Genomic DNA, 144,179 nt, shown 5'->3' with positions numbered 1-144,179 from the left:
ATTCTGAAGTCAGGCTAAACTGTAAGCAAAGGACATATCCATGAGTCCCAAACTCAAAATGGCATCAGGGCCAAACAAGATTGGGTTATCAGCCTTCCAAATTCAGCTTCAGGCTAGTTTAGTCTCTAGTTTAGGCTGGTTTAGAAAACCAGAACCTAAAGCTTAAAGTTAAGAGGAAGGAGACAGTAACTAGAAATGTGTCTGCTTGCTTGCTTGGTTTCTTTCTTTTTTCTTTCTTGTCTCTTTATCTCCACTGCTTCATTCCTTTCTGCACACAGCTCTTGTTGGAAGTAATCTCTAATCTTCTTATTTATTTTTAACCTCATTAACCCATTTTATGTATTCTTTATTTAATAAACCTAATAAACTTAATAAATTTTATTTAATGAACTTAATAAACAAGTCTCCTCATGGAGTTCGGAAACATCTTCTTGTGATTTATCTTTGTACCTAGATTATGTGATATAACTGCCTGGTTTATTGTACCATAAAACTGTTTCTTACTAAAAAAAAAAAAAAAAAGCATGTTAGCAAATTCAATTACAACTGTTTTTGAGAAAGTTTTCTAGATACAAACCTAGTTTTTGAAAGCAAGTAAATTAATCATGATTTGCAGTTTAGACCTATTTGGGGGAATCCAGCAGTCATAAAAATTAAAATCAACTTACCAAGTCACAGATACATTTTCAAAAATGAAATAAAATAAAACCAGGATATCTTATTGTAGCAATTATAGTAGTAGCATGGGTAATACCAATTAATAAATGTTGCATTTCAGTTACTTTTATATGTCCTCATGTAAAATGGATTAAGGAGAAAGTAAAGAAGTAGAAGAAGAGAAAGCGATCAGAAGTGAGATCGGAGGACAAAGGGTGATCACACTAAATCCGGGAAACTGGGGCAGAAGACTGCAGGAAAAGAGAGATGAAAGAGAAAAAAGGAAGAACAGAAAAGAGCCACACCCACAAAGAGGTTAGGAACCACTCTCACATTCATATAAGAACAATGAAGGAGAAAGAGGAAAAAAAAGAAAAAGAAAATGAAACAGCCCACTTCCAGGACTGTCTGGTTTCACTTGTAGACAACCTGTGGAAAAAGAGTCCTGAAGTGTGCAGATCTATCCCAGCAAGCCAGCAGTCACTTTATGGCAGGGAAGTGGATAACCTCAGCAGCCCTGTCCTGAGAACAGACCCATTCGGCTTACTGCAGTCCAAGCAATTTCCACGGATCTGCACCCAGCTGCGAGCTGACAGAGGAAGCCGCAGCAGTTCTGGGTTCTGAGCTCAGGTGGCCCATCTCCAAAACGGCTCCTGGTTAATTGCTCTCTCCCTGCAGGAGGACTAAGTCCTCTGCTCTTACCGCCAGCCGGTGCAGTCTTTCACATCCACTGCTTCCCTTCATCGCCACATCTCTCTGCAGAGGCTTCTGGGGTCATCAGCTGTCACTGTGACTGTGACCACGTGTCCCCAGGTTCAAACAGCTCCTCTAGTGCAGTGAGTCCTGTCTCAGGGAGAAGTACCGCCAGCTACCACCTTCTCCTTCGTTGAAGTTTTCTTTTCACTATCTTCATGAGCTTCAATTCACACATCAAATTCTTCCTAAGTCCTGGGGAGCCACTTCCTTCCTTCTTGCCTTCTTCCCGATGGTATATTCCAGCGTCAGGATGGTGGCTCTCAGAGAGGCTGTTTTCTCTGCTGCTTACTGCTCTGCCATCTTCCTGGAACTTCCTGAAACCTCCATGTCCTCATGTATGGGGCTAAAGTAATATTTCTTTTGTAATTTTATTCTTTGGCCATTAATTTAGACTTCCAAGGCCCATCCCCTGGGGGTGCTCAGGGAATAAAATGGCTGTTTTGTGATTGGCCCAAACTACCTGCTCCTGACCATCTACAGGTAACCTTGTCAGGACCTCGCTGTGCATTTAGGTTTTGCTCAGTGATGAACCAGCTGAGTAAAATACTTACATCACATCATGCTGTTAAACATGTAAGTTCTCTAAATAAAAATGTATGTGTGGAATGATGTAGAAACCTAAACTAACAGTAATAACATACAAATGTGTTTGTTACCAAGCATTCTTGTGGTAAGATCTTTTCCCAAAGAAGGAAAATACTTCAATAGATTTTGTTTGAAAACTTGGGGGTGGGGGATTAAGAGGTTCAGAACCAAGGTCCACTGGTGCCACTCTGAAAAATCTTGCTGTGTTTGAAAGGAGTTTGGAATTAGCAACTAGATTTGCACCAGCTTTGGACTTCAGCCTGCTAGGTAACAGCAGCGGATCTCTGGCATTGATTTTTATGGTTAGATTGAAAGAGGGGAATATCATGTCCTTACTTTATGGTAATACAGGAGTTTCTCTTCACCCACAATTTTGCTTTCAGGTATCTTTTGTCAACCATGCTTCAAAAATATTAAATGGAAAATTTCAGAAAAATACAAAAATTTTAAATTCTTTGCTATTTGGAGTAATATGGTGAACTCTTACTCTGTTTCTCTCCATTCCGCCCGGGATGTTAATCCCCCACTTATCTAGTGTATCTACACTATCTTGTACTATCTGCCTACTAATCACTTAGTAGCCATCTTGGTCGCTGGATCCAGTATTACAGTACTGTAATGTTTGGGTTCAGGTAGCCATTTAGGTATACAAAGATGCCACAAGTGCAAAAGCAGTGAGGTAGTCGTTTGCATATGCTAAAGAGAAGTCACAACACATTTCCAGTGAGAAGGTGAAAATATTATATTTAGACACATATATCATTCCATTTATATAACTTTTATTGTACTATTATTGTATTTTTAGTTACTGTTAATCTGTGTGTCTAATTAATAGATTTCATTTTTATCACAGTAGGTGTCTACAGGAAAAACATCATCTATATTGGGCTTGGTACCATCCAGTTTCAGGCATCCACCAAAGGTGTTGGAACATAGACCCCAAAATAGGTGGGCACTAGTGTATTATGAAAATCAAATGAGAACAAGTTCACCGACCATCTTACACGCAGTTGCTGCTTATAAAATGTTTATTCATTTCTTTTTCTGTTTTTTTTTAAGATCATAAGAACTTTTTTCATACTTTGTTTTATCCTCGCTTTAAAGATTTCCTTTTTTCTTTTACTATTAATGATATATAGAATTTTTTCCTAGAGTTACTTTTTTTTCAAAAAAAAATCTTAATTTTAAAATGTATATTAGAAAAGGCTATTTGATCATCTCCAAGATCATAGTGCAATGACAGGCTCATTTCTGCTGAAGTTGATGGACATAGTGTAGGTTATTTCCAGACAAGCGCTTCTGCCACTGAGCTAATCTCCAGCCCTACAATAGGTTATTTCCATAATGAGATTGGCCGAATGGATCAAGAAATAAGATCCAACAATATGCTGTATTTAAGAAATACACTTAATTTGAAAATCAATTCATAGACTAAAAGTCAAAGAATGGAAAACAATACCCCATATAACAAGAACCCTGAAAAAAGCAGGAGTAGCCGTTCTGTTTGCAGATAATGTGAACTTCAAACCAAGAATGGTCAAAAGAGATAAAGAAGGTCACTACATACTTGTTATGGGAAAACTTCAAGAGGAAAATACAACATTCATAAATATATATATGCCAAATACTGGAGCACCCAAGTATATAAGAAAAATATTTATTAATTAAAAATCATGAAAAATCAAATAAGCGATGATGTAATTGTAGCTGGGGACCTTAACACCCCATTGTCCCAAGGTGACAGATCAACTAGACAAAAAAAAAAAAAAAAGAAAGAAATATTAGAGCTGAACCAAACCTATGAACAAATGAATTTGGTAGATTTTTGCAGAGTGTTTCACCTAACAACATTAGAATATGCATTCTTCTTAGTTGCTCATGGGATGTTCTTTAAAATAGACCATACACTAGGCCATAGAACATGCTTATGTAAATGGAAGGGAACTGAAACTTTCCCTTACATATTACCTGACCATACTGCAGTGAGACTGGAAATTGATGGCAAAAGACACCACAAAAATGCCATAAACATGGAAATTAAATAATATTCTCCTGAGCAATCAATGGGTCACAGATGAAATAAAAGAAATTAAACAATAACTACAGTTAAATGAAGTGCAGACGTAACATGCCAGAACCTGTGGGATATAATGAAAGCAGGTCTAAGAGAGAAATTCATAGCAGTGAATTCTCACATCAGGAAAACAGAATGAGCACAAATAAACAACCTAATATTGCACCTCAAGCTTCTAGAAAAGGAGCAAGTTGAGCCCAAAGCCCATACAAGGGAGGAAATTATAAAGATCAGAGCAGAAATGAATGCAATTGAGACTAAGAAAACAACACAAAAATTAATGAATCAAAGAATCAGTTCTTTAAAAGAATAAGTAACATTGGTAAACCCCTAGCCAACCTTATCAAGAAAAGGCAAAAAAAAAAACACCTCAAATTCCTGAAATGAGGAGAAGGGTGAAATCACTACAAATCCTGCGGGAATTCATAAGATCTTCAATACCTAAATCAAACATTTTTGCTCACATAGGATGAAAACACACAAGAAATGGACTGACTTCTAGATATGCATGAATTAACAAAGCTGAGTCAAGAAAATATAAAAATGCTGAATATCCCAACATCAGTTAATGAAATTGAAAATGTAATTAAAAAATTACTAGCAAAGAAAAGCTCAGGTCCTGATGGATTCACTGTTGAAATCTCAAGAATTTCAGAAAAGATTTTGAGCTGGGGATTTAGCTCAGCCGCTCAATTGCTTGCCCGTTAATTGAGAGGTCATGGGTTCAATCCCCAACACACACACACACACACACACGATTTAATATCAATATACCTCAAACTCTTTAATGAAATTGAGAGGGAAGTGATACTCCTTAACTCATTCCTGGAGGCAAGTATTACCCTGTTACCAAAACCAGAGAAAAACCCAATCACAAAAGAAAACTATAGACCAGTCTAATGAACATGGATGCAAAAATCCTTAATAACACACTGGCAAACAGAACGCAACAAACCATCAAGAAGATTATATGCCATGAACAAGTGGGATTCATCCCAGGAATGCAGGGATGATTCAACATATGCAAATCAATAAATATTATATACCATATCAACAGAGCCAAAGACAAAATTCACATGATCATCTTAACAGATGCAAAAAAACAAAGCTTTTGATGAAGTCCAACACTCATTCATGATAAAAACCCTACAGAAAACTGGAATAAGTGGTCTTTGCCTCAATCTCATAAAGGCCATCTATGACAAAACAACAGCCAACATCAGACTAAATGGGCAAACTGCAGGCTTTCACTCTAAAATCAGGAACAAGACAAGGATGTCCACTATCAGCACTCTCATTCAATATAGTTCTGGAAACATTAGCCAGGGCAATCCAACAAGAGAGAGAAAATAAAGGAATAAGGATAGGAAAGGAGGAAGTCAAATTATCATTTTTGGTGGATGACATGATATTCTGCAGTGAAAACCCCAAAAGCTCCACCAGACCTTCAGATTTAATAACCAAATTCAGTAGTATAGCTAATGCAAGTCATCATTCAAAATCAATACCCTTCCTGTACACAAACAACAAATTCAATGAGAGAAAAATTAGGAAAACCACACACCCTTTGGTATAGCATTCAAACAACAACAACAAAAAAAAAAAAAAAAACAAAGAAAGAAATACTTAGGAATCAACAAAGGAAGTAAAAGATCTATACATTGAAAATTTTAGTGTTCTGAGAAAGAGGATTGAAGAGGATATTTTAAAAAATGGATCAGGGCATGGTGGCACACACCTATAACCCAGCACTCAGGAGGCTGAGGCAGGAAGATTGCTGTGAGTTCAAGGCCACCCTGGCTACATAGTGAATTGAAGGCCAGCCTGAACTACATAGTGAGACCCTGTCTTGAAAAGACAAAAATAAATAAATAAATAAATAAATGGAAAGGTATCCCTTGCTCATGGATCAGAAGAATGGACACAGTGAAAACGGCCATACTTCCAAAATTGTTATACAGATTTAATGCAATTCCAATCAAAATACCCTTAGCATACCTCACAGAACTATAGAAAACATTCCTAAAATACATTTGGAAACAGAAGAGACCTAGAATAGCAAAGGTAATTCTGGCAACAAAGGCAAGGCAGGAGGCATCACAATCCCTTGACCTGAAATTACATGCTACTGTAATAAAATAAACATGGTAGTGGCAAAAAAAAAAAAAAAAAAAAAACCACACAAAACAATGAAAACAAAACAAAAAACAACCAGACCCAAGGATCAGTACAGCAGAATAGAAGATGCAGACAGAACTACAAACACACTCAGCCACTGTGTATTCACCAAAGCATCCAAACATGTTCACTAGAAGAAAGATAGCCTCTTTAATAAATGGTGCTGGAAAAACTGGTTTTCCACATGCTGAAGACTAAAACTAGACTCATGCCTATCACAACGCACTAAACTAAAGTCTAAATGAATCAAAGACCTAAATTTTAAAACAGAAACACTAAACCTACTGGAGGAGAAAGTAGCTAGAAATCTTGAAGACACAGGTATAGGCAGAGTGCATGAATAAAACCCAAGCTGCATGAGAAATACTTCAAAGAATCAACAACTGGGGTCTCATCTTATTAAAAAGCTTTTGTACAACAAAACAGATCACCACCAGAGTGAAAAGACAACCCACAGAGTGGGAAAAAATTTTAGCCAGTTGTTCCTCATATAGAGAGACCACCCCAGACCTCGCCTCAGTCCGGGAGGTTTGTGTTTGCAATCCCACGGAAAAGCTATTGGAATTCTAGCTATTTCCTTCCTCCCTACCACTTCCAGTGCACCTCACAGCGAGAATAAAGACTCCAGGGCATATTTACAGTTGTGGGGAGTCGAGGGGCCCTAAGTCCAGCAGAGTTAACCCTTTGTGAAGGAAGAGGCTCGAGGATGAGCAGATGCAAGAACGGAGGGAAATACACGGTCACTGTGAGCTGGGCTAGGTAGGAGGCCTGCGGTCACCTCTGCAATGTGCAGAAGGGTACGGAGAAAGAGGAACCTGCAGAACACAACTGCAGTAGTATTGAATGTTTTGGGGTCAGTGCTTCAGCTCTGAGGTGTGATCTATGCCCTGGGAAGTCACAGCCTCTTATCTCGAGGCTGGATGCCAGCTGACAGCGTGGGACCTGGCTCTCCTTCTGCCCGGCTCACACATGTTCCTTGGGAGCTATGGGTGGGGCGACACTGCCCTGTGAACTTGCTTCCCACCTTGGCCAGACTGATTTACATTGCTTAAAGCCAATGGAAGGGAGAAGGAAAAATCCCAGTCAGGGCTGTCCATATCAGTCCCTGGAAACAGGGCCAGGTTTAGCCAAGATGGAGATAACTGCTCTTCTTTCAAGGACAGTCATCCAGGTGGTCCTCCATACCTCAGACAAAGTACTTCTATCTGGAACATATAAAGAATTGAAAAACTCTGACTCCCCAGATTCAAAGACCCAATCCAAAAATGTGCATCCGAGATGAATACAGACTTCTTGGATGAAGAAATACCATGTTCAGCACCACTGGTCACTCGAGAGATGCAAATTAAAACAACACTGAGATTTCGTCTCACTACAGAAAAATTGGCTGGCGTCAAGAAAAGAAGCCAATAACAAATACTGGAGGGGCCCCACAATTTTTTTTTTTTTGTCTTTTTCCTTTTTATCGGTACCAGGGATCGAACTCACAGCTGCCTGCTTGCAAGGCAGGCGCTTATGCCACTGAGCTAAATCCCCAGCCCCTGGCAGCACAATTTTTAATAGTCAAATCTTGGAAACACCCCAAGTGCCTATCAACTGAGGCAGGGATAAAATAGATGTGATTGTTTATACAATGGAAGACTACACAGTTATAAAGAAGGACAGCCTTGAGTCTTACAGGAGGCAACTTGAGACCATACTCATAAGCGAAATAAATCAGATCCACAAGTGCAAATATAGTGTTGTCTCCTTGGTGTGAGAAATTGAAACAGTAAATAAGTGATAAAAGAGTAAAATCTATGTACAATAGATATTGAGAAATGGGAAAAAGTTGTTTTAAAGGGAAAAGGAAGTAGGATGCGGGAAAGGAAGTTAGTTATACTGTTAATCTCTTAGTTTATTGAAAAGGGAAGTTTGTGCTAATAATGATTAGAGAATTTTTCTGCCCATATCTGATACTCTGAGTAACTACTTTCCAGATGACAATATGCAATGTATTAACTGTTATTCTCCTAACATTTTGTTACAAAATTATTTTACTATTTTCCATAAAATAAAAAAATTATTTTTGACATCAGGCGATGAATTTTAAATTTCTGTTGTTCCTCATAAGTAACTAGAACATTCTAGAAACTCACATAGACAGCAAGACATGTATACACACTCACTTAAAAACCTGCCTTGGGAGAAAGCTTCTCTGTGTAGCCCTTTCTTTCAAGTTTTCCTCGCTCCTGACTCATCTCTGTAAATGCAGGTCTATATTTAGCCCCCGTGTGAGCCGCCATATGCTCCTCTTGCAAACATTTCCTCTGAGGGAATTTCAACTAGCTGCTCTCTTAGGGACTCCGAGCAGTGAATGTGACCCTACACAGCTGCCATTTGGTTTGTCCACCAGTGGCATCACAACTGCCCCCAAGGCAAGGAAACCTCTTGCAGAAGGTTCTCCATCCCTGTAACTCTCCTGCTGTTCCGGAAGCCTCGGTGCTGATGGCCAGCGAGGGTCATGCAGTGCCTTCGGAAGTCAGTGTCCCTGGAGATGGGACTTCCCACGCCCTTCCTGCCTACCTACCTTTGCTGACTGGGTGTTTCTCTGTGGTAGAGTGGCGAGCGGGCAGGCTACAGCCAGGAAGGGTCACATTCCAGGCAGGGGGTGAACACGACATCATAGATGAGCACCCTTAGCAGGGAGAGGCTACAATGCCCTAGCTGGACAGGTGGGCCAGCCCTAGCTGGCCCTCACTCAAGACCTGCTGCCCTCCAGGTGAGCTGACCCCAGCCCCATTGTGGGTCTCTGGCTGCACCTGCTCTGAGGAAAGTTGCTTATGTTTGGGAGGAACCACAGGCCCAGAGAGGGGAAGGGTTTCTCAGACAGTGGCTCTGGGCCTGAGCTCCCTCAGGGGCCTTTGAGAATCAGGCCTGGCCTTGACTTTCTTGCAGGACGGTGACATAACATTATCTACTCTGCAGGAGCACACACGCGAAGCACCTACCAGGGGGTCAAAGCGTGAGGTAACTTTAGTTTAGCCTCGGGCTGGCGGACTCTGAGCGATACCAGTCTGAACTTAGGCTCTTTCCTGAATTTTCAGCATCTATCTTGGATTCCTTTTCCCTTTTTAGCTTTTTATATTTTTTGCCTTTACTTTCCATGCTTTTCACTCCAGTTGATAGAGCTGCATAGATGGTTAATTCTGCTCCTTTCTAGTAATGTTTCCATGGTAGCTGAATATGATTATACTTACATATTTTTTTTGAGCTAAAAGACCCCTTGAAGTAAATCACAGTGACCATAAGGTGGGTGCTGGGTGTTCTTGGCTTGTTATGTTAAAGAAATCTATCTTGGCCTTCATCAACTCCAGAGTCAGGACACTCTGGGGACACTGGGGACACTGAGTTCATGATGTGTGGCTCAGTCCTGTCCTGTTTTTCCAGGGAGCAGCCCGGTGGGAAGAGCCTGTACTGTCCTCTGCTCCTCTGTGCAGTAAGAATTAGATTACATGGGAGGCTCTGGCTGATGACCGTTGCTGGACCCTGGTTGGGGAATTCCGCTGGTGCCTGCAGACAGAAGCCACGCCCTCCAACCTCCTCTCTCGCCTAAATGAAAGGGATATTTGGCCTTGGCTTTACCAGCTGCTTTATTTACCAGTGTGTTTGGGACGCAGGGAAGAAAGGTGGATAGTACTGGTCCTGCTACCACGGCCAAAACCAGACTGTAATTGAATAAGGTGGTGCAGGCAGGGCCACGCAATGGGGAGAGGCCAGGGAGACACTGAAGGGACGCTGACCAAAGGGATGCTCACTGGAGCTCCTTGCTGACCTGTGGGCCTGCAGATCCAGTTTGGCCAGACATTTTTGAAGAATCCAGAGGTGTTGGTTTTTACCTGACATCTCTCCATTTTTAAATGTTGACAAGAAGACATAATTAATTTTTAAAAAAACACCAAAAACACCATGAAAACCAAGTCCTCATGAACAAAGGATACTCCTGCGGGCTGCCGCCTTCTGACCTTCCCTGGTCATATGTACATGGAATTCCACTCCTGCGTCCTTAGGTCTCTTCGGGAAAGCTTCCCCTCCAAACATCCCACATCATCGGCAGGGCTGCTGCTGCAGTGCTGAGTTCTTTGGGACTCTTCTTTGGCAGCTTACGATTCTCCTTCTGAGGGTGTCTTTCGATCTGACTTACTCTAAATGAACCCACACTTTACGCATTTACACTATTATAGATTAAAAACTGGTGGTCAACTTAATGCCAGCTGGATTCCATCACCATGGTGCTGAGCATAGATGCTCCATCTGAGGAAAGTTGCCAGCATACATTGAGACGTGGAGAAGGAAAAAGGAGGTGTTGAGGCACTGTGGGTTCTCCTATGTGCTGTTGTTTGAGCCATGGATTCTCCTGGAGAAGCTCTGGTCCTCACATCGAGCATTGCTTCCTGGCTCTGGAGGGGAAGACGTGTGCCACTTGATCTCCAGGATGAACTTGTCATGCTGGCTTCCTGGCAGGTACTCAACTGTGCTTATTATTGAAGGAGCTTGGGGCCTCCCTGTCACTGATGGCTGTGGTGCTTTTCAGGACAGCCCTGGTCTTTGTTGTGAGAGTGACTTCTTGGCTCCAGCATAGAACCCTCATCCCACCAGCACAACTCCTTCACCCCACTGGCATGGACTTTCTGGCTTCCACCGCTGACCTTTGGGCCTTCCCTAAAAAGACTGGCATGAGTCCTTCTCATTGGCTCTAGACCTCAAGCTGGACTTGTGGGAGGTATTGTCATGAGCTCTGGGTTTTCATGTAGACTCATGTGGGACATTGCTCTGGGATGCAGGCCGTTGGCTGAATATTCTGTCTTTAGTGTTGTGGATAGATTTCCTACAGTTTCTTGTGTTAACTTTGGGTGACTATCATAAAAATATTATAAACTCCATGTCCTGATTCTAAATGTTCTCCTCACAAGCCCTGATTACAACAAACACGCAGAGTAGGAAGAGGCCAGTGGCTCTCTCTTTTCCCTTGGAATCATGAAAAGATGGCCAACAATGTCTCGCCCTGTAGCGCCACACCTGAACACCAGGTCAGTGAGACACAGGCACATGATGAAAGCAACTGCTTATCACACAGCACCACTGACTCAGGCTGTCCACTAAGAGGTATTTGAACACAAATTCTCATAGTATGGCAGGAGACACCTGGATAGAGGGGTGTACATGGAAACATTCATTCAGTCACTCAGCAAGCATTTATTCAGCAGTTTTCACCCAAAAGCCACACATGAGATGGCAGAACCCACCAGCACACAAAACTGGAAACTTCTTCCCGGCTGCTGATGCTGTTGGGTTGCTAAATAAGAGCGTCAGGCCCAGGAGCAGCCGTCAGGCAGCAGTGAACAAAGGTGATTTCATCAGCAAAGTGAAAAGCTGGCCTAGCGTGACTAGGGCCTCAAACTCCTGGGCAGCCCCAGGTGGTCGCCTCAGTCTGTGTGAGGTCCTTTGGGGGTAAGAGGGTCATGGATGAAGCAAAGGAGGGCGGTGGCCATGATTGGGGCAGCTCTCCACGTAGGGTCATCCTTGCCCAGCAGCCTGAGCTTAACTCCAAAGGCCTTTCGAATTTCCCTAGGTCAGGACTCCAGAGTAGCCAGCCTCTCGCTGGGCTCAGAGAAGCAGACAGTGCTGATGCAGGGGTGCCTCTCCTACGGGACAGTCCCTGAGGAAGTTCTGTACTGTGGGGGTTCGGTCCCATGTGCCTGACTCTCCAGGGTAATCTCGCGCCAGTGCCTCCTTGTGGGCAGCGGGTCAGGTACAGTTTCCCTTTCACCTGGGAAGTTTGGTATATTTTGTTCTCTTATGGTGCCTTTGCCCTGGCACCTGAGGTAGGCATCTCCTTCTGTCTCTGATGGTGCCTTTGCCCTGGCACCTGAGGTAGGCATCTCCTTCTGTCTTAGTCACTTTCTCATCACTGGGAGCCAATATCCAACACCCACAACTCCAAGGAGGAGAGGGTTAGTTCGGCTCACTGGTTGTAGGGGTTTCAGCCCATAGCTGGCTGGCTCCAAGGCAGAGGAGGGAGAGCTCCTAGCACGGGGACAGGAAGCTGGGATGGAGATCAAGGGAGGAGAAGGGAGGGAGATGTTCTCAGGTCCACCCCAGTGGCCACCTGTTCACACCAGGCTTCACCTCCCAACTTCACATTTAGCTCTAAACTCATCACTGGACTTGTCCACTGGGGGGGCTCTCACTCCCAATCACCTCCCAACACCACCCCTCCATGAGGGCATGAGGCTGGGGGGGACATCAAGACATGAACTGTAACACCTGCTAATCTTTTAAATTGCTATTTAAATATCACCTCTCTGGACACCTCTTTCCCTGCTCAAATGGCCTGCCTTCATGTATCAGCAAAGTCTGTACTGCAATCACAAATGGCCCCCCAATTTCAGTGGGTCGATGCAACACAGATTTGCTCCTCGCTCAAGTCATAACCTGGTGTGAACTGAGCAGTTTCTCCAAGTAGAGAATTAGGGATGGTGCTCCCCTGGCTTGGCTGACTCTGAGGGTGTGCAGACCAGGGAGGGAGGTCACATCCAAGGGCCCTCTACAAAGCCATTGTCCAGAGTCTGGTCATATGGTCTAAAGTTATTTGGAAGTGGGGGTGTAATAGGTTAGTCTTTCTTTATGTTGATTAAATTCTTGCTCAAGCCTGAGAGGAAAACAGTAATATCATGCTCATTTTACAGATAGGACACCGAGGTTTGCAGAGGCTAAGTGACTCACCCAAGGTTACGTAGCTGAGAGCTGAGATTAGAACACAGGGCTCCAGGCCCTCTGCACACACCCTGTGCATGGCTTGCTGTATTATTTCCATGTTAAAAGTGACAAGAAAATTGACATTAAGTAGATGCTTATATTCAGTGTTAAATATTCAGTTTTCCAAGGGTTCTTATGATTTATTTTCTGAACAACAGTAGATTAGGTGGAGAAGATAATTTCGGTAAGAATGTTAAGGAACAGTTTTTCCTGTGTCTTTTTTAAAATTTTATTTTAAATTTTCTATTAGAACATGCTTGTGGTACATAAAGATTACAATCATCATGGGAATTAAGGAACAGTTTAGACTCATGGTTCTCAAATCCAGTCTGCCACAGCCTCTTGGAAACCCTGATTCCTTTTTAAGAGGTGGAGTTTCACTGTGTCACCCAGCCTAGCTCTGAATTCCTGGGCAAAAGTGATTCTCCTGTCTCAGCCTTTCAAGTAGCTTGAGTACAGGTGCTTACCACTGCCCTTGGCTTATTTTTCTTTATTTATTTAGTTTTGTACTGAGGATTGAATTTAGGACTTTGCAGTGCCAGGCAGGCACTTATGAGCTATTTTTACGATGCTAAGGTTCTTTCCCCTCTTCACTCCTCTGTGGAGTTTCCCAGGGGGTGCTGCCGTGTGATGACATCACTGCCCTGATACTGAGACATAATGGAGGTACGCTCAGTACTTTTAAATGAGCTTACAAACAGTTGAGCTGTAATTTTTTAAAAATGAATACTTCTCATGTAATAAATTTCAGTAGGTCCATTCTGTGCAAAGTTCTTTGGGGTCTTCAGTAATTTCAAAGAGTGTAATTGATCCCTAGGCCAAAAAGAATGGAATTTCTGGGTTCAGATAGTTCCAGGCAATGCACTTTTTGAGAGTTTAGCTTGTAAGATCTCTTAAAAGTCTTTAGGGTAGGGGGCTGGGGATTTAGCTCAGTGGCATAAGCACCTGCCTTGCAAGCAGGCGGTCATGAGTTCGATCCCCGGTACAGATTAAAAAAAAAAAAAAAAGTCTTTAGGGTGTCTCGATGTTGTTGTAAAAATGAGATTATAACACATTGTACTACATATTGTATGCTGCAGTAATATCTTGGTTCACAAACACTTCTGTTTGCAAGCAATTTGGTTCACATACAAAGGCATTTGGCAGAATTTTGCTTCCTTTTGCAAACTCCACACTGGGTGACAAACAGCCATGGCTTCGGACCCCAAGTTGTAAAATAAGTTAAGTTCATAAACCCCAACTACTACTGTAGAACATCAAAAGATTCAGTTAAAACATCAGGCATAGTCACTTGGGTTAAAATTCTAAAAAGTCAAGTCAGAGAAGAGCGATAATAATAAAATCAAAACAATTTCCTTAATTTCCTATTCTTCCCCCAACTCTGTTTTTAAAAAAAATTTTTTTAAAGAGAATAAAACAAAACAGAACAAAGAAGTCAGAACAGAGCAATGCAAGCAACACAGGACTTCACAACAAGCAGGACATCAACAGTGGCTACCATAATGTCTCCTGTTTTCTTCGAAATAGTTGAGCATACCCTTGCACACAATAATATCAAACATAACAAAATGGTATAAAACCATTCAAAAGAATGAAAGCATTATGAGACTTCAAAACCAGATAACAGGAAATGAACAATGGCTCCTATCATATCTCATTTTATTATGTGTGATGCCCAGACCATCACACATAATAAAATCAAAACACAATAGAACCAATCAAAACTAAAGAACAAAAGTCAAACTGGACGCAGTCAGTGCCCGCCCCACTGCCTAGGACACAGCCGTGAAGTCAGCACCGAGGCCGGATGACAGCGAGGAGAGGTTTAGGAGGGCAGCAGGCCATTGGCACAGCAGGGCACTGACCAGTTCAGGCAAATAAGCCAAAGGCAGATACGGTACGAACTTCACAGCCACGAAGGCCCGGACTGGCCAGGACGTCCATCCACGTGGGTGGAAAAGCGGGGAGAACTGGGTTTCCCCTCTGGAGTGAGTGCTTGCTGTCCTTTGAAGATTCACGGTGAGGCCAGGGGCACCCCAGCCGCCACAGCCACCTGGGACCACAGGGACAGTAACTAAACAGATGAAAAATGTGGGAAGGGCTCACTCGGGCTTCTCGGGTTACAGCTCCTGTGCGCTGGGTGAAGTTGGTTCAGCAGAGGGGTGCGAGGAAACAGAACAGAACAGCTGGTGTTTTGAAAGCTGATGGTCTGAAAGAAGTGAGTCTAAACTCTGAGTTATTGTCCTTCCTCCATGACGGGCAGGAAGAGTCTGATAATATCCCCATTTTGCAGATGAGGACACTGAGGCACAGAAGGGCTAATTCAGTGGTCAAAGTTATACAACTAGGAAAGAACAGTCAGGAGTTAAATCTAGTTCTTTGGCCTTTTTCTTTCTTTTTTCTTTTTTCCTGCAAACTTGTTAATTGATGTGTCGGCTTTGTTACTTAACAGGATTCAACAAGCTTTTATGTACTTTGCGAGGTGGGTATCATCAACCTCACCTTACAGATGAGGAGACCAAAGCTGAAGGAGCTTCAGTGACTGGCCCAAGATTAGAGAAGAGCAGAAGCAGGCCTTGCATTACAGTCCTACAATCTTGGCTTCTCCCCTCTCCATGGCAAGGGATGAGGGCTGTTTTAAGCAGGGCGGCTGATCAGGCTGCATCTGGAATAGCAGGTAAAATCCCTTAGGGAAGAAAGGGAAGCAAGCTTCTAAGAAGCCGCAACACCCGGGGGAACCGAGAGGCTGAATGGAAGAGGTGGGAGGTGGAAAGCCCAGGCCCGCTCCAGGGAGGAAAGCCCGGCAGCCAGCGCCCTCCAGAAGCCTGGGCGCGGAACAGGGGAGCGAGCCCTGGTGCTGAGCAGGCACAGCTCAGGCAGGAAGATCGCGCAGGACACAGAGAGCTGGGGACAGACTGAGGAGGGCGCTGAGCAGGGCAGCTGGGTCACTCCTCTGCCCCGCTGGTGCTGGGAAGGATTGAAGGGCAGGATGCGGGAGGAGCAGGACGAATGGTTCCCAGGTAACAGGAATCGAGCCTGAGAATGAGACCCCTCAAGCCTGGGACGGGACGGCACACTCAGGGCCACAGCTGCTGGTGGCAGGGTGGAAGGGAGAGGTCCCCTCCATCCCAGAATGGACAGGAAGATGCAGCCACAGGTCAGGCTTCCACTTCCTAAGTACTGACGGGAGTCTGCCCCAACTCCCGTCATCGGTTGACAGCGAGCGTGTGGAGGAGGCTGACGGCTTCTCAGCATCCATCTGTCGGATCAAGGCTGCTGGGCAGACAGGCTCACCCCCAGTTAGCCATCACCAAGTCATGTGCGGAGAATGTGTGCCTTACTTCCCAAAAATGAACAAACAGCATACTGTTTACTAAAGGCTCTGCTGGCACATGACAGGCACAGGTGCCAGGTCAAGTGAGAAAAAGAAATTTATCAGATCACCCAGGCTCCTGTGGGGCCCAAGAGTCCAGGAGCAGCCGGGAAAGGCTCAGGACAAGATCGCTGGGAAACCTGGCAGCTCTGCCCAAGGCGAGGACTGGCTTTTTGTGGACGGGCTTTTGCACTGTCAGCGCACCCTGAGGACAACCCCGCCCAGACGTGACTTCCGTCTGTGTTCAGGGGACCAGGATGGATCTGGGTTGGTTTCCTTCTACAGGAATAACTGCAGCAGCATCTCTAAGAGATAAAGGTAGTTAGGCAATTTAACAGCTCACACCATGAAAAGTTCTAGGCCAGCTGGGACTAGAGGGTCAAAGGGCACCATGAGAAGCAGCCTCCCTCTCTACGGGTGCCTTGCAGGTTATATTTTCTACTGGTTTGTCCTCGTAGGATCAAATGACCAATAGGACCCCCAGCTTTCTGCACTTCCCCAAGGGGCTCATTGGGAAAGATCCCAGCAAGTCTCAGGATAGGGTCCAGTAAAGTCTAGCTTTGGGCATATTCACCTTTTCTTCTTCCTCTTCCTCCTCCTCCTCCTCCTTCTTTTCTTCATTTGTTTTGTTTTGTTTCTATGTAGTACAAGCTGGCCTGGAACTCAGGGTGATCCTCCTGCCTGAGCCTCCTGAGTGCTGGGACTGCAGATGTGTGCCACCGAGCCAGGTTCACATGTTCACTTCTAAACTACCTATTGGAGGAACATGATTTTGGCCGGCCCTAGACACATGCCTGGTCATGGGGCTGGGGCTGGGGCTGAGTTTAACCCCGCTCAAAGGACACAGTAGTAACAGCAAGTATCATGCAAAGTTTATTGTTTGTTAGAAATGGCTCTAAGTAGACAGCTCATTTTAATCTCAGTTTATTATCTTCTTCATTGATTTAATTAATTATTATCCTTATTTTGAAGATGGGGAAGTGGCAACAAACCCCCTCACAGCTAGTACGGTCTCCAGTATGTGATGGCCCAAAAGTGATGGGGGAACCATGCTTATTCCGGTCTTGAGGTTGGCGCCTTTCTCAGACTAGTGGCACATGCAGTACAATCCTCTCTGGACACCAGGCAGGGCAGTGAGTTGCATTTGCAGTTGGCCCTGTGATTTTTGAGGAGAAACAGTGGATACCATTGTGCCCTGTTTGCTGAGCAATGATGTTCATTAGGCCAAGGGTATCTGATGTGTTCTCAGCTTCCAATGGGATGGGTTTACTGAGACATAAACACCTGAGAAGTATTTGAGAAGTGTGGGTAAATTGCAGACCTGGGAGCTGACCCGGAATCTGACCCCAGAAACTGAGCTCTTACCATTATAGGAGAACTGCTGCCAGAAAAATTGGAAACAGAGGCTGAGTGGGAAATAATAAAACATGTCCAAGAGCCATTCTGCATTCTCATTTTGCCGACAGGATTGTTTACCCAGCCCAGCCAGGGCTGGGCGTCCATTCTGGTGGGAGCTGGAGGAGGAGGGAGGCATCATGTTGGACCAAGCCAAATGCTTCTATTGTGACTTCCAACATGGATTACTTCCTGAAAGCAAGAAGGACAATCGAGTAAGTGCCCCTCTTCCATCATGATGCCAGTGAGGGGCTGCATGACTTGGGAAGGCAATTTTAGTCACTTCCCTAAAGGTAAAAAGCTGTAAGGGGTGAGAGAACTTTCCCTCTCCCCTCCTTAGGTTCAGTAATTGAAGTTATGAAGTAAGTGGACAGTAGAAAGATTGCTGGGAGAAAAATATACAGGTTTGTTACATATATGCGGGAGTCTCATGAAGGAAAAGTGAACACTCCTAAAATCCAGTGAGGTCTAGCGGTTCATATGGCGTCCTGAGTGGCAGTGAGCAATAGAGCTTGGGGCTTTCTGGAGGAGGAGGAGTGATGACCAGCTACGGGAGGGGCCGGGAGGGAATGCAAGATGGATAAATGCTGACTTATACACATCGAATCTCTCAGGTAAAGAAAGTTACCCCATCCCAGTTCAGCAGTGTAGCAGCATACAGAAATATGCAAAAATCAATAGCATTCCTATACATCAATAATGACCTCACTGAGAAAGAAATCAGGAAAACAATACCGTTCACCATAGCATCAAAAACTTAAGTATCAACCTTGGCGAGGAAGTGAAAGATCCCTACAACAAAAATTGCATTACTCAGGAAAAGGAAATTGAGGAAGGCATCAGGAAATAGAAAGATACCCCTTGTTGCTGCATAGGCAAAACCAATGTGATCAAAATGGCTATATTTTCAAAGTTAATACACAGATTTAATATGATCCCAATCAAAATACCAATGGCACTGCCCCCAGATCTAGAGAAAAGAATCCTAAAATTTACATAGAACCACAAGGGATCTCAAATAGCAAAGGTAACCCTGGGTAACCAAATAAAGCAGGTGGCATCACATTTCCAGACTTGAAATTATAGTATAAAATTATTGTGATAAAAACAGTGTGGCATTGGCACAGAAACAGGCTATGGATCAATGGAACAAAAATAAGAAGGAGAAACAGCCACAGGAACAGTTATTTGACCCTTGACAATAGGGCTTAAAGCATATACTGGAGGAAGATAGCATCTTTAATAAATGGTGCTGGGAAAACCAGCTATCCACACGCAAGACTGAGTCTACACCCCTATCTCTCACCACGTGCTAAACTCAAATCAAAAATCTAAATGTTAAAACAGAAACAATCTGCTAGAAGGTAAAACAGGCATAAGCCAGTGCTTTCTAAACAGAACCCCAGTGGCACAAGAAATAATACCAAGAATCAACAAATGGATCACATCAAATTAAAAAGCTTCTGCACAGCAAAAGAAAGAACCAACAGAATGACAGATACACTGCAGAAGGGGGAAAGCTTTGGTCAGCTATTCCTCAGACAGAGGACTAAAATCAAGACTCTATATAAAGGATTTAAAAAAAAACTAAGACTCCCCAAACAAAAGGCCCAGTCAGGAAATGCAACCAAAATGAACAGACACTTCTCAGAAGCAGTAAAGGAAAATTTAAAACTTATAACCTGACAGTATATTTAAGAGCAGGAAAGGCAGGTGCAGCCCGTTTAGATTCTGTTAGCCTTGAGAGCCCCCAGGCCAGCTGCAACTTGCCAGGAAGTAGATATTGTTGTGCTAACTTGCTTCAAGGACAGACTGGCTCAGTTAAAGACAGTGATTGATTCTTCTTGCTCACCCAAACCCCTGACCCTCCTGTTGTATGATAAGAAGCCTCTTTGGGCCCAGAACAAGTCTATCTGACAACATACAACCCAGCCTATGTAACCAGTTATAAAACAACCTGCAATCAGCCTTTGCCTAAAATGTGTATGTGTCTCTTTAACACTAAGGCGAGGCTGGTGATTTGGAACTCAGTTCCCCCAGCCTTCTAGCATAATAGAGAGCTACTTTCCAGCTTCTCCTGCCTGTGTGTCTTCCATTCCATTTGTCCTGGTTTTTCCACAACATACAAATGGCCAATAAGTACGTGAAAAATGTCAACATTTCTGGCTCTTAGGAAAATGCAAAATTAAAACTATAGTACACTAAAATGCTATCTTACCCCAGAAAGAATGGCTACCATCAAAAAATCTAATGATAAACATATGTGTGTGTGGATGTGGGGAGAAAGTAACTCTACTGCACTGCTGGTAGGAATGTAAACTATGCTATGGAAGTCAGTGTGCAGGTTTCTCAAAAAAACTAAATAGAAATTTCCATTGGCTCAGCTATCTGCATTTTAATTATCCTCCCCTATTGGGGACCATGAATTCACAATGGCTAATTTTGCATACTTTCCTACGGGATAAGCGGAGGCTTGGGATTATGGTGTCATACTTTTGAGACTTCCCGTTAACTCTTGGGATGGGCCATCCTCTCCCATCCACTGACACTAAACTAAGACTACTGAGATGAAAAAGAACACTCCAGAGCAAGGTCCTTCTTAGCATCCATCATCTCCACCCGCTTGAGTCATCTAGGATTATTAGTTGCCTGCAGTGTCATCAACCTGGAATCTTTCACCCTGACCTCTCCATCTTCTGCTAATCCTTCTTATCATTGTACACAGCCACTGCACTGCGCACACCCAATAAATAGTGGCTGGTGTGGAGTATCTGGGTCTTTGCCTGTTCTCAGGCGTTACCTCGCAGCTTCCCATCATGCATTATTATATTTGTCTCTGTTTTTTATTTCATCCTTCATCATACCCCTCATACATGCAGTTGGAAATCTTGACCAGGTCCCTGATATTCCCCAAGAGTTAAAGTCATTTTATTATAGGGATACATGCACATCCATGTTTATCGCAGCACAATTTATAATAGCTATATCCTGGAAAAGCATGCAGTATATGTCTATTAACAGAGGAATGGATGTAGAAAGTGTTGTACTACTCTGCCATAAAAAAAGATAAACTTGAGGCATTTTCAGGTAAAGAAATGCAATTGGAGAACACAATGTTAAGTGAAATAGGTCAGATACACAAGCTCAAGTATCAGAGAGAGGGAGGGAAGGATACAGAGAATGAACAGATAAATACAAAGCAAGGAGAAGTTCAAATAATTCCCTAAATTACCCAGTCCACTATTTCAAAAACCATTTTGTTAGATTATTCTTGTGCAATAAAGAAGCAAAAGCACAAAATGAACAGGATTATAGAGTTGAGGATGTGGGAAAGCGCACACAGTGCTGGCGGCTGGGCTGTCTCGGAACACGGGGTACGGGACATATGTAACCGTTAACTAGGGGTGGTGCTTAGGGCGGCACTGATGACACCGAGGAGCTGGGTGGAAACTTCTTCGGGCACACTGGGAAAGGAAAAAGGAAGCTGACTAGGGGAAGGAGGATGTGACCTCAGCGTAGACATCCCCGATTCAGCCTTCCACCGCTATAATGTCCTGTAACCTATTCTAGGGCAAAACTCTTTCACATTTTACTATGTATGCAAATTTGTTTCATTTATACTACTGGTTTCTTTTAGTTCACTGACAAGTTTTATGCCATTATCTTTTACTGTTTTGTGAGAGAATCTTTTATGTTTTGTGCTCTGAGTAACTACTTTGATGACAATGATGCACACTGTATTATTCTTATTCTCTTATTTTGTGATGAAATTTTGTGTTCACATAAAAATGCAATGTATCCCAAGATACACTGTTAGAATAGGTGCTCCCCCATGGTGAGCCCAGGTAGCATGTCTCCTGGGATATGACCTTGCCTGGTCCATGAGCACCCCAGGAAGAGGAGAATCCATGAATCGTCCTGTCTAAAGACATGAGAGTAGTTCAGAGAAAGCCTTGGTCAGCATCCGCTGGAATCCAGGCGCCTTCAGTGGAAAGTAATCAGTGTCCTGAGCTGTCTCGCTTTTGGTGGCTGCAGGCCTCTCCAACAAAGGCCTCCGCAGCTACTTCCTGATACTCTAAGCCCTGTTCAGCTCTGCCCCCCAGACAGAGTGGATAGGAAAAATCCAGCACTCTGAAGGTGAGCAGGGAGTCTGGAGCCAGAGGAGACCCAAGCATGCTTCCTTTCTAGCTGGAAGGGCCCAGGAGAGGGCTGGAGAAAGGAGCCCCGTCCACCTTCCTGTAGGCAGAAAGCACAATTTTATGAATTGCTGTAGATGATTAAGCCACACTTTGGAATCACTCACAGACCATGCAAAGTGTACATTTCCGGTTTGCATCTCCCCAGCCAGACGATCCATAGTTAGGCATGCGTTCAGGTTTCAGAGTCTCCAGCCTGACTGAGCAGCTGCACCACCATCCCAGGCCGCTGACACTGGAAGCCTGCATGGAGACTGATGAAGGAGCCAGGCATCTCTGTGGAAAGCAACGCTCCTACTTTTCTGAACAGCTAAAGGTCCATGCTGAAATATTCTTCACTTGAGAAATCGCCTGGCTGTCCCACCTGTGCTCAGTCAGCTTTGGATGCGGTCAAAGCCCCGGGTCTCAGTGGGTACTGTGAAGGTTTCTTTCCGGCTCATGCTTCCTGTAGTAGTTCTGCCCATGCTGTTGCTCACGGGAGGCAGAGTCACGTCTGCCCTGTTCTGATGGCCAAGCCACACCACCAAGGTTGAACTTGGTGGGTGCCTTTGCAGCCTTTCTGAAAAGCGTGCCTAGGATGGGCCCATGGACACCCGATGTAAGTAATGTGTAATCTGTCATATCCCTGGTTGTTTCAGGGATTAAAGTTTTGTTTCCAATGTTTTTGGGGACCACTGATTGTTTTGGTTTATTTTGTTTAAACCGGTTCATTTTAATGTCTACGCTGCTCTAAATTGCAAGTTTTGTTTTTTCAATTGCAAAAAGGGAGCATGGGGGAGCAGGTGAGCATATAAGGACCCTCTTTATCTCAGGCACCCCTAAGGTGCCTGGAGTCTGAGGAGTTTAGCAGCACCTCAAGGTTTAAAGTGTCAAAGGCAGAATTTAAATTTTCAAGGTTCCTCCGACCCGAAAGCTCATTGTTTTTCTTATGCCTAATGCTGACTCCCCAAAGAGACGATAAAAGGAAGAAAGGGGTACTTTTTAAAGTTAATATTACTAATTATACACATTCATGAAATAGGTGACATTTCACCAGATGTTGCTTGTACTGATAACATCAGGGTAATGCACAGTTCCCTTTTAATTGTAAGGTTTCACAAAGGATAAGGAAAAGGGCCAGGCGTGGTGGCCCATGCCTATAATCTCAGCACTCAGGAGGCTGAGGCAGGAGGATTGTTGGGAGTTCCAGGCCAGCCTGGGCTACAAAGGCCAGCCTGAACTGCATAATGAAATCTTGTCTCAAAAAAAGAAAGGCCAAAACAAAAAATCAAGAAAAAGGAAACTTGACAAGCACAGAGCCATAGCAGATTAAGAAAGACCAAGGAAGGGAAGGCGTCGGGAGGCCGGGCGCGCCCCCTGCCGGCCGGGAGAGCCCAGGCGCAGGCGCAGTCCCGACCGGCCGGCCGCGGGCCAGGCTCCCGGCACCTCCGGGAGTGGGAGGCGCCCCGCAGAAGTGCTCCGGGGCCCGGCGCGCCTGGGACTCCGCCCTGCAAGGCCGCGGCGCCCACCTCCGTCTCTCCTTCCCCGAGGAGCGGCGAGAAAGCCCGCCACGCGGAGCGCGGGCCGGCGCTGGCTGAGCCCCGCCCGGAGCCGCCCGGAGCCCGCGAGGCGGCGCTGAGCCCGGAACCCTGCGCAGGGCCGGGGGCGCAGCTCGGGTCCAGGGCCCGCGGGAGGCTCGGAGCGGGCCTCGCTCGCGGCGTGCGCCCCGGAGCCTGGCGAGGCCGGGGCCAGCAGGGCGCGCGGCGGGGCGGTTGCGCGGCCGCGCGGTTCCCGCACCCTCCTCGCTCCGCCCCGGCGCTCTGCAGCGGCCGTCGTCGTCTGGAGCTCCCGGAGCGAGGGCGTCCGGCCGGGCGCGCCGGCACCGCACGCGCCATGGCGCTGGTGCCCTACGACGAGGCCTCGGGCCTGGGGCTGCGCAGGTTCCACAAGCCCCTCGCCACCTTCTCCTTCGCCAACCGCACCATCCGGGTCCGCCAGGACTGGCGGCAGCTGGGGGTCGCCGCGGTGGTTTGGGACGCGGTAAGTGAGCTCCAGAGTCATCCCCGCCCCCGCGCAAAACGGCCACTCTTCATCAGGCTGGGCATGGGCGTCTATTGGAAAAAGAAGAATAAGGACCTCCGCAAATGCCAGACACACACCGTGCACTTCACCTGTTTAACAAAGGCACAGATTCGGTGGTTGTTGAAAGAAAAAAAGTATGTGCAGAGTAATGCGACGGTCACCCCAGCCCCCTTCCCCTCCCCGGCCACTGTTCATTCAGGTAGAATGTGTTTGGAGGGTGGGTCAACGACTCGGTTGCTGTCGGGGCAGTAAGTTAGGCACCACGAATGACAAAGCCCGGAACGCGTGGCATGGTTTTGTTTTTGAGTTTTATATAGTAACAGAAGGGCTGTAAAATCATTATTTTGTATCGGAGATCGAACTAATGACCTTGCACATGCCAGGCAGGCGCTTTTGCCACTGAGCTAAATCCCTAGTCCCGAGGCTGTGAAATTAAGGTTGCTTTTCTACCTCTTCAAGCCCTACTGCCTGTCTGAGGATGGTGACTGGTGTCCTCAGCCCATCCCGCCACCCTCAGGGTCTGGGGAGGAGGGCTGGCTTCATTTTAAATCAGTGATTGGAAGAAACACAATTTTAGTCTTAACATCAATTAGGAATGGAAGAAAACATTGAGGAATACAAACGTGTGTGTGTATATGTATATATATATATATAATATATAATATATATGTGTGTGTATATATAATATATATATTATATATGCGTGTGTATATATAATATATATGTATCTGTGTATATATACGTATATATATATATATATATATATATATATATATTTTTTTTTTTTTTTTTTTTTTTCCCAGACCAGGTCTCTCCGTGCAGTTTGGCCTGGGCTTGCACTTACTGTGTAGCCCAGGCTGATCTCAAACTCAAAAGCAATTCTCCTGCCTCAGCTTCCTGAGTGCTAGATTACAGGCATGTGCCATTACTTCTGACCTAAAATACTAATACATTAAACTTGGTAATACTAGTTCTAGGAAACAGCCCAAAGTAACTACATGGAAACTGTTCCCATAATTAATAAAAATAATGATAGTAAGGAATGGGATGCTTCTTAAATGCTTACCAAGTAGAACTGCCGATTATAGTGTGAAAAACAACGTAATAAATGATGTCAACATTATATAATTCTCATTAAAAGACCGTGGGCAAATGCTAACTCACACATCATGTTTTGGGCTCAGGGAGGCCCCTGGGCCTTGCTCTGCTTCAACGAACTTGGACAGGTTGTGGCTGTGTTGGTCTGAGCTTGGTTTGGAGCTGTATGTTACCTTAAACGCAGTCTGGGTGGTTCTGGTTCTGGTCAGTTTTCCTGGACGTTTGTGTAAACAGACCAGGGCCCAGGCCTTGTAGATCCTCCTGAGGCACACATTGCTATTGGGTGGGGCTTTCGGTCTGCCCTGCTGGCCGTGCTGCAGTGGGAGCTCCCATGCCCGTTGGTAAAAGCGGACAGGCATCACACAGCCGGGCGAGTGTGCATCGTCTAAAAACTCTGTAACTTCTGGAACTTTACTGGCTGCGTCCTAATCACACCGTGTTTTGACTCAGGCCGTCGTTCTATCCACGTACCTGGAGATGGGCGCTGTGGAGCTCAGGGGCTGCACTGCTGTGGAGCTGGGGGCCGGCACAGGGCTGGTGGGCATCGTGGCCGCCCTGCTGGGTGAGTGTGAGCAGAACTACCTGGGAAGTGCGTTGGTTCTTTTCCTGGCTCAAAACTGCTCGTTTCCCTCATCCTGCTTTACTTTCTTTCCTGCACTTAGGAGCTGTGGGCCAACATGCAAATTTGTGCTCTTTCACTGTTACCCTCTGATTTCCACTTTCACAGCAGATAGCCTTGCCCTCCTTTCCCATGTGACACCAATGACAGGCCCTTAAAGCGACTTTGATTTCAAGGAGAATAATCTCGTGTCTATAGTTTTTCAGATTAAAGTGCTTAAGTCTGTATCAGCTTGCCTCCCTGCGTTATGGAAAGTGTTATTGGTAGGGGATGGGGTTTCCCTCTGCTTTTCTGAGAAGCGGACTTCACACAGAGCTTGATGGGCAGGTGTAGAAGCTTGTGGGTGTGGTGAAACGCATACATAGGTTTAGTTCTAGGGAGGTTCTCACATTTCTTTTACTATTACTGTTTGCATGGTCTCGGGTAAGCTGTTTAACTTCCAAAGGTGATTTCAACACCCTGAAAAGGAGATAATAACAATATTTACTAAAGTCTGTTAGAAATTTGTATATGTGGAGGTGGGAAAGTCCGGATACAGTATTCCAAATAGTGTCAAGGAGCCAAGAGCCAAGCGTTAGTTGTTCCCAGGAAAGACTCAGCCAGGGAGGCAGAGCAGCGGCCCAAGGCATTGTTCGGTGATTGGGAGACATGCCCTTCACTGCTTGGCTCTGTTCTTAGCACCCAAGGAGTTCACTGCTGCTGTCATCCAGTTCATTCCTTGCACATCTGTCTGTCCTGCTAGGTGGGGGCCTGAGGAATGGGGCCGCATCACACTCTGTCCCTGGCCCTGGGAAGCACCTGCCACTCGGGATGTTTGGATAGTTCTCAAATAAGAGATGAACAAACTGGACTGGTGACTTTTTGAAAGTTGTGAAAGTTAATGTTTCTGTTATTAAACCGGTGTAATTATTACAAAAATAATTACACATATCTCTGCAGTGTAATTATCATTAGCATTTAGTGCATTTCCAGTCTTTCTCCATTTGTATTTTAAAATTATAAATCTAATTATAGTTTTATATATATGTCGGCATGTGTTATATATGTGCATATGCACATATAAAAATGTTTAAGACATTGTAAACATTGTACGATTTCAAACTTAATTGCTACAAAGTATTAGACTGGAACAGTGAAAAAATGTCTTTAAAAACAACTAAAATACATAAAGAGATTTGAAAACATAAGACAGTGATTGACTGTTTTCCTTTCAAAAGTTTTTTTTTTTTTTTCCCCGCCCTGTACTTACCTGTGCCTGGTGGATTATTGCGGTTAGAGCAGTGAAAAGTAGGTTAGTGTCTTGGAAATGGGATCTTCAAAGTCTGTTGGGAAGGGGAGAATAAAGACAAATTACATTTTAAAAGCACCCCCAAAGTGGTTAGTGCTCTGCAGCACAGGGTGAGAAGACTTTCTGGTTAAAAGAGACTGACAGCCGCCGATTCCAGAGCAGAGCCGCTGTATTCTGGGGGAGTGTGTGGTGACGATTCTCACACCCCCACGGCATGCGAGCAGACCTGGCCTTCAAGTTCTTTTCAGGTGCCAGAGAGGGGTCAACAGAGAGGTCGGTCACAAGCTAATGGATTTCAGTTAGAATGTGAATGCAGTCTGACTCTCAAACTTTGGTTGTTAGTTGGAAGATCTCTACAGGCTTTACTCAAGTTGGAAGCTATTTGTAGAAGAAAAATGACCTGTCTTGAAGACAGGATTCTTTAGGGAATTTGGGTTTTAAAAGCTTCCCATGTGATCTGATGCCTGACTAGGCCTAGGGATGGCTGTCTTAAAATACAATGTTCTGAAAGGAACTGACTTAACTTTTCTCTAAATCTCTGCAAATCCCTACTGAATTTTTGACTTTACATTTAACTGAAAGCCAGATATTTCTGCCTGGCTGTGTCAGTCGATGTGAAAGCTGGTTCCTCCTCCACTGCTGCGTTGGCCTCACTGTCCCAGGAGTCACAGGCCAGCTCCTTGGCTCCCCCAGCTCGTCAAGCTCTGCAGTCCCTGAAGCCTGCATTCTGCAGTGGTTGCTTCCCCTCCCTCCCTGACTTGGGCCCTCATCCTCCGTCTCCTGGCTGACAGTTGCTTCTTCCCACCTTGATCTCATATCCACTTTCCTTAGCACCTGTCGCTGTATCTCATCTAAAAGCAGAATTCATGGGGTGACCTGTGTTTGAATGTTTGGGTGCCTTCCCATCGCCAGCTTCTTAGTAGGATTCTGTAATCTCATCTCGCCTGACTCTGCACCTCTTTGGGGAGGTCCCGAGGCACACACCGCGCTCTGGCCTCTCCCTTTTGCCCTGAGTAACCCTCTTCTCCCCTTTCCCTGGGCCATGCCATAGCTCAGCGTAAGCTCAGCTTTTCCTTCCGGTGACCTCTGCCGCTCTTGAGAAATTTCTCCTTTGTGACTGCATGACTTCCTGCGCACACGCATGTTCCTGTTGTTCTGCTCCCTACACCGCATCAGCTATGTTTCCGTGACTGTGTCCCTGTGAGCTTCAGAGCTCTGAGGAAGGCCTGTCTGTCTCACATGCATGAGTGTTTGAAGACATTAAAGTGCTGCTAATAAACTAAAAGTGGTGGCACGTTCTTCCGTGTCCTGTTCCCACTTCTCAGGGAGCGCGGCATGCTGTTTCTTGCTGGGTCTGTTCCCACTCATCTGTTAGGAACTCAGTATTGTCTCGCTTTCCTCCTTACCGAGCTTGAACCCCCTGCGTGTTCACTTTATTGCCATTTTCACAATTTGTCAACACTGTGCGTGCCAGTGCATTATCATACTTGGCTCAGAAAAATCCGGGAGAAATGCAGCCTTCTCGGGCTCGGGCCTGGGCTGCTGCAGCCGGGTGTGGCTGGAGGGAGCTGTGCTGCTGGCCCTCACCTGATGTGCATGACCCAGCGACTTTTCTGGTGCTGGTGGTGGAGGAGCTACATTCCCAGGCTTTTATCCTTTTCTTTTGAGCCAGAGTCTCACCAAGTCGCTCAGTAGCCCACACTGGGCGAGAACCCACAGTGCTTTTGCCTCAGTCTCTCAGAGTGCCGGGATTAGAGGTGGTCGCCCCTCTGCCCAGCTTTCAAGAGATGTGGATGCTGCTGGCTGTCACACTCCAGCTCCGCTTTACTCTGCCGGTTTTCATGAGCTTTCAGACTGCACTCTCTGATTGTTCATTCTCGGCTCCCAGCATTCCTCATTTCAGTTGGGAAGCGTAAGCACAGCCTCCCACCACGGCCTCCCCACACCCGGGGCTGGCCCCGGCCTGCTCCGCTCGCTTGTGCCCGACTGTCCCCTCGGAGTGAGCATCCCATGTGCTGCCACCTGTTCAGGGATCCTGCTCCCGCATTGTCACTGCTCTCCCTTTCTAGTCAGTCATCCTCCTCAGCATGTAAGCTTCTATCACTTCTCCCCTCTTAGCAAAGGAGTGTAAACTTCTAAAGAGGCTGGCTGTCCATCTGTGGCAGGAAGTGAGTAAGGGACCCTGGGATATCGTCCTAGAGACAGCGGGGAAGCTGTCAGAGATGACCAGGGTTGTGTCAGGGTCCACTGGCAAAAGATGGGAAATTTAACCACCAGGAATGATAAATCTCAGTGGTTATAATACGTCAGGTATGTTTCATCTGTGTGTTCACAGCAACAGAGCCCACCTAGTTAGTTATCTTCGGAGGATGCTGAGAAATCAGGTCTTTATTTTGCGATCTGGCTTGTGAAAGGGGATGGAGAAGGAAAAGCAATCCTGTCTTCCCTGATGAGTTACAGAATGAGTAACTGCTTCTCAGCAAGCACAAAAAGAATATAAAGCCTATAAGGATTGAGTACTGAGGCTTCAAGGCTGCTGGTGTCTCAGAAATAGAGCCTACCAGACTTGTGGACAGGCAGCCTGTATCTGTATCTCCCACCCAATCATGCAAAACACCACCAGGGCATACGTGTAATGGGCAGGGGTGGAAATCTAGATGGTAAAGCCCAAACCCACAGTTAAGGCAGAGATCCCTGAAAGGCAGGAGAGTAGACACTGGCAGGCCGTCAGTCGCAGCAAGATGAGGCCACTAGCACCCTTCACCTGGACTACTGTGGGGCTCCCCCAGCCTCCTTCCTTTGGCCTGGCTCCCACCAGAGGTGCTGTTCAGAATCCGAGGCAGACCCTTCAAACTGATGCTTAGCACTTCCAGTGGCTTCCCCTCCCACCAGGAAAAGCCAGAGCCTCTCTGAAACCTGACTGATGAAGCTGTTGATGACAAGCCGTGCGGTCTGTGACTCCTCCAGCGTCATCTGCTGTGACTCTAGTCCTCATCGCGCTGTTCCAGCCCCACTGGCCTCCCCGCGCCTGCCTGGAATGCTCTTCCCTGATTTGCCTCTGACTGTCCCCTCTCTCCCTCCCTGTCTGGCACCAGCTCAGTGATGCCTTCCCTGGACACCTAACCTGCACGTTCATACCTGTCCTGCTTCCTCAGATTTCAGGCCTCTCTTTTTTATTTTTTTCCTTAGTTGTGTCACCAACTAACAAACTGGGTATTCTACTTTTTTAAATTAAACATGGGTATTACTTGTGCCCTTGCTGGAAGGTAAGCGCTGTGAGCATTAGGAGTATTTGTCCCTGGTGGTAGTCAGTTAGATACTTATTATAGAGAATTGGCCAGCAGACACTAGGATCTGTTCAAACTTGCAGAATATTTGGCTTAGAAGTAGCCACCTCCAAAGTCCCCGAGATAGGCATTGGAGAAGCTATTAAAATAAATAGTGGATGGATGTCTTAAAGAATAGATCATTCCTGTGTTGCCCAAAGAGTGCTCCATGGACAGTAAGAAATCCAGAGGTGGCCACGCATGGTAGCAGACATTGTAGTCCCAGCTACTCTGGAGGCTGAGGTAGGAGGATCACTTGATTCCAGGAGTTTGAGGCTGTCTTGGGTAATACAGTGAGACCTCATCCTCGGAAGAAGGGAAGGGGGATGAGGGGAAAGGAAAGGGAAGGTAGGAAGGAGCAAGGGCGGGAGACTGATGTCAAACCGGGAAGAGGCATACTGTCCAGCAGCAAATGCTCACAATGGCTCATAAAGTCCCGGCTTGTAAATTTAGCAGCTTGGGCACTTTCATCTGCATCACACTCTATGACTAAATGTCCAGCTGAATCACATACCACCATAGTGTTTCATGCCAGGAGACACCAGGTATAGGCTGTCTGCAGGACAGGGCAGACCATAGCTGGCCTGAGACTCCATGGAAGACTGCTTGCTGCAAAAGGATACAAATGAGAAATATTCTCATGAAGAATGCAACATAAGTGGGGCCAAAATGAACGCAATCACGCTTTTGTAGATGAGGTTATTGGGCTGACTTCACGTGGTTCCTTAAATATGTAGTTGTCTTCTCACACTCACATGGGTTAAAACAGTCTTTTAGTTCATACTCAGCAGCCCACAAGAAACAGATCAATAAAAGCCTACATCATTAGTTTTCTGCGTTGCACCTAGAAACAGTTTGCAAAAAACAGAAACTAGCATTTTAACTTGCATTCCTTAGACGTGAAATACTCTTTTTTTATTTTGGCAGTATGGGGATTGAGCTGAGAACTCTCAGGCATGCTGTCCAAGGGCTTTTCATTGAGCTTTCCACAGCCCTTTTTAGTTTGAGACAGGATTGCTCAGGCTTGTCTCAAGCTTGCAGTCCTCCCTGCCTCAGCCTCCCAGCTAGAATTATAGGCGTGCACTGTTGTGTCCAGCTTGCAGTAATGCATAAGGGTTTAACAGTTTTTAACTTAAACACAAAGAGGTTAGCTGCTTCCCAGCAGAATGAGGAGAGGTGGACTCGGATTCCGCAGTAGCTGGTTTCTCCTTTCTGCTGCCTTAAAAATACATCAACCCCACAAAATCACCTTTCCCATAAAAGTACTCCGTTGTCAGATTTTTTATTCTCGGATTCAGCTGTGCCCTGAGGTTTGCTGACTTGGTCGTGGTTTAAAGAGTGAGGCACAGCATTAGATGGTGGGCAGCTCTGCTTGCAGAGTTCAGAATCGCTTGCTGTGTCACTCGGAGGCACTGCAGTTTATCAGCCCAGATTCAGGACCTAGCGGGCATATTATGGAGGCAAATCGAAGGTTTACTGTCACCAGAAAGCGAGGAGAGAGCTGCCGTTGTTCTGACCCATTTTGACTGTTTGCGCAGGACACAGTCTGTGTATCAGGTGGGATATTTAGATCACTCTGTGTGTAATTGGACCCCCTCACTACCAGCCATGGTACTGATCTGCACGTTGCTCTCTCTTTTCCCAACACTGCAGGTGCTCATGTGACTGTCACGGATCGAAAAGTGGCATTAGAATTTCTTCAATCAAACATTCAAGCCAACTTACCTCCCCACATCCAGACCAACACTGTGGTGAAGGAGTTGACTTGGGGACAAAATCTGGAGAGTTTTTCACCTGGAGAATTTGATCTGATACTTGGAGCTGACATCATATATCTAGAAGAGACATTCAAAGATCTTCTTCAGACACTGGGCTACCTCTGTGGGGACCACTCTGTGATCCTTTTAGCTTGCCGGATTCGCTATGAACGGGATAACAACTTCTTAGCAATGATGGAGAGGCAGTTCACTGTGAGTAAGGTTCACTATGATCCTGAAAAGGATGTCCATATTTACAAAGCCCAGAAAAGAAGCCAGAGGGAGGACTTATAGTTGGGTATGAGCCTACCGGCCCAAGAAGGGCAGTTAAGGTCATAGACAGGGAATCTAATGCGTTTGATTAGGTAGCTTAGTCTGCCTAAGTAAGTCTCAGAGGACAAAGCCCACGTGCAGAGCAGGGCTCCGTTCCATTGTGATTCTCAGGTGTAGTATTTTACTGCTCTGAAGTTGAGTTCACATTCAGGTGTGAGATTCTGGTCCTGTTACATCCCGTGCTGCTCCGCCTTGCTGAAGTGTTCAGTGATCTGAGGATGGGCTGTGTAAGGGTGTCTCTAACCTACTGAGCCTGTTTTGGTGATCTGAAGTCATGTAGCTTATTTCAAGAACATTCTGAGATATGTAATAATTATCTCAGTTTTCTAGTTTCTGAATATAAAAGGTTTAACACATAATCTCAGCTTTTAGTGTTCTTGAGATTTTGGCCTGTTTAGATCTTAAAAGATTTTTTGATTGAGATTAGGATGGGAGTTTTATGGGGTTTGTGTCCTGTTTTTTGGCTTAATTTCAGGAGTTGTTACGTAACAGGAATAAGTAAAAATTTGAACTATTTTTTGAAAGCATCAAAAGCCTTGGTTACCTTCTTCAAATCAGAAGCTGTTTTTTCTTCCCTTATGCCTTGCCATTTGTCACATTTTTGTACATCTGTTTCCTAGGCCAGAGATGGTGAATCTTGTAGAGACCGAGTGCCCAAACTGCAACCCAGAATCCACTTATTTATCACAAAGTGCCAGCACTGCAGTGAAACCAGACGCTTGGCCACCGGGGCCCAGGGAGCTCCGTGTGCCCACTGTGGCACGATGCCATAGGTTACCCCACTGCAGTAGGCTTTTTCCGGCCCATCTAGCCCTTTTGGAGAACTTCGCACCCACCCGGGCACCATCCTTGCGTGCCCATGTGGCCTGGAAGGCCGCAAACTGCTACAGGCCAGGAAGGTTTCTGCTTTTTAAAGCATTGCTGCTTTGGCCACATCGAGCGTATGACAGGGGCAAGAGACGTTCCATGTAGAGAATACTGACTGGCTGGCTGACTGCCACATGTCTTATCATCACCTTCCATAGACTTTGTATTAGAGAGAGGTTTACAAACAATTAAAAATAAGACCTTATCCCTTTGAACCTTTTAATGAGTATTTTGTATGTGTATTTTGTATATGAAGTTCTTAATGATCCTCCTGGCTCTTGTCTTCCAAGTGCTGAGATTCCAGACTCGTGCCTGGCTTCAGTGTGCTGCTTTTGTCCTTAAATACAGAAATCTAGACCAAGCCCTGACTTTCATGTTCCATTTCTTTAACATTTATGTGGCTAAGTTATCCAGTGCATATCAGTAACTTGTCTAATTATCAGGTATTACTGTTGTGACACTTTATTAACTTGTATATATGCTGCCAGACATTAGAACTTTAAGAAGGTGCTTCTTCTCCAGGCAGTTCCCTCTGAAGATCACTTGCTTTAGTTCATGACAGAAACATTTTCAGGTAGTTGCTAACACAGAACATTTAAGACTAAAGGATTGAATTCTGAACCGCCAAATCCTCTAGCTGAACATGAGATTTTTTTTTAAGGTAGAATACAGCCCTAAAATGGAATGTTTATCTCAGCAAATACAACTTATGCTCTGAAAGACTAGGATCTTTTAGTAAGGAGGAACTGATTCTTAGGGGCATTAAAATAACATTCTCAGCAACCACCACATTAATTCCTGAAAGTTCCACTAGGGAAGTGCTCTACCACTGAGCCACATCCCTACTAGCTCCCAACTACACACTTTTAGTTGATAGGAAGCATTTGCTACCAGTTAGTAAATTAACAAAATGGAACATAAAGGTCTTAAACATTGTAACATTCAGTATTGTAAGTGGAGCTAGCCATGGGGCCTAACTTAAGCATTGGTGAAACAGATGTGATTAACTTTAGTGTTGGAGAAACCAGTCATAACCCTGCTCTAGAGGAAGTAGCAACTCCATGAGTTTTCACACACGAGCGAGGTCTCACAGGGTGCTGCGTGTTCTGTGAGCATCATGAAGTCAAGGTGGTCCTCAGCCATTTTGCTTTAAAGCTTGACATGTCTAAGTCTTTTTGCTCTAAAGGCAAGAAATACTTTTCTACCACCATGGGTTAAAAACAACACCAGAAAAGATGGACTGTTGAAAAATTAAACCACTGAACAGTCGAGGACGGTTACAGGGAAAATTGTATTAACAGAAACAAAAAGGGACGCCTACCTACTTAACCTTGTGTAAAACTTGTCTGTAACTTCAAATTTTTCTAAAAACAGATGAAGTGTGACATTAAAACCAGCATAGGTCCATAAAAACAATGTGTCTGGTTCTTAATGCCTAGGAAACAATCTCCAGATCTGAAGAAAACTGTATGTACTTCAGAAATAATTTGTAAGACTCTGTCCTGAAGATACACAAGCTTGTACAAATATTAACTCGGTGTATCCATGTGTAACTGTCAAGTTTAAAACAACCCAAGGGAAAGTTTGTAATTCATCCTTTGTGCAAAACAAGAGAATGCACACTTGTGGGTACAATTGAGATTGTCACTAAAAACATGTATAAGAAATTACCTTTTACTGTTTGCCTGATGTTACACTGTTTCGTTTTACCAGTGTTATTTTAAAAACAAATCCAAATTGTAAAACAGTGAAGATGATTATCAAGAAAGTAAAAACTTGCAGAATGGGATAAAATATAAGGATTGCAAGTACAAAGTAAGGAGTCCTTGTAATTCAACAAGCAAACAACTCAATTACAAAATGAACACAAGACTTGAACAGACATTTCTCCAAAGATACACAAATGGCCAAGGATAACATATGCTCAATATCGCTAGTTATTAGGGAATTGCAAATAAAAATTGCAGTGAGTTCCCTTCACACCTGGGAAGGTAACTATAATTTAAAAAGCTGCAACACGAGTGTTGGGGGAGATGTAAGTAAACAAGCCTTGTGCTGCAGCTGAAGGAGCCAGATAGTCCCTCAGAGTTAAACAGAATCACCACGTGGCACAGCAATTCCACTGTTATAGACCTCAGAACTGAAACCGAGGACTCAAATATGTATGTCCACATGTTCCCAGTAGTACTATTCACAATCACCAAACAAAAACACACTAAACGTCCCACAGACAAATGTGTAAACAATAGCATGCATACAACGGAAAGTTATTTGACGCTGTAGAGGAACGCAGTACTGGCACGTGACAACATGGATGAACCTCAGAAGACACGTTACACGAAAGAAGTCAGGCACAAAGGCACACATGTTACATGACTCCATTTATTTGAATTAGTAAACGCAAAAAGCAAATGTGGTTGTGAGGGGCAGGCAGAAATGGGGAGTAACCAAAGGGTACACGGTTTTATTTCGTAATCAGTGTTGGGCCCTGGATAAAGGTGGTTGTTGCACAACACTTGGAATTCATTAAATGTACTGAATTGCTCATGTTTAAAGTTGTTATATGAAATGCACCTCAACTAGAAACAGGCAAGAACTAGCATTCAAACTCCTGGAAAATACCTTTCTGATGAGGGCTGTTGGGCCCTCTTGTCAGCAGTGCAGCACGTTCAGTCTGCATGTGGAGAGATTGCAAGGTACAGCAAGGACAGACCTCACTGGGTGGTGCTCTTCTGGGCCTGGTGATTCAGTGCTCAGCAACAGCAACACCGCTCACAAGGTGGAGACGGCAGCCACAGAAACAGATCAACAAGAGTAGTACAAGTCCAGCGGGGACCTGTTTAGCAATCTGGAGATGACAAACACGCATCTCCAGTTCAGAGAAGCAGAAGGGCTATCACTGGGTAAAGGCATGAGAACTGGATGTTATTAGACCTAAAGGGAATTTTCTTCATCATTTTGTTGCCAAAGTGTACCCGTGAATTTTTTAGGTGACAGCAAAGACAGGAAAAGATGGGCACCCTGACTTCTCTGGCGGCCCAGGCACCTGAACTTGGCTTATAAGTAGGACAATCACAGGTTCCAACCTGCTCAGCAAATCCTGGTTTATCCCCCAGGATTGTCCCCATGAAGTTAGCATCACCTTTTCACTCGAAAGTGATCACTCTGAAGAAGGGGAAAATGAAATTCAAGTAACAGTTTCACTATAGTGGCAACTATACTAGGCCTAATGGACTTATCTTGATAATTTGTGGAAAAAGCATATGATACTTAATATATGTAACTGCTTATTTGCAGAAGTTCCAGAATGTTCTTTAGATTATAGGAATCTTTTGTGTATCTTAAGCAAGGATTCAAACTACACAGTCTCTTCTATTTTACATAAAACCGAATTTTATAATTCTAAAGAGACCTGTAAAGCTACCTGTTCTTTAGTGCAAATATACATTTTATGACACTGGACACAGTCATTAATGTCCCCATTAGTTATGTCAATGGGACAACAGCATCTCAGATCTTCCAGTAGGCACTGTTCAGGGTTACTACAAAAAGCAGCCTTGTGCTAAAAGCCAGATTGCAAGAAAATGAAGCAAAAATTGAAAATAAGTTCTTGCTGCCTGAATTAGTTTTCCACTGCTATGCAATCTTGGCATACAGTCTAACATAATTATGTTCATTTAACAAAATTAATAAACCCAAGTCCAAGAAACTATCACAACAGAAGTGGGAAACAAGAGGTACCATCCCCCCAAAAAAGAGACTTACAGTTTTTAAAAGCATGTTTATGTGACTGCACATAAATGTCTGTAAAAAGGGCATTATGACAGTTGATACCACAAAGATTACAGTAAGAAAAAGCACTTTATGACAATATTTCACAAATTCACAAGGATCACTTTAATATACAAAGCAATTGCTACCATTCTGAACACAAAGCAGCTAATATGTACATAGTGTTAATAAATGCATTGTGACTCTACATTTTTTTTTTTTACACATAAAACAAAGATTTAGGTAAAAAATTAAAACAGGGATGTTTTTGTAGGGGACATTATTAGAAATGTATTTCCTTCATTACAGTTACTTATTTAGTATTTAACTCCAATAGAAATATCAGAGTTAAAAACTGATACCCTGTTTTGTGCTGATAGCTTTGGGGGAGATATCGTTACCCCAATCTGCAAGGGAAACTCAAAAAGCCAAATATTTTTTAATGTAGAAGTTCCAAATGATATATCTGGGTTAAAAATAATTACGTTTGCTGGGGAATGGGGAAGGCAGAGATTATAGCTGACAAGTACACACCAGGCAAGGACAACTTTTCGTGGGAACTGCTAACCAGCACTCTTTGCCACCCCTATAAATCCATACCCACAGAAACATGTTGACAAGTTATTTTTTCCTTTTAATATAAATAATTCTAGTACATATACACTCGAGTGGCACCTGGATAAAAATACGTCCATAAAGCATTTACCAATTCAATTTTAAAAACACAAGAAAATAAAACCTCCCAAACATAATGATAGAACATCTTATGTGGCCAACTAACATAAGATCATTATCTGCAGGGATTTTCTTCCTTCCCTACCAATTTGTAAACTACCAGATTTACTCACATCGAGAGGCTCTTCAGACAGAAGCTTAAAAATGTTAGCCTTTTATAAGCAAGTATTAACGTAGGTTGTTTAAATTTTCTGCTGTTTGACCCTTTTCAAAGACATTTCCTGTAGATTGTTCATTTTCCTTTTACTTGCTGGTGAAAATAATTTAAAATGTATCATCTTCTGCCCAGCTGGGACCTGCATCCATAGGACCAAAAGGGCAGACAGGTCCATATTTTCTCTCTGTGCTAAACAACTCTGCCTGTTTATAATACTAACTTACTTCGTAGGCTTTGTTCTATTTTTTTTTATTTTTCTTTTTTTAAAAAATAAATTTCAAGCTAAAACACCTGAAATATAATTCCTTCCATTCAAATGTTACGTGGTCCCTCTTGAACTCTGTCTGCCCCAAGGACACATACAAAGGCTTATGTGACATTCACTCCCTAGTGAGAACCTATCAGTCAGCAGAGGTCAGATGGAACTGCAGCACCCTGTTTGTTTGAAAGTCTCCCATACTGACTCAGCTTCATGATATGTTCAACCCCTCAAAGATTAATGCCTCTCCTGGCCACTGATCTAGCATGAAGCAAACCAGTTCCATAGGACACAGAGTGACAATGTAGTCAACAAAGTCAACATTTTAAGTATTCAAGATGAATGTAAGCCACCCAAAAGTTCTAGTTGTGCTCTGTACAACTGTTGAACAAAGTTCCCATAATTCATATATAGGTTTACTAAAACATACTTTTCCTCATCAGAAATCAAATTTAGGCACCATTTCTTTTGACAATAAAGTCAGTTTAAAATGAAACTTGATGGATTTAGGCATACTAATAATATATTGATGTTGGGGGTGAGGACAGTTTCATTTAAAATTGGAAAGAAATGTAATTTAAATTATTTGAATTATTCTTCAATCTTTATTCATGATGAAAAAGTGTAAGGTAAAGTTTGAGCCCAACTTTTACACTTGATCTTAGCCAAAAGGCTGAGAAGCGATGAGCCCAACTTTTAATTACTCAGCTAGTCAAATCTAATTTCCAAATACTTTGCTTCTGTAGCATTTTTAAGGCTAGCTTTTAGGTACTAAAATAAAATCAATGAAAAGTTTCCATTAAAAACGTTCTATGACTTGAAGAGAAAGACCAAAAAGTGTGTTGATAATGAATTGATAAAAGTTACCAATAACTACAACCTGGATCCTTTTTAAAAGCCCAAGTTGCACCAAACATATACAAAGAATTGTAAATATAATCCAAATTAAATAATACAGAACTTTTTTGTACTACGTCAGTGGGGAATACTATACCAACAGTTTTCAGGATTACAAAGGAAATAAAGCCTCAGTGACAGCTGAGAAGGTATGTAACCACTGTCTTCTATCACGTGCTTCATTTAATCCTTCCTGTACAGTGAAGCAGCCTTCCATAAACCAGTTTACGTTAATAGCTGACTCTAGTTGATCACAGCTTTAAACTTACTAAACATGAAAAGAAATCTAGATGAAGTCACTTCAAGTAAGTAAAAACATCCTGATTTACATAACATTTCTTCCTAAGCCTTTGTATGATTCCACGTCATCTCATATGATCACAAAGATGGTAGGGATGGGTCCTGAGAGACAGAGATAAACTTCAGCCAGCTGACTTCTGATTGGACAGCCTGACTGACTGATACTGTGCTTTCAGATCCTTGCACTGCTGCTGTCAAAACACATTTTCTGACAAAAATCCCTGCTCAACTGAAACATTGAAATGGCCCCCCAGGATGATTTTTTGAAAACTCAGTGGTTCTGTTCAAGTTATTTCCAAAACATTCCTACCACATTATAGCTGCCAGATATAAATCAAAAAACCCAAATACTTTTTTGGGGGTGGGGTGGTGGGGGGAGTCAAATGACTAGAAACATTTAAAAAGTATCAAACCAAAGAAAACTATTAAAACAAACTACGTGGAAGAAAAATAGAAGATAAAAATTAATCATGAGTGCTGGAGTAATGCAGTCATAGAAAGTACTAGAAGGGATGCAAAAGAAGACACAAAAATGTAAAATTTCATCTGACCTCAATATACTATAATACTCAGCATTCCTGACTTAAGAGCTCTCAGAGCTTTAGATTATATACGTATGTATATATATATGTACACATATATTATACAAATGCCATTTCCCCCGCCCCCTCCCAAATATCTAAATGAACAGAGCACCTATGACAATATTATGGTTGTCAATATGGTACTTGGGTTTGAAAAAGAATGAACTTAAAATTGCATCTTTTATTTTTTAACTATGTGAACATACTGGATTCTAGCCCTTTCTAAACCACTTTTCAGTTTAACACTATCAAAGCTTGAAAACTCATAATAGTAATATATCAAAAATAAACCCCTCCCCACTTCATTTTTATTAGAGTTAATCTGTCCTATAGATAAAAGTGCCACAAGGCCCTATATTTGCAAAGTGAGCAATTCCAAACTTGCTATTTTCTAGGCAAATCAGTAGCATATATACACACTCCTATGATGACATCTTCATTCCCTTTTGGCCAGTATGAAGAGAAAAACATTATTGATAATGTGGCCATATATGTTCTTGGCTACAGGATTTTTAAAAATTACGTCATTTTCTTAATAAAGATTCTCAAAGTTACAAGCTTAAAAACAAACCCCTATTTTATAATTCTCATATTAAAAAAACTGCATAAAAGATGCCTCATTTCTAGCTGTATAAACTAAAATCTTCAAGTCTTTCCAAGGGTCTAAAACAGATTTAGCAACATTAATACATTTCTCACCTCACTATTAAGTAACTGACTTCAAAACAGTGCAATCATCCTGAAGGTATAAAGGACCAGTTCTCTGCAACTTGTAAACCCACCCACCCGATATGTGATTGCCTTGATTTATCAGGGACCAAGAAGATCACCAACTTCCTAATTCAGCAGAAAGCCTCAACTTTTGGAAACACAGACAGCTTTATAGAGAATACAACTTCCTATACACCAGGCAATTTTTTATAGTGTTTTCCGACATTGAAAATACTCAATTCAACTTTAAGTAATTGCAGTTTGTGGACAGATTTGTGATTTTGTTTGGTATTTGTGAAAGCAAATTTAGAAAATGACATACTATGCTGGTATACAAAGTAACTTTTATGCTACCAGTTTCCCCATTAGCTCAGCAGGACAAACATCACACTTTACAGCCGTTTGCAAGCCTTCTTGAGAATCTGGTGAACTGTCCAAATACAAGGACTGCATCACCCAATGCTTAGAATGATGCTCCTTCACAAACTCTGTTCACCCTTGAAAAAAGACAATGGCTTGTTACAAACAAAAGACAACAGTTACAGATATTAATTAAAAATCTTACTGTTAAAACAGAACTAGTAACTAAAACTTGTATCTGTAGTTTGTCATGTGAAACAAACTTAAATTTCTTAAGTAACCCATGACTAATTAGTTTCTGACTTCTTAAAAAGCAATTTGTTTCTCAAATGAGAAATTATAATCTAACATTATGTCGGTTCCCAATTTTTAAACTCTACCTTAGTCCTATTTTTCTTTTAAGTGATAATTTTTAATTTATCAGGCTTAGTAAATAAAATGAATAACTGATAAATGAAGTACTGTTGGGAACAATGTATGACACACACCAATGCAGACTGTCAGAATTAAAATAGGTAGCTGCTTAATAAATGACAAAGGCGACACAGTATTTTGGAAAGCTCAAACCTACTATCTGTTTTAGATGAAAACAAAAAAATGTTTTACAAGAATGACAACCCAAATATTGTAGTACCATACACATTCAAATATGTCTGAAAAAATTACTCATCTTATGTACAACTATACTACCTTTTGGGCCATATCCTTGTAACTTCTTTCAATTAGAAATTCACTCTCAGAGATTCTCTGATAAAGTGTTAATACGGGAAGGATTTAAAAATCAGTATTTTCCTATTACATAAATATATCATTTTGTTTTCTGTAACATCTTGAAGACTTTCCTGTTGGTGATACAATATAGATGCAAAAAGCAACAGTAATTAGAAATACCTTAAGTAAATGAGTGACAATATAAATATCTTTAATGTTGAGGACAAAATGTTTATTTAAAAACCTTGTTATGTAACTCGGGATTGGTTTACTAGTCAGCATCTTTTTACTAAGATGTAGTGCTAACTAAAATAAGCTCTGTACTTCTATTTACTTTGATTTACTTTAAAATTCAGATACCATGCTTTTTCATTTAGTTGTGTTACTTCTTCTAATGTATTCAAAGATGTTGAACACACAGAACCAAATTAAGAAGCAACAACTGCCCTGTAGCTAATACAGGATGTTTTTAAGGATCAAGGACAAGTTTTTAAGTACTGAAGAAAACAGCAAACAGAGTACCCCAAATTCATTCCTATTTCCTTCAAAACCATACTCAAATTATTTGAGGGTTTTTGTCTTTTAATAGTTCTACATAATTCACCATGAAAATGTGAAAACGAGTCAGTTTGGCAATCAACGCTTTCCCATTGCACCTTACTTACTTCATGCATGCGGCCCACAAATTACTTCAGCGCAAGAGGCTAGGGGAATTCTGTCCCTAAGGCAATCAAGGAGCTCAGCACAAACCTTGAAATCATTAAAAAAATTCATTTTCCTCATTTCCCCCATCATTTTACAAGTAAACAAATTATTACTTCTTGAGGAGAGCAGGAGTTGAAAAGCAGAGGTCTCTTCATGATTCCTGGTGCTGAAAATTTCTTGAGGGGAGAAGTGGAGGCAGGTGTTGGAACATTCACAGTTTAATGCAAAAGCACAAACGAATGAAATTCTGTAGTTGCTTTCAGGCAGTTTTGCGCATAGAAAAAAAAGAAATGTTTAGAAAATAAAATGTTTATTTTGTCTTTCTGGTTGTGGCCAATCCAGTCCATTTTGATTCCACCGTAACAGGTGAAAATTTAACTCCCAAATTAATCTGATTTGTGGCAGTAAAGGTCCTTAAGTGCTTTTAGCTCCTCAATCAGTGTCTTGTTTTGGTTTTCAAGCACTGCCACTCTGTTTTCTAAACATTTCACATATTCTTTCTTCTTCCTACGACACTCTCGAGCTGCTTCCCTGCAAACAAAAAAGGAAGAAAATTTATGTAAATGATTTTTTAGATTGTTTATTTCAGATTTGAGTACTTTGGTCTTTTAAGGAAATTGCCTGAAGGAATAAGCAATATGTTAGGCATTTGAAAAGATACACAGAAATTGCCTTCTATATGATTTTAATATACCATATAAGGTTGATTAAAAATCAGCTAAGAAATGATCACTTAAAAGTTAAAAAGTACCTTTTTAAAATAGAAAATCTTACAAATCTCAGAAAAATCTAAGACTTCCAACAGAAAAGGCTGCTTATTACACTAGCTTTGCATGGTAGCCCTCGTGGCGCGGCTGTACTTTTTCTACTACTTGGCCCAAACTCACTCTGCAGAGCCTGTTTCTCTTCCTACTTTAAGGAAACAAGACAAAACACCCCCTCCACCCCCCAAAAATAACAGAAGTCTTCAATAAATGATGCTTGGTAAACTGGATATCTGCATGCACAAATGAAACTGTTTCATAACCTTAAACTGCATGTAAATATTAACTCCAAGTGGATCAAAAACCTAATTATAAAAACTAAAACCATAAAACTTCCAGAGAAGCTTCCCCAAACTGATTTCAGTGACTTCTTGGATATGACATGAAAATATAACCAACTACAACAAATAGTAGAATATGAACAATGAAAAGGTAGCCTATGAAAGGACATGAAATATTACGAGTCACATATTTCAAGAGGGGTTAATAACCAGAATACATACATAACTCCTGTAACTCAACAACAAAGTAATCAGATTAAAAAATGAGGACTTGGATATTCTCTAATGAAGATATATAAACGGCCAATGAGCATATTAAAAAAAACTAGTATCACCTCATCATTAGGGAAATGCAAAAAATAAGTTGGCTATCTTAAAAACCACTGCCATCACCACTGCCACCACCAGAATATATGAGCTGAACATGTGAAGAAGCTGGGGGGCGGAATATAGTTCAGAGGCAGAAGCACCTGCCTGGCAAGCACGAGGTCCTGAGTTTGATTCCATAAACAAACAAACAAAAAAAGAAAAAAAAAAAGAAAAGAAAAGCAAGAAGCTGGTGAGCTTTGGAATTGTTTTGGGTATGTAAAATAATACTGCTGCTTCAGAAAAGAGAATGAAGGGTCCTTGAAAATTATAAATAGAATTTATCATATGATAAAACAAGTCTCCTTTTCACTCCATATCTAAAGTATTAAAATCTTGGATTTGTGCCCGTGCTCAAAGCAGCCAAGAGGTGGCAGCATTTCTAATGTCTGTAATCAATGGATGAATATGGAACGTGACATGCATACATACACAAATGGAGTACCATCAGCCTTAGGAAGGAAGGAAATCCTGACATGCTGTCATAGGGATGAACCCTGGGACGCTATGCTAGGTGAAGTAAGTCGGCCACAAAAAGACCAAAGAGCATAATTCCACTCATATGAGGTATTTAAAGTAAGCAAATTAATACAAACAAGACCTAAAATGGTGTCTTCCAAGGACTTGGGGGAAGGGAAAATGGAACAGTTGTTTAATGGATCAGAGTTTGAGTTCTCAAAGATAAAAACCATGCTGGAGATTTGCTGCAGTATGATATCAATGTGCTAAACAGTACTGAGCTACACTTCACAATAGGATATTAAATTCTGTGTTGTGCTGTATGTTTTTTCTTAAAATATTACAACAGACCTTATAAATGTGTAGTGAACCTTTCTTATTTCTGAGTACTGCATTAAACTTGCATCATATTGTGCTATGTTTAGTATGATTAAAAATTACTACAAAAAGCCTGACATTGATGAAAAATAATTTTAAAAACTATCTTTAGCAGGCTTCCAGGTATAAACTAGTAAATTTTTTTTTTAGTTCTACATGGCCAAAAGCCCTATCAAACTTTTCATACCTCAGTTCCTAGCACAGGTACTAATACAAGGCAGGTACTTACTGTTCAATGAATGCTAGTAGTAGAACACAAAAAGACTAAGTTTTTAAAATATGAAAAAGTTATTTACAATTAATAATTTACAACAGGTGCATGTACAGCACAGCAGTTGATAGTATCTTCAGTGGCAGCTTCTTGGTCTAAGTGTTTTACCTTTCCTGATTGTAAGAAAGAAATGAGCACGTTATCTACCTCAAAAGGTATGAGTTAATATAGGTAAAGTACATGAAAAAGGACCCGCTACAAATGTTATGTATTATTTCTTGATAATTCAAATAGTAGTATAATTCTACTAGGGTTAGCATTCCATTACTGTTTTTATCCTTACATGGCCTATCAATTCAGAAAACCAGAACATTTGTTTCTAACGCAAGCTGATTTGGACAACATATAACCCATGTACCACTTTACCACTGAAGATTTCTTTGGAAATGGGTTAAAATGCTCCAACATTCTGCTGAACAGTGAAGGCACATCAAGGGTGCTTTGGGGCCGACAGGAAAATAGGAACGACGACTCAGGTCAATATGGATCTTTATATATTTGGTGGAGTCTAACAATACAGAGAACATAGAGAATGTATGTACATTTTTAAGAATTTCTGCCACAGCTGACCAATCTCATTTTTGTTTTCTCTTCTCTACTACCTGATGACAGACAGCCCATAAGTAAAACTGCCCACATAAATGCTGTATCTACAAGCTAGTTTTCCAAAGGTGAACTAATATCCCCAGAGGTCAGTACCTCTCAACTTTCTATCACAATTACAAGACAGTATCATGAAAGATTAAAGTAAATGGTTCTCAGATATGAAAACACCAGGCTAAGAAAATGAATTTCTTTAATGGAAGCCTCCGTGGGATTCTTTCAATGTACTAATGTGAACTGAGGCCCTAAAGTAGAGTTTTGTAAAGCATGTCCTAAACTTAATCTGTTGATGCTTACATTAGTTATGCTTTAACAGAAATTAAGATGGATATAAATTTAATGTGATGTCTTACACAATGATGCTTAAGTTATAATGTAAAATAAAATCTGGATATAGATTTTATATGATATACCAAAAAGAGTTCTAAACTGGGTATTAGAAAATTTGGGTTTAGATCCTAAGTCTTGACACTAAGTTGTATAGGTTCTAGCAGATCCCATCAGCCCTGACTAAAGGACTGCTTTCTTATCTGTTTAAGGAAGCAAACAACAGCCCCCTGCCATTTCACATGTCCCATAGCAGGGACATGTTAGCTTTATGTTAAAGCAGATGCAGGGGACAGACAGGGTGTGCCATTTTAAAATACCAACTTTAAGTGATGAGGTAGCAGGCATTTTACTATTAAAATAAGCATTGTTATTTTAGACTAGAATACAAAATTCAAATAAGCCTCAAGTAAGAAATTTAAAAGAATCTCTGGCTTAGAGATCGGCTCTTAAAGCTTCTCACAAGTTTCTGTGAGCAAAGGAGAATGAAAGGACTAATGCGGGGATCAGTCCAGGCCACTGTGGAGAACCTATGGCACCGTGCTGCAGCAGACTGGCTGTTGTCACTGAGAGCTCTAACAGGTTTGCCATCACTGGTCTGGGGACTTACTGTGACAAAGGACTTCCATTACAAAAAAAGGACTTAGGATTCCATGCTTTCAGGCAACAGATGGCATATAAATTCTGAAACTGACTTACAAATATATCTTAGGAAAGTTCTTTTATATAATGTGTTTCAATATCCTCCTAAACTACCGAATTTTTTTGCCTCTATGATATTCCTATTTTGTTTTAACTACTTCTTTTTCTCAGCATCTGCAATCCTTCCATACAATCTGCCTTTTCCTCCTTGCCCTTAAATTTGTACATCTTTCTAGTTTTCTTTTTTTTATTTTTTAGAAATAGGGTCTCGCTCTGCACTTCAGGCTGGCCTTAAGCTCACTTTGTAGCCTACATTGGTCTCAAACTCACAAGGATTCTCCTGCCTCTGCCTCCCAAATGCTGGGATTACTATCTTCCTAGTTTTCATTCACTTGACTTACCTTACTTTAAAAATAGGTGCACTGGTTCTATCTTTTGCCTCAGGGTATAGAGGACTACAAAGAATGTTGCTCCTAACTCTTCTGGAAAAGAGGACTAATGTCAAATTAATGAATTTTTTGAAACCTATCAGAGACCTAAGATCACAGGAAAATGATCCAAAAATTTAAGGAGACAATGCATCAAGAAGAGACAAAAATATAGCCTTGCCTGGCACAGAGGCAACAGGACAATGGTAAAAATCTTTTTTACCATTTCATCTAAAATTAGTGAGAATCTGAAGGCCAGATTGAAAGCCGGTGGTTAGTGGTCAGCTTCTGAAGGATACAGTAACCAGAGAAAAACTGGTATGATCTTTTCCCACACAGCTCATCAGAGGTTCACAGGTGCAGAGTCCTAAGTCTCCACTGTGGTACAGATCTGGGAGTCTATCTATGTGTGTGGAATGAGTCCTATCATTTAGAAGGGAAGGGCGACATTGCGGGCCTCAAGGAGCTGGGTGATTCGGGCGGGCGGTGTTCCTCACAAATAAAGGGAGAGATCTCACCCTGAGACCAAGAGAGAGATAGTACATGTTTAAGCCTGAGCCTTGATCAGAACAAATTCCCTGTCATTCTGGAAAAACAGCTCCAAATAAGCAACTATGAACAATTACTAAGAATACTAATGAGAGACATAGGGGAGAAACAAGAGCTTGCCAACAGACCCTAGGGAAGGCACAGCACACAAGGAAGCCAGCAAGGTTAGAATCAAGCAGATTTCTCTGGAAACTTCCTGTTACATTACTAACAAGCCCGTTCTGCAGGTGTTTGAAAGACTAGTACACTGACAATAATCCTCATGATTCACTCAGTAACCCAAGCCCTCCAAGATGGGCAAACTCTCTTTTTCTTTCCAGACATAAAAATAGTTCATGTCACTACTGTCCCACTACGAGTTGTCTGGCCTCACAAAACACGTGAATGAAACAAAGAGAATTCACACTCCCACAAGACACAGCAATCAGAGCTAGATTCAGAGCCTGAAGAGATGGTGCATGCCCGTAATCCTAGCATTCTGGGAGGTTGAGACAGGAGGTTCGCTGTGAGTTTGGCACCAGCCTGGGCTCTGTAGTGGTTTCAAGGTCTGTCTGGACTGCACAGTGAGACCCTGTGTCAAAAAACAAAACAACCAAACCAAACTAACAAAACTAGAATCAGGTATAACACAGCTGTTGCCAATATTTAATAAAAAATTTAATGTAACTATGACTAATATGCTAAATACCCAAAAGTTCAAAAAGTAAGTAACATACAAAATCTGAGGGGTTACTTTACCAGTGAGATGGAACTAACTGGAAATAGAAAAAAAAAATAAAATAAAATAAAGGATATTTCTGACCTAGTCCTGGGTAGAACTGACACAGTCAAGTAAAGGATAAGTGAACTTAAGGAGAAAAAAAAAAACTGAACTTGAAGACAACAGACCAGTTAACCAAGAGAAAAAGCACGAGAGGAAATGAGCAGAACAGCCAAGAGTTTTGGGACTGTCTCAAACATTCTAATGTGTACAATGCAATCTTAGTAGAGAGGACAGGCCAGGCATGCTGGTGCATACTTGTAATTCCAGTACTCAAGAGGCTGAGGCAGGACAATCACTGCAAGTTCAAAGCCAGCCTAGGCACAAAGTGAGTTCAAGACCAGCCCAATTGCACAGTGAAACCGTGTGTCAAAAAGATCAAAACAAAACAAAACAAAGCAGAAAATGGTTGGAGAAAGTGTAACATTATTTTTCAAAACTAGCAACAGGCACTGAGCTACAAGTAGAATACTAAGGCTATATATGGTGGGATTGAGGTGGCAGCATGTGTCTGTGTGGGTGACACACATGTATTTGCTGAAAATCAAAGGCAAAGAAAGCCACGAACACAGAAACAAAAGAAGTGTTATATACATGCAGATTTTTTTCAAAGAATCAACACAAATTATGAAGACAGTGGAGTGACAACTTTAAACTGATGCGAAAGAAATGATCAACCCTGAACAGATACTCAACAAAAGGATCTTTCATATATAATGATATAGACTTTCTCAGAAAAAAATGTAGGGAATCCACCGTCAGCAAACCTATTTTCTAAGAAAAGTTAAAAACAAACAAAAAGACAAATAACAAATGAGGGGCAGAAGCTATGCTGGGTCTGCGAGGAGTACAAGAAGCCAATTCACCCTTCCCATAAGCCACGCAATCCATGCAGGACCTAGGAAGAGAAGCCAGTTCAGCCTTCCAGTGAGCAGACTGGCGTGTGTGGGCTAAAAATACAAAAGTGCCCCCACCCCTCATAAGCAGCTGGCTGGTTTGGAGGACGGGTCAGCAACTGCAGTAAAAAATAACTGAATGTCTTATAGTTCGATTAACTTTGCAGGGACAGGGTCAGTAGTCTGAGCATCTATTGGGAGGATGACACTATGCAATATAGCAAATATGGCGGATTTCCTTCTGTATTGTTTTTTTTTAAATTTTATTTAAGGAGAAAAAGAAAAAAAAGCAGAGAAAGGTTACAAGTTATACAGATTTAATAAACAGTAGGAAATCACTAGTTAATGGATTACATATTGTCATCTTAGAAATAATTGTTCAAGTTACAAAATTAAAGCTTATGAAGTGGACATCATTATCTATCTTATACACTTAAATATACATGCAGTTATATCGTTTAGAGCACTTTCTTTTCCTCTCTTTTGTACAATGACAATTACACATTTTGGGTTGTTGCTCCCACAGTTCTTATTACTTTTTTTGGAAGAGAGTAAAACCAAATGTGACATAACAGAACAGAGTCAGTCAAATCAAAAGGGTGGACATAATAGATAATGTAAAAGCATAATACAAGGTGATCAACAATGGTTACCATAATGCCTCCCGCTATCTCTAACAGAATTGCCGATATCATCAGTTATAATAAAATTGTACAAAACAGTAAAAAACAGAACCAACAAAACCAAAACATTGGAAACATCACAGGTCTTCAAAAGTAGATAATAGTCAACAAGAATGGACATCATAATGAATCCCACTATCTTCATAGCTTTGCCTAAACTTTTGAATCTGGTACTATCAAGCAAAACAGAATAGAGGAACATCAGTCAAAACAAGATGGTGAGAGCAATACAGGGCTTTAAATCAAGATAATGGAAAGTCAAAGTGGGTTACTATAATATATCCTGCTATTTTTAAATTTATTTTTCCCTTAGTTAAAAGGATAAAAATAGAAAAGTAAATAATAAAATGGAGATTGAGATAAAAGAGGGCATAACAGCAAAACAGCGCAGATCGAAACATAACCATTTAAGCAAAATAGTGTTTCACAAGATAATCCCGACATAAAAGTAGTTACCATATTGTCTCTTTCCTTGAAATCTTTGAGTATAACTTCGTATACTGTAGCATCAAATATATCAAAACAATGTAAAACCATTTAAGAGAATGACAGTATTACAGGATATTTAGAATCAACTAACAAAATGAACAATGGTTTCTGTATAATCTCCTTGTCTATAAAAGTTTTTGCTTATACTATCATATATAATAAAATCCAATAAGATACAACCTGTTCAGACCAATGGTGACAGAACAAAAGCCTGATGAGACTTCAAAACAAGATGATACTAAATCAGTATTACCTATTAAGACATCATTTTCTGCAAAATAGCTGTTCCTATCATCCAACCTTCTCTGCCTCATTTCTGTTGAGCTCTTTTTCTGTCATTAGTTGTCAGTTTGTCTTCTTCATTTTGTTTTCTGCTCCATTCATTGTGGCCTCTCTGCCACTATTTCTGGATTCTTCGTATTTTTCTTTTTTAGAATATCCTGCAATATTCTCTGTAGAGTTGAATTGGTGGTTGCATATTCCCCTAGTTCCTCTTTATCCTAGAAGCACCTTGTTTTTCCATCAATTTCCAGGGATAGTTGTGCAGGATATATCAATCTTGGCTGGAGGTTATTATCTTTCAAAGCTTGAATTATTTCCCCCCACGATCTTCATGATTTGATGGTTTGTGCCGAGAAGTCTGCTGTAATTCTGATGGGTGTTCCCTTGTAAGTGATCTGTTTCTTGTCTCTGATGGCTTTTAATATTCTGTTCTTGTATTGGATTTCTGGAATTTTAATTATTATATGCCTGGGTGTTGCTCTGTTTGGGTTGTAGGTGGCTGGGGTTCTGTATGCTTCATACAACTGAGTATCTTTACCTTTTGCTAAATTAGGAAAATTCTCCTGGATTATTTCTGTGAGTAGCTTTTGTAGTTCATTTGTTTGTGTCCCTACTTCTTCTATGCTTTTAATTCTTAAGTTATAGATCCTCTTATCATCTTCTAGTCTTTATTTTATTGCTTGTTTCTTTGTTATTTTTAAGAAGTTTTTCATTTCATGCTCCCATATTACAAATCTGCCCTCCAGTTCAGATAATCTGTCCTTAGTTTCTTTCAAGCTGTTACGCCAGTTTTCGATAAGAGTTTTTAGTTTCCTGGTAATCTCTTTGAATCTGCTTCACGTATTCTATGCTTTCTCTATTTTCTCCATCAAATAATTCTCCCCTCTTTTTCTGTTCTTCCATTCCACCATCTGTTTTTTCTTGGGTGGTGCTTAGCATTTCTCTAACTCTTCTGCTTATGTCTAGCTTCAGGTCGTTAATAACTTCATTTCTGAACTTATCTATGAGGCTCTGGAGATAGCGCTTTATGTCTATTGGTGTGGTGTCTGCTATTGTCTGTTTCTCAGGACTGGGGGTTGAGGACCCTTTCTTGTTGCTGCCTCTTCCCATATCCTTTGTTCCTTATATATGCAAGCATATATAGGATGCCCAGCTTCCTTCCCTGTCAGCCACAGTCTGATTGAATTGCGCTTGCTAGGTATTCCCGCCCACCGCAGCGTACCAGGAAATTGCACACCAGGCAGCCTATGCGGGGCCCGCCTCCCAGGTCAATCTACCTTCAGGTACTGGAACCTGGGTTCTGCTAGCCTACTGGGTCTCAGCCAGCAGCGTCACGTAGGTTAGGCACTGCTCACCAACCCCACTTGAGAGGGGGATACGTGACTGAAGTCATTGCAGCGCCCTGTTCCTGCAAGTCTGCCCGATCCCAGAATGTCCTCTGTTGGAGTCTCCTAGACCGTGGAAGAGTCCCAGTTTCTCTCACTCACCGCAGGTCAATGCACAGCTCCCCGCCCATCCTTTCAACTCTGTTCACCGATTCCTGTTCTCAGAGCTTTCGCGCAAGTCTCTCTCCCTGCTGAGCCGATGTAGATGCAGCGGCAGTGGCGGGAAATCCAAATCGCGGCTTCCAATGGCACGAGCTCCAGCTTCCACACTGAGCCTTTTCTGTTCTTGTTATAGCACCAGGATTGCATTCCCAGTTGGTTTCTCTCAGCCCAGTTCTTTCTTGGGTCAGCAAGGCATATCTCCTCTTGCTTATGATTCCTTACTCCGCACCATTCCTGAATTCTAAGCTGGGTCTTTCAGAGTGCCTCCGTAGCTGCTGCTATCTGTCCACTATGTTCTCCGAAGTCCCTGTCTTGTTTTTGAAATCCAGTATCGTTCTCAAAATAAATTAGTTTGTCCCACTGTATTGTTTTATTCAATGATCTATGTTTTTATTGGTTTTATTCTGTTTTGTTTTATTTGATTTTATTATGTCTGATGGTACAAACAACTATTGTGAAGATAACAAGATATATTATGGTAGTCATTGTTGATTTCCTATTATCCTGTGTTAAACCTCTGTATCACTTTTACTGTTTTGTTTTGATTGGCTTTGTTCTATTTTGTTAGGTTTTACTGTCTTAAAAGGCTTAACATGTGAGCCAAAACATGGGTCTATAAGAAAAGACAGCTGTAAATAGTGAATATTAAAATTTCTACTTGTTTTTAATTGCTCTAGCTGGCAATGTCTTTCTATAAAATATCACACAGTAAGTATTTTAGGTTTTTCTGGCCTAAAATAATCTCTGGGGTGTATGTATGTATGTGTGTGAATGACTATAAATAAAAATACATCCTGAGCTAGATTTAATCCATGGCACCTAGTTTGCTAATAACCCTTAGTCTAAATAATGCAAAACCTAATTATATGCTACTTACAAGAATCCTACTTCAATATAAAGACATATATACGATAGAAGCAAAAAGATGGACAAGTGCATATATTGAAGTACCAATCAAAGGGAATCTATGTGGTTTTTTTAATGCTGGGCAAAGCACAGACTTTAGAAGAAACAGTATTGTCAGGAATAAAGCACACTGAAAGTGTCAATCCTCTAAAGACATAATTTTAAGAGGCTGGGGATTTAGCTCAGCAGCATAAGCGCCTGCCTTGCAAGTGTGTGGTCATGAGTTCGATCCCCAGTACTGATAAAAAAGAAAAAGACCAAAAAAAAAAAAGTAATTTTAAATGTGTATAGTTAATATAATCTTATTTTTGGTACTAAAAATTGAACTCAGGACATTCTGCTTGCCAGGAGGCACTGTGCCACTGAGCTACATCTCCAGCCCCCAGAATCTTTACATACATGTGGCAAAACCTGATGAAACCAGGAGAAATAAATTCCTAGTTGAAAACTTCACCACTCTTCTCCCAGTGAAGATAATAAAAAAGGACACAAAACACCTGATATTTCCAAACCACTATACCTGTTTCACATTTATATGACACTTGTTAATTTAAGAGAACAGAAACCATACAAAGTATATTCTTCGAAGTTTTCAATTACTTGGAAATTAAGTATTTCTAAATCATTTAAATTTCATTTTAAATTAAGTATTTCTAAATCATTTTTAAAGGAAGATAAAATCACAATTTGTGGGACACAGCTAAATCAATGTGTGGCAGTTAGCTTACACACTTGTCAGAAGAGAAGGCCTTATGCCCTTCACTTATATTAGGGGCTGGCAAAGTGCAGCTGATGCTAGTTTTTGTAAATAGGTTTTACTAGAGAACAACCATGCTTCTTTGTTGTGTACTTTTTTGTTACAATAGCAGAGTTGAATCATTCTGACAGACTATTTAATCTGCAGGGTTTCAAACATTTACTATTTGGCCCTTTACCAATAAACAAACAAACAAAATATAGCTAACCAATTATCTAACTTCCACCTTAAGGAACTAGACTACTTGGAGGTCAGGGCAGGAGGATCAGAAGTTTGAGGGTACCCCTGGCAACTAAATGAGACTTTGTCTCAAAATAAAAGATGGTAAGAGCGGGGCAAGTAGCTTAGTTGTAGAGTACCCCTGGATCCAATCCCCAGTACCACAAAATAGAAACTAGAAAAAGAAGAACCACTAAAAGCAGAGTACATACCAATGAAACTGCAAAGATAAAACCAACTGGAGTGCCTCAAAAATCTTACTGAATAATTAAGGAATAAATAATACTAAGCCTACGAAAGTCTTTTAGAAAATGTAAAGGAACAGTAGAACTCATTGTATAATCCAAGCACTACTCTAATAAACACAATAAAACAAAACTGAAATCTCACACTAATCTTGAACACAGACATGAACATGTTCCACAAAATACACTGGCTAACCAAGTCTAGCAATACACAAAATGAAACAATCATGACCAAGTGGTGACTCACCCCGTATTGCACATGGGTCTCCACACTGGAATATCAATGTAATTCACACTGCTAACAGACTAAGAACCTCAGCATCATCGCAAAAGACTCGGTGTAAGTATTTACAATGGTCAAACAATTTATGATAAAAATTCCCAGAAAACTAGTAGTACAAGAGAGCTTTCTTAACCTAATAGAGAGCATTTATTAAGAACCTAGAGCTATTAAATTGGTCCCCCAATGATACTTTATCCTAGTTTACAAAACCTGTGAATATTTTATCTGATGTGGCTAAGGGGAATTGGTTGTCAAACTGCTGACCCTGAACAGGGAAAAAAGTTATCCAAGATTATTTGGACTTGTGTAAGCATTAAGCAGAAGAGGGAGGCAGATGAAGGAGCCATGAAGTAAGACACAGAAATGTAATCCAGACTTTGAAAATGAAGAAACAGGATCATTAGCCAAAGAATGCTGCATAGCTAGAAGCCAGAAAAGGTAAGAAAGCAGATATTTCTCTAGAACCTCTGGAAAGGGATGTAGTCCCACTGATAACATGACCTCAGCCTAGTGAGGAAGCAAAACAGCCTTTGATCTTACAGAAGTAGAGGCTAATTTGTGTTGTTTAAACCACCAAATTTCTGCTAATTTGTGGTAAGGGGGATCAGAGTCAGAATCTTCTCTTTCACCACTTTATCTAATACAGAAGCAGAAGTCCTATTCCGTGCTGAAAGTGGAAGAGGAAGACAGGGGAGTAAAAAGGGATGAAGGAAGGAAAGGACATTCAGATTAGAACCAACAATTTGAAACTTAACTTGTAGGTTAACACGATTATGTAAAAATCCCAAATAATAATAATAAAAAAAAAAACTCCAGGAATGAAACTTGGAAGGTCACAGTGTAAAAGGCTGGTGTACTTGCTTTGGTCTTCCTTCTTGCCTAACTCCTAAACCCCTGGAATACAACCTCCAGAGTTAGTCTTTTTGTACCCTAATAAGCTGCACTCTCCTGTGGAGCTGCTGCTTTACTTTGCTCCTCCACCAGGAGGCCAAGGCTGGATTTAACGGGTGGGACTTTTATCCATAACTCCTCAAAGTCAGGGAAACAGGAGGGCTGCAGGCTGAGCTGATCACCAATGGCCAATGATTTCATCAATCATATCGAAGTAATGAAATCATAAAACCCAGAAAGAATAGTTTTGACACCTTCTCAAAAGCTGAACACATGCAAGCTTCCAGGGGATTGAGAAAGAACGCATCACATTTGCTGACAGGGTGACACACCCCAACTGCATATGGGCACAGGACACTTCCAGAACTCATCCTGTGTATCATCTCTTCACCTATTATATCCTGTATAATACCCTTTATAATAAATAGTCAACATCAGGGGTTCCCTTTGTTCTGTAACCACTCCAGCATACTGACTAAATCCTAGGATGGGAACTCTTGATTTCTTTTTGGCAGTACCAGGAACTGAGCTACACTGCAGCCTTTTTATTTTGAGACAGGGTTTCTCTTAAATTGCTAAATTGCTCAGGCTAGAATCAAACTTGCAGTCGTCCTTGTCTCAGCCTCCCAGAATACTGGGATTGCACTGTACCTACTCAGAAAGTGGAGATTGGTAAAAACCTACCAACCAATTGGCCAACCAAACAGGCAAAATAAAGTAGCCTGGGACAAGGGACAGGTGTGGGGTAGTGCAACTGAGCACTCCATCTGCAGGATCGGATGCTGGCGTTCTAAGGAATGTTTTTGAATTACAAGACACTTACCTGATGATCCCTACAGAAAAGACTGCTTGCCTCGTGTGCCAGGATAAAATTAAGCACATTTGGTTACAGAAATTTTCTGTGTTGTTGGGTGAGCGTGTAGGAAAGACTGAGTTGGTTTTTCTTTCCTATATCCTCAGATAAGTCAATTTTATTTGTTACACCAATAGTGTACCACTCAAAACAAAAAACCCAGAAATAGGCACAACTCTAATGAAATATGTGAGGATCTGTATGCTGAAAAGTAGAGAGTATATTTGCTCACAGAGGAGAAGACTTTAAGCATTGTTTACATATCAATTCTCAATTTAATGTATGCAATCTTCATCAAAATCCCATTAAACTTTCAAAAGACATTAACACGCTAGCAGCAAGACATACAAATCGTGGCAGTCATGAATATATTAACAAGCAAATTTCAAAATTTATTACATGAAAACGCTTAACAATTCTGGCTAACAGGAAAAATGATGGAGGACTTAACACTATAAAATTTGAGACTTTCTATAATGCTGCAGTAATCAAGACAGTGGGGATTTCATAAAATCGCTTCACAGTGAAGAAGTGAGCCCAGAAACACCACACAAAGACGACTGCAAGTTTGACTCTAGCCTGAGCAATTTAGCAATTTAAGAGAAACCCTGTCTCAAAATAAAAAGCATGTTCAACCAGCTTTTGGTAAGAGCAAAGGAATTTGATATCAAAAAGATGGTCTTTTTAGTAAGTGCTCTTGAAAGATGTTTCTTCAGATGTAGTGAATCCTGACACATCCCTCACACCTTTTGTGAACTTACTCAAAAGGGAACACAGACCTAAACATTAAACAAAATGGTAACATACTTTTCTCAATACCATTTTCCCATAAAAATTGGGCTCACTGAAGGAATGGCTGATTCTGAGGTGAAAGAAGCAAACACAGGAGTCTGGATAAGCTGGTACTGCCAGAAAATTAGGGTATTTTTGAAAAAAGGAGGAGGGCTGGGCATTTAGCTCAGTGGCACAATCACTTGCCTGGCAAATCCCCACCCTGGCACCATGAATGAATGAATGAATGAATGAATGAATGGAGAGGCAAAGAACAAGTTCAAAAAAGACAACCTCAGTAGCAAAAGCTAAACAATAAGAATAACCTGACATAGAATAATAACGATAAACTCTCCAATAACTGCATGGCCTTACTGTAAATAGGGGAAATGGGACAAATCTTCCTTAAAGAAGAAATTCAGTCAGTAAATGTAGAAGACTATAAAGCAGAAATAAAGAAATTCCCATCATAGTATTACAGCAGCTAACCCTGAACAAGATTTACCAGTGAATACAGGTTGAGAACTTCTAATTCGAAAACCTGAAATGTCCCCAAATTTGAAACCAATATGACACTCAAAAAGTTTTAAATTTTGGATTTTTCATATTAAAGATGTTTAATGGTTAATCTATACAATTATTCTTAAAGCAGGAATGCGCCAGACTCTTCCAGTCCTATGCATTTAGCATAAAGAACCTGTACTAAAATTAGTGGGTAATCCCAACAGGAGAAAGGAGGTGTTTGCAGAGGCTCTAGGTAACCCCCATAACATGTACCAACTACTGTAGTGGCTGTAACAAGTGACCAAAAATTCTTTAATACTCTCTCTTCTGGGAGGTGAAGTTTAATTTTGCTCCCCTTCAATGTGGGTTGAACTCAGTGAAAACTGCTTCTCAGGAATGTAGTACACAAAGAGAAATATGGTTAATTCTACAGTGGAAAAATGTGGCCCGCACTTTAGTTAAATTCACCAGTAATTAAGTCCTGCTGGTATATGTTCTCTAATATGACATGATAAGTGTCCAGCACACCAACCAGGATTTCCTCAAAATCTAATAACCCAATCTAATCATAAAAAAGTACCCGACAAACTCAAACTGAGACACATTCTAGAAGTCTGGTCCCTACTTTTGAAATGTTAAGAGATGAAGGAGACAAGACAAATAAATTCAGTGTGGTATCCTAAGACTGGATTTTGGAAAAGGAATATAAAAAAAATGGGAGAAATCTGAGTGAAATGTTTAACTCGGCAAGTAGAACAATACCAATGTATATCTTAAGTTTTGACAAATATATTTTGATTATATATTATGCTAAAATTATATATTAAATTGTATATGCAGTTGGGCATGGTGGCATACTCCCGTAATCCCAACACTAGGGAGGCTGAGGAGGAGGACCACTGAAAGTTCAAAACCAGCTTGGGCTACAAAGTGAGTCCAATGCCAGCCTGAACTGCACAGTGAGACCCTGTCTCAAAAAGACAAAAAACAATTAAAAAAATAAAATGTGTATGCTCCTTTGTACTAGGACAAAATATATTCTAAAATATTAAATTAACATTTTGGATGGTACAATTAAAGGGGATTACATTTTTAGCTTACGCATGAACATGTAAAACATGAACATGTAAAACATTTATAAGAGTAAATTTCTAAAAAATGACTGTAATGTACACATTCTCTGGTGATCTGCTTTTGTCCATTAAGAACTTTGCCCATTTCAATAAAAATATATTTTCATTCTTAGTAGAGAGCTGTATTCAGTTTAATGGAGACATCTTACTTTACCTTAAATACACTCCAGTTGTTTGAAATTTTTAATGTTTATCATGTTTATTTTCTGTGATTCTGCCTATTTATATCCTCAATTCATTAGTCTGACACTACTAAAATGTTTCCAGTTAATTGTTAGCTTTTCTACATTATCTTTTTCTTCCTGAACAGAAGTTTAACATTTTTATATGGTGAAGTCTATTTAACATTTTCCTTTATTACTCTGAGGGAGGAGAGAAAAGGTATGAAAAAGGAATTAACATGTGTTATATATGTGTACCAATTCCACACAATTGGAATGTGAACATGTGCTGCATGCTAGTAAACCCTTCTTGCCCCTAAAGTCAACTAATGACCAGAGTGGTAAACTGTAATGCTTTCACACTTTTTCCTCCCTCTCTCCACTGGCAAGACTGCGTTCACATTCTGCTAACTTCGCACCTGTCCTTGCCTGTGTCGTGGCCTATACCCACGATTATCATGTCGTTCGCCACAGTCCAGCATCTGCTTTCCAAAGCATTGCCCTTTTCCTGTTACTGCAAGACTGCCCTGTCTCAGAGGTGCCACCACTTGGGCCGGGATCCCTGAACCAGACAGTGTGTGAAGAAGACCTACAGGCCACTAACTTGCAGCTGTCAAAACATAACTTGTTAAGGAAAGAAATTTTGTTGTTGTTAAGGCACCAAGCTTTTATGACTGCAGTATACAGCCACCTCTATTTTCGTTCAGGATGCCAGCTTCATTTTAGAGTAAAGATCTATTTGGACAGTGTACTTTTGGGGCTGCAGCTTTTCCCCATCCAAGTCTATTTTAAAACAGGCCCTCTCTGGTGTACATAAGATGGTTATCTTAGTATGTTTAGGAGGAGAGGATTTCTCTCAACTTTCCCACAAGTAGGCATAGTAACAGGAAAGTAAATGAGGGGATTTGGGAAAAAAGCCCAAAGTAACCACTGTAACTTACTCAAAAATTTTAAACTTTTAAAAGAATGGTTATTTTTGAACAAAATGAACATCTGAGGAAAGCATTCAGTGTGCACTTCCAGGTGCTGCAAACCACCTGGGGCCCTGCCACATGCTCTGGGAAGTTGCCCAGTGGTGAAGCAGCATGTTCACAGGTTTTGGCACCAGACACAGGTTGGATCTCAGTTCTACCAGTCTATTAAGAGATGTGACCTTTGGCAACAATATTTTCTCTAATATTTACCTTCTCTTCCTGTACAAAATGGGAAAATGAATCAATTTTGCTGCAGGCAGAATGAATAATACAAAGCACCCACGTCAGAGGAAAGATCAAAGTCAGAATATATAGAATGATGACCTATCAGCACATGGAGGATGATACCTGAGATACATGAAAGCGCCAAGAGGAAACTTATAAACTAGACTAAAAAAAACAGGTAAATGAGTCAAAGAACAGTTCAGAAGAATAAGCAGTCACAAGGTTAAATACTCCACAGAGCTGAAATTAAATGAAAAGACAATACTAGGTCTGCCCAAAGGGTGTGTTGTGTGGGGGGACCTTTACTTTTTATAGACATGGGAGGACCACAGGGGTGGTCACAGAAGCCACGTTCCACTGAACAGAAGCTGAAAAAGCTGAAGAAGTAGAAGCTGCAATAATGTGGTAATGAAGGGGGAAAGTAATTTGTGGAAAGTCACCTTTTAAAGACCAGTGTAACAAAATCGACGCGGAAGTATTTTATTGGACTCCACAATTAAGTCAGGTAGTTTTTCTATCTCACGTGAAAAAGATTCTTAGGAAGCTGTAACCTTGTCCCTAACTTGGTGTATGCTGTGTGGGTGAAATGGGGAGCACAGAGGACTACAAATTGGAAGGAAAAATGAACAGAGAAGATGGAAATGTAGCCCGCTGGTCAGTGAGCTTCTACCTTGGGCAGTGCTCTGGGCAGGTCTCTCCACCATGGACCAGGTGGGAAGCGACATGGCTCTGCTCCTAGTCTTTTCTCAACGAGGAGGAAATGTTTTTGTCCACACAGTCAAACTACACAGACACAATGTAAAGTCTTCCTTCTTTTTTCGTCATAAATAAGGATTGAACCTAGGTCACTTGGGTAAGCTATATCACAGACTGATGGGACACAAATATAAGTCACTCATCTTCCCAACATTTCCCCTGATATAATTTTTTTTTTCTGGTACCGGGGATGAAACTCATGACTTTGCATTTGCCAAGCAGGCAACTTACACAGGCTGAGCTAAACCCCCGGCCCCTTCCCCTAATATCTTACACTGGCTTTGTCATTTCTCATAGCTTAGATATAATTGATGAATATGGTGACAGCCAAGAATATTTTAGGAACAAAGAGGCTGTTCTGCTGAAACATGAAATCACTCAAAGAAAGAGTTCAACAGAGCACTTTAGTTACAAAGTGCTTGCAGAAGAGTAATTTAATTTGACCCTTAGAATATCACTTTGGGTGATTTTACAAAGGAGAAAACTTGCAAGTACAGAAGATTATTAGTATGTTCTCCAAAGTCACAGGGGACAGCTGGAGCCAGCACCTGAAACCAGACTCTTCCAAATTCAATTTCTTTCTTTCATTTTACCATAGTATTTGAAGAATCTTGGGGTGAAAAATAGAATGTTTCCATCAATTTCAAATCTTTTATCTTTATATACTGTTATTTTCATTTTGTCTTAGTCATTTCCCTATTAAAATCTTAAGCTAAATGTTTAGTAATTTTTATGCTGTTATAAATGGCAAAACCATTTATAGCAATGAAGTTTCTTTCTGAGAATAACTCTGTCTACATCTCGCAGATTTTTGGCCTACACTATTTTCTTTTTGGTGTGTGGTGTTGGAGACTGAACCCCAGGCTTCCTTGCTCATTCTAGACAAGTCCTCTACAACTAAGCTATATACATTCCCAGCCGGTATATGTAGTATTTTCACTACTGAAGCCTATTTTAAGATTTAGTCTAAACATGGTATTCTTAGAATCAATCTATTTTCAAGGACTGTTTTTTTGGGAAAATAAAAATATTCATTAAACATGGAATGGCTACCACACATTTACTTTATTACAAATAAACTCAATATGAAAGTTTAACAGTTACTGTGAATACACACAATACTCATCAAACAATACTACTCACGAAAAATAATTTTTAAATAACCTAGCCAATCGCTGGAGCAAATTACAAACATAGCAAAACTTAAATTTCCTATGATAGGGAATTACAAAATTTTATGATTAAAGACAGATAATATCTTATTAATGATTTTAAAAGTGCAGTTTACTGAACAAAAGGTATTTCAGCAAGATCCATCAAATTTTGCCAGAAGAAAATTTCCAGTAAACGCAAAGACCCTATTATCAGTAGACAGAAAGACATGTTTCACAGCATTTGTGGATGTACTCAGCCCACAATATCTAAGCAGTGGAACATATGTACCTGTTCTTCATTAGGCGAACTTCTCGCTTTCGAGCTGCTTCTTCAGCAGGCTGTGTAGGAAGTGCTGGGGAAGATGCCATAACAACTCCAGGGGCGATAGTGCTGGTGGGTGCTGTGCGAATCTGGTATGTCTGCACATCTCCAGAGGCAGCTGCAAAGAAACACAGTGAGCTAGGCATAAGACACAAACACTCTGACTTGACTCAACTTTTCCTGTCAATCATCAATCTGAACATACTTTTGGAATTAGAAGATAAACAGTAAGGAACAGATGATTTTGGCTAAAATGTCAAAAAAAATTAGCAGTTTTTTGGTCATTAGAAATAAATTCAAATTAATGTATTCATTAGTATAGACACTTGGATAAAAGAGGTCTTAACCTGTGTCTATTTGATCTTACATTTATCTTTCATAGGATTGCAGTTCTATTCTGTGGTTAACATGCTTACCAACCTCAAGTCTAAAAGGGAAGTAGGGCACATCTGGGTTGATCTTCCTAGATAGAGTATAGTCCTCAATGCCTTCCTCTGCTATTGGTAAATTCGTATTAAAAAATTTCAAGAAGACTCTTGCCACGACATAAAAATGATCATAATTTTTCATAAAATAGCAAAACGGAAGAGAAAATAAAGCTTAATTGTCAACTATTATAAATCTCTAATAAACAAAACTGCAAGTATGAAAAAGTATACGGTTCGATGCCAACTTTTTGTAAACATGGTTTTAATGTAAATGGTAATGGCTAACAAACTCAAGTTTTGTCTCTAACTAAACAATCACCATTTGTGCAAAGAAACAATCACTATTTGTCAAAGTACTTCTAAAAACAGTGTTAAGAAACATGCTGCCCTAAAACGAAAAACCTAACATTGTGAGAAAATAGGAAGGTCTTTATAAAAATATTCATATTTAGATATCAATACTAGTTAAAATGTGTAGTTTGAGTGAAAAAGATTTATATACTAAACATGTTACCATCTTCAAACTGACGTTCAGAATTCAAATTCACTGACATCCTTTACAATTTTTGAGTACCTGCATGTAAAGTGAAAAGGTGTTTTACTCCCATTAATAAGCAAAATATTACCTTTTTCAAATATTATTTGTTTAATAACAGAATATGTTCTGTAAATACATTAGGGTCCTTTAAATTATGACTCTCTAGTTGGTCTTTTAGAATTATTCAAAAGTAATTATCTGTGAAAGGATACAAATGTCATTAGGGCAAATTGCATTACTATCAATGCAACCATCTTTCAAAAACATATTATTCATTCAATCTAAAAATTTGAAATCTGGCATAAATTATTATATTGAATTATTGTATTGAAATGAATTCAACAAAAATGGCCAACTTGTATCCATAGATTCCTGGAATAAATAAAATATATTAAATTTAGTAAGAAAAAAGCCATTTCTATAGTTCTTCAAATTTAATAACTTCTTTTTCTCCAAAGACCAGAAGACTTGTACACTAGCATGTTACTTTTGGAGTATAGTGTTCTCATTTAAAAAAAATTCACGAATTTAGAAAAGAAGATCTAAATTTCCCTTGACTAAGAAGTGAGAAACAGAATTCTGAACCTCCAAAGTTCTTATCAGTCACTAGCACAATTTTCATTTGACACATGATAAAAAAAACAAAACAAAAAACAGGACAAAACAGAATGAAAGAGATTGGGTCCTGCTCAAAGTCAGACAGAAGTTCCATGCAGGATCAGATCTAGAATCCATCTTATTCCCTTCTCAGTTCTTTCTAACCTACCCTCCCATCTAACCTACCTCTCCCATCCCCAAATTCTAAAGATGCATATTATATTTAAAAAACTGAAAATAGTTGTTTTTATGCCATGACATTTGGCATAAGTGGAATAATGGGAGAGTTCATAGAAAATATTACTGAAGAAAAGATAACTATATTTAATAGTGCTTTAGAATATGATACTTACTTTCTTTTGAAAGATTAAATTTTAATCTTTCAAAGAACCACAACTGTGAGTTCTGAACTCCCTTACCTTGAACAACAACTTGGTTGCTGGGCACTAAGATCTGCTGTCCATCAGTGGTCTGTGCATACTGTAGGATGGTAGTACCCGGCTGGGTGGCAGCTGCGTTGGTCATGGTTAATGTCTGAAGGCCCTGTACCCCATCGGTACCATTGTTAGCCAGCTGTATGGCTCCTCCTTGGGTAATGGCAACTAGAACCCAATGAAGTTTATTGTTACAAGTTTAATTAACATTATGTAAGATTTTTAAAAACACATTAAATTCAATAAAGAAAATTTGCAAAACACAACCCTAAGAGAGATTATCACAGTAAATACCAGCACCCAGAACCATCAACTTTCTCTTTAGGAAAACCACTTTCAATTTCTCTAACAGAAACGCACCCTACAAACTTCATCATAATTGATAATAGTGCTTGTTAATTTTTAAAACACAGGCAAACAGAAAAATATTAAATTGCTTTCGCAGTTACTTGGTTCTTAGGAAATCCTATCTTTGTGATCCATATGGTAAATACATATCTTGATGAAGGGAATGTGACTGTTTTCCACTTTTATGCACTGGGTGAACATGCAACAGGCACCCAATAAATGCCTGGTTTATAATGCAATTAGTTAATAAAGTAGCTCACCAGAGTACTCTATTCTCACTTCCTAGCAATTTCTGCCTGTGTTCTAAGTACACTTAAATAGCTTGGTACAGTGGCATGTGCCTGTATCTCAGCTAACTGGGAGATGAAGGTAGAAGGCTGGCTCATGAGTTCAAACCTAGCCTGGGCCACACAGGAAAAACTTTTTTGTTTTTGGTCTTTTTGAGCCAGGATCTCACTATGCAGTTCAGGCAGACCTCAAGCTCACTTTGTAGCCCAGGCTGGTCTTGAACTTGAAATGATCCTCCTGCCTCAGCCTCTCAAATGCTAGGACTACAGGAGTGTGCTACCATGCCCAAAAAGAACTGCTCTTAAGAAAAGAAAGAAAGAAGTGTCCACTCAATGAAACAAGCAAGCTTCTAGAACTTAGTTATTGCAAATCTCTTAAGGAGCTTAAAATTAGGAGTCCAAAATCACCATTAAGAAAAGAATATCGGACTGTCACTCCAGTTATGTATCTCAGCATGCTCACGCTGCGCCTCTGTTGATTATTTATTAGCCATACTCATCACTGTCAGTTAAAAGAATATTCATCAATGCCCAAATTAACAGATATATCACTTTACAAAAAACTGAAATTACCTTTATGCTATAATACATGAAAAAGTTAATTTTGGGGTCAATTATTACCAAGTTATGGAAAACTAACAGCCTTAGTAATCTGCATATGAAAAACTGGTTATGTACCATTTAATCAAGAAATAAGAGTTGGTGATTATTATCTGGTTTGACAAAATGGTATTTATGGAAGTTAAGACACTGGCATATGAAACCCATCCATTTCAGCTATTCCCAGTTTTACTTTGAGAAGAGGTAAAACGGAATATGTAAGAATTATTCTAAGATTCATTTGGCAAGATTTCACACTCAAACCACAAATTCTCACGGAGTTAATAAGCACATGTCACTGTGTGTTTTGTTTTGTGTACCGGGAATCAACCCGGAAGCACTCTGCCATGAGCTACATCCCCAGCCCCATCCATCCAGGTATCCTTCCTCTGCGACAGGGCCCCTGCTTACTTGCCCAGACAGGACTCAAACTTGTGATCCTCCTACCTCAGTTTCCTCAGTCTTGGTATTACAAGAGTGTGCCACCATACCCAGCATCCAGTATATTTAATTGGCACTTATTTTTTTCTTTTTGCTCTACAGCAAATGAAAGAGGGGATTCCAGAAGGAAGAAAATTGATATGAAAAAATTTGGGCTGTACTTCAAGTTCGGTGGCTAAGCTGTTATTTGATTCTGTTATCTCTTCTGTAGAAACAGCTACCCAGTATGACTGTTGTAAACAAACATTAAATAAGGTTGTGTAAGGAAAGTATTTTAAAAACTGAAGTATGACCCTATTGAATTTCTTCTCTATAATACTTATTCATACACTGGATTACTCCCAAAGGAATTGAGGTAGTTTCAATAAAACCAATTTCTGTAAACCTAAAAATACAGACAGATATCAAGGAACTGATGTCTCTAGTGCTATATGATTCTATCAGAAATTTAGACAAAAGAAATACAATTAAGTGTAGACTTGGCTGAGATTTTGCACAGGAGTATGTAACAGGAAAGCATATATATGAAAAAGAATGGAGGACTATCTATTACTGTTACTATGGAGAAGAATAAAAGGGAAGTATGTTTAATAGTACTATACATATAACCCTCTAACACTTGATATTTGATAACCATATGTTCACTTTGCGAGTTAAAAAATATGTAAAAGTTGCTGTACATGTGAGTATTCATTGTATTGCTTAATACAAAGCCACATGTAAAAGAGAGGATACGGAATAAATATAATAAATAAAGCTTCAAAACTCTCAAAGTATTATTAATCTCTTAAAACCAGTAGTTTTCAGTTGCTGGAGAAGTGGATGTAAAATCAAGCATGCATGTAAACAGATGACAGTGCTTCTCCAAACTTCACTTGCCTCTTTCAGATTCAGGTATGTTTCTTTCCGAAAAAGCATCCTTTCAAGATCAAGTGAGAAATTCTCAACAGTGAATCTGTTACTGACAGGAATATTTTATATACCCCTCGGTATGCTGAAGTAAGGATATGGTTATGTGTCACATGTCATAAAAGACACCCCTTAAATAACTAAAATTATCTGTTTATGAAGCTGTCATAAATTGAAAATACACACACAAAGCCACAGAGATGCACTCTGCCAACAACAACGACATCAAACTAATTCATTAAGCTTAGTGAACAAGCAGCTTAGTCTGACTAAGTTTAGCTTTGGGAATCTGTTTTTAACGAAGTTGGAATTCAAGCTGCATTTTAGCAATGTTGGTATTGTTGGGCTGAAACTAAAATATTAGTAACCTGGGTTTCATGTGTAAGATACATTGAAAGGAAAGGTAGAGGAAAGAAAAAACAAAGTTCTGTTCATACCGATGTCTTTGATTAAACAAAAGCACAATTCAAAAGCAGTCAACAACTGTTTAGGTGAAACATGAAAAAGCAAGAGACTTGGGTGTCAAATGGAAACTAGTAAATTTGTGGAGAAATCTCTGCTGTATATGAGACAAAAGGTAAAGTGTTCTGTTAATTTTAGCAGTCCTGATGTTTATCCCCTGCATACTAAAAAGTAAATACAATGATAGCAGCGAGACTTAGAAACGACTTTGCACTTAAAAACAATGATCAGCTTTTCTTCTCCGTTTTCAAAATAGAAATAGTGATTACTCACTGTACTGTCCACTGCTAGTTTGGTAAATTGGAGTTGGCACCGTGACAGTAGTAATGGCAGGGGCTGACGTCTCCTCCTCAGACTTCTCTTCTTCAATCCTTGGCACTCCTGGTGCATCAGAAGATAAGTCATTCAAAATTTTCCTAGAAAAAGAGAATTATGTAAATTAAAAAATTTACTGGCTAAATACAAATAGTAAAGATTTGAAAACAGGTAGATAGTTGCTACTAGTGTTTAGACCACAATTTAAAGATAAATTTTAATAAAGTCCAAAGGAGTCAGTCATGCCAAATGTAAGAACTAGAAAGAACAAAATAAAAACCACATGCATTTGTGTATGAGTGTATCTGTATGTGTATATGTAGAGAAGTGCCAAGATAATGTATTTCTTCATCTCTTTAACACAACCATTCTTTTTTTTTTCTTTCCAGTTTTACAAATTATTCATCTTCTAAACCAGTGGCGGCAAACCTACGGCTGCATCTACTGCAGTGCACTGTCTGTTATCACCGAAAGCTCTCAGCCTCGCCCTCCCTGTTCTAAATGGACTCAGTCATCTGCCCTCGATATCTTCCAGATGTGGTCTGAGTAGTGGGTTAATTCCCTCCCTTGGTCTAGACATTAGGTTTTACTACTAAGGTAGCCTGGTAGTATACTGGGGAGGGAGTTGGACTGTATTATATCAATTATAATCAAAGAGTTAAAGGTCTTTCAAGTGAATTTTTAATCCAGAATCTGATACATCTTGAACACCTGGTTTTATTTCATCCCCACATTCACAATTTTACAATGATTACTATCACTTTCTTTCAGTCTACTTCCCTTGGCTGCTATGCTTTTGAAGTACTTACTCTCTTCTCCCTCTTGGTACTCGCCTCGTAAGGTGCTGTCATTTGCAAATCCGATGACCATGACTTTTATATCGTTCAGCTATACTGTTATTAAAACACCAATCCAAATGAGACCAAGTGGAGGGCCTTTCGAGGACTTCCTCTGGATATAAATTAAGCACTATAAAGATGGGTCATTCTAGTACTATCAGTTAACCTCTGTTTCCCCAAACTTGCAACAGTATCACAAGAAACTTTGTTATTGCACTGTAGTCAAGACTCAGGGGTTATGTTTCAGGAATTTATAAATTTAATGGTGCCCATGTCAAAGTTTGATTATAAGGGATGATAGAAACATTTTTCTAGATGTGTCTGACTCATAGTATCTTTTTTTGATTATCAAGGTGTTATTTTTTAAATGACCATCGCAAGGGTTTAGGCTATGAGTCAATTAAGTCAAAGGAGAGATTCTTTTCAATACAAAGACTGTGTCTTAGGGGGCCTGCAGCTAAGATATGTTTTCAGAGTATGTTCACACAATATGTACCTAGAAACATAAAACTTCTTAAGACCTCAAAAACTTAACAGGTATGGTAGCGCATGCCTGTAATCCCAGCAACTCAGGAGACTGAGGCAGAAGGATCACAGCAAGTTCAAGTCTAGCCTTGACTGCATAGTGAGTTCAATGCCAGCTTGAGCTAAGAGTGAGACCCTGTCTCAAAAAACAAAAACAAAAATCAATTTATCAATATTAACTTAGGATTCTTAATTTGATGACAGATAAAAGGAGTAACTTAATGACTAAGTGAGAAGAAATATAAATAGAATTTAGACTCATGACAAGGAAGAGAACTGTAAGTTTGAAATTTATTAAACTTTAAAGTAAGCTTAGTAAGATCTGTTGGCTGTGCCCTTCCTGGGGTTTTTAATATGGAGCCGATTTCTACATACAATGAAGAGTTTTGGTCTGCTTTGGAAGCAAGCAAAATAGCCCAGGCAACATCCATAGCAGAACACAGAAACTATAGTAAGGTGCTTCTGAAATTAAGGATGTTAGCAAAGTACTAATGGAAACAAGTACTAAACTAAATAGTTGTCTTTTAAGTATAGCGTAAGAAATGGTTTGCAAAGATATAACTAAAGTGGTAACTAGCATAGCCTTAGAAGTGACACAAAACTAGAGAATGTGATAACTTCATCAAATGGATTCTAAACTTTTAAACGGAAAAGCAGCAGCCAACCTAGTGTACAAAAAAATCAGTGTTTATTCAGTACTGTTCCGAGCAAGCAGTGCTTTCTTTGTGCGATAAGCTTCATGTATTTGAAAGACATAATCTACATGGCACTACTGCCTTGAGCAGCTAATGGGCTTTTGACGTCTCTTTATCTGCTGCTAAAATTTCTTGCACATTTTGATTCTAATTCGTATTAAGTCCCATACCTGTAGGAAGGCCTCCTTGAAAGAATTTCCCTTCGCTTCTGGGAATCAGTTACACTATCCACTGATTCCTGTGAATCTTCACTTTCTGCAATAGTTGAAATCTGAAAATAAAGAAGTGCTTTATCATCATAATCAAACTTAGTTTCTGTAACTTTTTTTTTTTAAATCAGTACCAGGAATCAAACTCACGACTGCCTGTTTGCAAGGCAGGCGCTTATGCCGCTGAGCTAAATCCCCAGCCCCAGTTTCTGTAACATTTTATAAACTTTAAAACATTTGTCTGTAATTTCTTTCAGGATTCTGTGTAACCAATCTTTGATTCATTAGTGTTACTTGTCAGCTTTTAATAGTTATAGCAAAATCAACAAAAATAAGGTTTTGGACATGTGGGAAAGACTGACTTAAATATCTGGTCCTAAGTCTACACAAGTAATTTCCTTAACTACTGTGCAACCAAGTACATTTACAGTGATACAAGTAAGACTGCTTATCCTTCACTTTCCAGAGAGTTACTTCAGCAACTCTGTTCTCTACTATAGATTGACATGTTTTAAGGTAGGCATTTTATAATTATTTTTAAACAAAAACTCAAAACTAATGATGGTAAGTGAATAAAGATTTACAGAATAAACTAGAATTTATTGATGACTTACTATGTGCCAGGTGCTATGCTAAAGCACTTGCATTACTTGATATAGTAACTCAGGCACCAGTTGGTACTGTTCTATCAAATTTACAGACGGAAGCATTAAAGTGCTAAGTAATCTGGTAATTCTCCAAAGTGACAAAACTAAGAAACAGCAGTATCCCTGTTAATACCTAGCATCTCTACTTTAGATACCCTTACCAGCATCAAAATCCTAGTGGCACCAAACCAATGTTGGCAGAACAAACAACCCACTAGTATTTTCAGAGCATTTTTAGACCGTGGTTCCCTCACCTAAGTCAGTATGCTTGGCGCAAAGCTCCCTATTGCCAGTCTTCTCTAGTCTAAACTGCAGAAGCCTTGTGCTCTTTCCTAAAGCAGGAGCACAGGGTGCTGTCAGAATGAGAATTAGATCTAACCAAGACAAAGGATTAGCTAGCTCATCAATGGCAGCAAGAAAAACCATATTCAGAGGTACCTGAGAAACTCCAAAGGTATTCTTTTGACAGTACTTTGTGACATGTGTCATCACTTTAAAAAGAAATCAGGTAAATCTACTAACACTTTAAAAACGTCACTTATAATAAGCTAATGTGCCCACCCAAATCCTTTAAAATAGAAGGTAATATAGTCTTTCACACTGTAGAAAAAAAAAAATCTAGATTTTTAAAAGCAAGCAATAACTAGTGAGTCTAAAATACTGAAAAGGCTGCATTTTGTTTGATTGTTAGTATATTAAAAACGCTACAGCTTACTGCTAAAGAAGCATGTAGAAAATTCATCAGTCGCTGTCATAATTAGTCTAGTCACTATCACGCACAAACTTTCTCAGAGATACAGAGGTAAGAAACTGAAAAGGGTTAAGAGTATCAGAAATTCCAGAAACAACAAAAACTAGAGTTACAGTGACAGTACTGTCATGTGCTGTTTTTAATTAATGTTCCACTCAGAATCTTATACTTCTGTGGCTTTCTTTCTTCATCATATATGTTTGACTAATACATCCCCATCCTCACAACTATTTCTTAAGGACAATTAATAATCTGGGAACATTTCCTTATGACGTGAAATTCCTTAAAACAGGCTACATAAACTCCCCCAGCACAGTCTGGAAATGAAGTGTTGTATGTGGCCTTTCGACTCTCCTCCCCCCGCCAAGTCAGTGGATTATGGCACTTAGTACAGGAAAGGCTGCCATTCGCTAATCTGTGAAATTTTGTCAATTTGGACAGAAGTAATGACCACTATTTAATAGACTACGTTAATTCTATTTTTAATACAAAGGGAATTCAGACAAAACAAAACAGAACCACACTGGTGCAGAAATGCCAACAAGACTGCAGCCGTGGACACTGAGTGATTAAGGTGTGTCCGTGTAGGCACACAGTCTGCTGGGGAACCACAGGAGATTTTGGAAGTTTTTTCTTTTTCTCAATTTTGCTGTAAATGAAAACTGCACTAAAAATTGAACAAAATAAAAGCCTATACTGGACTAAAAAAAGAAATCATGTAAAAATTCATTTTATAAATAATTATAGCTCAATATATTTAGCAGATTAAAAACCATACAGAAACATTATATCCCAATTATAAATAAGGCTCCAAATAGTAATCATATTGTGATAATGGAAACCCTCCTGTCCTCACTTCGTGACAACTCTTTTTCCTGAATTTAAGTAGTTTTTTAATGTTGGCCACTTCTGTCAGTCAAGAAATTTTCAAAAAGCCAAACAACTACTTGTTATTAAGTTTTAAATCTGAATTTAACTTTGGTTTGTTTAAAAACTGTATCTCCCGTTTATATGACAACTGTTTTTATGTTTTAATTAAAAAATTTTTGACTTTTTGAGACATGGTCTCACTATGCAGTGCAGGCTGGCCTCAAACTCTCAGTCAATCCTTCTGCCATGGCCTCCTTAGGGCTGAGATTGCAAGTATGTTCCATCACGCCTGGTGAAAAACTCTGTTTTTAACTGCTTGAAATTTCAAAACACAACAATGATAAAACATTAACTTTTTTTGGAAAATTATACAAAATCCACTAAAAACTTAACTACATTGTATGGTTTATTTTTTTTTTTTAAATTCACTGGATCAATAAGCTTAGAAGTCTTGAACACTGATGTTTAAACTCTTTTGACTTGCAGATCTTTCATACAAAGAAGAACATCTTACATACACATCCGTTTTTTTAATCCTAGGGGACTCAGGGTCTTTCCAAGTTGCTCTAACTACACTTGAACTTTTGATCCTCCTGCCTAATCAGCTTTTGAGCGCTGTGATTATAGGTGTATGCCACCACACTCGCTCAGCCATGTGTTTCTTACATGCAAATTTTTTTTTTTTTGGTCTTTTTCCTTTTTATCGGTACTGGGGATTGAACTCACGACTGCCTGCTTGCAAGGCAGGCGCTTATACCGCTGAGCTAAATCCCCAGCCCTTTACATGCAAATTTTTAAGTGTGTTATTTATATTATACAGTAAGAGTTCTTAGACAAATATAGATATTAAAATACTAGGTTTTTTAAAGATAAATCATTTAATTTTCACTACAGTGAAATGATGTGACTAAATATATCCTACTAAAAGATCATTAATATAACACTGATTTAGAAATAATCTAAGCTTTGGTTTCTGGAAATGTGATTTAGTATTTGTTACCTTGAAACAGGTAACTCAACTCAATATACAGATCTCAAAAGTAAACATATGTGGGCTGGAGATATAGCTCAGCAGCTAAGCGTAATATCCTGAATTCATTCTCAGTGGCAAAAACGAAACAGAAACAGTAACTATCTTATTTAAATTGTGATTATAAAGTAAGACAAGGGATCTACCACTGAACTACATGTCAGCCCTTTTAAAAAGAAAATCTATTTTGGGGACTTTTTTCCCCCCACTAAGTTGTCAAGGCTCGTTGGTCCTGCAACCCTTCTCCCATGGTCTCCTAAGTAGCTGAGATTACAAGGAGGTGCCACTAACCCTCACTGCAATTTCCTATTTTTACAAATAAGTTCAATTTCTACTGGAACTCTACAAGGCTTCCCAACAGGCTAGGAAATATTATTTCTAAGGTTTTCATAGTATACAGATTTTGAGCTTTTAGGGACAACATACATATTGCCTGCAGTGGAAAGAAGCATGGACAGTTTCTCAATTACTATTTTCAAAATGCTCTCTCCACTGCACAACTTTCCTTTGAAAAGCAGCTATTCTCCCATTCATGGTTAAAATATCACTTCCCTCTAGAAGAGATACCAGTGAGATTTCTATTTCAAAAGTGTCTGTCACATAAAACATCCCTTGTTAAATCCTTGTCATCATCACGAAAGGAAAGAACCACTGTCTTTAAAAAACACAAAAAACAAAAACATGGTAACCCACTTGGGACCCCTTCTGTCGCTTTTAGACAGAAGCTTTATCTCCCCCAATAAATATTTTCTGCTCTTAAAAGAAAAAAACACACATTATCCAGCCTTAAATTAGACAACTCTTAGGTACTATGTTGCTATAATAAAGCACAGAACCTCTAGGTTGTACAAATTTTTAGTGCTGACCCCACCATATTACAAAGTATTAAAAAGACTGCACAAAAAACTTTATCTCCAACCACTCTCCTCCTTTGTTCTAGCAAAAACTTGCTACTCCTTGATACCCCAACCATAATCTCATTTCCAAATCTCTGAATTTGTTTTTATTATCAGCCTGGTTTAGTCACCTTTATCGTCTTTTGGTCTCTGCTCAGTGTTCCCCCGCCACTTCACATGAAATCGAACATCCTTCCCGCATCACCTTTCTCTATCCCTTTTCCCTGTAAACCTCTCCAGCACTTATCCTCACCTGACATATTTTATTTCATAGTCTGTCTCTCTTCACTCAAATGTGATCTTCACTCAAATAGAGACGTATTTGTTCACTCCTGTCTGTGATAGCACCTAGAACGATGACTGGCACATAGCATGTGATCAATAAACATTTGTTAAATAAACATGTAATAAAGTAATATAACTTATAAATTCTCAGTGTCTGGCATATTTAAACTGCACTACATTGAAATATGACCAAAACTAATGAAAGCAAGGGTGCCACTATCAACCCTATGTGCTGTGTTACTCCCATTATTTTTGTGAGGGAATCCCACACAATCTGAGATGTGACTTATCTACTTAACAAAGAATAGAGTTAGGATACCAAAAGTCAAGCTATACATGAAGTATCAATGCATCTTAATTTGTAGTATTCTTAGATTAAAATATGTGAACAGAAGTCCAAGTATCTTACTCTCCCATCCAGAGAAATGTACTTGTATATTTTGGAAACTTAAGTCATACTAACGCTAATATTCTCCCATCTAGATATCGGAGAGAACTTCTCTCCTTGTTTGATTACCTTTTCTGATGTAAACTGTTTACTAGTTAGTAGTAACAATCACTGCTGGTCTACTAAAGTGATTATGAGTCTTAATAGATTCTCCATGACTTAGGCTCTTCGAAGAAAAGTATATTTGTATCTTATTTTGTAGACTCTTGGCTTTAAGGTCTGACTTTTCCTTAGCAAATACACAAAATTATAATCATAGTTCACTTTAATGCCAAATATATTCCTGAAAAGATGAAATATATACTTTTACCAAAAAATGGCCATATAATCCCCAGGTTCCAATTATACTGCGCAAAAATAGAGATTAGAATTAAGAACACAATTGACACATAGAACACATGTAAGAAGTACAGTCTTTACAAATATTGTGACTGTTAACTTTAGTAATTTTTGTTTTAGAGAGATCTTCTGTAAGTAGAACAAAACAAAAAAGTTGACATGCTGAAGGCTTTTTGATCTGGTAATATCTAAAATGAGCCTGGAATCTAGATTTCATGACCAACAGGTCAAATTCCTTCCACTTCAATCAAGGGGATATGGGTGGGGAATTAGTAATAGGATTCTATGTGGAGAATGGCCAGGCAGTATTCAGTAAGGAAAAACTAAAGCAAAGAATTTATCATTGTGATGTCACAGAAACACCAATAAAATTCATACAATTTGATGATTTCAAACAAAAAATTACCCCTGACCACGTGAAAATGCTGAAGCAAACCAAAAGTATAAGATAGAACCAAGAAGGTGACTATAAGCAGTTCAGTGACTCAATATGGACAATAGTAGGGGGAAAAATCTAGTATGTCTTTAACAAATGCTTCCAAGACAAAAGGAATAGTTCCTTCTACAAATATCAGTCAGTTCTGCATAAAATATCAAAAAGCTCCCACTTAGAAAACAACCAGGAAGGTGAAGAGGTATTAAAGATACATAACACAATACAATACAGTAAATACAATACAATACAAAACAAAACAATACAAGGCTGAAGAAAACCAGGAGTTTGTTGTGTCTGAAATTTTCTTATAAATAGGTAGGATATAGTGGTAGGAGAAAAGGAAGTAGTGTGACAAAAACAGAAGTCAGATTTGCTAGTCTAGTTTCTGAGGAGACAACTGGGAATACCATGCAAAAATTTTATAAAAATATATTCTGGTGTAATACCACAAAAACTAATTAGAAATCACCCCTGACTGTCAGGATCACCTCAGGAAATAGAGCTTTTCTCTGCATGTGTTCAAGTAATGTGAGACTACCATGTGGAGAGGGAGAAGTGCTAGAGAGAAGGGTTAAACAATATATTAAGAGCTGAGTAGGTAACAAGTTACTTAAACCTTGAAAATTCCACACTTATAGAGAAGGACAAAGACATAAAGAATTTCTCACCTTCCTAACAATAGTTTTCTTCAAATCTAGGACCTAGGACTCACCTGTGTTCTGAAGAAAAGTCTTTTTAAGTCCTTACAGGAAGACTGTGAAGCAAAAAATATGAAATGGGAGGCTGGGGTTATAGCCTACTTTAATGAATATTCAGTCTTTTTTTCCTTCAGTAAGTTCAATTGCAAAGATCTACACTGCTTTTGGTTCCCTACAATTAAACAGTCACCTTCAGAAGTCCAGAGTACCTTTATTTCCTTTGGGTTCAAACCAAAGGAACAAACTCTCTAAAGAACATGATCAGCGTGTGGTACGAGTAATGTGCCCTCTGAATACACGATTATTTCCAAGTTGTATATGCTAACCAAAAGACCCAAACAAAATGAGTATTACAGATATTTTATGTGATCTCTAAGTCCAAATAAAGGTAAAGTTATTCATTTTTTAATCAAGATTTTTCCCCAGGTTTAGAATATTATAACAAAGTTACATATGCACCCTAATTTTCCTTAACTGAGGCTATCAGATTTACAAGTCTTTCCCAATTTATCCCATATATTTAACTATTTTCCTCAATCCATTTTTATTTTTCTGTAGCTTAAGAAAAGATCATTTTCTTCATGTTTGTTCTTGTGTATATAGATTCCCATATATAAGATGAGATGCAGCGTATTTCTTTACTATGACATAAAACTAAAACTAGATGTGTCCTTGGCTAATGAAGAGACAGAAATGGCTATAAGCAATAGTTATAAAGGTATACGGAAAAGGTTTTATACACATACCTGCACTGTCTGGACTTGTGGAGACTGAATAACTGATGGCTGGGCCGCCTGAATAACTCCGTGGACTTGAACTGTCTGCCCATTGGGCAGCTGTACTAAAGTTACGGTGGGAGCGGATGATGTTGCATGAGCTGCTGGCATAGACACCTATGGCATTAAACATGGAAAAAAATTACCATTACAGATACCTCCTTGACATTAGGTTCAAAATAAAGTAACTTTTTAGAAGCAAAATATAACCTTTCTGTTCTTAGTGTTTCACTGAAGTGAAAGAAATGAATGATTAAATTTTAATATTCTTTAAAAACAAAATCCCTACAAGTCCCCTTCCCCTCTTTTCAGTCACTCTCAAATGACTGATAAAGTTACTTTAATGTAATATGAAAATATGCAACAAGACTTTTTCTGAATAGTGAATATCATGCTGTTTATAAGCTGTGTTCCATCTTCCTGTCTGTGTTCTTAACTGATTTCTTGTTTGCCCTGAAGAAACTGAAAGCTTAGTAATAGGAACTATCTCTACCTTAAGACAAAGTAACAGCTGCTCAAAGAGACTAATTTAGCCAAGGTCAACAGACATGTCAGCCTTGAAGAACATAAAATATGTTAAGCCATGTTCTAAAATCATAACTGTTCTCAAACTTGGGCAAAACCGATCTACAGTAAGTCTTTAACAAATGCAAACCTTAATTACGAGCAACTAACTGGTTTTCTCTTTTAAACTAATTACAAGGATTCCCTTTTACTAATGACAAAGTAGTAACAGGTCTTATAATTGAATAATTCAATGTCCTCCTATCCTTGAAAATCACTAAATTGGCAATGTTTTAAGAATGTGTTTCCATTCTGAATAAAGGGGCAGAGTTCAAAGAATATAAAAGAAACCAATTTTCTCCTGAGGAACAAAGGTGGCAATTTTAATGAGTCAATATCCAAGTTAAAAGGACCCTTTGGTCACACATGCCTGTCAAGAGTATGTATTGTTTTTATGCTTCAATGTACTCCAAGTAGGAATTTTATTGGCTTACTTGGTAAAAAACTACTGTATGTGCCAGAAACAGTGCTTTAACTGAAACTACGAAAATGAATTGGGTATAAGTCCTGACCTCAAAGAAATTACTGGTGTGTATGTGTGAGAAGGAATGGGGAAGACTCTCTAGTAAACACAATTCAGTAATGATGTTTGCTAAGAAAAAAGCGGACACATTGTGTTTAGCAAAGCTAACCAACGTAAAGACGCGGGCTTCTAGTTAAGAATGTAGTTGAGTTTGAAACAGAGAATACCAGTTAGACATACTGGTGTGACTTGGAGATGGGAAGGCACAAAACTTCAAGCAGAGAGGCAGCAGGAAACAAACAGAAGCAACACTGTCTACACGTCAGTGAAGGCCGAACAGCGTTCAGGTTAGTGGAACATAGGTGCCATGCATGAAGCGGGAGCGACCTCGACAGAGTGGGCAGAGGTAGCTAAGCCAGCTACCATCACCTGTGTGTTTGTCAGAGGGAGAAATAGGAGTTTTACTCTGCAGAGTATGGGGAAGACACTGAATTCCTGAATATCATAGTGAGGTGTGCATCTCAGATACATCACTTTAGTGGCAGCAGAAAACCTGAATCACAGGGGGAGAAAAACACTGGAGGTGCAGATAATAAATGAGAAGCCTGTATAATGAAGGCCAGCAACAAGCTAGCAGCAGTGATAGGGATATGAAGGAAGGAAGCAATTTTATAGAACCTCAGAGGCAGACCAAATGTACCTTTATGGCTGACTGGTTCAAAGAGGGAAGAGGAATAAAAGACGACTTTAAGGTTCACAAGAGAGAACGCTGGTACGCTGGTATCATCAGATGAAACAGAGAATGTAAGGAAAGTTTTGTGTGGTTGGGACTGTGATGGAAGATGGAATTGAGTGGACACATGAATTTGCAGAGATGTTTAGCAGACGAATACTTGACTCTAAAGCTTTTGGAAAACACTGCTACTGAAGACAGTCCTCCGCACTCTGGTTAAAACATGGAGCTTCGTTACATAGGTGGGAAACCTATCCTGCCTTACTACTTTCTTTCGGCCGCTTTAAGTCTTTCTTAAAATTTTATCTGGTTCGTATTACTGAGTTTTGTTGGATCATTGAACAAAACTGTTTCCAGTCTTACTGTCTGAAAGTCCACTTTATATGCTTTAATTTTGTAACTTGAACAACTATTTCTAAGAGAACAATATGGAATGTATTAACTAGTGATTTCCTATTTATTTTTTCTGAAATTCTGTATAACTTGTACCCTTTTTTTTTTTCCTTAAATAAAAAAAAAATTTATCTGGTTTTAAAAATACCGCATTTATGTATCACCATAATTAGAGTCACACTGTCTGCAAAATCAGCCTAAAAAGGAACTAAATGATACTTTCTCCTTCACTGAAGATTAAGAGTATTCAGAGAATTGTCTGTCTTAATTCCATAGAAAAACTCTTGCCAATACTTGAAGCAATTGTTGTTGCTTTTCCTCAATCCATTACAGTAAATATAATGAGCTAACTCAATTCCTTTTTCCCTGATCATTTTTCACAATGGCTCCTCTCTTCTTAGTTCATAAAACACAGATACTTAAAAGTACAAAATAAAAATTCCTTACATTCCTTCTACTCAAAAGCTCATCATTAGTTTGTCTTTGCTGTAGACCTCCTAAACTGTTTTTAAGACACATGAGAATACTCAATTTTATAATACATCTTTGTTTGTAAATACATTTTGTTTTGAAATACATAGTATTTTCAGCCTGGCAAGTATGAGGTCCTGAGTGCAATTCCCAGGAACCCCCTCACCCCTGCAAATCCCACAAAATACTTTCCATACTATTAATAGTTTTCTTTGTAAAGCTTTTTACTTAGAAATTTGCTTATGACAAGAAAGCTACAATGTTCATCCTTTTAATTTAAAACCAAAAGCATTTCCTCAAAAATATACTGAATATTACTGGAAACACATACCACCTTTCCTAAGACACAAATTTAATCACGTTACTCCACATGTAAGTCTTCAGTGGTGGCTCTCTAATAATGATAATCTGAACATATGCATGTCATTTTCTCCCTGGAACCCTCAATTATAATTAAGTTAATTTTATTTTTATAGGCATACTGACACAAATATCAGCAGAATGGGAAAGGAGGTTAATAGTAATAGAGTTTAACATGCTGCAGTGCAGATCCATAAACTAGTAACATTTCAGATGGCCAGCTCATGAGTAGACAGTTTGATCTATAACAAAAATCAAGAGGCTGGACTAGAGCACCATACAAGGTAGAGTGAAAAGAGCAGTTGATAATAAGGAAAGCTGGTTGAAGACTTTGTGAAAAACAATTATAGCCTCTCCCCGACTCTCCATGGAAGAACAAATAAATCTACCACAGTCTTAACTAAAAAAAATGGATATTTACTCTCTGGATGAAAGGTTTCTTGATGCCAGCAACCAGGCATTGCTGAAGGCATCCTTTAAACTCAGCCCTCTTTTCTCTCAGCACTTTTCCCTATAGCCATAAGATTAGTGAGGCTTCTATTGGAACCTGAGACTTCAGTATCAAGAGAAAGACTGCAAATTACTGTTATGAGGTCAACTACAACCATCTACAGTGGGGCTAGCACCTCACAACTATTAGGACCAAACACACCCACGAAGCTCTGAGGAACACTTTCAAGTGCACTTTTATTTACTCATAGCCAGTGCTAGAGCCTGAACCCAGGACTCACACATGCTTCCGTGCTCTATCACTAACTTACACCTCCACTGGTGGTTGTAAACCTGAGAAGTCAATCTTAAAGTATCAGACATACAGGGAAAGCCTCTAAAGTGAAAGATGGAAAGCAAAGCAAACTGCAGTGGGGAGCCATATGGAGAAAATCTACGGTGAGAAAAGAATCTGAAACAACAAAAAATACTCTCAGAGGTAAGAGAAAATGCAAAGTTTAATAGATGGGTTGGAATGTGTTGAGGAAACTTCTCAAAAGCAGAGCAGAAAGAATGAAGACTGGAAAGAAAATGAGAGGGGCTGGGGATTTAGCTCAGCGGCATAAGTACCTGCCTTGCAAGCAAGCAGTTGTGAGTTTGATCGCCAGTACTGATAAAAATTAAAAAAAGACAAAAAAGAAAATGAGAAAAACTGTCCCACAGATGTAATGTCTAGACCATAGCACCCTGCAGGGAAACCAAACAATTTAAATAAAGCTCCAACAAGTGAAGACATGCACTTCTATCATAGGAACCTCTGAACACAAGGGTTAAAACTTGATCAATGCCCATGATAATAAATTTTGAAATACTATGACCAACGAAGTTTTGTAAAGACACCAGAGATACAAAATAAAAATTTTCTTTCCCACAATGTTAGAATAAGTTGGCAATGGATCAAATCAAAATTTCAAATGTGAAATTTCAAAAAAAAATTTTTTCCTTTTTTTTAAAAAATCTTTTTATTGGTACGGGGGATCCAACTCACAACCACCTGCTTGCAAAGCAGGTGCTTATGCTGCTGAGCTAAATCCCCAGCGCCCCCCCCCCCAATTTTTTAACCAATTCTTTTCCCTTTTTGCCCTACCATTAGACACATACCCTACATCAACAGAAACAAGTAGAGCGAGAAGAATGTGTAGGTTGATACTCTGCAGTAAATCAGAGAACAATCAGGCCAAACAGTAGTGTGACCAAAGGGACAGTTATATTGAGGGTTGTCATCATGATGATGTCTGCTGGCATTTTTCTCAGAGGACAGGACGCTTGTTAGAGACCAGCCTCAGCTGTGTTTGCTTCCTCCTATCCTACTGATCACGCCCCTCCCGTCTGAGCATCCACTCTAAGTGTACTCCACTCTAAGTGAAGGCTAGAGCTGGGCCTTAGGAATTCTAGGAGAGAATGCAGAACAGCCACTCCCCCCAACCACATTCCTGCTTGCGTCTGGTATCTGGCCCATTCTTTAGCGCAGTTACAAACCACCATCCATCCATACCAACAGCCTGCTGTTTTTCAGGGCTCACTCTTGCTCAGTGGTTTCTGTAGGAGCTTTTAAATCCTTGAGGAAAACTGAGACATACCAGAGCTTCAGCCAGGATTACTTTTTCCTAGGGACCTTCCTTTTTCTTTTGAGATTGCAGTTTGAGGGAGCTGGGGATATAGCTCAGCTGCGTAAGTGCCTGCCTTGCAAGCACATGGTCGTGAGTTGGATCCCCAACTCAGAAAAAAAAAAAAATTTGAGTTTGGGCTGGCCTTGAGCTCACTTTGTAGCCCAGGTTGGCCTCAAACTCACATCGATCTTCATGCCTCAGCTTCCCAACTGCTGGAATTACAGGCATGAACCACCACACCTGGTTCCTAGGAATTTTCTTTAACAGGCTTTGTCACACTTTTTTTTACCTAGCAAGTTTATCCTCTTAACTTGGTTTTTATCTTAATTATCTTTCTCACTAATGCCCAAGTAGAGCTGTTAATAAAATATTTAAGGAAAAACACAAGAGGACAATAAAATAAGTCTAAAAGATGACACAAGTTTTAAGACACAGACAGACTGAATCAGGAACTGTATTAAAAATATATAGGAAACAAATTTACTTACATGTCAATTTGTTTTTCCTATTTTTTAGTTTAAGCTTATATAAATTTTGGATTTCATATTATCTGATTCCATTGTGTGTTATATAAAGAAAAAAAGCAGTTGTTACAGTTAAGGCTTTCTTCCCGAGGACCAATTAATTTATGTATCAGATAAAAATGTAACTATTTCTGGATCATGTCACTACAAACACATTATATTTACAGTTTAATGATACATTTTACTGTTATGTTACAGAATGAACACTATCATTTCTAAACAGGAGTTAATCCTAAGTATTTAGCCATGGTGATACTCTAGGAAGGTCTCTGCTTGCTGAGTATATCTCTGTGGCAAACACGAAGTTCTCTTGGAAGCATTCCTCCTGGAAGACTCGACCTGCAGCCTCTCCAGTGTTTTGTACCTGGGCTAACGTGGCGATCTGCGGCTGGGCTGGAACTGTCATTTGCTGATTCTCAGCTTCTGTTACAGCTGTGTCTCCACTCTGCTGGTTCTCTGCTCCCGATTCCATGGTCATTTAGTTACCTACAATAATATGGAAGAGTGTTACAAGCACTACAGTGCTTTGTATTTCTTATGATGTTAAAGGCAAATTTCAAGTTAAAAATACATGTATGTGGTGGTCAAGTTAGCAAATTCCACTGAAGTATCTTGTTAAAATAGAATATAGCTGAATTATTAGCAAACTTGTCCAAGGTGTGCTCCTGCCTCTTCAAACAAGAAAACAACTTTCTTTTCTCCTAGTTGTTCCTTCTGAATGAAATTATTACTCAATCTATGAAATGAAAAATGATTCCTCTCTTCCATGAATCTCTCCTTAACAAAGAGAAGGGTGGCAAAAAAAAAAAAAATGTTTAAAAACTGTACCAATTAGGTACAGAGACAGTAGAAAGTAGAAGAAAGCTAATGACCTGTGTCTATGAGATAAGGGCTTCACAGTTTGCCTCTAATAAAGGTTCTTTTCCCCTTTAGGAAAGGGAAGAAGCAGAAAAATGGTAAGCTACTTCCACAGGAAATTACCAGTGGAAGGTAAAAATCAGCCCAAGTTCTCAGAGCCCAAGCTGCAAGAAACCAAGGTAGAATGGTGGAATAAATGAGCACAGAGCCCCCAAATACCAAAGTTAGGGCGTCATTCTCCTCAACCATGTAACAGTGTGCAACATTATACTACACACAAATGTACACACGGAAATAAAATACTTCTAAAATGTTTAACGGTGCAATTCTAGGTAAGTCTAGATTGAGTGCTGTTACTTTTTGGTTCCGGAGTTGCTAAGAGCACAGTCCATCTGCTGGGTCATCTGATACTACTACATGGCAGCAGGAGCAATTCCTAGTTACATGGAGGTTAGAGAAACTTCCATCTAGAGAAGCAATCCTCTCTGAAAGGTTCGGGAAGGAAGGGAATATTTCTAATGTGCCATTTTTACTCAGCGGCTGGCATATTACCTACAAAATAAATGTACTATGAAGGACTGCCTACAGTCATCCCACAAATAACACAAAACCCCAATACTTTTCCATAATACATTGCATTTATTTTACGACTGAAATTGATAATCAAAATTTTTATTGATTCTTGTGATCATTGTAGACTATCATCACAATGTATTATATACATCTTTGTATCTCATTCTTAAGGTTCTATAAAAATGAAGTGTTTTTACAAGTCATGGTTAAAAATGGAAATGAAAACATCTTGGGAGAAACGAGTATCATTTGAAATGCCAGAATCCATCAAATATGACATAGGAAAGGATCAACAGACTTGGCCGTATCATCTAGAATATCCATAAAGCCTGCAGGCTCAGTACACAGGAAAAAATATATGCCAGAAATAATCACAGTAATACCCAATATACAAAACAACTACGAGTCCATAAAAAAACCTTCATTATTAAACTAGTTTGCAATAAAGTTCCAGAGTATTTACTGTAGGATTTTATGCTGAAAAACTGGAAACAAGCATACATCATTAGGAAGACCATTAAAAGAAATCACAGCATTACTAAGGAATGAAATGTATATGACACACTATAAAACAAAAACCCATTGTTTCTCCATTTACGTTTTTCAAAAAATCCAAGTAAAACAAGTGACTGTAAGGTGTGTGCACACTAAATTGTGAGTGGCAGTCCTGAAGAGGAATAGGAATTTTATTAGATGATGACTTTCATCTTGTATTCTTTTACAAGTTTTAAGTATTTCAGTATTGGTTGAAGGTCTTTTTTCCTTTCCTATAAACATGAATTAGGATTATTTATACAATTAAAAACAAAACAAAACAACAAAAAGAACAAAACCCCACCAAAAAAAACCTTAATACCAGTGTACACATTTTAAAACTATGAACTAAAGCTACACTGATAAGATACTCACTGACCAATTGTTTCAAATTCCAGAAACTTTTTAAAAATTATCAAATAAATTTGGTTATCACTTGTAATAATTCACTTATCAGTTATAATATGTACTCTTTTTAAACTAAAAAATTCAAGAAAAATGTCAAATGTAACAGAAAACAAAAGCAGTTTACCTATTCTGAAATAATATATACTTTTGATCATGGCAAGTAAAAGTAAAATATATGTTTTCAATACCAATAACATGAATCCATTCAGGAAAGTATAAAACGCGAGTGAATGTTAAACAAATACTTTTCCAGACAAAATTTTATCCAAAATTAAAACATACCTTTACCATCCCATTACCTTCTTTATAGATGGAATACACTCAATCACTAAGACTTTATTCACGGTACATTTGTATGGTATGTTCTCATCCATGTGTAGTTTTACTCTACCGTTTGATTAAAAGCAATCTAAAGAAGGCATAGACCAATCACATTTCTTGTTTCTATTCACAACACATTAAGACTACTGGATATTTTTTTTTTTTCAATTTAGGACATAGGACTTCTTCACAATTTTGTATTCAGAAAAATAAAAAGATTTGTAAGGAACACCACCACAAAAAAGCTGCAAAGACACCCTCAAAGCAGGAATGGGATTTTCATCCCCGTGCCCTCTCTAACTGGTTCACATTCACCCTTGTAGAAGCATGTGGTATTCAGGTACAGTAGCACATGCTTGTAATCCCAGTACTTCTAGCAGACAGAGGCTGGAATACTGCAGATTTGAGCCTCTCCTAGACAACTTAGTAACTCAGAAAGACCTCACCTCAAAATACAAAAGGGCTGGGACGTAGCCCACTGTGTTCAATCCGCAGTACTGTAAAAAGAAAAAAAGGTATGCAATTTCCATTTCCAAGGGACAGGGTCCCCAATTAAACTGCTAGTGTTTTATCATTTCATTCACATGGCCTATCAATCGTTTTCCATGGTAGGGAACAGCTTTAATTTTTTTTTAACTCAGTGAGGGTAGCTATAGACTACTTCGGCAATAGTAAACGTAAGTCACTAGAAATTCAGGTCTAGAACTCTCAAAAGTGCTGGTGAGAATTAGAGAAGAACTATTGTTTCACATAAACTCTTGAGCTCAACTAAAATACACTCTTGGTTCTTGCCTTAAAGCTATTCAAGTCTCACAACACAACTAAATTCCCCTATAAAGTGGGTGTATTAATGTAGAACTTTGGAAGCTTTTGGTCTTATTTATACCATTGGGTACGAGATATGTAAAACTTCAGTTTTTTCATTAATCTTACAATTACCAGTAAGCTAGTATGGCTGTACCCAGAACAAGATTAACAAATACATTCTCGAAACACTGGAATAAACTTGAATAATGCAGTAAAACCAAAGAATATCATGTACATAATATACAAGATTGCTGCATGAATACTTTGAAGATTAGAAACAGAAGCTGCGTGTGGTGGCACACACCTGCAATCCCAGCTTTTGAGAGGCTGAGGCAGGAGGGTCACCATGAGGTGCAGGCCAACCTCGGCTAACACAGTTCAAGGCCAGCCTAAATTGCACAATGAGACTGTGTCTCAAAAAGAAAACATAAAAAGATGATTAGAAATAATCAATCTTAAAAATCACTCAATAGCTTGACTGTTTTCTCCCAATTCTAAATTTTACAATTCATTTGGGATTGATGGTTAAGATTTGAAATTGTCATGATTTGTTCTTAAGAATTAATATAAGACTAATCCTCTGGAATTTAACAAATTTCAAATACTCTCATGCCTAAGGGAAAAAAAAAACCTCTAAAACAAATTTACACAGATATATAGCATTTTGCTATAATGGCCTTCAGAATTTTACATCAGCATAAAGTGAAAAGCGATGTGAGTCGGTAACATCCACCTCATCTTTTACTTCATCTTGATAAAACAATGCTGGCAAAGGCAGCTGGGGAAGGAGCCTAATCTGTGGTGGGAAACTAGGTTTGTCACCAACTAGCATGGTGGCGAAGTGAATTTTGGACAAATTTAGAATGTTTTCAATTTTGTCACCTGCAAAAACAAGAGGGATGGATTGGCTTTTTTTTTTTTCCAGTTTTAATCCTCTGACCCTAGGAACTGAGATCACAAAAGATAACACACACACACACACACACACAATTGCACAGGATATGGAAAATATTTAATAATGAATGATGCAGACTTACTACCGTGTAAAGGCAGATTCAATAAAATAGCCTCTTGATTTTGGATAAGCATGTATTGTTCATTATATAAGAATTTTAATAGTACTTCAAAGGCAAAACTGCCTCCAGTGCAGAAGTCAATGAAAGGTCCCTCTCACATGATAAACACTCTCTTGCCTATTATACTTTGCTCTGGTCATGGAAATGTCAGAATCATTAAGTCACTCCTTTTTGAAATTGTCAAAGAGAATAAAGCAGTTTTTCTTTTCCAATTTAGAAAACTGTAAGAAACTTATCTGACAAACTTTCCTAATAGTAAAGGGAAGCATTACATTTGTGTCCTTTCCACAGAAGGATAATATCAGACATAAAAAAACCTTAAATTAACGTTATTAGGTAAACATTTCAGAAGCATTAAGAATGAAAAGTCACTAATGAACCAGGAAAAGAATAACTTATTTCATAAGAAAACTGGTATGAGCAAAAAAACTATAGGCCTTCAGAGAAATGTGCCAGTCAGCAACCAGTGTCAGACTTTATACAGGAAGCAAGGGGAAAAAAATCAAATACACACAACTGCACAGGCTATGGAAAAGTATTTAATAATGAATGATGCAGACTTATTACAGTGTAAAGGCAGATTTAGAACGATCATTTTAAACCAATAGGCAAAAAAGGAGAATATGAAAACAGTATCACTTAAACTTACTGGTTAGGCATTTTTATAGCGCAATGGATTTCTTATCTTTCCTGGAAGACATAACACGACCGAATAATCTACTTTCCTAAAATAAAGTATTAAAATTTATCAATTTATATTGTAGACATTTGAATAGCCACTGTGCACGCCAGACATTGTGCAAATTACTAAAATGAACGAAGTAAAATTTAAAACAACTTTCCCTTTAGAGTTTATATTCCAGTCAGAGCGGGCAGAGGGTAAACAAGTGAAACACACGCCCAGTCCAGCGGTGGCCAGTGTGTAGAAAAGTGCAGCTGGACAAGCTGTGGGAGGGATTTCCAACACTGTAAAGACTGACCACTGAACACTTACTGACAAGGCAGCGATTTCTAAATGCAGTCTTTAAATTTTATACACACAGCCTACTTAAAAAAATACATACATCAGCAGTGTGTTGTACCAACGTCTGGAAACTCATGGTTAGCACTCTGGGCCCCTTGTATTAATCTCATGAAGTCTTGATAAATTTAGTATTTTTTGAGATAAGGTTTTGCTATTAGAAAGACTAGATTTGAATTATGCAGCCTAGGATGGCCTCGAACTCACAGTGAACCTGCTGCCTCAGCCTCCTGATGGCTGGAGTTACAGGACCAGGGATATAGCTCAGCAGTGTAAGTGTCTGCCTGAAGCATGAGGTCCTGAGTTTGATTCCCAGTACCAAAGAAAAGGTGTATGCCATCATGCTCAATAAATTTACTACTAAAATGCTTACAGAAGTTTTTCTTTCCCTGATGCATGCATCTTAAAAACACTGTATACTTTTTAAATATGTTGGGCTATAATTGAAAACTAGCTGTGGTTAATCTATAAAGCTAATAAATACCATGCAGACAATAGCATAGGCTTTATGTGAGCCCTCCTCCCCATCTCCACTTTTAGGAAGAGTAACTAAAGGTATGCAGCACTTCCCCCCTTGTTAGTGATTATTAGCGAAAGTGGTGATATTAGCTCCTCTGATGAGCTCCGATTTGTAATATGATGAATATTTATTAAGTTGCTATAAGCAGATAAGGCAAAGGACTGACACAGTTTGCTCCTAACTGAGCAGCATTCTGTGTAGGTACTAAGATGAATTCAAATGCTACCTGATTTGAAAGGATTCAGTGATTAGTCTTTAGGAAACTGAAAATTCCTCTAACATCACCCTTTACATTTGCCAAATGCACAAGAAAATCTTCATTGCTTATGATGTTGAGTTATATGGAACAGCTCTGAGGTCTTACAAATCTCTTAATATTCCTAGTTTTTGGGAGGTCAGAGCTGAACCCGAAATTCCTATTTTATCACTCCTACCACAGCGTGTCTGTCTCACTTAAGAAAACTGAATTTTCACTCTTTGTATGTCTAAGTTGTGAACAACCCAAGAGCTGCACTACAAAATCTGGAAACAGATCAAAATAACAAGTGTCACTTCATAAACTTGTGGGCAAAAACAAAATACCTGGGACATGAATTTCCCATTTCGACTAGCAATTTTCAGTCACTTAGGCTTTAAGTAATGGAATAGTAGGCTGTAACTCTAGGACATAACTTCTGGATCCTTACAGTTTTAGTACCAAGCTAGTTTATAAAGCAGAATTTAAGTCTGAAGACAGTTTCACTCATTACTCAACATTAACTAGCTTTTACAGAAGTTAGCTTTAACCATATGCATCAAACGTGTATTTTTTTTTCCTGTAAAAAGCTGGCTGCAGTAATCCAGTTAATAGCACTTCAAAAATAGACCATTTGCTTACAGGGTCATTTGTTTGAAATGCTCGCAGTGTAAAAAACTACAAATATAGTACCAGGTGAGTGGGGAAAATAAGGAATAGGGAGAGATGGGATAAAAATGTTCTCCAAAATAATGTGCAGCGTCATGGTTGTTGCTCTGCTAAGCAACCCTGTCTCTTGGTGACCGGGTGCAGGAAGGCTTGTTTCAGAGCTGTAAGTAAGCTTACCTGAAGGAAAACAAGACAAATCAATTTTGCTAGTACCTTGAAAATAAAAGCAAAAACTTTAGAAAAATTCAAAGGTTTCCTTGTTGAAAGGTACTAATGACCTGGTAACATAATCAGGGATGACGATCATAAATTATGCAGTGTTTCCATAAATCACCTAATGTTTTTCTGAATCATTTCTATTAAATACTTCTTTTCACAAAAGTATAGTTTCGATAGGGTATGGTACAAGTTTAAAAATAAATTTATTTACAAAGATGGCATTCAGGTTCCTTGGTAATCATAAAACAACAAAAATTCATAAAATATAGTATTGAAATTAAATAGTTTGAGTTAAATCCAATAAAATAAATCAGGGTTTGTTTTATTAAATAACACATGTTCCTTTTACTACATGCTGATCTCTTGGTGGTGGAGGTTGGATAGTATTATTAACACAAATAACTCTTGAAAATATATAAATAAATCTTAAAGTTTTTATTTTCGTCATGAAAGTCCTCAAATTGAGAGCACAGTCAAATTCACATTACTACTTTTCTTTTTTTGTACCGGGAATTGAACTCCTGTCCTTGTGCTTGCCAGACAGGCGCTAGGCCGCTCAGCTATAGCCCTGACTTACAACTTTTCTTGCCTTATACTATACAAAGCACAGCCTGTTACCATCTAAGGAATAAAGACCATTTTAGGAGCACAGAGAAACTTTCTAAAAACTGTGGCCGAATGCACTTGTTTTGATACCTATCAGCCAATCATACTGCCTATAATTTGTTCCTTTAAAAAACATATAACCTCATTGTGTTAGGCCATCATCAGTCTACTTTGAAGTCTACAGATGAGGTTGATATGGATATAAGCATGTGTCTGTAAACATATTCAATGTATAGACTGTTTCCTATCTGGTTTCCATGAAAGCATGCTGTGTTTCAGCAGATTACTATTAGCATTGGAAACCAGAGAACTGACAAATTTGCAGACTTGATTGCATACATCCTACTCCTGTTCAAATGGACACACAATTAAGATAAATAATTAAGTACTTTAAGGTTAACAACCAAAAAGAATTATACAGAGGGGGAAAAAGTAGAGGAAAAGAGGCAGTACAATATGGCTGATTCCTGGCAAGTTAAAATCTGTTGTGTAGCACCTGAATACTTTGCCACTTTGTTTAGTAATGATAACACTCTATAAAACTAATCAAGCTAGGACAGAGATGTAAGGTTGTGTCTATAAGACTTTCAGTTATCCTAAAAACTAAATAAAGGTACAAAGTAACTGCTGGAAACTATTCTGTATCAAGTGTAGGTGGTGTGAATATACTTCTGCAGACTATTTTTAGATAATGTATGACAACAAAAGTCATCCAGTTTTAGAATGATATGCTCAAATATACCTTTTGCTATGGTTACCCTGGAGAGTTTGGGTTCTGCTTATGTGGTTTCCTTAAACCCCTGGAATTCTGGGTTGGTGAGAGTTCCAGAGCAGTTGTCCACTTGCTGGCATGCAGGTGAAGCTTCCTTCCCCCCATTTCTAAGTGAGGTCATGTTCCATTACTGATGAATGCATTCCTCTTCAGTCAAAAATTCATAGTTCGTATTTGAGTACTTACCTCTCATTGCAGCAGAATTAGACACAGGGGATTAAAAAGTTCAGCAGGTTGTAGGGAAGACTGATTTACTTTTCAAACATTTGAATGGGATATCAAGAACACTAACCATTGGAGCATTTTTACACTAGGCTCATTCTTGGTATTATATAGTCAGTGAACCAGTGTGGACGAATGTGTAATGAATGATATGCATTCACCATCGTAGTGTCACTTGCACGTTTTTTTTACATACAGTTGTGGTAAAAGAAGTGCTTCAAGTTTGTGTATCTGTATTTTTAATCTTGAAAGAGCAACATCACATCCATCCAACCTTTGAGGCAGAGGTACTATTTTTACCACGTTACTAACTTCTGAAAGGTCACTTTGATTAATGTAATCTCATAATATTCTTATGTTTCAGAGTAAGCAAGTATTATGTTAGTAAAAGAGTTCATTAAAACTCAAAAAACAAGTTATAGAAAATGAGTATTCCCAGTTTAAAAGCAAAAGCAAATCCCTGTAATGTCAATAAGAACCAAAACATAGATGTCAATTTCCTTTAACCTGCACAACTTAAAGGAGCATTGGTTTTAACCGTTCCTCTCAAATGTATAACCCTATAATAGGAGTTCATTAAAGAAATGTTCTTGCCACCTAAGTGTTCTGCTGAAAACTGGGGAAATAGTATATGCATTATAAATGAATGAGTTTGACAAGGAAAAATGCTAATCCTTGTAACTAGATTACCTATGAATTACCTCCAAACATGTACAATTTAATAATTTAAAACCATAAACTTTTATTTGGAAATGATAGGACACAATTAATTATGGGAGGAAAGGAAAGGAAGACCGTCCATTTTTTATAGTTATCTCTACTGATACAGATGTGATTAATAATAATCACATACATTTTTTCAGCAACCCACAAAGTGGGAAAAAACATCTACTGCTGCTCCTCAGACAAAAGATTACTCCTTACATATAAGAACTCAAACAAACAAAAAAGACCTCCCAAATTTAAAGACGCAGTCTAAAAATGGGCACCTGAGATGAATACGCATTTCTCAGATAAACAAATACAAATGGCAAATACATGAAAAAATGTTCAACATCACGGGTCAGTTGAGAGATGCAAATTATAACACTGAGATTTCACCTCACCCCAGAAACAATGGCTACCATCAAGAAATCAACCAGTAACAAATGCTGGAGGGGATGTGAGGAAAAAGGAACCTTTCTCCACTGTTGGTGGGAGTGTAGTTGGATGCAACTACTGTGGAAATCAGTGTGGAGATTAGAGGTCCTATTCAACCCAGCTATTCCCTTCCTGGGTATCTTTCCAAAAGAAATAAAATCACCATACCACAGTGATACATGTGCATCCATGTTTACAGCAGCATAATTTGTAACAGCTAGGTCTTGGAAACAATCCAAAGGCTCATCAATTGAGGAATGGATAAAAAAGATGTAGTCTTTTTATATGATGGAGTACTGCTCAGTCATAAAAAGGATAAACTGGAAACTTTTTTTTTCTCTCTTTTTCATTTTTATCAGTACCGGGGATCGAACTTACGACCGCCTGCTTGCAAGGCAGGTGCTTATGCCACTGAGCTAAATCCCCAGCCCCCATAAACTGGAAACTTTTAAAGGTTAACGGATACAACTTGAGACAATACTTATAAGTGACATAACTAGGACTCACATGTGTAAACATCATATTATCTCCCATGTGAGAAAAAGAGTACATAAGATCCAAAATGTACAATAGGTATTATGAAGCGAGAAAAAACTGTTCATAAGGAAAGAAAGTGGGATGGGAGAAAAGAGAAAAGCAAACACACAAGACAAGATGGTTAAACTTTCATTACAAAGAGAGACTGCTACACAAGAATAATGGAGACTATACGTTAGTATGAGGCTCTATGAAGCAAGTGTCTCATTTAAATTCCCCAGAGCCTGTTTAGTTATTTGTAAAAAAAAAAAAAAAACAAAAAAAGCCAATGGAGTTACAATTTCTCCTTTATGCACAGAAACATATAGAATATACATCCACAGCAATAATAATAATGTCTTAAAATACAACCAATTAAGATGTTTCATTCAAAGTTGTCATTCCTTGATTTTTATCTGTGCTTGTTTTCACCAACCACTTCTAAAGAGGGTACCCCAAAGCTGAAACTGCAGTATAACTCTAACTTTGCATATTTTTCAGTAAATACTTCAGTGCTATCCTATTTGTTCAGATTTTGAGGTATTTAGAAAATACTTGTAATAGTTAAAAATAGTTGAATTGGGAATCACAACAATTAAAAACTTTTGGGCCAGCAGATATAGCACAGTAACTGCCTCGTGTGAAGTTGTTTGATCCCCAGTACCAAGAACAAAATGTTTTAAACAAAACAAACAAAAAAACCTACAAACTTCTGTGACTCAAAGACTACCACCAAAAAGTAAAATGACAACCCCCAAAATGGGAGAAAGTTTTTTTAAGTCATGTATCAAACAAAGGTACATACACATAGAATAATAAAGGACAATTATAGCTCAACAAACAGAAAAATAATCCCAAGTATCTGAATAAACATTTCTTGGAATACAGACACAGGGTTAATAAGCACACGAAGAGCTGCTTGATATCATTAAGGAAATGTAAATCAAATCCACAGAGTTCTTTCCTCTTCTCTTCATTGAAGAAAAAGATCTGTGCGGGTATTGTTTGGACAATTGAAGTCAATGTTCCATGCTTTGGGTGAATGATCTGGGGATGACAACGCATAATGTATGTACCATTGTTGTCCCCTGATTAATGTATTTTGAAATTTTAGTTTTCTTTTTTCCTTGAAATAAAAAACGATTTGGGAAAAAAAGGTACTTCTTAGTCTCCTTTTACATACTTGTTCTCTCAAAAATAGTATTATTTATCCTTTAGTATTTATAAAAATAATATCCAGATGTTAAGATTAATCTCATTCCTATAAACAATAAAACCCAAGTATATGGCCCCTGTCCTCAAGGAATTCACAGTACAGTGGAGATCATGAAATAGTGTTAAGGAAGAATGGTTTATTAGGTAGAAGACCTTATTGCTGTTTTAGCATTTATAGTTGAAAAACAGGGGGCTTAATGGAGAGAATTTTTGGGTTTTTTAAAGGTGAAATTTGTCTAACTAGCATATGTACATAGTTTCAGGTAACTCTTCACAGCTGAGGATATATAATGTATATAAAAACTTAGATTCATCACTATCTCCTACTTTTAACTTGGAATAATCACCAGAGTATGAAAGGTTAGATAAATACCCACCCCTCCCCACCTAGTTGCTGGATTCTATCTTAACATGGACTTGTTTTAACAAAGCTAAGGAAAGCCAAGAATGCAAAATGAACCAACAAAAAACTAGGACTTCAGATGAGAGAAGGCAAAAAGGATCGACCAGAGATAGAGATCAGCAACATCTGCAAGTTCCATTCCCAGTACCCCCAACACCACCAAAAAAAGCACGCATAAAGGGAGAAATGTGTTCTGAAATAAGAAGAAAAACTAAATAGCTAATGTTAGCCAAATTTCATCTCAGAAACCTGCCATAGTAAGAGTATGGAAGAAGTTTAATTGTATTTAATGCTTACCATTTCACTAAGCTGACCAGTGTTAGACTTACACAGTAATGACTAAGCTAGTATATACATTAAATTAGCAGAAGAGCAATAAACAGTTAGAATCATATTATCAGTCTGCTGTTTTCAGTAGTCTCTAATTTCATCCTAAGAAGCAACTCACTGATCCCACAGGGTGAGAAATGGTTTAAGGCTCCACTTAACTCAGTGCATCCCAGAAGGAAAACTTTCTACCTTTACAGATTTCAATCCTTTACCCCACTCCAATCCCAAATTTGTGATGATAAATGCTTTGTAAATATCTTCATCACTTACCAAGTAAAAACAGCATCAATTACTAGGAAAAACCTCGAAACAGTAGCACAACAGTCAACACATAAAAAACAGCATTATGGTCACAGCACTGTAACAGTCAACTTGAACACATAAAAAATAAAGCACAAAATGTCAGCTTTGATGACTTTTTGGAAAATCAAGTGATATGTGTCCATCCCTGCTACTGGATTACAGTTTTCACTTTGAGTTTTTAGTTAATTTAGGAAACACAGAGATGGTGGGGGTACTGGGAATGGAACTTGCAGATGCTGCTGATCTGTATCTCTGGTCATATGTATTTTTAAGATAAATACACTGATAGCAGGTACATTTAAGACACAGATTAATGCTGCTTTGTAGAGTCACAAAGGAAAAACAGGTAGTTTTATGCTTGTGTCAAAATGTACATTTCAGTCCCAATGGTCAACCAAGGACTTGCATCAAAACAACAAAACCACCCTTTTAAAATGTAGACTTTCTTCCATCTGTAGCAATGGGGATCCAGTCCAGGGCCTCATGTATGTTAGTACTCTATTACTAAGCCACACTGTTGGCCCTATTTTTAAAATTTGGATGCAAAATATAAAACTAATTGAGAATTACAATAAGTATTAAAAATCATTGAGAAGCTAATGTGTGTATAAAAAATAAATGCCGGGAGAAAGCTAGTCAGTCTTACTGGACAATAATATCCCATATCAACTTTACTAGGGCCATATGAAATGTCCTTTTTTACTGAGAAAGAAAACTTTAGAAAAAAAAGTTTTGGTCAAATAATTGAAAGAAGCTGTTGTTCAGGACTCAGTGAAAGAAAAATTCAGATTAATTTCACTCAGTGAGCTAACTGATATACTTGCCTAACTAGCATACTGTAACATCTTGAACATTTTACTAAAAAAAACTGGTCCATACCCCCCCCCGTGGAAATAAATCAATTCAAATGTCAACTTCACACACTATTTATTTTAAATTCAAGTAAATTTTTTTAATTTAAGAAAACAGAGGCCTAAAGGCAAATACCCTTAGTTTAAAAACAAACCAGGCCTGCTAAATGAGGCAGTCGGTAACCACGACACCCTGGGAGGACAAGGGAGAAGGACAGCCAGGTGTTCAATCCCCAATGCCATGACCTAAAAATACAATAACGAAACAACCCACTGGTCAGCAGACCCAGTAGATATAAAGAAATGTTTCATGATTTTATAAAAAATGAAACTCTTCATGTGCTTACACAAATCAACTGCCAACCCTAAGCACTGTGGGAGAGCAAGACACAGGACTGTCAGTTAATATTTGTATAAAGGAGGGTATGCACAGATTTTCATACATACTGATAGAAAATCTCTGAAAAGACAAAAATTGGGCAACATGTGGGTGATGAGGAAGACAACAAGCAGGGTATCTGCTATATTTTGTTCTGAATCATGAATCATGAGTTATTTATTCCATAAATGAAACTGAAATGCAAAAATTTTATTTTACTTTACCAAAGGTGACCTCTGTTTACTTTGAATCCTCTCTACCTTATTAGTTACTGTATTCCCAATAGTCCTTTGAGGATAGGGCAAAGGCAGTAGTACATGTGGATTTGGATTTGCAGCAATTTAATATCCTAGCCCAGGGTATTAAAATATAGTAAGGTAGGTATGGAGAGGAAACGTGCTGAAGGTCCAATAAAATTTAACAGCTATGATTGGCTGAATCCTTAATGTACTTCATCTCACAGCGCCCAGAACAGTTGTTCTAATTTTACAAATAAGGAAATTAGCTGAGGAAGATTCAGAAATTCCCTGTGACACAAAACTCCTTTAGGACAGGCACATGGAAGTGGTGATGTCAAGATTCAAACCCAGGCCTGAGATTATTCCAAACCAGATGCTGTTTTAACTACATTCTATCACATCATGCTACATAAATATTCGAATTAACCATAAACTGTTGTTTCAAGTGATGTTGCAGAAGAAATGAGTTCACACATGGCTAAGAAAAAAACCTTACATTTTCCATTCCCTGACATGTTATGTTCTTATATTCAGATTTGAGCTCTACTGAACATAATGAAATCATCAGTAGATACTCCACTCTGTTTGTGAGACTGTCACAGGTCGGTCCTAAACAAGTTTATTTATGTCTGATAAGGTAGTTATGAAATTACAAATTTCTGTGAAACAAGGTAAGCACTAAGTTACAAGTAATTTTCTTTACTATGAAAAAGAAAAAAGTTTAAATGAAGTGGAAAATATGTATTTGGTTTTCTGTAACTGTACTGTATTTAAAAACTCCTCGATTATCCTGGGGTGAGACACACATTAAGTTCCTTCTGTAAGAAAACAAAATTTGCACTAAACAGCTCTCATCAGTTCTAACCAGTTAAGACTGAGTTTCCTAAAGCAAAAAAAGGAAGTATATGGATCAGGTTTCTAAGTTTCTTCAGGCTCTTAAATGAAAGAATTTTTTCATTCGAAAGAGGTAATTATCAGAGTTTTAAATTCCAAAAGAAGCACTCCAACAGTTTAGGTAAAATCTGTCAAATACTAGCTTTCTAAATATATGTTCCCCTCTCCACCAAAAAGGATACAAACTCAGCAGTAATTTGTACCAGTTCCTAGGAGAGTGCACTAGCACCAAGCTCCAATGTTCAAACAGTAAGTTTGAAAAGTCTTTCCTGAAACTGTTAAGTCACAAATTACAAAACTAAAACCAGATTTAAAGGTCTTTTGGACAAGACTGAAGAACACATCAGAAAATTTAAAATCTCACAAAGAAAATGTCATTGTATATTGTCTATAAAGAAAAAAAAACTAGGTAAGCAACGCTGGCTGGCAGGAAATCTTTTAAGGAAAACAGTAACTATCATCAGTACTGTATATAACTTTAGTTCCTAGAAATAAAATCATTGTCTCAATCCTTACAAAAACTTGTCTTTATTGTATCTTAATTTTCTTGGCAATGCCAAGGAGCGGAGCTAATGTGGTCTTTTAAAAGCTATCGTGCAGCTAAGCAGGTTTTGGAAGTGAATTGGATACAGAAAAATCTTCAGACAATGTTTACCAATCAATATCCCTAACCTGACACTTCGCATCAAACATAACCGTACAATTATCTGTCTTGTTAAGCTTTCAAATTACCTAACGTAACTCTTTAGGGCTTTAGTTTTAAATCAGGAAATAAGCAGTGAGTGCATAAGATTTCAAGAGACGGCAACCCAAAGGATCTTCTATGAAATCTGCAGAAAGGAGGCCTGATGCAAGCCGAGGCTAGCAATGAAATTCCGGACTCGTGGAGAATGTCTGACAAATTTAAATAGGTCATACTGCAGGCTGTTTTAAGCTGTCTTTTAACCTTTAATGTATCAATGGCTTTCTTTTCTTTTTCTTTTTTGCAGTCCCCTTTTTTCCAACGGTCGAAGAAAGTCTTCTGGCCTAAATTGTTGTGAACCTCAGACTAAGGTTACCTAACCGCATTCGGCGCAAATAATGGATACTTTCAATGCAGATTTTTAGAATCAGTATTAAATCAATCCCTCACTGAAGTTTAGACAGAAACATGCAGGAAGTGTGGTAGAGGGTGAGCGTAGTAGAGTCCAGCTTCAGATTGCTCAAAGCCCTTGCTTGGCAAGGGTGGCTCCTTCCGCAAAAAAAAACAAGTGATGTAAAAGAAAAGTACCTCTGCAATTCGGATCAACGAAGGGTTTCAGAATGATAGACCTCAAGTGATGATTATTGAAAAGGGTTAAAACCGAAACTGTTTTCAAACACCAGCTTCCTTTTTATACGATCCCAACAGCTTCTTTAAAAAGTTATTATAAACTTTTAAAAAAAAATTCCTATCACCTCCTTCTTCTCAAAAAGAATGTATTTCCATGACTACTTTTTTTTAAAGCGTGCGCGGCGGGTGGGGTGGAGTGGGGTAGTGGTTGTGAAAAAAAGAGTAAAAAATTTCCCTCAAAAAGCACGCGCACTCGTCAAGCCAGCAGCGCAGGGTAAGAAAACAGCATTTTCCCCCAACGGTGTGGGCGAGGGGAGCCGGGGCGCGAATAAAATACAGCACGCGAGGACGCCTTGGATTTCCAACTTTATTGCACAAAGAGCGCGGGGACGAGAGCGGGTCGGGCAGGCGGGCCGCGAGCACCTTCACCTCCGCTGCCCTCCACCGCCGTCGCCTTCTTCCTCCTCCTCCTCCGCCCCCCACGGGCCGGGGCGGCGGGCGGCCCAAGGCGAGGCAGGCGGGCAGGCAGCCGGGCGGGCGGCCTCCCCCGGGGCGGCTCGCTCGGGCCCCGGCCTCGGCTCCGGCTCCGGCTCCGGCTCCGCGCCTGGCTCCAGCTCCGGCTCCGGCTCCGGCTCCGGCTCCGCGGCGGGAACGCGGCCGCCCGCCCGCCCGCACACACCCCCGGCCGCGGCTCGCACCCCGCCCGCCGCCCCCCGCCATGAGCGCCGCCGCTGGCTGCAGGCAGAGTCGCTGCCGCCCGGCCGCCGCTGGCTCCAGGCCGCCGCCATTATCCTTTGTTCGCTGCGAGCGGCGGCGGGGTTGTGGGGCTCGGGCGGAGGCTCCATCTTTGCCGCGGCCCCTCCTGCCGGGGGAAGGCCCCGCGCGCGGGCGTCCGGCGCCTCCCCGTCCCCCCTGCGTCCCCCCGGCTCTCTCCGGCTCCTGCCTCCTCCTCCTGTTCCTCTTACCGGTGGTACAAGCGCCTCCGTCACTGCTTTCGTTCGCGGCCCGGATCTCGCTGGAGTTTTATTCTCTCCCCCACGTAACACACCGCGTCAAACTACACCTCCGCCGCGTCACTCACCAACACTCCGCTTCTCCCAGCCGCCCGGGCCACAGGCAGCAGCAGCCGCCGCCGACTGAGGAGCCGCAGCCAGGGAGCCAGCCAGCGCCGCCCAGTGCCGAGTGCGCAGCGGCCGCGCACGGAAACAGCCGAGTGCCGCCCGGCGGCGCTCGGGCAGCCCCGCCTCTACACTGCGGGCGGAACTTGCCGAAAGCCTTCGCGCTCTTTCGGGCGCGGTGGTGGCAGGGAAGGTGAAGATGGGTTTGGGACCCGCTGGTGGAGGAGCGGTTGAAACCTGATGGGGGCCTTGGCTCCCTGAAGCGCGGCGGCGGCGGAAATATAGAGGAAGCGGGGTTTGTGTGTGGCCAGGTGGGGAATTCCCGGGTATGGGTCGCTGGGTGGAAACCCCCGCGCCGGCCTGCACCCGAGGCGGGAGGCGGCGGCGGCCCTGAGCCTGAGCGCGTGGCCTGGGATCCGGCGGGCGGCTGCGGGGGGCGGGGCGCGGCGGGCTCGGCGACGCCCGGGGCCTGCGACCCGCTCTGGGCATGGGGCCTGGCATCGTGGGCCCGGGCGGGGACTGTGCTTTCCGGGGGCCGGACGCTGCAGGGCGCGCGGGTGGCCAGGGCCCCCGAGTGGCGCCCTTGCGGCCTGGCTGTGGCACCGGTGGTGCCCGCTCGCCTCGCCTGCTTGCCCTGCTGCGGGCGGCGCCCGTGTCGCCGATCCCTCAGCCCCTGCTGCCTGCAGCGGCGGTTCGCGCTTGCTGGGCCCTCTGCTCCCCGCCCCGCCCTGGGCCACGGGGCGACTTCCTGGCCTCAGAGCTGCTGCAGCTGCTCTCAGGTCCCCGTTCTCATTTGCCTTGAACCCCGTCTTCCTCTCTCAGCGCTCTCCAGTTTCAAAATTCTTTCTGTCCCTTCCGGATTCCGCGCTTGCTGACTTCTGTTACCAAATGTTGTTCTTGCGTCTCTGCTAGGTCCCACTCTTTGCAACTTTCTCAGGGACTTGCCTGAAGAATATCCTCTTACCTTCTGCTTTTGTTTTACCACACGCCCTTTTGTAAAATGTCACGTCTCTCATTGCTCCAAACGGAAGGAAGACACCCCTCTAGATCCTTTGCTGACATCTCCACCTCTCACCCATGGGTGCTCTTTCCCAGCCGCTGCTCAACCCTCTCCCATGTACTACCTTAGCTGCTGTTCCTACCACCAGTCACCTGAGGCAGCTCAGAATTTTTAGCGGCAAACTCGTGTCTGCCTGGTGATTTTCAGGCCTCATTTTACAAGATTTTATTCTAGCGTTTGACACTAGTGACCACACCCTCTTCCTTCCGAATATACCCATCTCTGCTCCTGTCTCCGTTTTCTTTTTTACCTCTGTTTACTCTAACCAGGTCTTCCTCCTCCGTCCTAGGCCTCTCTTGGAGGCTGCTAGCTGACCTCTGATCTTTGAGTCCCACCATGCACGGTTAGCCCAGGTAATCGCTTCCTCTTTCAGTAGCTTCAGTACTTTCTATCAATGTGTAACTCACGCCTTGCTCTTGAACTTGACATTCAGATTTCCTGCTGCCATTGCTACACTTTCTTTTGGATGCCAGGAGTCATCCCTCTGCTCAGTAAGTGCATACTCAGGCCATCTGCTTTGTGTGAAATAGAAACCGGTACAGCCCAGCGTCATCTAGATTTATTCTACTTCTGAAAAATTGGATTTCTAACCTCTGTTCCTATGCCATGTTTTTCATCCCCGCTCTGGTCTAAGCTACCTTTATTACCTCTTTTAGTCTTGCAAGGACCATCATCCACCTCTCCCAAAACTCCTCTTGTCTCATTCCAAACTATATACCACACAGCTGCGGAAGTCATCTTAAAGACAAAAAGCTGATGAAATCAGCTGCCCTTCTTAAATTCCTTCCATGGCTCCCCTTTGCTAGGTGAACACTATCTGCCCGCCATTATCAGAATTTGTCTTTTCTCAGCCTTGCTGTCACCGCAATACTCTGTACTTTAGCTATGTGAATTAATTTTTATTTTGTCAAGTTCTCTACTCTTTTTCACTACAGCTTCTCATCTCAAGGCATTCACTCATGCTATTGGCCAGCCGTAGAATTCTCTCACCAATCCTGTGGAACTATACTCTCTGCAAATATGTCATACTTGTAATTATTTGTTAGGCCTCTATATAATGTCTGTGCACCACATCATATTTATCATACTCACTGCCTGCTTTTCTTCTCCCATCTCTAACAACACCACAGTGTCCGTATAATGGTACTCGTTAAATATTTATTGAATAAATAGTGAATTTCTGTGTGATCCTAGGCAAAGTTTCTTTTGTGGGTTCAAACCATGAGTTTCAGTGAATTTGGGGGGCTATAATAAAGTACCATAGTCTGGGAGCTTCTAAATAACAAATGTGTTTCTCATGGTTTTCGAGTCTGAACACCTGCGATTAGGCAGTCAACACCTGCTGAGGGTCCTCACCGGGACTGAAGATGGCCGTTTTCTTGTACCTCATGATTCTGACAAGATTCCTTTTTAAGGGCAATGATCGCATTTATAAAGGCTTCAGTCTGACAAGTTCGCTCCCAAAGACTTCATCTCATACCATCATGTCAGCAGTTAGAATTTCAACATACAAATGAAGGGACCACTAACTCAGTTCTTTGCACTGGCTCTGCGGTTTACTAGCTGGGGCAAATTGTTTACTCTGGTGCTCTGGTTTTCCAATCTGTAAAATAAAGATAATAAACTATTCTCACCTAGCTCATAGTGTTATTGTGATGATTAAATGAAGTCATACATGTAACGTGCAATATTTGGCATGTGCTAAGTGTTTATAGGATGTCACCTATTACTAGTTTTTACTTGGTATGACATCCTTAGGGTCAAAAACATTTTCAAAATTGAGTCCATTATTTTTCTGCTCATTTTTACCCTGGCCTATAAAATGACACTAAAGTCTTAGAATCATCTCTTTAGTCTGTTATCCACTGATGATGGTTTTTTTTTTTTTTTTAATTTAAAATTTTTCTTACGTTAACTCTTCCCTTCTGTTCACACTGGCCTTCATTTAGGCCTTATCTCATTGCATCAGAGTTACTTTTGTAGTCCTAGGTGCCTTGTAAGTGTATGTCCACTTAACCTATTTACTTGTGTTATACTGTAAAACCACTGCAACTTTAACAGTTATTAAATCATATGTTCTTGGTTTCTGATCTAGAGACCTCTGCAAACACCTAACTGTTCATTTACTCAATTCACTCAGGTGCAAATTTACTAAGCAGTTGGGGTATAATACAAATTTGAAATCCTAATTCCTTATGTTCTCCTCTGGCCTTTCCATAAACTACAGAAATGAACTACATGAACTAAAAATTTCAAACTTCCAGTCAGCCAGTTTTTGTCTCTGGGACTTAGAAGTCACCCTCATTTTTTGTTCAGTTCCCCAATTGGAAGATAGGGTCAGTACTGTGGAAAAGAACCATATCAAAGCAAAGGAGAACATAAGAATATAGCTTGGCACATTAGATATGTATCTTGAAAGAGGCCCAGAAAGGGGGAGATCTGAGATGATTATGAAAGACTTCAAGGAGAAAGTGGTATTCACAAGCTTTTCTCTAACCACAACTTCCTTTTCCTGTTATTTTTCTCTCTTCTGCTGTTGAACCTAATTTTCATGGGTCAAGGGCCATGAAACCTGCCTTAGGACAGGACGTTCATCGCCTTCTATGACAATTTTTTTCCTTACCTAACTTCAACGCTATGGTGACCTACTTCATGTGTTCTGATGGTATCTGAGCACCAACTGTGCTTTGCACTTTTCTAGAATTTGGGATATAGCAGTAATCAAAATGTTTCAGCTCTCAAAGGCACTAAAATCTTCCAATTCAGGCGTTTCTCTTTACTTACTGTTGTATTCTACCCCAGTATCATCTTTGTAAATACTCTGCCTGTGATGGCACTGCTCAAAACTATGTTTTCCCGACTCATACTCCCAAACTCCAGACTTAATTGCCTGCTCCCATGTCCCCTTGAATATTGTCCTAGTTTGTATTCTCTCAGGAAACGGGACCTAAGGCAAAATCTCTGCTACTGGCTTATTGGGGAGTAGAGTCCCAGGGAAAGCAGTTAAATCAGGTTGGGAGTCAATCAATCAGAAGAGGTATTGTCTGTAACGCTACTCTCACTATACCTGGACACACACATAGAGTACCTGCATTTCGTGTGGGTACCTAACACAGACATAAAATATGTGGCCTGCACATTGGTGGCAGCTGCCTGAGGTTGACAGGCCAGTGGTAATGGTGCGATGATCAGAAGCCACACAAGCAGACAATTCCAAGAAGGTCCGAGGTGCTATGCATGTTGACTGATCTCAAATTCTGTATTTCCAAAGTAGAGCTGATGGCCCCTCTTGTTTCACAGCTGCATCCTTTCCCATCCTAAATGGTAAGGTTGGAAATCTTGCCTGATGCTTAGAGCCTTCTTTTCTCTCACGTCTATTCCATCTGAAAACTTTATCATGTCTTCAAAATATATCCCTAAACTGATTACTTACCATCAAAGTGAGTGAATTGGGTCCACAGTACTTTGTTTCTTGCCCAGATTGCTGCAATAGTATCTTAAACTTGCAATAGTATCTTTCCCTTGCCATATACCAGCCACATATTTGCCTTACCATCTTAGGATGTTCCAGTACTTAAAATACATTTTCCCCCAAACAGCCCACCTCTAAACTGTTAGTTAATTTCTGTCCCTTATGTGTAAAATGTCCCTCTCAACACATGAGTTACTCATTTGTTTGTATTTACTGATCTATGAATTCTCTGGAGCTGAAGTTTGTTTGGTTGAACTTGTATCCTTTGTAACTGACACTTAGTAACTGCTCAGTATGTCTTGACTGGATGGTTAGTGTTTTTCTGACTGGTCAAGGGAGTGTTGCCTTGCCCAGCTGATTCAGGCATCAGGTCCACTCAGCACATCTTCCCCTGCGGGGCGGATGGATCCTCCAAATCCTTGCTCTATTTTCTATTAAATCAATTCTGATTAGCTCAAGTCCAGCATTACAATGAAGCTACTCTTAGTGAATCCAGCAGCCAGTTCTTTCAGCTTCCATCTCCCTTGAGTTAGCAGCAGCTTTTGACAGAGTCCAGCACTCCCTGCTTCCCACACACATTATTCACTTAGTGCCTGGGCTTTTTGGTCCTCTCCTGCTCTCCGTCTCCTTCGTGTACTGACTGCTCCATGTTGGAGAACCCCAGGCCTCTGTGCTGCTGCTTCTCTTCAGTTTCTACCACTCTCCCTTAGTGCTCTCATTGGGGCCGGGGATTTAGCTCAGCGGCATAAGCACCTGCCTTGCAGCAGGCAGTCGTGGGTTCGATCCCTGGTACCGATAAAAAGGAAAAAGACAAAAAAAAAAAAAAAAAAACCTTAGTGCTCTCATTGAGTTTTCACATGTAAATATGTTCACTGCTCTCCAATCTTCAATCCAGACTCATATTCAAATACTGCAGCATCTTTGCCTATATGTTTAATAGACGTCTCCATTTTATCACGTCTAAAACTAAATTTCCCCATTCCCCTCAAAAACGTTAACTCTGTCATTCAATTGCTAAGGCCAACTCAGTGACTTTTAATACCCCACAACCAATTTGTTCACACATCCATTTGTTTACACTTCACAATATATGACCATTCTCCCCATGTCCACTGAGAGCCCCTTGGTCCAAGCCACTGTCCCTTTTGACTGGGATTTTGTATCAGCCACTCAACCTCCCTTCTTTTTCAACACAGTGTTCAGGATGATCCCTTTTAAACATAAAGCAGATCATATGATGACTCTGTTCAAAGTTTTCCAGTAGCTCCCCATCTTAGTGTAAAACCTGAGGCTTACAGTTAGCCCTGTAAAGCCTCCCTACCTCTCTAATCTAACTTCCTGTTGTTATGCCCCTACCATTCTTTGTTCAGTCAGGAGACCTACTTGTTCCTCAGACACTTTGAGCAAAGTCTTTCCTAAGGGACTTTGCTCTGTTCCTTCTCTCTGCTCCCAGTGTTCTTCTCAGATGTTTCCATGTCTTCTTCACCTCTTTAGGCCTTTGCTCAAATGCCCTCATTTCTGTGAGGCCTTTCTTTACTACCCAATAAAAACTTCACCATGCACCCCCAAGCTATGTTCCTAGCCTGTACAGTCAGGATTTACTAGAAAAACAGATATAACACAAGATACACAAATATATAAGAAATGAGATTGGCTTACAATGGTCAGCCACAGAGTTGGATGAGGAAGTGTTCAGGGGGTGTCTGCACGCTGGAGGCTGGCTATTCCAGTCCAAGGGCTGGAGCTCACTGCAGTGTCCCGTGCAAGTCTGTATCAGGCATCTGATGGGTCGGTGACAGAATGCCAAAGAATCTACAATGAAGGCTGAAGAGTCTACGTTGAAGGTTGAAGAGTCCCAGGTAGAAGCTGAACAGTCTGCACCAGAAGCCAGGAGACAACATCCAAGCTGAAGGCAGACTGGAGCTTCTCTGAACCAGCAATCAATCCATCCTCACTGGCCTTTTATTGTATTATTGTATGCAGGCTGCTCCCCTGGGGTGGGTGTAACACTCACACCATGCCTGTGCCCTCCTCTTACACAAGCTGAGGATGTTAGGACCCTGGTCCCCTGCTGAATCACTTAAATTTCTGACCTCAAGATGTCACAATGTATCAACCACTACATAGCCCTTAAAAAAAATTTTTTTTTAATTTTGGGAGAGAGAATATCATTAAGTTACCAAGGCCAACCTTGAACTTGGGATCCTTCTCTTTCAGACTCCCAAGTAGCTGGAGTTTGGTGTGTATGGCAGTCGTCAAATGCTTTTTAATGTATGGACTAATTTAACTCTTGTAATAACTCTTTGAGGAAAATACTCCTATTAAGAACATTTTACAGATGAGTAAACCAAAGCCAGAGAGGAAATGTGTCTCTTGTCTTAGAGCTGGGAGGAGGCAGTCAGGGTGTGAAACCAGGCAGTCTGGCTGCAGAGACTGCATTCTAAATCTCTGTGCCCCACTGCCTGCTTGTGCAGTCCCCTTTCCTCTACCTATGCTTCAAGCTCTGCCCCTCACAGTGCTGGGCATTGACCTCAGGACCTTTGCACTGAGATCCTCAACCTCTTTTAAATTTTGAGCATTTTGTTAAGACATTAAGTTACCCATGCTGGACTTGAACACTGAGCCCTACTGTCTCAGTCTCCCAAAGTGCTGGGAGCTCCTGCTGTCTATTTGAGCACTGTGAGACCCCTATTACTTTCTTCCACCCTCCTATAACACCAACATCGTACTTTGAGTTAGGTGCCTATTTCCATCATAACATCCATCATACTTATTGTTTTCTAGTGCCCCACGGGCATCACTCTCTGTGAGGGCTGAGATTGCATCTGCCTTATTCATTGCCGTATCTTTGATGCCCAGCATGGTGATTGGCACATTGGAAAAATCCAGTCACACTTCTAAAAGCATAATGGTGATTTTTCTATAGAACATCTGTAACCATATCCATGCACGCAGGTGAGTTTTCTTATGGCCAGGCTAGCCCACTTTAAAAGTGGAAAAGGTGGTTTTCTTTTGTGAGCCTTTAGCTGTGTTACGTGTCAGTGCCAGTGTCGTGTGCCGGTTCGCAATTAGTGCCCCTTTCTGCATCAGATTCAGTTGGCACTCAGCCTCTGTGGCACAGATGTCTCACCAGATCTTTTATGCCTGTGTGCAAATTTAAATTGAGGGTTTCAGTTTCCTCAGCTCCTTGTAACTATAGCTACTGGTGAGGGATCTTCCTCACCAAGATACCTACTTACACAAAATCAGAGATAAATTTGTGAACTAGGGGTCCAGATTAGAACTCCCAGTTCTAAATTTCTTTCTGTATATGATCTTGCCTTTCTGTTTCCGTCTCTGATCCTTGTCTACTGGTCCACAGGCAGCACCCATATTACTAAAAATGACACACTTCAAAATCTTCATGGGTCCTTCCTGAAAAAACAATATTCCCCTCACATTGTTTCTGTTTTTATTAATTTTCTTTTTATTCTGCCAGCTTCTTTTCCTAATAGTAACAGCATTTGTGAAAACTTTTCTGGAGCCGTCCTAATCTCTTGGATGACTAGAAGTATTAGAGAGATTTGGTTGCTTCTATTATCATTTCTACAGTCTTATTCTATAGGTATCAGAAACACATGAGAGAAGAATCCCAGAGATTGGAACCAACATATACTGTCCAGGGTACTGTTTGGGCCCCTGATGAAAGTGATTAGACATATATTTTTGCTCTATTCTTCTTGATACTCCACAGTAAAGGAATAAGAAAAGTATAAACCTTATGTCAGATAAAACAATGACTTCCATAGCAATATCCATGTCCTACTTCTTGGAACCCCTGAAGATGTTTTCTTAACTGGTAAAAGGAATTTTGCAGATATGATCAAGAGTTTTCAGTCGGGCAGTTATCTTGGATTGCTGGGATGGCTCAGTGTAATCACAAAGATCTTTACAAAGAAAGAAGAAGGCAGAAGAGTTAGAGAATAGCAAGAAATGCAGATTTGCTCTATGGCAGGCTTTGTATGTGGAGGATGAGGTCCTGAGCCAAGGACTGCAGACAGCTTTTAGGAGCTTGAAATGACAATGAAACAGGTTCTCTCCTAGTTTCTGTAAGAATTCAGCCCTGCCAAAACCTTGCTTTTAACCTACTGAACTGGATCTTTGACTTCAACCCTCCAGGACTCTAAGATAATTTGTGTTATTTTAAGCCATTGCATTTGTGGTAATTTGCTACAATGGCAATAAAACCTTACCACACAACCTTAGTAACCTTTCCTAAAAAAGATCATGAACAGTAGTTGAAAGAATTCATCACATGTTCAGAAGATGGGAAGTATAGTAGAAAAGCCCAATATCTATGTGCTTGTAAAGAAGTTGGAGGCCATGCTTGTTTTTTCATTTGTAGAACCCAAGAAAAGAGTACAAAAGGAAGCCTATAGAATAGCTAGTTAAATATTTAAATTATAAATCCAGCTAACAAACTGCTAAATAAAAGGAGGATATACTCTTTTTCTGCCTTTCAAAATGCAAGGGAAGTACCTCTGACTGACCTATTACAAAGGAGACATCTGCTCATTGTCCAGTTACCCTCAGTGAGGCCTTCCAGATGCCAAGTCCTGTTCATGTACACAGAACTTCCCTCTGCTTTATTCTTAAATACGACCGAACAATAAGGGATCAGTGTAGATTTAAGGAAAGTGTTCAGCGTGAAAGAGAAAAACTAACTCACCATCCAAGTAGCCAACCAACCAGAAAATTTGATTTTTATGAATGCTTTGAGATGAGATCTAAGCAAGTAGCAGACAGTTTTGAATTAGTCATATGTGCTTAGATGACTTAGGTAGAAAGACTACTCCAGGAAAAAGAAAAAAAAAAGATATTTCTTGGAAAACAAGATGTTGGTTAGAACACAGAAAAACTAAATTATAACATCCTAGTTTATTATGTGGCTCAAATCTGCCTGAAATTTGAGATTGTAATAATGCAAATACTGATTATACTGATTATTAGCCTGCTAAAATAATTACACATAGTGTAAGCTTCATATATGTGGTGGATACATATTGAGGGAAGACACTAGTTCCACATAACCATAATGAAAATTCAGTATTACCTAAAATGGAAATATCAGATTGCCACAATTAAGTCATATCATTTAGAGAGGTATAATGGTCAATTCCAAAGAATCAACTCAAAGAATTCACAGTGGCTGTCCTAGTTATTTTCTTGTCATGGAGACTTACCTGACACCCACAATTAAAGGAGGAAAAATTTATTTTGGCTCAGTTTGTAGAGGTTTCAGCCCATAGTCTGTTGGCTCTAAGGCAGAGGCGAAGTACCTTCATGACATGGTGACAGGAAGCATAGAGCGGTCAAGGGAGGAAGAAAATAGAACCTTCCAGGCGTCCCCCCACTCATGACCTGGCTTCACCTCCCAACATCGCCTTTATCTATACAAACTCATCAGTGAACTAAGGTATTGATGAGTATCTCACCCAGTGATGCATGCTAGAATCATCAGCACCTGACTGATACGATGTTTTTTGCTTCCTCCACAATTACATTTGTGACAAATTATGTAGAAAGAACAACAGTATTTTGGGGTCAGCACTCCCTGCCCTGATTTAGTTAAGTTGTTTGGAATATAGTCCTTTAATAAAGCACCTGGAAAGAACCAGTGGAAAACAATGCTATTTTTCAAGAAGCCCTGGAAAAATAGCATTAGTGACTCTGAGAAGGTGGAAATATTGAGCTTTGCAAGATAACAAGCTTACTTTTTTGTTGAGCCATCCAAATAGTAGATTTTTGACTATGCTGTTCTCAAATTAATGTTCATAGTCAAGTGTCCAAGGCATTAGTTGTAATAATACAAGATGATAGGACGCTCTGGATTCTTTAGCTCATTAGGTCTTGCTCCTTTCCCTTCAGGCTTTGTGCCCAGGCTGCACAATGCTTCCTAAAAGAAAGCAAAGAAAGTGAAATGTGCCTGCTATGTCTTACAGGGCTTAAAAGCTAGTGCCTTTCTGTGATAGAAATAAAACACAATTTACGATAGTGTGTATTTCAGACATACCAAAGAATATTTCTTGTTAAGAATGAGTGACATACAGAATGCAAGGGAGATGAGAGACAGCCACTGAAGGACTCATATTTAGTATGTGAGACACACACGCACACACACACCCCTACACATGTGCAGATGTATGTTCTCACTTTAACATCAATGTATTATATTATGCACCAGATACACACATGTACATATGTCATCTTTTCTTAATCATTACGTCTAAGCTGCCTTCCTATAAGCCCTCTCTCCTTCACTCATTCATTACAAAAGAACAGGCAGGAACCAAAAGGACAGAAAATGGCCAGAAAGAGTGTATACAGACATGCCTAGGTTAGGATCCAAGACAGTCAAGAGAGCAGATCAGCTAGCGACAAGTGCCCACTGGGAGATGGGAAGACCCTAGTCCTAAATAAATAAAAGGAGCCAGGGGTAAGAGCTCATGGACTTTTATCTTTGATCTCCCCTGCTACTCCATGGTAGCTGTCTATCCTGTTTTTTCTCTTTTCCCCCAAATAAACCATCTTATGTTATATTAAAAAAAAGAGTAAGCAATGTTTCTCTTTAATGTATGAATAAAAAAGAAAAAAATGGTTAGTGAATCTATCAGTGTTAATCCTGAAGTTCACATGCATCTTTTCTCAGTGTTGATTTTTATTCAGTCAGGAACATCATCTTGGTAACCTTGGGAGACCAAACAGCAGACAGGTTCCCTAGTAGGAGTCATCATGATCTAAATTCAGGTTCAGGACACCAGGGCTCAGCCCATGTTGGAAGTAGCACTCCCTCTCTGTGGAGTGAAAGGTCACCCTAATAACTCGGTTAACTTATAGAGTAAGAGCTCCTGTATTTCACAAAACTAACCTTGTTCAAGTATCCAGCTTGTGAGCTCCAATACTCACTGAATGATTCTCAAGTTTTATCTTTTTCATGACCACATATTTCCATCAGTAGCATCAAAGATAGAACAACAGGTGGTGCTCTGTGTATTCAAAGCCTCTGCTACCAAAACTTATCCCCTCCTCACTCTCCCTTTCTGCAAAAATTTAGATAAGACTTTCTTGTTCGTGTGTCTAAGGGCGATGGTGAAGGGGAGAATAAATTTATGTTTATTGTTGTTTCACGACATGTTTATTTCCTTTGATTATAAGGCTGAAAAACATTGCATCTGTTTTCAAAATCCTCCTGTACTACCCCAGGTTTATGGGGCTATGACTGACTAGTGAAAACTATATATTTAGAATGTATAACATGATGTTTTTATATGTGTGTACATTGCAAAAATGAAGCTAATTAATATTTGCCTTGCCAAACATATATTTTTGTAGTGAGAACATTTAAGATTCACTTTTGTAGCAATTTTCAAGTGTACTACACGTTATCATTAGCTACAGTCACAGTGCTATATGAAGGGACCTCAAAAACTAGGATTAAATCTCCTCTGTACACATTTTAAGGCAGCAAATGAGAACAGCCCTTTAACAATTAAATGTCATGATTGCAATTCTCCATTTGCTGTGCAGATTTTTCTTAGCGAGGAATGTCATCCTGTTAACTGTTATATTCTATCATGTGTGTTTTGCTTTTCTTTCCCTATCACTGTCAAAAATGACAAAGATTTTGCATGCCTTGCACTCACTACAGTGTTGGCTCTTCCAGGAAACATCTTCTCGCCAGCAGGACCTAGAAGAGGGCACTCATATGTTCTCTCTTGTACCAGCAAGTTCTATACCATTAGAGTTTTGCATTTGTAGATTTAAAAAAATCTTTGTTCTATTCTAATCCATTGGTTTAAACAGATATGAGATGCTTTTAAGAGGCCAATTATGTGAACATTCTTAAACTATGAATAAGGGTTATATATGGGGAAATGGAATTGAATTTGCTGAAATCTGTTATGTTCACAGGCTTTTAACAGTATAGTTTCTTAAAGCCTCCAACAAATAGATTATGATTTTCCAGGATGGGCCATCCTTTTCATCCCTTTCCTCTTTCTGTACAGTAATCCTGAGTAGATTCATGAATAGAACCCACAAATGCTATTGTCCAGTATGTTACTGTCTAATACCCTATAAATGTTACTGCCTATTATTGTGGTTTTGAGCTGAGGCAGTTGAATGATTTTGTAATTGTGTGTCAGAGTTTCTTGTATTTTTTTTCAGGAAGCTGGAACTGAACCATTTTCTGAACTTAATACTGGTATAACTTAACATAGCATCTTTAGTCTAGGATGAAATAAGTATTTCATGCTCTTGCAGCCTATGTGGTACAGGATATGAAAGGGTTATAGATGAAACACTCCCTAAGTAGCTTGCCGCAGCCAAGAATGCTTGTTAGAATTAGCCATAATAAGTGATGAAACCAGAAAGTTTAAGACACACCCTTTCTTTGCCTTAGGGCTTGCCCTGATTTGTCCTTCCATGTCAGAGCTTGCAGCATACAAAGAGGTGGAACCCTTCCTCTGTGTTAAAAGCTATTTGCCCATTTGTGTAATTGTCTGCTCCATTACATATATATACATCAAGGCCAGGAACAAAGTTTTACTCATCCCTCTATCCTTCAGTGGCTCTTTCTGTGCCTATTTACTGACCTGAACAGGGAACCAAAAACAAGACACAAAACTGGAGTAAGATGTTTACATGGAACAGGAGAGAGCAGGCATAGAAGACCCATGCTAAAGATTGTCAAGATTTTTAAGGTGAGAAATTATAAGCATATCTTATTTTAGTGCACTTCACTTTATTGTGATTTACAGATTTTTTTTTTATTTTGACAGATTGAAGTTTTGTTGCAAGCCTGTGCTGAGCAAGTCTGTCACAACCCTCTTGTTTTGTGTGCTCATCTCATGTCTCTGGGTTACATTTTGGTAACACAGTATTTCAGACTTTGTTATTATTACTACATCTGTTACAGTGATTTGTGATTAATTATCTTTGATGTCACTGTTACAGTTTTTTGGGGTGCCATGAACCTCACTCATGTAACAGGTCAATTTAATCAATAAATATTGTGTATGTTCTTCTGCTCCACCAACTGGCTATTCCCTCTTCTCTCTCCTCCCCTTTGCCTTCGCTGGCCCGAGACACACAATACTGACATTAGGCCAGTTAACAACTCTACAGTGGCTTTTACATTCTAGCAACCTCAGAGTTTAGTGAAAGGAAAAGTCACAAGTCTTTCGCTTTAAATCAAAAGCTAGAGGAGCTGGAGATTTAGCTCAGGGGTATAAGCACCTGCCTGACAAGCCCAAGGTTGTGAGTTGATCCCCAGTACCAAAAAAAGAAAAAAAGAAAAGAAAATCACATTTTGGGACCGGGGGTTTAGCTCAGCAGTATAAGCGCCTGCTTGGCAAACCTGAGGTTGTGAGTTCAATCCCCAGTAACCCCCCAAAAAAGCTAGAAACAATTAAGCTTATTGAGGAAGGCATATAGAAAGCCAAGACGGGGGAAGTTAGACCTCTTATGCCATTTAGCCAAGGTATGACTGCAAAAAAGTTCTTGAGGGAAATTATTCTAAAAGTGCCACGCCACTGAACTGATACATGATTAGAAAACATAATAGCTGATATGCAAAAGGTTTTAGTGGTCTAAATAGCAGATCAAACCATCCACAACATTCTCTGAAGCCGAAGCCTAATCCACAGCAAGGCCCAGCTCTCTTCGGTTCTACAAAGGTGCAGAAAGGTGAAAAAGCCAAAGAACAACAGTTTGAAGGTGGCACAGGTTGGTCTACAAGGTTCAGGAAAAAAGCCATCACCGTAATGTCAAAGCATAATAAGGTGCAGCAGCTGCTGATGTAGAAGCTGTGTAATGTCTAGATTTCAGCTAGGATGGCAGATAGTAAAGACCTAGCTAAGGTAACTGAAGACAGCTACAGTGAACAGGTATTTCACGGGGACGAAGCAGCCTTCTATTAGATGAAGATACAACCTAGAACTTTCATAGCTACAGAAGCTTTAAAAGACAGCTGATTTTCTTGGCAGGGGCAAATGCAACTGATGACCTTAAGTTAAAGCTAATGTTCATTTATCATTTTGAAAAGCCTAGGTCCTTAAGAATTAATACTAAACCTACTCTGCTGTGTTCCTGTAAATGATACAATAAGCCTGAATGACAGCACATCTGTTTACATCATGGCTTTCTAAACATTTCAAATCCTTTATTGAGATCTACTGCTCAGAAAAAGAAAGATTCCTTTCCAAATATACTGTTCACTGACAGTGCACATGGTCATCCAAGGTTCAGATAGATGAAATTAATGTCATTTTTATTTTCATGTCTGCTAGCAAAGTATCTATCCTGTAGCCATTTAGTGAAGAGTACTTTTGACTTTCAAGTATCATTATTAAAGAAATACAACTCATAAGTCTACAGTTACCATAGATAGTGATTCTTTTGATGGATCTGGGCAAAGTAAATCGAAAACCTGGAAAAAAACACTCACCATTCTAGATGCCATTGAGAAGATTCGTGATTCATGGAACGTGAGTAAAAGGTCACAGTAGTGTGTTTGATTTGATCAACACGAAGGAAACTACATGAAAGACTCTGAGGAGTTTGAGACCTCAGTGGAGGAAGTAATGGCAGATGTGGAAAACAGCAAGAGAACTAGAAAGAGAAGCGGAGTCTGAAGATGTGGCTGGATTTCTGCTGTCTCACCATGAAACTTTAGCGAGGGAGTCACATCTGCATAAGCAAAGAAAGCATTATCTTGAGACCGAACCTGCTTCCAGTGAAAACGGTGTGGACACTGTTGAAATGATGACCAAGGACTTAGAATGATTTAATTTGATTTAACTGATAAAGCAGTAGTGGCAGGGTTTGAGGAGATTGACTCTGATTTTGAAAGTTACATGAGTAAAACACTGTCTGTCAAATGGCATTGCGTGCTACACATAAATCTCTTGTGAAAGAAAGAGTAAGTCAATGATGGCTTTGTTTTAAGAAACTGCCAGTCACCTCAACCTTCAAGGCCATCACCTGACCCACAGGTAACATCACACTCACCAACAACAAGGTGGTGGCTCATCAAAAGTTCAGGTGATTCATCACAATTTTTAATTGAGATATGAACACTTTTAAAAGACATATGCTATTGTACAGTTCAGCTATAATGTGAATACAAATTTTATATGCACAGGAAGCCAAATACAGCTGTGTGATTTGCTTTTTTGCAGTATTAGCTTTATTGTAGTGCTATGGAACTTAAACCTCACTAGCTCCTAGTAATGCCTATATTAACTAATGACTGAGGACTTTTAAAAAATATACAAAGATGGTATGGGTCATAAGAAGATATGTAAGTTTTCTTAGTGTTTTTGAACATTTTTTATAAAGGGGTAAAATAATGGTAGTGACATCATCAGATTGCTGAATGGGTGAAAAGATCTATATACATCACTTGTATATCCTTGGCTCATTATTATTAGTGATCTTGGATGTAATCATCCTATTTAATTGCATCTAATTAAAGTAGAGCTTTTTATATCACTAAGAGGAATTGATACACTATGACAATGATTTAATCACTAAAATTATTTTATATTTATTGAAAACCTTTTAAACTTAGAAAAAAATCATATTTCATGCTGGGCATGGTGGCTCATGCCTGTAATCCCAGCACTCGGGAGGCTGAGGCAGGAGAATCGTGAGTTCAAGACAGGCCTAGGCTGAAAAGTGAGCTTAAGGACAGCCTGAACTGCATGATGAGATCCTGTCTAAAATTTGCAAATATAAAAAATTTGCAAAAAATTTAAAAAATATAAAAAATTTGCAAATATAAGCAAATTTTTTCAAGAATTAGAAAACTTCATGTTCTGTATCTAATTTTTGATTCAGAGACAATGATTTCTGCCCTTTTTCTCCTTTTCTTTCTTGTGGTGCTTTCCATGACATCAGGAGTGCTGGAAGCAAGCACTTCTCACATGTACCCCTCTGCTGAATCCCAGGCTTCCTTTCAAATCACCGACGCCCACTCTCCTTGTGGGGGAAAGCTTGTTTCTGTCTGTGTGTACATCTCCTGTGTTGGCTCCATCTTATCAGAAAGCACCAATGGAAGGTTTGGCAGACAACAAACACACTCATATTCTGTCTTTAATCCTGCTCTTTGTGTCCTAGCCTGTTGTTCTTTCTTTCCCTCCATCGTTCACAGTAACTCCACTGTAGCAGTTTCTCAAGACAGATCCCTGGAGTTCATCCTGGCCCCTCTCTGTCTCTGACACCCCATCCAGGACCCATCAGAGCTGTAACTCCAGAAGTTCCCTTCCTTCACTGCCACTCTCCTGGCCTGCGGCAACATCATCTCTTCCCTGTAATCTTCTCACAACAGGTTTTTCTGCTTTTGTCTTGGCCCCACTGCAAATCTGTTCTCGACACAGTGGTTGGAGCAAATCTTGCAAAACCCAGTGAGAACCTGTCTCCGAAGTCAACTGTTACCCATTTCACTCCACTGTTCCCCATTTCACCTGGAGTCATAGCCAGTCTTTGTAATGCCCCACAGGCCCTACCAAATCAATGTTTACGATCTCACCTCTTCCTCCATTGCTGGAGCACTTTGCTCCAGATTTGCTGGCCTTTGGCGGTTTCTCAAATTTGCAAGGCATGTCTCTGCTGGAGGGCCTTAGAATTCTTCTCTTCCAGCTTCTGCAGCATTACCTCCTTCTCTTCCACACTTTGCTCCCATCTCACTGAACCCCACACCCTGAACCTCCTCCATGCTGCAGTCTGCCTCGTCCCCTCAGTCTCCTCCACAGTTGCTTTTCCATGGTGTTTTATCAGTACGATACAGGCGTAGTGTACAGCGACTTAGGTGTGATCTTCTGCTGTGTATTCTTCACTCATAAGTGGAGGAGGCATCTTCGATTTGCTCACTAGTGATTCCTGCATGTCATGTGCTTTGGAGGCACTCACTCAGTTCTTCTCGAAGCATATTGAGTCGTTAGTCTTCTGACGAAGGTCAGGACATGTGCCACAGGAGTGTACAGAGATGGCGGTGTAAAGAGTGAAGGATTTGATGCCTTAGCCGAACTTTTTTAAGGAGAGAGAAGGCAGGTGAAGGAGCCACAGGAACCCAGGAAATTACAGATGCAGAGTACTCTCTTGGCTGCTATTAAAAAGGACCATAAACTGGATGACTTAAACAGCAACCACTTACTTCTCACAGTCCTGGAGGATATAGGAAGGCCAAGATCGATGCACCCACAGATCTAACATCTAGGGATGAATGTCCTCTTCCTGGTTTGTAGATGGCCATCTTCTTGCATCCTTCTATGACAGAGAGAGAGAGAGAGAGAAACAGAGAGAGAGCATACCAAGAGCTCTCTGGGGCCTTTTACAAGGGTTCTTGTTCCAGGCCCGAAGGCCTCCTTTCCCATGACCTAACTGCCTTTTAAAGACCCCACCTTCTGATGATATCACATAAGGGTTAGGATCTCAGCATATGAATTTTGGGAGGACATGTTCAGTCTGTTACACTTGAGAATTAACAAGTGAATAGGTTGGATTACTTCCTATTAATTACTATGGAAGGCAGACCTCATGGATGATACCCTTTGTAGAATATTTCTTCAAACTTATTTATGAATGTACACTGTTAGCGTGAGCACTCACAACAATTCATGGGCAAATGGCACTGGGAGGACTTTCAGCTTGAACAAGCCACAGTGCCACATCTTTTGTTTTGGTTAGCAGGCTGGCTATGACAGTGCTGAGGTTCTACTAGCCAAAATAGTAGATAAGGAAGTTTATAAGTGAATATCTTTAGATAGGAATTCAATTATAGATATCATTCTCATTGGAGGTGCTCTTTTAGTGCAGACCTGGGATTGCATTCAGAAACAGAGCCTTCACTGTATAGACACAACTTCATTTTTGAATTTTTGAAATATCTTTTTAACTTAAGATGAATGATTTGTGGGTTCTTAACAATAAGTGCCATCTGCTAGCCTCATAGGCAAGTAATTATTCTTGATGCTTAGATGCTAAATTGTTTCTAGTTGTGACAATTGCATGCACTGTCAACATACAAATATGACACATTCTAGAATTGTAAGTTCTTGAAAATGTTCGCCTGTGAGCTTTAAATTTCAGTAGGTGACTGCAAAGCCTGTCTTCTCTTCCAGTTTTGACTCTGCTCATAGAATCACCTACAATCAGTCTTTCAATGGCACACAGTAATCAATATATTTTATTTAAATAACCTAATCGAATAAATTTTGATCCAGAAGAAATGTGTAGTATAAGCTTCAAGGATTTGGGGAAACAGAACTTAATGTAGTTTTTTTTTGTAACTATAACACAGAGCTCATCATAATATTTACCTCAATCTTGATTGGATTGAATATATGAGTTAATTACATAGCAGTCTTTGGCACATTTCTTTATGAATGGACTACAGTGGTGCCTCAGTTCACGAACTTGATTCTTTCCACAATTCTGATCACAAATCCAGTTGGACAAGGGCTGAATCAAATTCAATGATTAGGTTCAATGTTGACCTTATGGGAACATTTGATTCACTGTGTTTTTTAGACAGTTTGAGACCCACAGAAAAGTAAGCAGATAGTACTAGAAGTTTCTATATACCCTCCTGGATTCATCCCAGCCGAAGTTTCCCTGTTAACATCTTACACTAGTAAGGAACATCTGTGATAGTTAATGAGCCAATACTGATTATACAATTGTTATTACCCAAAGTCCATTGTTCATTCAGAATGCCTCGGTTTTTGCCTGGTCTCCTTTCCTGTTGTGGGATGCTATTAAGGATATTGTTTCATTTATGCCATGTCTCCTTAGGCTCCATTAGGTGTGATAGTTTCTAAGACTTTTTTTCTGTTTCTATGAATTTGAAAGTTTAAGAAATACTGGTGAAGTACATGGTAGAAGGCTCCTCTATCAGAATTTGTCTTTGACACATTTTAATGGGTCTAAAATCATTGGTTACTGTCTTAGTCGCTTTTCTTGTTGCCTGAACATAGTACCTGATGCCCACAACTTAAAGGAGGAGAAGTTTGTTTTGGCTCAAGTTTGTAGATGTTTCAGTCTGCAGATGTTTGCTGGCTCCAGGGCAGAGCAGCATGGCAGAGGGACGTGGTGAGGAAAAGGTGCTACATCATTACAGCTGGGAAGCAGAGATGGACTGGGGGACTGGAGAACTGGAGTACTGGACACTTCCAGGCCACACTCTCAGCCACCAGAAGGTGACCTCTTCTCAGTAGGTGCCAACTCCTAACTACAAGTCAGCTGTAAGCCCTCATAATCCAATCAGCTTCCTGAGGCCCAGCCTATGAGTAAGTGAGGCTCTTGGGGGACATCCAGAAATAAACCATTACAGGTATCATTACCGCTTCATAGTTAGATTAAAATGTGGACTGGAAGCATGATGTGGATAGTGGAGAATTTGTTGAATGCTCAATTCTAAGAACAATTGATTGATTTTAAAGCTTGCTCAGTTTATCAAGGTTGCCTGGGCCAACTCTGGTGTGCTTACATCTACCCTTCCATGTGTCCACTTGGGCCAGTAAATATTTACCAGGTGCCTGTCAGGACAGTAAAAGTATGTTGGATGCTGGGAATTTAGTGATAAACAACAAAACTTCCTTCATTAAGTTTCAGGTCAAGTAGGGAGACAGTTAATAAATAACTAGAGACATGAAAAAAATCTAAAAGGTAACTTGGAAGAAGTACGAAAATAAAATATCCTTGCATTAAAGAACATCTCAGGTGAGGGGAAAGAGGACTGATTTTTTAAGGATGTGCATTAGTTAGCTGTCCTCTTAACTGTGTGAGACAGAATATTAAAACAACAGGGACTTACACAAGGCAGAATTCTCTCTGTGCTGAGGATGTCAGCCAGTTCAGAGCTGAGATGACAGCTCCCTGTCATGCGGGCCTCGGGCCCGCCCATCCTCTTGCTCTGCTGTGTGGAGGAGAGTCATTTCCCAGGATTACCTTATGGCCTGAGACAGTTTCTGGGGCTCACAATCTGAGTTCCAGCCAGTGTGAAGGTGAAAGGGACAAAGAATTCCCTCTTACTTTTCTCTGCTTATTTTTTGCTGGCTAGAACTTAATCAGATGGATTCTCTCAGACCCTTCTTTCTCTAGGTGACCACGCACACCACCTAAACATCGGTTTAGGATGGCAGTTCTCAAACTCAATCATGCAGCAGAATCTGCTGCAAGATGTGCTGAGCTACACCCCAGTTTTGCATTTATTTATTATTTTGGTACCAGGGATCAAACTCTCAACCTTGTGCTTTCTAGGCAGGCACTTACACTACTGAGCTAAATCCCAGGCCCACCAGTTTCTCCTTTAGTAGGAGACCAAGACTTTGCATTTTTAACAAGTTTCCATGTGCTGCTGATAATGCTGGTCAGGACAGTATTTTGAGACTCACTGCCAATAAGGAGGGAGCAAGGAAGCTATTTGGCGAAGTTACTGTTATGTAACCAGTTAACTCCAAACACGGGAGCATAAGACAGTCAATTTCTTAGGATCCTGCGGCTCCACAATGTGAGCAGGACCCTGGAAAAGGCTTCGCCTCAGGAGCTGACTAGACTGGGCTGGGGTGGGAGGGTCCACCATGGCCTCCCTTGTGCTGGGCTGCCTGTCAGCAGAGCAACTTGGAGGAAACTGGGAGACTCTTTCTGGCAGAAAGATCTGAGGCTCCTTACATGAGCCTCGGGGCTCCCAAGGATCAGAATAAAAAGTCCAAGGCCCCCTGAGGCCCAAGTCTAGCAGTCACCATGAGTCTCCTTTATCAGATTCTACGCATCAAAGCATGTCATGAAGCCACCTCTGATGAAAGCAGATGTTCACTTCTATCGGAACCAGAGTGTGATTTGGATAAAGCACTTCCCAAATTTTTTGGTGTACTGATAAAGAAAAAAAAAATTATGACCAGATGTAATGAAACTTCAGACTTTAGAAATTTAAAAAAAAAATGAATGTGGATTTTCATAAATATCTTTTTGCCTTCTTTAGACATATGGCTACTTTTGATTGAAAGTGGAAATCACAACTTTTGAAAGTCAGCATTTAAAAACATGACGCTCTCCCGCCTACAGGCTGTGATTTGCCAGTGAAAAAGAGGTCACGTATACAGTATGTTTCTGTATGTGCGATCAGCTACAAGAGGAAGCGGTTTCTCCTTCTCATCCCCTACCCCGTAAAAATCCTAGGTGTCCTGGGCCAGAAAAGACAGGAAGTAAGCAGCACTGTGATTTACAGGAACTCTTCTCTGGGAGGATTCTGAGGGTCCAGGAGAGCTCAGGAGGAAGGGCGGGTTGAGCTGCGGGAGGTGGGTGAGGCGAGGTAGGTGGTAGAGTTTGAGAAGGTAGCCTTCATTGCTTAGGGCACAGATTAGGGCTGTGTGACGTTAACACAGCCAATTCCGTGCCCACTTCTTACTTTTGAGTAGAACATTTTATTCCTGTCATATGATGATCGCTCTCTTTTCCCCCCTCTCTGTTTCCTAAATAATTTTCCACAAAAGCTATTTTATTACTCTTAAAATGCTATCTTTAGTAATGTGCCTTGGGGCCCTTCTCCTCTAATAAGATTAAGCTTTTGTGATTTGCTTTGGAATAAAACATCTCTTTTGGTTTCTCCTTGTCGTCGCCCTGTTTTCAGAGATCTCAGAGGCAGCTCTGGCATTTGGCGGGAGGTCTGAAGTTGCTGTGGGAAAATTCCAGCTTAGGCAGCAACCGCGCTGTTTGTTCACAGGTGTCCAACTGACACAGAGTGGAGCTGCCTCCTGGCCTGCAATTCCCTGAGTGAATAACAAGCTTGTTTACTTCTCTGACTCATTTATGGGTACCCAGGCCCTCTTTGTAATTTATGCTTTTCTGTAGTGAAAGCTAAATTCAACCTAGAAACCCCAAATTGTTACATTCTAGGAAGTCGCTTTTGTTTGAGGAACTGATACAGTTCAGTACTGTGATTTTGTTATTCACACAGAAAGCAAAAGCCTGCTCTGTGCTTCAGATGAAAAGCTCTGTGACTAATAAGATTCTTTCTTCCTTCCTTTCTTTTTTTGGGTTAAGTTTCTCCCTTTAGCTGCCAGGCCATTTCATGATGGTTCTCTGGCTGGAGTGATTTATCACCCAGATTGAAGTGGGAACCCTCTGCGTTCCTTTACTCCCGGGGGCAGCCCTTGTATTCCCAAGATGAGGGCAGGCCAGCAGCCCATTGCTTCAGTGCTGTGAGCAAGGAAAAGAAACTTGACTCATAACTGTTGTGGTTCTGGAGAAATCCCCAGCGTGCAGGGCAGCTAGCCAGGGATGCAGCCTGCCTTCTGGTACTTTCTCCTAAAGCCAGAGGCTTTGGAAGGCAAGATTTAGTTTTGCAGCCAAACCAGAGATGGAGGTCCTTCTGCAATCATCATGGCGGTTGACACAATATGGATTCTACAGTTAGCCAGAGTGTGCCACGGAGTGATCCAGGCTTTGGGCATTTGGCTGCTAAGCCTCTGTGATTTCCTTCTACCCTCACCCTCAAGCTTATTGGCAGGATTGGCAAGATCCCTGGGGATACCTCCAGGCCTTCGAAAGCTCCGCAGGGACAGATGTTCCTCTGTCAGTCTTTTATTTCCCAACCATTTCATATAGACAAGCATGGTTTTGAAAAGATGTGGCAGTTTGACAAACCCAAATAGTAGCTTATTGTCATGATGATGTTGAAAAAGCAGGCGATAAAGGCATCTCAAGATGTGACAGCTTGCAGAGATCTGTCTGAAAAACAGGTGAGCCAGTAAGTAGTTAAGATAGACCAACAAGGTGTCAACAAGTGAAGACTGAAAGCAAACACAACTGCTGGGCTTTTCTTGGAGAGATTTCCTCCTGAGAGTCCTCGGCTTGCAGCCCCGTGCATGGGCTCCTGCCGTACGTCTGGAATTGCCCGTGTCTAGCCAGTCATAGCACGCTAGAAAGATGTCCTCAGGGAGAGAGACATTGCACCAAGTATTTCGCACAAAAGGAAGTTAATGTAGGGAACTGGTTTTATAGGGGATGGAAGAGGAAGAAGCCATGAGAGCACCCAGAAGAAAGCAACAGGAGGAAGCCACCACCACGTCTAAGCTGGAAATCAACAGCAGAAGGTGCGTTTTTATCAAACGGGGTGCACTAGGGTCTTCTGGTGAGAAGCCACTGTGAGCCTTTCTTTTGAGCCCTGGGAACATGGATTGCAAGGGCTGGCCTTCTGGGATTTATAGTGGAGCGGCAGAACACAAGCCTGGCCAGGCAGGAGTCCCACACAGGACAGGTACAGAGAGAGCTCAAGGCCTAGGTGGCCCGTGTCCACCATTCTTAGGATGATCCTGGTGCCAGTGGCAGCCTTCCTGCTGTCACATTGTCTGGTTGGGTGTGGTGGTTAGAGGTAGTGCACATTGAACTGTAATATTTAGATTATACCTCAATAACATAAATATAAACATGCAACATTTATAAAAAGAATATTAGACCCTGGAGTCATACTGTCTGTGCTTGCTACTTATTAGCTCTCATGGACAGACTTGTGTCCCCTCAAATCCATCTGTGGAAGTCCCAACACCCAACGTGATTATATTTGGAGATGAGGAGGTAATTATGGTATATTGTAGTCATATGGCCATGGCCCTAATCTGATAGTACTAGATATCTTTATAAAAGAGGAAGAGAAACCAGGAACATCTTTTAATTTAACAAGAACACAGTGAAGAGGCTATTTGAGGACACAGTAAGGTGATCGCTGTCTGCAAGCCAGAGAGAGGGGCCTATCATAAACTAAGTGCACAGCACCTTGGTCTTGGACTTGGAGCCTCCAAAACCAAGAAAGTAAATTTCTGTTGCTTAAGCCACTCAATCCGGGATGTTCCATTGAGGCAGCCAAAGCTGATTAATGCATAAGCTTTGTGACTTTGTATATGTCATATGTTTTCTGTTTACCTTAGTTCTTTATCCCCCAAACAGAAAAATAAAAACTTCTGGGGGCAATTAAGGATTTTTTGGGAGATTTTAGGAGGAATTGAGTGGAATATGAATTTAAAACACATGGCATGTTAGATATGACATGTAGCTTTTACTACTCATAACACTGAATTTTTGTTGTAGTATTCCTGCCCAGAATTCAGTCTTACCTGCAGCTAGATGCTGGCTTCCACGTTTCCAGCTACACAGGATCCTCCTACTCTTCTCCCTTGCGTTCTGTTTCTGGCACCCTCCAGTCGTCAGTTAGGGGCCGCTGGCATTTTCCAGAACCAGTACCTGCTTTTCTTTTTAGCTCTCTGCATTCTACGTGCAATACAATCTCCTCCCAGAGAATGCAATTTCCATACAAGTATGTGCCTTGGTCCGTTCAAATAGCTCATGACTGACCCAGTGTCTGTATTAACATCTCACAGTCCCCGTCCTCTGGCCCTGGCTCTATTCCACCCGCCTGTGTGCTTAGGCAAGTCTGGAGAGGCCTTATGAAAGGTATCTCAAAACTGTTATCTTGCAGAACCAGTGGAAAAAAAAACACTTTCCATCACCACTTCTGCCTCAACCACACAATGTGAAAATGAACAGTATCATAGCTACACGGCATTCATTGTATGGATGAATTACAGTTTGCTTATTCTCCTGTTAGTGAACATTTATGTCACAGGCCTGGTTTTCTTTCAAGTTGCTGTAAGCATGGCTTTGGGTTTAATTACGGGATGGAGACCCCCTTCTTTTATTCCATCTCAAGACTTGGCACGTTTAAAAATGTAGTAGTATTTCATCTTGCCAAAATATAATTATCTTACACTAACCTATTCAGAACAAAAACAGCAGAGATAAAAATAGCTTCTAAGTAGCCAAATAGATGACAGCCAGCCATGAATCCCAGAGGGAATCAGCAGTCCTATGTGCACTGTCACTCTGGCTTCATCTTAAATCTCACACTCTTCACTTGTAAGAGAAATCTTTATTAGGATCCCGTTTAACCTAATTTTTCTTCAAATTCAGACTAGATTGGTATCCTAGCTACTATTTCCACAGCAAATGAGAAGGAGAACAAAGCTGCTCAACGAAGCCACATGGCAAAACCAGAATAAAAAAAGTGACCACAGACACAAACAGAAAAGGCAAAAAACAAAACAAAATAACCCAAGCTCTTTTTAAAATGGCATAAACATACAAAAGAGGGTTGATATTCTATCTGCTGTACAGAACCATAAAAGAACTGAGGTTCACAGCCAAAGAAAAACATATTAAAATTGCTTTTGGAGTACTCTTTAAAAGGTAAGGGAATGAATAATTTATTTTAGGCTATTATATTCATGCAGTATTGACTCAGTATGATTATTCTTGTGTAATATACTTTAGAGAGATTTCCTGATAGATTTAAGAAGATGAACAGAAGTTGATTCTGAAAACTCCAGGGAACTTCACTCTCCAGACAATTTTCCATGAAAAAAAAGTATTTTTTGGTACAGGAGGAGGTATTGAACTCACAACCACACACTTCCCAGGCAGGCACTTGTGCCACAAGCTATATCCCCGGCCTCTTCCATGAAATTTAGCCAAGGAATTTCCTTCAGCAAAATGGGTGATGAGCCATAGGGAATGCATTCAGTCTTATTTTTCTCTTGTTGCTGATACAAAACACTCAACACTCAAAATGAGGGAGGAAAGTTTTATTTAGCTTGCAGTTTGTGGAGGTATTAGCCCATACTCATCTATCTCCATGGCAGGGTGCTATGTGGCAGAGGACAAAGTTCATGGTGTCAGAAAACAGCAAAGGCAACAAGAACAAAGAGGGAGAAGCATGCAAGATGCTTTCTGTCCCTTATATTACATGTAGGCCACCCACCGTATGGCTGGTGCAGTACTCACACCCTAATCCTAGCACTGGACCATGAATCAGTCACAAACTCTAGAAGCTCCCTGCCCCATGACCTCATGAAGCTTTGGGGGGACATCCAGACACAAACCATAACAGTTTCTGTCTTGGTTACGGTTCTCTGTTGCTGAGACAAAATATCTGACACCCAAAATTAAGGAAGGAAAGGTTTATTTAACACACAGTTTGTGGAGGTTTCAGCTCATAATCAGCTGGCTCCAAGGCAGGGTGGTATGGCTGAGGGGCAACAATTCAAGGTGTCAGAAGACAGCAATAGCAATAAGAGCAAAAATAGAAGGGAGGAGCAAGGTTTTTTTTCTCTCCTATTGTAAGCAGAGTACTACCCTGGGGCAGATGAAATACTCACAGAATCTGAGTGTCCTCCCCTTGCACAGGATGAGGATGTTTACAAAGTAAGGACCCTGGTCCCCTGCTGAGTTACTTAGTTAACTGCTGAACTTCTCTAATTGATACAATGTATCATCTGTTACAGTTTCTCAGGCTTTCTTCTTGCAGTGTCTACCAGGCTCATCTTGGTTCAGGTCAGTGGGACCCCAGGGAGGTCGTGCACTATTGCGATCATCATTGGTCCTTGCACAGTGATGATTTCGATTGAGGAGGTAGGGATCATGACTTTCAACATATCCCTAGAAATATTAGCATGTTAGAGCTGAGCTAGGAACAAAGAGGCAAAAAACGAAACACTTTTTCCAGGCAAGGAGACAAGATTGGATCTATTTCTACAAACGCTGCATAAGCAACACATTTGCCTTATTAATATATTTTGCAGTATTGGGGATTAAACTCAGGGCCTTCTCACTGAGCTTTAGCCCCTGCCTTAAAAAAAAAAATTTTTTTTTGAGACAAGCTCTTTTTAACCAAATTGTTAAGATTGGGCTTGAATTTGAGATCCTCCTGCCCAACCTCCCAGAGTGTTGGGATTACAGTCATGTGCCACCACACCTGGCACTATTTATTTTGCTATTAGTAAATAGCAGTATGTCAGTGGTGGCAATAGCTAACTACCTATTAGTGTGTGTATATGCATGTACTTGAGGTTAACTAATAGAAATGAGTAGAAGATGTTTGTCTTACAATTTCCTCAGTCTTACAGTCTAATTCACCAGTTTTAAATATATCTAGTTTTATTACTGTTACCAATGCTACATTTCCATTGTGTCCATTCAATCTGATTTCTTCTTGTGTCCTTCCTCTTTTTTGTTTGTAAGCGCTGTGGTAGATACAACAGTGGTCCCCAAGAGATGCCCATGTTCTGCTTCCTGGAACCCATAATCAAGGGGAATCATGGTTGTGGATAAATTATGGTGTAGATGGAATTAAGCTGGCATTACAATGTAGCGGTTACCCTAGGACTTTCCATGGCTACTGGTAGAGACAGAACAGTTCTAAAAAGAATAACACTGTGACATGGAATGGCCACTGGGATGCAAGAGTCCCACGTCAAGGGACGACACAATGCCTAGAAGCTGGAAGAGGCAAGAAGATGGTTTCTCCCTCGTGTGACTCTGCCAACGCTTTAAGGGAGCTCGTCTGGATGAGACCCACTGTAAACTTTTAATGAACAGAACTGCAAGATAATACATATGTAGGTGTTTGAAGTTTCTGTCTCTGGCTTTGTCTCTGTCTCTGTCTCTCTCATGTTAGTGATACAGAATGCTGAGGCTTATTTTGGAAATATCATCCCTCCTATCTCTCCCTCCCCCAATCTCATTTCTCTGCTCTAAAGTCTGTCTTCTAATTTTGTCATTATTTTTACTTATTTATTTGGGTTTTTGTATAAGAAAAACAGCCCAATATGTTTTACAAGCCTGGCTTATTTCCCTTACTGTGATGGCCCAAAGGTCTTATCTATTTTCCCTCAGAAGACATGATTTTATTCGTTCCTCTTTATGGCTGAACAGTAGTCCATTTATACCGCATTATCTATTCGTTTGTTGATGGGCATCTAGACTGTGTCCTCAGCTTAGCTACTGTGAACTACACTGCTGTAAACATGGGTATGCATGTGTGGCTACAGTCTGCAGTCTTTCATTCTTTCAGCAGTACACTTAGAGGCAGAGCTGGTTAAATGGTATTTCTGTTTTGCTGAGTGATCTGTGTACTGGGTACAGTACTGTGTACTGAGTTTTCTGTGTACTGGTTGTACTTGTTTACATGTCTACCAGCAATATAGGAGTTACCTTTTTCCTGCTTCTATGATAGAATTCTTTTTTTTTTTAATCCGTGATGATAAGCTGTTCTGACTGGGATGGGATGGAATCCCCAATTTGGATTTACATTTCCCTAATGGCTAAAGATGTTGAGCATCTTTTCATATCCTCATTGGCCATTTATACTTCTTTTGCGTACTGTCTATTCAGTTCATTTGTCCATTTTTGGGTTGGGTTATTTGCTTTTTGAGTTCTTTACATACTCTAGAGATTAGTCCTCTTCAGAAAAGTAACCGCAAATATTTTCTTCTGTTTTATAGGTTGCCTCTTCATTCTGATTGTTTCCTTTGCTTTGTAGGAGCTTTTAGCTTGATGGAGTCCCGTTTGTTGATTCTTGGTATTATTTCCTGAGCTATTGGAGTCCTATTCAGGAAGTCTTTGCCTATGCCTGTAGCTTCAGATGTTTTCCCTACATTATCTCACAGCAACTTCAAAGCTTCTGGATTTACATTTAAGCCTTTTGATCCATTTCAGTTTGATTTTAGCACAGGGTGAGAGATTAGAATCTAGTTACAGTCTAGAGGTCCATTTTCATCTGGAGACCCATTTTCTACCACCATTTGTTAAAGAGGCCGTCTTTTCTCCAGTGTGTTTTTGGCCTCTTGCTCAAAACATCAGATGGCTGAAGGTGCATGTTGTACTCTAAGAAAGTAGCTTCATCATTTTGTGTATTATAGCAAACCTGTACCGCGGCTTACTAAATGTTTTCTTTTCTTAACTGATATGTTAAGTGACCCAATTGATATGTTGAGCAATACTCTCCCCTGTAAAGAATTGCAAGAATTTCACTTAATTGAAATGTTAATCACGGAGCGGCCCTCTACAAACAAGAAGAGTGGTGCTAAAACAAGCTAACAAGGGCTGTTAATCACGGGTAGGCGCCTCTAGTCTTCGCTAAAGAACTAAAGAAGACAAGAAGGCCCACTAATTTACACATTGTTTGAAGTAGTGTGTTTATATGCAGGGAGATTTGCCCATGAGTTTAACCTTTTTACCTAACCTTAGTTACTCTTCCCACAAGATAGATACTCGCCGTTTTCCTGTTCTGTAGCGCGCCTTATTGCCTCCCCCCCACCCACCTATCTGGGCCATAAAGAATTTGGGTTTCTGGTGACCTCTCCCCGACCTGGTGATGATCTGTCATAAAATGAGCCTGCCCCAATTTTAAGAACTGTTTAGCTTCAAAGAAATTACCGGGAAATACTGTGGCCCAAACCCCGATCGGTGCTTTCCTTTTGTTCTGTATGTACCAATGGGTTAGATATCAGATCTTTGTAAAACTTAAGTTCCAGCATCTCATAACTCGTGACCCCTTCGCACTCACTGGCGAAGACAAGCTGTCCTGGGATAATTAACTCTCCACTTTCTTCCCCAAATATTGCTGCAGATGTGCCACTCTGAGATAATGTCAGTCTGCAGGATGGGAGTAATTTGAGCAACACCAGGAACTCCCGGGACTGTCAGAGCTAAGTGGACAGCAATACAGTTTCCAGATGCGGGTCAACAGGTTTAATGGCCTTACAGGTTTCCTCCCCACTTTCCCTTACTTTTAAAAACCCCTTTCCCCAGTCTGGGGCGCGCAGTCTTTGGTTTGATCTAGGAGAGACTGTGCCGCCAGGACTGGCTCAATAAAGCCTTTGCCACTTAAGTTTTGGACTCTTGTTTCCGTGGACTTTATACCGGGGCCCACGTTATAACATTTGGGGGCTCGCCCTGGATGGAAGCAAGACTCCAGACTCATTTCCGAACATCTGAAAGTAAGTGCTCTGGAGGTTTTGTTTGGGCCGCGGTCAATTTGTAATTTTGAGGGGACGCCCTCAATTTGGGAGTGGGAACCACCCGAGGACAGAGTCAGTTGGTTTGTCGGACAAATTCTGTCCATCTGTGAATCTGCCCCGGGTGAGGAACCACTCCGTTCGGAAGGGGACGCCCTTAATTTGGGAAGTGAAGCCCCCGAGGACGAAGTCAATTGGTTTTTGCCATTTGTGACTCCGCCTGGGTGGGGAACCACTTCATTAGTTAAATTTGTTAATTCCTCCAGATCCCAAAATTTGACTAATTTTTGAGCAAAGGCCATTCTGCTGCAGCTTGTCTTGTCCTGTCTCGTCTTGTGTGTCGGTCTGTGTGTTCATTTGTTCTAATTGTTCCCCTTTTTGGTCACCTAACTCTAACAGAGCCTTCTTTCTTAGGAGCTCCTTCCTGGAATTCGGAGTGGGCAAAGGTGATTCCGACCGTTTGCCTAGTCTCTGTAGTTTTTCTGTTTAACCCTAACTTTGCCTTTTAAGTTTTTTTCCAGCAAAACCAGCGACACCACCAGCTATGGGTCAGAACGAGTCCATTATGGGTCGGAACGAATCTGTTCCCAGCACTCCCCTTAGCCTTGTCATTGACCACTTTAAAGAATTCCAGAGGCGAGGTGGGAGATATGGGGAAAGGGTTCGCAAAGCCAGACTAACAACCTTTGTCACACAGGAGTGGCCCCTGGGGACCCAAGGAGTCTGGCCCCCTTTTGGGTCCTTTGATATGGAGACAGCTCGAGCGGTCCGCCAGTATGTATTTGGGCCCCCCGCTCACCCCGATCAGATTGTCTATATCCAGGCTTGGATAGATACAATCTATGATGCTCCCCCTTGGATTGAGCCACTTCCGAATGGAGTCCTAGCAGCCCTCAAACCGAAATCCAAGGCTGAAGAGGAGACCTCCAAGCCCAACGCACCTCCAGTCTTACCTCCGAGCGAAGACTTCTCCGACCCGCTAGACATCCTTCCCTTACCCCCTCCCCCGTATCCTGCCCCTGAGCCACAACCTGACTCCACCTCGCCCTCCCCGCCTCGGCCCATTCGAACCCGCCGCCACGCTCGACCAGAGGGACCTCTGGAACAGGGCCACGAGGCAGCGCCACTGTGTCCTCTGCGGGAGGTCCCAGCCCCGAGTGGGGGCTCCATGTTTGTGTACACCCCCTTTTCTTTCTCTGACCTCTATAACTGGAAAAGTCAGAACCCCCCTTTCTCGAAGGACCCAGAATCTCTGATTAGCCTTATAGAGTCTGTTTTCTCCACCCACCTTCCCACTTGGGATGACTGCCAGCAGATCTTACGCATCCTTTTCACGGCTGAGGAAAGGATGCGAATCTGCGCTTTGGGGCAAAAGGGAGTCCGAGAACCGGATGGATCTCCATCCACTGATCGGCAACGAATTGAGCACTTGTTCCCCTCCTCCCGACCCGAGTGGGACCCTAACACGGATGCAGGTAAGAAGGCTCTCGATGAGTATCGCCTGAGGCTCTTAGATGCACTTCGTGCAGCTGCTAAGAAGCCCACCAACCTTTCCCGAGTGAGTGCAGTGCAGCAGTTAGCCGATGAGTCTCCAGCGGTGTTCTTAGAGCGCCTTTTAGAGACCTATAGATTATATACTCCAATCAATCCGATGGCACCCGAGAACGCACGAGCAATTAATATTGCTTTCGTGTCCCAGTCGGCCCCTGATATTAGGAGAAAGTTACAAAAGCTTGAGGGATTCGAGGGAATGCCTCTCAGCCAGTTGGTCGAGGTCGCACAAAAGGTTTTCAACAATAGGGAAACCTTGCAAGAAACAACAACCAAAAGGATGACTAAAGTACTGGAATTACTTTGCGAAAAAGAAGCCAAGAGGTCAGCTAACCCTAGGAAAAAGGAAGCTCGAGGTAAGCGACCTCCTCTAGACAAAGAGCAATGTGCGTACTGTAAGGAGATGGGACATTGGCGTAAGGATTGTCCAAAGTTAAAGCCTAAGACAGAACGAGAGACTAAGGCCCTGTTGTCTCAGAAATGAGGAGGTCAGGGCTCGCCGCCACCCCCCGAGCCCCGGATAACTCTCCAAGTGGGGGGGCAACCGGTGGACTTCCTAGTCGATACAGGAGCTACCTATTCTGTGCTGACTCAACCATTAGGAAAACTGACCAAGCAATCTGTCAATGTGATAGGAGCTACAGGGGGCCGAAAATCGTACCCAAAGGTGACAGCTAGTCTGGCTCGACCTGGACATAGACTGGTCCAACATGATTTTCTCTGGGTCCCTGAGTGCCCGGATCCCCTTTTAGGGCGGGACCTTCTACATAAATTACAGGTGCAAATTGACTTTGTTACGAATGAACCTAGACTGAAGCTAGGGACTGATACCCCCTCAAAATCAGAGGGTATTAGAGTGTTGGCTCTTGTCCCAGAAGGAGAAAGTTACCGCCTGCTGGGAAGTTTGTCTGGTGCACCCGAGTTGTCACGGACTGACTTAGAATTAGAACTGCTGAACAAATGGAAACAGGAGATTCCAGAAGTCTGGGCAGAAAACAACCCTCCAGGGCTAGCAGTCAACCAAGTCCCCCATGTGGTAGAACTCTTGCCTCAGGCACGCCCCATCTGCTTAAGGCAATACCCAATAAGCCTGCAAGCCCGGAAAGGAATTAAAGTCCACATACAGAGACTAAGAGACAATGATATTCTCATTCCTTGTGTCTCTCCCTGGAACTCGCCCTTGCTCCCAGTTCAGAAACCGGGGACGAATGACTATCGCCCTGTACAGGATCTCCGAGAGGTTAATAGACGAGTGCTGACTCTACACCCAACAGTGCCAAATCCTTACACCCTGCTCAGCCTCCTTAATCCGGAGAACACCTGGTACTCTGTCCTGGACTTGAAGGATGCCTTCTTCACCCTGCCTCTTGCTCCGGTGAGTCAACCCCTATTTGCCTTCGAGTGGACTGACCCAGATACAGGGGTAAAGGAACAGCTGACCTGGACACGTTTACCTCAGGGCTACAAGAACTCTCCCACCCTTTTTGACGAGGCGTTAGCAAGAGATCTCTTAGGATTTAGAGAGGAACACCCCGAGATAGTGCTCCTTCAATATGTAGATGATTTGTTGATAGCCTCAACGTCCCTAGAAACATGTCAAGAGGCAACTGAGGAGTTGTTAAAGACTTTGGGACGATTAGGCTATAAAGTCTCGGCTAAAAAGGCTCAACTGTGTCGCCAGGCCGTGACTTACCTGGGCTATAAATTACAAGAAGGAAAGAGGACTTTATCAAAAGAAAGAATCCAAGCCATATTACAAATCCCATCCCCAGAAACTAAGAAACAGGTGCGGGAGTTTCTGGGAGCTGTCGGATACTGCAGACTATGGATTCTAAACTTTACTGAAATCGCTCGCCCATTGTATGACTCTTTAAAGGGAGAGACTCAAAAGTCGCTCGACTGGACAGATGAGTGCGAGCAGGCTTTCCAACAGCTCAAGCGAGCTCTGACTGAGGCTCCAGCCCTGGGGCTCCCTGATGTTACTAAACCCTTCACCTTGTTCGTAGATGAACTCAGAGGCATAGCAAAAGGGGTTCTGACTCAAGATATTGGCCCTTGGAAGAGACCTATAGCCTATCTTTCTAAAAGACTCGACCCAGTGGCAGGAGGGTGGCCTCCGTGCCTGAGAATTTTGGCCGCTGTGGCAATGCTACTCAAAGAGGCTAAGAAGCTCACTTTTGGACAAAAGATTTCTGTGGTAACCTCCCACAGCCTAGAGACTCTTATTAAAACCCCCCCAGAAAAATGGCTTTCAAATGCCAGAATTCTACACTATCAGGCCTTGCTTCTAGACCCAGAATCAGTAGTTTTCAAGACCTCCTCAGCTCTAAACCCAGCCACTCTCATGCCCGACGATAACCCAGAAAACCAACAGATGCCTCTCCATGAGTGTGCTGACATTCTCGAGTTACAGCAGAACTTGCGAGCTGATCTAACCGACCAGCCTTTTAAGGACGCTTACAATTATTTCACCGACGGAAGCAGTTTCATTCAGGACGGGAGGCGAGTGGCCAGCGCAGCAGTGACCACCGAGAAAGAGGTACTCTGGGCTAAGCAGTTAGAGCCTGGCACTTCTGCCCAAAAGGCAGAGCTCATTGCTCTGACAGAGGCATTAAAGCTAGCCTCAGGAAAGAGGGTAAACATCTACACAGACAGCAGATATGCTTTTGCTACTGTACATGTACATGGAGCTATTTACCATGAACGCGGTCTCTTGACCTCGGCCGGGACTAAGATTAAAAATGCCCCACAGATCCTAGACTTGCTAGCAGCTGTCTGGCTACCTCAGCAAGTCGCTATTATTCATTGCAAGGCACACCAAGTGGGAGATGACCCCATCATCATAGGAAACAATTTGGCCGATCAGGCTGCCCGAAAAATAGCAACCACATCAGAGGGGCCTGCAGAGGAAATGACTGCCCTGATGCTAGTCCCTCAAGCCTTGTCAGAGCCTGTTTATTCGAAGACAGATTTACAGCTAGCATCTCAACTTGGAGCCAAACCCCGCACTCCAGGGGGCTGGTATCAGCTGCCCGACAAGCGAGTGCTGTTACCCGAAGCACTAGGACGAGAGCTTTTGCAGCAAGCTCATCAGGCTACTCATTTAGGAGGAACTAAACTAGCAGAATTGTTCAGAGATCGATTTTTCATTCCAAAGCTCTCCAAACTAACTGCCTCTCTGAGCTCTAGATGTCCACAGTGTTTGTTGGTCAACCCAACCAGGAAACCTCCACTGGAAACCACCCGGTATCGAGGAACCTCCCCAGGAGAACACTGGGAAGTGGACTTCACGGATATGGTAAAACCTGGCTTGCAGGGACACCGCTATCTCCTGGTGATGGTAGACACATTCACTGGCTGGGTAGAGGCCTTCCCCACTAAGTCTGAGTCAGCCCTGGTTATAGTTAAAAAGCTACTACATGAGATTATACCCCGATTTGGCCTCCCATTATCAATGGGGTCCGACAATGGCCCGGCTTTTATAGCCCAAGTTACTCAAAAGTTAGCCCAAGTATTGAAAATCAGTTGGAAACTCCATTGTGCCTATCGGCCACAAAGCTCGGGACAAGTAGAGCGCATGAACCGGACCATTAAGGACGCTTTGACTAAGCTGTCTTTAGAAACTGGTGACAATTGGGTGAGCCTTCTTCCCTTTGCATTGCTGAGGGCCAGATGCACCCCATATATTTCTGGGATCTCCCCCTTTGAGGCTATGTTCGGGAGACCCCCACCTATAGTTCCTAAGTTGTCAGAAGACAAATTAGCCGAAGTAACTAACCAAGATCTCATTAAGTCCTTACAGAGTCTCCAGCCTGTACTGACCTCAATTCACCGGCTGTTCAGACAAAAACATCCGAACCCCCCCTTGGGAACGCTGCCCCAAGCGTCAATTGAGCCAGGAACGTCGGTCCTGGTGCGACGACACCACCGGGATTCGCTTGAGCCGCGCTGGGAGGGACCGTTCACCGTGGTGCTCAGCACTCCCACCTCCGTCAAGGTAGCAGGAAAGACTGCGTGGATCCACCACACACAAGTCAAACCACTGGAAGCTACAGACGACGAAAAGGGTCCCCGATGGACAGTACAACGGACTGGTAACCCATTAAAGTTAAAGTTTGTAAAGGACTCTCAGCCATAAAATTATGTCTGTACTATGGTATTTGGCTTGGTGCTCGATTATAATTGTAAACCCCGGGAATGGGGACTGGATTGTTTCAGACGAGAAAACTAAAAGGGAACTAGGGAGAGCTAAAGGCACGATAAATCAAGTCACCATTGACCTATGTATACTTTTCAATGGGATAATAATTAATGATGACAGCCCAACTGGCAGGGTAGGTGGGTCGGTCCACCGTAACCTCTGCTCGGGCCGTGGGCCTAAAGCTCTGCAAGTTATGTTCCAACTCAAGCAGGCATCCCTGTATGTATGTCCTAAAAACCAGCCTGACCCCAATTATAATGTGTACTGTGCCTCCGATCCAAAACATCAATATTGTTATTCATGGTCATGTGTCACAGGAGGCCTAGATGGATACTATAACTCTGAAAAGTATCTCGCTGTCAAGTACATAGGAAACAAAAACTGTTATGGTGTTTATACTTGTAACCCAGTCCAGCTGACCTTTCTAAATCCAACGGATTTTAGGTGGCTGGGGCAGGGACTTACTTACGCTGTTAAAATTTATAAATCTGGACATGATCCTGGAATTAGTATCAATATCTTATACAAGCCACCTAGAAAGCCTCCTGTAGTCATTTACAGGAGAGGACGCCGCCCAGTGACAGCCCCCACTCAGAAGGCACCCATTAATTTCCCACTCAGTCGACCCCGGAGGCACACTCCGACGACTAAAGTGACTGAGGCCACATACAATGGGAGCATTTACCACACAGACCAGCCCCAGATAAAGCTGTGTAAATGGAGGGGGAAAGGGGGCATCCCATACTGGATAGAGATTAGAGTGCCTAGCTTCGATCCAACCTCGATGCAACCTTCAACAAGGGCTACAAAAACTGGTTTGAGAAGGTCTAGACGGGCACAGACTGAGCCCAAAGCCTCCGCCCCACCTTCAATGATAGCGGAAATATTCCAACCTTTGGAAGTAGCAGCTGAGCTACTTAACAGTTCCCTTGATAGCGATTTAAAAATCCCATGCTGGCTGTGCATGTCCCCAGAGCCCCCCTTCTATGAGGGCTACATCACGGTCACTGATAAACTAGCCTCCGATCCCTCTAGATGCAAAATGCTCCTTCCCCAATCGCTATGGAAAGGCACCAGTTTAGAGGGGATAACTGGTACCTGCATATATCATTTTAGCCACACAGCCCCTGAGTATTGCGACCTTTCTCACTCTTATCGCATCACAGGAGCTGGTGACGCTACTCCCCTAATAGCCCCGGCCAGCCATTGGTGGGCTTGTACTTCAGGATGGTTCCCTTGTATGATTTCAAAAAAGTTCGTTGTTGACCAGGATGAGGTGTGTGTACTAACCCAGGTTCTGCCTAGAATCTACTGGCACTCCGAGGAAGAAGGGAACCGGGCTCTCATCTCAGCCAGTCACCAGATCAATAAGAGAAGTCCAGCCCTCCCTATTATGGCTGGGATCAGTGTATTCTCAGCCCTCGGGATGAGTGCTGCGTCCATGGGAGTTAGCATACACCAATACAATATGCTATCTCAACAGGTAGATGAAGAAATAAAAAGAGTCCAAAATGCTATTGAGGCCTTAGAGAGTTCAATGGACTCATTAGCTGAAGTAGCTCTCCAAAATCGCAGAGTACTAGACCTCTTGCTTGCTGAAAAAGGAGGACTGTGCTTGGCCCTGGGAGAGCAATGCTGCTTGTACGCCAATAAGTCTGGGGTAGTTAGACAAAACTTAGCGGAACTCCAAAGAGGCATACAAGAAAGAGAGAGACTAAGACAAGGAGCTCTAGGGTGGGCGGAGCAAATGTTCTCCTTCCCACCGTGGATAACCAACATAATAGCGACCGTAGCCGGTCCTATCATTGTGATTCTAGTGCTAGCCACTTTGGGCCCCTGCATAGTAAATAGGCTGACTGCATATGTCAAGCGTCAGGTACAAAGTATAAAATTAATGATGGTCAGGCAACAAGCGTATGAGCTTGTCCCCAGCAGACCTTAAGTACGGCCAAGGATTTGGCCCAGAAGTCACAACATCAGAGGGGAATGTTGTACTCTAAGAAAGTAGCTTCATCATTTTGTGTATTATAGCAAACCTGTACCGCGGCTTACTAAATGTTTTCTTTTCTTAACTGATATGTTAAGTGACCCAATTGATATGTTGAGCAATACTCTCCCCTGTAAAGAATTGCAAGAATTTCACTTAATTGAAATGTTAATCACGGAGCGGCCCTCTACAAACAAGAAGAGTGGTGCTAAAACAAGCTAACAAGGGCTGTTAATCACGGGTAGGCGCCTCTAGTCTTCGCTAAAGAACTAAAGAAGACAAGAAGGCCCACTAATTTACACATTGTTTGAAGTAGTGTGTTTATATGCAGGGAGATTTGCCCATGAGTTTAACCTTTTTACCTAACCTTAGTTACTCTTCCCACAAGATAGATACTCGCCGTTTTCCTGTTCTGTAGCGCGCCTTATTGCCTCCCCCCCACCCACCTATCTGGGCCATAAAGAATTTGGGTTTCTGGTGACCTCTCCCCGACCTGGTGATGATCTGTCATAAAATGAGCCTGCCCCAATTTTAAGAACTGTTTAGCTTCAAAGAAATTACCGGGAAATACTGTGGCCCAAACCCCGATTGGTGCTTTCCTTTTGTTCTGTATGTACCAATGGGTTAGATATCAGATCTTTGTAAAACTTAAGTTCCAGCATCTCATAACTCGTGACCCCTTCGCACTCACTGGCGAAGACAAGCTGTCCTGGGATAATTAACTCTCCACTTTCTTCCCCAAATATTGCTGCAGATGTGCCACTCTGAGATAATGTCAGTCTGCAGGATGGGAGTAATTTGAGCAACACCAGGAACTCCCGGGACTGTCAGAGCTAAGTGGACAGCAATACAGTTTCCAGATGCGGGTCAACAGGTTTAATGGCCTTACAGGTTTCCTCCCCACTTTCCCTTACTTTTAAAAACCCCTTTCCCCAGTCTGGGGCGCGCAGTCTTTGGTTTGATCTAGGAGAGACTGTGCCGCCAGGACTGGCTCAATAAAGCCTTTGCCACTTAAGTTTTGGACTCTTGTTTCCGTGGACTTTATACCGGGGCCCACGTTATAACAGTGCATAGTTTGTTTCCACGTCTTGGGTGCCGTTCCACTGGCTTGCCTGCTCATTTCTGTGTCAGCGTCATGTCATTTCCATTACTGAGCCAGTGTAGTGTAGCTAGACATCCAGCACAGTATTCTGACGACTGCAGGACCACTCCTTTAGCTCAGGATTGTTTTGGCTAGTCTGAGGCTTTCCTGATTCTACATAAACTTTAGGACTGTTATTTCTAGTTCTGTGAAGAATGCTGTTGACTCTATCCTTTTTATCTGTTTTTTTCCTTTAAATTAAAAAAAAAAGAATGCTGTTGATAATTTCAGTAGGGATTTTACTGACTCTGTAGTTTGGTAATATGACCATTTCCACAGTATTAGTTCTAACCCGTGAGCAAGGAAGCTCCATTTTCCATTGTCTAATATCTTCATCTATTTCTTTCTTAGTATTCTGTAATTTTCATTGCAGGGGTCTTTGATTAGGTTGATTTCTAGGTACTTACTTTTTTTTTGGTCTTTTTTGTTTTTACCAGTACCGGGGATCGAACTCACTACTGCCTGCTTGCAAGGCAGGCGCTTATGCTGCTGAGCTAAATCCCCAGCCCCCGGTACTTAGATTTTTTGAAGCTATTGAGAAGGGGTTATTTTTGATTTCTTTCCCAGTGGGTTCATTATTAATGAACAAGAATGCTACTGATTTTTGTGCGTTAATTTTGTATCCTGTAAGTTGTTGTTTTAAGCCACTAATTCTATGGTAATTTATCATAGCTGCAATAAGAAATTAATATGCATGCTTATAAGCTGCATTTTAGGAAGTAAATATGAAGTATTTACTGTAGGGTTAATATTTTACATGGGGAGAAGTTACAAAAGTAACATAAATACTATAGCATTGTCTTACAAGTCATTGGTATTTCAGACAATGAAGCAATGTTTTTTTTACAACACACTTTTTTTGTTTCTGTGATGCAGACCTCCATCTATAAGGATGCTAATAGTTGCATGAGTGACTGTTGGCTTTTCTAACCACCCACATTTATTGAGTGACTTTTCTGTGATATATGAAATACAGAGATGACCAAGATACAGTTATTTAATATCACCATACAATGGAAGTCTTTATCTCATATTAAAGAGTGAGAAAATGTAGCAAAAACAGGCTACCAAAGAACATTCAAGAAGTTAAACATTTTTAAAATTTCATATATAGTACAGTGTTTTGGTTACAATGTAATACAGTGATAAGTTAACAAGGAAAGAAAGACATTCAAAATTTTTACAGTTAGAAATGAACATAGTGCATGCATCCCTAACTTCCTGAATAAAAAGAGAATCAAAGTAAAACTATGAAATGTTCAGAATACATCACAGTGAGAGTAATATGTGTCATATCTCCTGAAAGTGTCCAATGTGGTATACAGAGGGAAATTTATAGCTTTAATCTCCCATCATCCCTGTTGTGCTAGAGACTGAACCCAGAAAGTAATTATGAAACACTCTATTACTGAACCATGCTCCCAGTTTTCAAATAGCCTGATGTTTTGTTAACAAAACAGACTGAAAATAAAGATAAAAACAACAAAGTAAACCCCAAAGAGTACATGAACTTATAGCAGATTAAAGATAAAAGCAAAATTAATGAAGCAAAACAATTATTTTTGAGACATGGTCTTGCTCAGTACTTGTGGCTGGCCTTGAACTCACTTTGTAGTCCAGGCTGGAACTCCTGATGATCCTCCTGCCTCAGCCTCCTGAGAGCTGTGATTATAGGTGTGCACCACTACACTCAGTGCAAAAGCAATTTTCATAAAATTGATTAATAAAACAAAAAATTCTTCCTTAGCAAAAATGAAAGATTCAATAACCTGACATAGGCAGTATGTGGTAACACAGGTAGTCATGGTAGTAAAGAAAGACGTGTGTGGGTGGGAGATATAGCTCAGCAGCACAAGAATCTGCCTCCCAACACAAGGTCCTGAGTTCGAATTCTGGTACAAAAAAAACCCACACAAAGAAGCACGTGTGTACTGCCCTGTGTCAAACACATTTACTACCCACCATGTGTGTGTCTTTCCTTACGTTTCCTGCCACGCTTGCCTATGAGTTAGGTGGTAGGCACTGAACTATGGGTACCATTTCTAAACAGAGGCATCAGTGAGCCCCTGCGCGGCCCTTTGTGCCGCCTTCCTCTTCCTGCAGCTGTGACCCGCGAGCCACGTGCTGACACAGCGAGATGGATGTGGGGAAGCCGCCCAGCTCACTGACTCCCCAAAGGGAGGGCTCGAGGGAGCCAGTGCTCTGCGTGAGCAAGAAAAGCCAGAAACTGCGCTTGGTTGAGTCGTAGGCTCACATCGTAGTGTCATCTACTCCGTGTAATTCTAGTTTTACAGCACACTTTTTTTTTTTTTGAGAGTAACTCTCAGTTGTTAGATAATTGTGATTTACCAATTTATCATAAAAGTTAAAGTGCCAGAAGAGAGCGGAAAAAGAGAAGTAAGTTGAGTTGTTCAAACTTTGTTATTTTTCCTGTTTGTTGCCTGAGTCTCAATTCTTTTTTTTTGAGACAGGGTCTCGCTATGCAGTTCAGGCTGGCCTTGAGCTCACTTTTGTAGCCCAGGCTGGTCTCGAACTCGCAACGATCCTCCTGCCTCAGTCTCCCCAGTGCTGGGATTACAGGCGTAAGTGACCACACCAGCTGAGTTTCAATTCTTATCAAGCCCTTTTGCTCAGGTTCTGCAAATCTGTAAATATGCATAGTCCTCGCCGTCTGGGTGGTTAGGGTTTCCAGGCACCTTCTTTACTGTCTTATATTTAGAACATTACTCTTAATTTGCTAATTTACTGTTACACTAGAAGAAAGACCAAGCATAGGCGTTTTAAATTTCCACTTTCAAAAGACTATTTTAAGGGACTCGTCACATTTAACTCATTACAGCATATTTCCACCCAAATGAGAAAATGAAAATAAAACAGAACCAACGATTCTCTGCATTAAAAATTACCTGACTTGATTTTGATACCAATCTCATGTTAAGATTGCCACAGAACAAAGCACTTTTTGTTTTTGTACCAGGGATTGAACTCACGACCTCGTGCTTGCCAGGCAAGTGCTTATATCACTGAGCTAAACCCCCGGCCAAAGCACTTATTCACATTTATTAAATGTTAGTTTTGCGATCATCCTACAGGAGTGTTTAAAATGTGTGCAGGATATTGAAGCATCTGATGGCTAAGTATGATATCAGTTTATCTAAACTCATATCCCAACACCACCCTACTGGCCAGGCAACCTTGGTATTATTTAATTTCTTTAAGGTTCATCCTCCCCTCCCCTCCCCTCCCCTCCCCTCCCCTCCCCTTCCGTCTTCTCTTTCATTTTCTCCTCACTTTTTCTTTCTGCCCTTCTTTGGCACTGGGGATCGATCCCAGGGTTTTTGCACTGAGCTACAGTCTCAGACCTTTTTATTTTTTATTTTGAGATGGGGTCCCATTAAGTTGCTTAGGGTGGCCTCAAGCTTGCAGTCTTTCTGCCTCAGCCTCCCCGAGTACTGAGGTTACAGTTATGTGCTTCCATTTTCTCTTCTGTAGAATTGGACTGAGGAAAGTTACAATCTCAAGAGGCTGTGGGGTGGATTCTAAAGGATACTCTATGGAAATTTCTCAGTAAATATAATTGTGGCGGTTGGGAGTCATCAAAGCTGAAGAGATTTGAGAGCAGTCTGAGCTGGCTCTGCTGGGCAACTTACCCTTTCTCACCCTCAGACTTTTTGTGTATGAATGGGAATAATTACAGTTGTCTGGTGTGCTTCTCAGGAAGATAAAACCAACTAGGATTTTGTAAGTGGTGTATAGTGCAGAGTTGTATGTGAGTCATTATTATAAAAACTAAAAATTGGAAAACTACTATTTAATTTACCGATATCATAGAAATAGCATCCAAAATCACATTGTCTGTTAATATGCTCTTTACATATTGGTATTATTACTTTCTGAAATACAGATCAAATTCTGAAACCAAGAATTCTAATGTATTATCTACTATTTGTGTTTTTCTGTTTCTGACGTCTAGATTTCGTGTCCAGGAATTTGCAAATATTTTTGTCGTTCTAGAGATTTTACCTGCCCGCATTAAATTGTCTCAGAGTTCTCATTCCTACGTTTCTTCATTTCACGCCTTTCTACCTCCTCCTCACTTCCTTCCTTCTTTCTTTATATTAAGTCACCTCCAAACCGTTTTCCAGGAAACTCTGTTGGTCTGTTCTGAGGATGTCACATCAAAGCTAACAGTGACATTTGCTTGGCTTCTGCGCACCCACTGAAGTTGACATCTGCCCTGCCACAGAAACTGCCATGGCACCAGTAACTGCTTTCACTTTCATTTCTGCCTGGCCTTGTTCTCTAAATGCAATGATTATTTATTTCAGGTTGCAATCATTTGATCATTTTTAATCCACACTTTTTTGTCTTTTTGAGACACTCACTCTGAACTCACTTTGTAGCCTAGGCTGGCTTCCGATTCACAGTAATCCACGTCCTTCAGCCTCCCACAAAAGCACAGAAACATGGATCTGCGAGCTGGGAATCAATGCTTTC

At 40.8% G+C, this 144,179-nt stretch overlaps 3 protein-coding genes across 10 annotated transcripts; 2 read left to right on the top strand and 1 right to left on the bottom strand.

The window, feature by feature from the left end:
• Positions 1-23,397: 23,397 nt before the first annotated feature.
• Positions 23,398-74,125, top strand: Mettl21a (methyltransferase 21A, HSPA lysine). 3 transcript variants are annotated; one of them, XM_063237364.1, is made up of 4 exons: positions 23,409-24,031; positions 25,622-25,733; positions 32,058-32,374; positions 68,179-74,125. In XM_063237364.1, the coding sequence occupies exons 1-4, from the start codon at positions 23,885-23,887 to the stop codon at positions 68,200-68,202; spliced, it is 600 nt and encodes a 199-aa protein (XP_063093434.1). In that variant the 5' UTR covers positions 23,409-23,884; the 3' UTR covers positions 68,203-74,125. The 3 variants fall into 3 exon arrangements, with proteins under 3 accessions (XP_063093435.1, XP_063093434.1, XP_003474235.1); XM_063237365.1 differs by lacking the exons at positions 32,058-32,374; positions 68,179-74,125 and adding an exon at positions 26,533-32,051 and having other exon boundaries at positions 23,398-24,031; XM_003474187.5 differs by lacking the exon at positions 68,179-74,125 and having other exon boundaries at positions 23,412-24,031; positions 32,058-35,176.
• Positions 35,726-100,470, bottom strand: Creb1 (cAMP responsive element binding protein 1). Of its 6 annotated transcripts, none has more exons than XR_010043503.1 (10): positions 100,229-100,407; positions 83,205-83,326; positions 77,204-77,350; positions 76,472-76,513; positions 70,019-70,119; positions 67,748-67,890; positions 64,413-64,595; positions 62,398-62,548; positions 42,512-43,082; positions 37,128-41,272 (listed from the first exon to the last, which is right to left on the bottom strand). XR_010043503.1 is itself a non-coding variant. In XM_063237362.1 (9 exons), exons 2-9 carry the CDS (start codon positions 83,316-83,318, stop codon positions 42,938-42,940), a joined length of 1,026 nt encoding a protein of 341 aa, XP_063093432.1. In that variant the 5' UTR covers positions 83,319-83,326; positions 100,345-100,470; the 3' UTR covers positions 37,128-42,937. The 6 variants fall into 6 exon arrangements, 4 of the variants coding, with proteins under 4 accessions (XP_013013113.1, XP_063093432.1, XP_063093431.1 ...); XR_010043504.1 differs by having other exon boundaries at positions 42,665-43,082; XM_063237362.1 differs by having other exon boundaries at positions 37,128-43,082; positions 100,345-100,470.
• Positions 100,471-123,960: 23,490 nt separating this feature from the next.
• Positions 123,961-139,556, top strand: LOC134473158 (uncharacterized). The gene is made up of 4 exons (XM_063236651.1): positions 123,961-124,049; positions 124,449-124,530; positions 132,847-135,651; positions 136,147-139,556. Exons 1-4 carry the CDS (start codon positions 123,961-123,963, stop codon positions 136,489-136,491), a joined length of 3,321 nt encoding a protein of 1,106 aa, XP_063092721.1. The 3' UTR covers positions 136,492-139,556.
• Positions 139,557-144,179: the final 4,623 nt, after the last annotated feature.

Source organism: Cavia porcellus, unplaced genomic scaffold, assembly GCF_034190915.1.
Source record: "Cavia porcellus strain 051 isolate PalLab524CR breed Dunkin Hartley unplaced genomic scaffold, mCavPor4.1 scaffold_26, whole genome shotgun sequence".
Lineage (NCBI taxonomy): Eukaryota > Metazoa > Chordata > Mammalia > Rodentia > Caviidae > Cavia > Cavia porcellus.
Note: the sequence above shows the minus strand (reverse complement) of the source record. Positions and strands in the feature narration are given on the sequence as shown.

What these genes read in the sequence shown, in the direction of transcription:
- Creb1 (XM_063237362.1), bottom strand. Translation starts at nt 83,318, where the DNA reads ATGACCATGGAATCGGGAGCAGAGAACCAGCAGAGTGGAGACACAGCT. An exon ending in AGATCGCCACGTTAGCCCAG is followed by an intron (nt 77,351 to 83,204) that starts GTACAAAACACT and finishes TTAATGCCATAG; the next exon opens with GTGTCTATGCCAGCAGCTCA. An exon ending in AACTAGCAGTGGACAGTACA is followed by an intron (nt 64,596 to 67,747) that starts GTGAGTAATCAC and finishes ATTGGGTTCTAG; the next exon opens with TTGCCATTACCCAAGGAGGA.
- Mettl21a (XM_003474187.5), top strand. Translation starts at nt 23,885, where the DNA reads ATGGCGCTGGTGCCCTACGACGAGGCCTCGGGCCTGGGGCTGCGCAGG. An exon ending in CCGCGGTGGTTTGGGACGCG is followed by an intron (nt 24,032 to 25,621) that starts GTAAGTGAGCTC and finishes GTTTTGACTCAG; the next exon opens with GCCGTCGTTCTATCCACGTA. An exon ending in CATCGTGGCCGCCCTGCTGG is followed by an intron (nt 25,734 to 32,057) that starts GTGAGTGTGAGC and finishes CCAACACTGCAG; the next exon opens with GTGCTCATGTGACTGTCACG.
- LOC134473158 (XM_063236651.1), top strand. Translation starts at nt 123,961, where the DNA reads ATGGAAGAGGAAGAAGCCATGAGAGCACCCAGAAGAAAGCAACAGGAG. An exon ending in CTGGAAATCAACAGCAGAAG is followed by an intron (nt 124,050 to 124,448) that starts GTGCGTTTTTAT and finishes GCTACTTATTAG; the next exon opens with CTCTCATGGACAGACTTGTG. An exon ending in AAGTGGACTTCACGGATATG is followed by an intron (nt 135,652 to 136,146) that starts GTAAAACCTGGC and finishes GATCTCATTAAG; the next exon opens with TCCTTACAGAGTCTCCAGCC.